The sequence below is a fragment of the Marmota monax genome, unplaced genomic scaffold (genome assembly GCF_021218885.2).
Source record: "Marmota monax isolate L192 unplaced genomic scaffold, Marmota_monax_Labrador192_F-V1.1 WCK01_AAM20220418_F8-fsc00272, whole genome shotgun sequence".
NCBI lineage: Eukaryota > Metazoa > Chordata > Mammalia > Rodentia > Sciuridae > Marmota > Marmota monax.
The window spans coordinates 1,492,097-1,636,275 of record NW_026694928.1 but is presented as its reverse complement, the minus strand read 5'-3'; the positions used below and the strand labels follow the sequence as shown (position 1 = coordinate 1,636,275).

At 38.6% G+C, this 144,179-nt stretch overlaps 1 protein-coding gene across 1 annotated transcript; it reads left to right on the top strand.

The window, feature by feature from the left end:
* Positions 1-66,597: 66,597 nt before the first annotated feature.
* On the top strand, positions 66,598-70,946 carry LOC124081161 (vigilin-like). Its single transcript, XM_046427333.2, is given in 2 exon segments — positions 66,598-67,706; positions 67,708-70,946. Coding segments are annotated over 2 exon segments (3,795 nt in total). The 5' UTR covers positions 66,598-66,759; the 3' UTR covers positions 70,556-70,946.
* The last annotated feature ends 73,233 nt before the right edge of the window (positions 70,947-144,179 follow it).

The window sequence follows — 144,179 nt, the reverse complement described above, 5'->3', positions numbered from 1 at the left end:
ACATAATATATGATCTATTTTTGAGAAGGATGCATGTGCTGCTGAGAAAAAAGTGTAACTGCTTGATGTTGAGTGGTATACTCTATATATGTCAATTAGGTCTAGGTTATTAATAGTGTTATTGAGTTCTATAGTTTCCTTATTCAACTTTTGTTTAGAAGATCTGTCCAGTGGCGAGAGAGGTGTGTTGAAGTCTCCCATGATTATGGTATGGTGGTCTATTAGACTCTTGAACTTGAGAAGAGTTTGTTTGACGAACATAGCTGCACCATTGTTTGGGGCATAAATATTTATGATTGTTATGTCTTGTTGGTGTATGGTTCCCTTAAGCAGTATGTAGTGTCCCTCTTTATCCCTTTTGATTAACTTTGGCTTGAAATCTATTTTATTTGATATGAGTATGGACACTCCTGCTTGTTTCCGAAGTCCATATGAGTGATATGATTTTTCCCAACCTTTCACCTTCAGCCTATGTATGTCTTTTCCTATCAAATGCGTCTCCTGTAGGCAGCATATTGTTGGGTCTTGTTTTGTGATCCATTCTACTAGTCTGTGTCTCTTAATTGGTGAGTTTAAGCCATTAACATTTAGGGTTATTATTGAGATATGGGTTGTTCTTCCAGCCATATTTGTTTATTTCTGTTACTAAACATGGTTTGTTTTCCTCTTTGATTATTTTCCCCCCCTTTACTGTCCTACCTCCCACTGTTGGTTTTCATTGTTATTTTCCATTTCCTCTTCCTGTAATGCTTTGGCGAGGATGTTTTGAAGAGATGGTTTTCTAGCTGCGAATTCTTTAAACTTTTGTTTATCGCGGAAGGTTTTAATTTCATCTTCCATCCTGAAGCTTAATTTCGCTGGATACACAATTCTTGGTTGGAACCCATTTTCTTTCAGTGTTTGAAATATGTTATTCCAGGATCTTCTAGCTTTCAGAGTCTGTGTTGAAAGATCAGCTGTTATCCTGATTGGCTTACCCCTAAATGTAATCTGCTTCCTTTCTCTTGTAGCTTTTAAAATTCTCTCCTTATTCTGTATGTTGGGCATCTTCATTATAATGTGTCTAGGTGTGGATCTCTTATGATTTTGCACATTTGGCGTCCTGTAGGCTTCTAGGATTTGGGATTCTGTCTCATTCTTCAAGTCTGGGAAGTTTTCTCGTATTATTTCATTGAATAGACTGCTCATTCCTTTGGTTTGGAGCTCTGTACCTTCCTGTATCCCAATGACTCTTAAGTTTGGTCTCTTAATGTTATCCCATATTTCTTGGATGTTCTGCTCATGGTTTCTTAACAGTCTTGCTGAGCTGTCTATGTTCTTTTCCAGTTGAAATACTTTGTCTTCATTGTCTGATGTTCTATCTTCTAAGTGTTCTACTCTGCTGGTAGTATTCTCCATTGAGTTTTTAAGTTGGTTTATTGCTTCCTGCATTTCTACGATTTCTGTTTGTTTGTTTTTTATAACCTCTATCTCCCTGTATAGTTGATCCTTTGCTTCCTGGATTTGTTTGCGTAGTTCATTGTCGAAGTGATCTTTCATTGTCTGATTTTGCTGTTTAATGTCTTCCTTGATACTCCAGATCATCTGAAGCATGTATATCCTGAATTCTTTATCTGACATTCCATCTGCTGCAGCTGTTACCTCTTCTAAAGTTGCGTTGACCTGCATTGCTTGTGGTCCTTTCTTTCCTTGTCTTTTCATACTGCTTGCGTATCTTTCCTGCAGGCGTGGGCGGCGGCTCTGCTCTCTCCTTATTCCAATTGGGGTGTCGTGGCTACCACGCCGGCAGGTCACTGGGCCTGTTCTGGGCACTGGCGGCGGCTCTGTTCTGCCCCTACTCCAATTGGGGTGACGAGTGTACCACGCCGGCAGGCCACTGGGCCTGATCCGCCGGTCAGTTGCAGGTTTGCCTACCCTGCAGGTGCGGGCGGCGGCTCTACTCTGCCCCTACTCCAAATGGGGTGACGTGTCTGTCATACCGGCAGGCCACTGGGCCTGTCCCACTGGTCGGTCGCAGATCTGCCCACCTTTCGGGCACAGGTGGAGGCTCTGCTCTGCCCCTACTCCAATTGGGGTGTCGTGACTACCCCGCCTGCAGGACGCTGGGCCTGTTCCTGGCACGGGCGGCGACTCTGCTCTGCCCCTACTCCAATTAGGGTGGTGTGTGTACCACGCCAGCAGGCTCCTGGGCCTGATCCGCCGGTCTGTTGCAGGTCTGCCTACCTTGGAGGCGCGGGCGGCGGATCTGCCCTGCCCCTCCTACCATGCCTGCAGACCCCTGGGCCTGATCTGCAGGTTGGTCACAGGTCTGCTCACCCTGCGGGCATGGGTGGCGGTTCCGCTCCGCCCCCACTCCAACTGGGGTCACGTGGCCACCACACCGGCAGGGCCTGATCCGGGCGTGGGAGAAGGATCTGCTCTGCCCCTACTCCAGTTGGGGTGACGTGTGTACCACACTGGCAGGCCACTGGGCCTGACCCGCCAGGCTGTCACAGGTCTGTTTACCTTGCAAGCGCGAACGGCGGCTCTGCCCTGCCCCTCCTACCACGCCCATGTACCACTGGGTCGCGGGTCTGCCCACCTTGTGGGTGCGGGTGGCGGCTCCGCTCAGCCCCCTCTCCAATTGGGGTCACGTGGTCACCACGCTGGCGAGCCGCTGGGCCTGCTCCGGGCGCTGGCGGCGGCCCGGTTCCTCCCCTCTGGCTCGACGACAAATTGAGGAGACTCGGGTGTCTGTGCCTCACCCCCCCTACCAGGAGACCAACTGTTTCTGTCGCCGCTGGTATTGATGAAGTTCTCTCCTCCGCCACTTTCTGATGACATCAGATCTCTGCCATGTTGGTATCCTATGCGAATGGCAGCATTTCGTTCCCCTTGCTGGGCAACCAAAGCAACGGGTGAGTCCTGACCGGCCCTCAGCAGGACCCGGACCGAGAGGCAGTTTCCTCGGGCTCCTAGCCCTGGGCCAGGGAAGTTCCGGGAGCCGGAACTCGGCCGCTCCGTGCTCGGTGTAAGCTCCTATAAGAGTAGGCTCCAAGAAGCAGTCCCCGCGGGCTCAGTTCCAGGAGCCAGAATTCGGCCGCTTAGTGCTTGGTGTATGCTCTGATAGGAGCAGGGTCCAAGAAGCAGCCTCCGCAGGCTCCGCAGCCCTGGGCCAGGGCGGTTCTGGGAGCCGGAACTCGGCCGCCCCGCGCTCGGTGTTCGCTCCGATAAGATCAGGTTCTAAGAAGCACCCAGGCACTGAACCCTAGCAATCTGTCTGCAAGCCGCAGGCGAATGGCAGCCTGAAATTACCTGTTCTATGGCTGAATGAGCTGCGGTCAGTCGAAAACAGGGATGGTGACGTCAGCTTTCCAACATGGTGGCTGCTGGCCTCCTCTGTGGTCTGACCGGTATGGAGAACCGAGATGGACCGCTTCCTTCCCCCGTCTCGAACCCAGAATTCAGCCCTGAGTACGGTGCTTGCACGGCTGGCAGAAACTGCAGCGCTGTATCCCTGCGTCGCTATCTCCTCGTTTCCCAGCGCGCGCTGCAGACTCTAGCCGCCGGGCGATTTGCTGGATAAGCAGTGTTACCCTCCATGCGACAAACCTCTCGTATTTGAGTCCCCGTAGCCGATCCTCGTGCGATGGAAATCCTTCCTCCAGGTTCTGGAGCACCCCACTATTGCTGGAAATTCCTAACAAGATAGCCTTTAGCCGTCCTGACTTGTCATACTCCCACACAGTGAAGCAGCACACGGGGGCAATGCACTCCCCTCGCCGCCATCTTCCCTCTGCCCAGTATTTTGTTTTTGATTGCTAAATAAAATTCCATCGTTTATATATTCCACACTTTCTTTTTCCAGTCATCCCTTGCTGGACGCTTGGTAATTGTTAACTGTGCTGTAATAAACATGGGAGTGCTGATTTCTTTTCAATATATTGATTTCCTTTATTTTTTTTGGATATATTTCCTGGATCATATGGTAGCTATATTTTTAATTTTTTGAGGAATCTCTACAGTTTTTCATAATAAATTTATTAATTTGAATTTATACAAACTGTGCAGTTTCCCCTTTGCCCAAATTTTTATCTTTTTAAAAAAATAATGGTCATTCTTACTGTAGAGGTTTCATTGAGGTTTCTATTTGTATTTATCTGTTAGAGATATCAAGTACTTTTTTCTATACCTATTGCCTTTTCATATGTTTTCATTTGAGAAATGTCTATTTGGGTCTCTTATCCATTTTTATTTTTTTTTCTGTATTGAGTTTCTTGGGTTCCCTATATATTCTGGATAGTGAACAGAATATATGCAGTACACATCTGACAAAGATGTATAGTTTGCAAATATTTTCTCCATTCTATTCATTGTCTCTTCACTCTTTTTAAAACTTATTCTAATTAGTTATGCATGACAGTAGAATGCATTTTGACACATTGTACACAAGTGGAGCACAACTTCTCATTCCTCTGGCTATACATGGTGCAGAGTCACACCAGTAGTGTAGTCATACACTACTGGTATATAGGGTACATACGGTAATAATGTCAATCTCATTTCTCTAATTGCTAGAGATGTATTGTTCCCTCTGCCCAATCTACGGTTCTTCCATTCTTCCTTACCCACCCCCAGCATTATGGATTGGTATCCATTTATCAGAGGAAACATTTGGCCTTTGGTTTTTTGACTTGGCTTATTTCACTTAGCATGATATTCTTCAACTCCATCCATTTACCTGCAAATGTCATAATTTCATTCTTATTTAAGACTGAGTAATAAGCCATTGTGTGTGTGTGTGTGTGTGTGTGTGTGTGTGTATATATATATATATATATATATATATATATATATATATATATATATATATTAACTTCTTTATCCATTCATCTGTTGAAGGGTATCTAGGTTGGTTTTATAGTCTAACTCTTGTGAACTGAGTTGCTGTAAACATTGACGTAGTGCATCACTATAGTATGTTGGTTTTAAGTCCTTTGGGTATAAACCAAAGAGTGGTATAGCTGAGTCAAATGGTGGTTCCATTCCAAGTTTTCTGAGGAATCTCCATACTGCTTTCCATAGTGGTTGCACCAATTTGTAGTCCCACCAGGAATGGACGAGTGAACCTTTCCCCCTACATCCTTGCCAACATTTATTGCTGCTTGTATTCTTGATAATTGCCATTCTGAATAGAGTAAGATGAAATCTTAGTTTTGATTTGTATTTCTGTAATCGCTAGAGATAATGAACATATTTTCATATGTTTGTTGATCGATTGTATTTCATTTTCTATAAAGTGTCTGTTCAGTTCCTTAGCCCACTGATTGATTGGGTTATTTGTTTTTTGATGTTAAATTGTTGAGTTCCTTATATATCTTGGAGATTAATGTTCTGAGGTCTGTGTGGTTTAAAATTTTCTCCCATTCTGTAGGCCCTCTCTTCACGTTATTGATTGCTTCCTTTGCTGAGAGGAAGTTTTTTAGTCTTTATCCATCCCATTTATTGATTCTTGATGTTACTTCTAGTGTTTTAGGAGTATTGTTAAAGAAGTCAGGTCCTAAGCTGACATGATGAAGATTTAGGCCTACTTTTTTTTTTCTATTAGGCATAGGATCTCTATTCTCATGCCTAAGATTTTGATTCCCTTTGAGTTGAATTTTGTGCATGGTGAGAGATACAGGTTTAATTTCATTTTGTTTCATTTGAATTTCCAGTTTTCCCAGCACCATTTGTTGAAGAGGCTATCTTTTCTCCAATGCATGTTTTTGGTGCCTTTGTCTAGTATGAGATAACTGTATTTATGTGGGTCTGTCTCTGTGTCTTCTATTCTGTATCATTGGTGTACACCTCTATTTTTGCTGCCAGTATCAAGCCATTTTTGTTGCTATTACTCTATAGTATAGTTTAATGTCTGGTATAGTGATGTCTCCTGCTTCACTCTTCTTGCTAAGGGTTACTTTGGCTTTTCTGAGTTTCTTATTTTTCTGGATGAATTTCATGATTGCTTTTTCTATTTCTATGAAAAATGTCACTAGGATTTTAATAGGAATTGCATTAAATATGAATAACACTTTTGGTAATATGGCCACTTTGACATAATAATTCTGTTTATCCAAGAGCATAGGAGATCTTTCCATCTTATAAGGTCTTCTTCATTTTCTTTCTTTAGTATTTTGTACTTTTCATTGTAGAGATTCTTCACCTATTTTGTTAGATTTATTCCCAAGTATTTTTTTTTTTTGAGGCTATTGTGAATGGGCTAGTTTTCCTAATTTCTCTTTATGGGTATAGATTTTATATGCTGCTACTTTGATGGATTCATTAATTAGTTCCAGAATTTTCTGGTGGCATTTTTTTGATCTTCTAAATATAGAATTTCCTCTTCACTCTTGATATGCTCTTTTGTTGTATAGAAGCTCCTTAATGTGATGAAATCCCATTTCTCTCTCTCTTTTTTCCCCTAAGCTTTTATGGTCTTGTCCAATAGTCCTTATCCATTCCAATCACCTGAGGTATTTCCTCTTAGTAGTTTTATTGTTTTACATCCTATATTTAAGTCTTTAATCCACTTTGAGTTGATTTTAGTTGCTTGTGAGAGGTCAGAGTTTACTTTCAATCTTCTGCCTGTGAATACCCAATTTTCCAAGCACTTTTTACTGAAAAGATTGTTGCTTTTCCAATGTGTATCCTTAACACCTTTGCTGAAAATCTTTTGGCAGTAGATACATGGTACAATTTCCAGGCAATCATTTCTTTTCTGTTGATCTATGTGTCTGTTTTTATGCCTATATCATGTTGTTTTGATTGCTATAGTTTAGGGTATTATTTTGAAGGCAGGCGATATGATAACTTTAGTTTTTTTTTTTTTAAACTTTTGCTTAAGATTTCTTTGGCTAATTGGGATCTTCTGTGGTTCCACATATATTTTAGAATTGTTTTCTAACTGTGTCATTGGTATCTTGATGGAGATTGCACTGAATCTCTAAATCACTTTAGGACATATGAACATTTAACAGTATGGATTCTTCCAATCCATGAACATGGAAGTTCCTTCCTCCTCACTTACCCTTGGCATGTGTCCTCTTGAATTTCTTTCATCAGGGTTTTATAATTTGCATTTAAAAGTCTTTCACTTCCTTGGTTAAGTTTATTTCCAGGTGTTACATTTTGTAGCTATTTGAATGGTATTACTTTCATAATTTCTTCCTCAGTAATTTTCTTATTGGTGTGTAAAAATATTACTGATTTTTTGTTCATTTTTGTGTTGTACAATATTAATAAATTCATTTGTCAGTCCTAATAATCTTTTAGTAATCTCTTTAGGTTTTTCTATATATAAAATTATGTCATCTGTAGATAGGGAGAATTTGACCTCTTACCTTCCTATTGGTATGCCTTTTTCTTTCTTCTTGCTTCATTTCTTTGGCTAAGACTTCTAATACTGTGTCAAAGAAGAGTGGTGAGAGTTGTCATCCTTGTCTTTTCCCCCATCTTAGAGAAAAAGCTTTTAGCTTTTCTCCATTCAGTATTAGGTTGGCTGTGAATTTGTGATTTTTAGCCTTTATTTTTCATTAGGTACAGTCGTTCTATTGCTGATTTGTTCAGTTCCACTTTTTCCAAAAAGGGATCTTGAATTTTATTTTATCCTTCTATTGAGATAATATGACTTTCCCCCATCATCTTGTTGTTGCTCTAGTGTCTTTCATTTACTGATTTCCATATGTTGAACCACCTTTACACCCCTAGGATAAATTTGAATTGATCATGATGAATTGTCTTTTTGATATGGATTGAATTTAACTTGCTAGTATTTTATTAAGAATTTTCTCATCTATGATCTTGAGAGATATTAACCTATGGTTTTCTTTTCTTATTTGTTTCTTCCTTTGTGTGTGTCCTTGCCTTGTTTCAGGATTGGCTTAAAGCTGGTCTCATAGAATAAATTTGGAAGATTTCCTATTTTTTTCAATTATTTGGGATAGTTTGAGAAGAATTGATATTAGTTCTTCCTTAAAAAGCTTGATAGAATTTAGCAGTAAAGTCATCCAGTACCATACTTCTCTCTTTGTTAGGAGACTTTTTTTTTTACTAATTTACTCTCATTGCTCATTATTGGCCTGTTTAGGTTTTCTGTGTCTTTATGGTTCAGTTTTGGTATGTGGCATGTGTCCAGAAACATATTCATTTTGAAGTCTTAAATAATTATTTTTGAATTGTTTATTTCTCCATCTTTGCTTCATGTATTGTGAAGATCTGTTGTTAAGTGCATGTATGTTTATAATTATTGTCTAGTTTGTGGGTTGATAATGTTATTAATTATAAATATTCTTTATCCTTAGTGAAAATTTTACATTAAGCTGTGTTTATTTTGTAGTAATGTAGTCTCATCAGATCTATTGATTACTGTTTGCATGGTATCTCTCTTTCCTATTCTTTTACTTTCGATTTACATGTGTCTTTTAATTTAATGTCTGTGTCTTTTATACAGCAAACAGAATGCATTTTTCTTTGCTTGTTTATTTTATTATGTTTTCTAATAGTATCTTTCTGTATTTGGGAATGTTCAATTTATTTACATTAATATCATTACTGATAGGATAGAATGAATATGTCATTTTACTATTTTGTTCTTTTATGACTTATTATTTTTTGTTTCTCTTTTCATCCATTATTGCCTCCTTGTGTTAGACATTTTCTTGTTCACATTTAATCAATTAATTTATTTTGTTAATGATTACTCTGGATATTACAATTAATATCAAAATTTTTAATAAACTACTTTAGAATAATATGAACTTAATTTCCACAAATTGAATACTACTTTGTACCAGTGCTATTTCTTCTCCCTTCCTTTGTTTACATCTTCATCAATATAGTTCAAGAATTATTATTTTATGTGCTTTTCCTGCATATCAGATAGTAGAAGGAAATGGTTCCAAGTAATAATACAATTACACTATCTTTTGTCTTTCTCTTTATATGTGCTGTTTATTTCTTTATTTAGATTTTTTCTTCAGGTAGATCTCATTTTACTTTTGTTTGAAGGACTCTCTTGTGTATTTCTTGTGAGAAATATCTGTTAGTAACAAATTCTTTCAGTTTTCTTCTTAATTTGGAAATACTGTATGTGCTTTTGAAAAGTAGTTTTGCTGAAGTTAGAACTTTTGGCTGACAGTTATTTTCTTCGTCACTTTGAATATGGTTTTCCACTCTCTTCTCACTTGCATGGTTTTTGATAAAAAGTCACCTGCTATTTTCCCTCTTTGACTTTGGCTCTTGAAAGGTTGACTATAAAACTTCTAGATATGAGCTTCTATGAATTTACCTTACTTTTAGTTCATTGAACTTGGATGTGAAGATTACTTTTTACATGAGCTTTGGGAAATTTTCGCCAAGATTTTTTTTCTAATATTTTTTCTGTGCCTTTCTCTCTCTTCTGATATTCCCATTTATATGCATATTGATGTGTCTGATGGTATCCCATAGGCCTTTGAGGCTCTGTTAATTTGTCTGGTTCTTTTTCCTTTTTGTCTCTCACACTGAATAATTATAGTTTACCTATTTCCAAGCTTACTAATATTTTATTCTCTCAGTTAAAATCTGCTGAACTCTAGTGAATTTGTACTTGTTTTATGCTTTTCTTTTTTTTAAAATTTTTTTTGGTTTTATTTTTTTTAAATACATGACGGCAGAATGCATTATAATTCTTTTTTTTTAAATTTATTGGTTGCCCAAAACATTACAATGATCTTGACATATCATATTTCATACATTTGATTCAAGTCGGTTATGAACTCCCGTTTTTACCATGTGTACAGATTGCAGGATCACATTGGTTACAAATCCATGTTTATACATACTGCCATACTAGTGTCTGTTGTATTCTGCTGCCTTTCCTATCCCCTTCCTTTCCCCCTCCCCTCCCCTCCCCACCCATCTTCTCTCTCTACCCCATCTACTGTAATTCATTTCTCTCTTTTTTCCCCCCATCCCCTCACATCCTCTTATATGTAATTTTGTATAACAATGAGGGTCTCTTTCCATCTTCCATGCAATTCCCCTTCTCTCTCTCTTGTTTTATGCTTTTCAATTTCAGAATGTCTGTTTTGTTTTAAAAAATATTTCTATTTATTAGCACCTCTATTTGATAAGAATAGTTTTGTCTAATTCTTTAGACATTATTTCACTTGTCTCTCTCAACATATTTTAATTAGATGACTTGTCATATGAATTCAACATTCGAACTTCCTCGATGTCAGTTTCTAGTTAGTAACTACGTGTGTTTTCTTTTTCTCTGTGTATCTTTGTAATTTTTCTTTTCTTTTGTGGAAAGCCATACATTTAAAATAATACAATGTGGGGACTGGAAATTAGTTTCTTCTCTTTATCTAGTGTTTTTGTTGCTATTTCTTTAGAGACTTTTTAATACTAATTCTGAAAAATCTTATTTTTTTTTCTCATTTGGCCAGTGATGTTTCTCCTCAGTGAGCTTAGTGATCAGTTAGTGATTGGAAAAGATTTCCTTAAATTCCTTGAACCAATCTGTCTCAAAGCTTTTGATAAGGAGGTTCTTTGTGTGTACTGGAGCATGATTTCAATGCTTAGATAGTTTAAAACTCTGCCTTATAACTCACTTTCAACTTGTGTTGAGTTTCAGAATCAATCAGAGGTGAAAGTTTAAGACTTTCTTGACCAGGTCCACACCTCTGCATAGGAGATTCCCATAGCTTTTCAAAACCTCAGTTTCTGTTTGGTTAGTCTCTTATTAATTTCAAGTGGGGTATTTTTGCTTCAGACAGGTGTAATATTAAACAATTGCTGCTGATTATTTCTGACAGATGCCCTGGAGGTAGAGCTGTTGGTGCAATACAAGCTCTGAATAGGTCAAGGATAAGTCCTGAGAATAGGAGCTTTGGAGGGAACTGTCAAATAGTGACAGTTCTCTGGGGTAAAGCTGTTTGGAAGCTTCAAATCTATCTTTCTCCTCCAGTAGAAGCTAAATTGCATTTTTAAAAAACAATAATTGTAGTTATAAGGTTATTGATTTTTCAAGGTTACTCTGAAATTATGGAGAAGGGAAGGAAATAGAGAAAGTTAAAGTGTACAAAGCTTGCTGTTCTTAAAAAGAGTCAGCTGTTTTTCTTGAATAAACACTCCTAGAATTATTGCAACCCTTTACTTAATTTCCAGAGTTCTGAAAATGTTGATATTGACAAAATTTCCCAGTGTTGTTCTTTTGGAGAAGCAAAATTTCAGAAGTCCTTATTCCATCATCCCAGAAATGTGCCTCCTGCCAGATTTAACTTGAATTGTGTGTTTGGGTATGGCAGTGTGATTTTGAGTCCAGAAGCTTTCTGATGTGTAGGATTAGGTCCTACTTGTCTGTACTTCTTAAGCCTATATACTAGTGTATGGCATGCAACAAGATGTTATCACATTTTAATGAATGGATGAATGACATCATCTAGGGAACAGTATGAGAAAGTTCTATGAGATGAAAACAAAAAAGAACAATATTCATATTTCCTCTGAAATTACAATACTAACAGAATCCCACAACTTGCCAATATTCAGCTGATTCCATCCTGTGTGTGTAAATTAATTTCTGACAATTCTGGATAGGACTTGGAGAGCAGCTGCATTTCTGCATTTCCTCTGTACTCTGTGCCAGAGAGTATGAGGTAACTAAGGTGGGGATGAGGGGAAGCTTGATTTCTGTATTTTTTTTTTGCTCTGTTTAGCTCATTAACTACTTATCCATAGACCTATCCATATCTTATAATAGGAAGGCCAGTGAAAACATAAGGAAAAAGGAACTGAAGGTTAAAAGATGAAAATAACTTCACCAGAATGTAGTAAGGAAGCTTCAAAGTAGAAAAATAGGACAAGACAAAGTGTATTTGGCCTAATGAATTTCTATCAGAGTTTCTGGAAGATGGAGTAGGAGGAGGGGTAGAATGAAGGGAAGGCTAATAGAAACTATCAAGACGTGGTGTGGAAGAACCTGGGAGGTCAGACCAAAGATGTCACAACTTATTCTGAAGGTTTGGGGCTTCAGAGAGGATTTTAAATAGAGTGTGATAGCTGATTTGCAATTTGGTAAATGCATCATTCTGGCAATTTGAAGAGCTCAAGCCTGGAGAAGAGCAGAAAGGTTAAAAGGTTGTTGTTGGAACAAACAGGGGAGAAATGATGAAAGACTGAACTAGGGCAGTTTAAGTAGGTCAAAGAAGTCAAGAATTTCCAGAGGTACACAGATGTGTAATTGACAAGATTTCAGTAATTGATATGATGTGGGAGATAGAGAAGGGGAAGAAAAACTAAGGACATCAAGTTTCCAACTTTAGTTAGTGTGTATACTTCAAAGAGGATGGAGCCTATATAGGCAAGATCAAGGCTTTTATAGAGGATATGAGAGACTGAAGATCTTGTAGTGCATTCAAGGATTACGTGGCCCTAAACTCTTGCATTTTCAGTTTGGGAGCTCAGGAGATGAATTTGGAGTGGATATATTTATTTAGGATGTATCTTCATATAAATTAGAGCTAAATGAAACCATGGAAAAATGAGATAAACTATTGAGAACATCTAAATTGAGAAGAGCATCTCAGGGAAAACTATGAGGAAAACCCAATATTTGAAACAGGGTGGAAAAAAGAAATTCAAGAAAGATCCTGAAGAAGTACAATCAGTAGAGGTTTCTCTATTTTTCCTTCTAGCTATGCAGCATGGAGTACACACAAACATAGAGCCATGCTGGTCAGCAAGTCCAAAGTCAATGAATCCCAGGGCCAGAGCTGCCTTGCTTGGTGTCTAATTCTTTTTTGGAGCATATATTCTGAGTTCTATCTTATAAACCTTTCATATATACATGTTAGCTGTAATTTTATAATATTAGGGAAGATAATATTGTTTTGGTACCGATACAGTGTCTCTCAGTTCTGCCAAAATTTGGACCATTGACTATACCAGCCTTACCCTGGGAATATGCATAATTAGAACCTTTTCCTCTTGTCCAGATCCTCTTTAGAGCCTTTTAAATACCCATCCCTTTCTCCCCCTATGAGTGTAGCCTATGGCCCATCTTTTCTTCAGGAAGTCTTTATCAATTCCTATTGGGTCTTTAATACAATAAGCACTAAAACTATAAATTAGTATTTGAATAATATTTAGAACAGTACCTACATAAAAGCTAGTGAATTACTATCAACCATTGATAGTAAGTAAACCATTGTTCACTTTTAGAGATTAAAACTCACCAAGCCTCAAAAAACAAGGAGATTGGGTGGTGAGGAAGCATGGCCAGCTGCATACTCTGCCTATTCTACTGACGTGCTCACAGCTCATGTTCTCAGAGAGCACTCATTATGCCAACAGACCCATCAGAGAGAACGGGTGCAGAGCTTGAGGGATCCTCTGGTTCTAGGGGCACATTACAGAGTTGCGGAGATAAGGTTTCTCAGAAAGTGGCAAGGGAAGTGATCATATCCAACCCCTCTCAAAAAGCCATGTCTCAGTGGGCCAGAGACATTGAAAATTTTGCTTGCTAGATATCTTTGTGATCCTGGTTCATTAAGTGGCTCTGACTTCTCCAGGTGCTATTGTTTGGATCTTGAATGTTCCCCAAGCCCATGTCTTAAAGTCTTGGCCCTCAAAGTGGCACCACTGGGAGGTGTATTAGCCAGCTTTATATCTGTGACCAAGGTATCCAGCAAGAACAGTTTAGAGGCAGAAAATTTTATTTTGTCTCATGGTTTCAGGATTTACTCAATTGCTTTGGGCCTGATCTAAGGTAGAACATCATGGTGGAAGGGTATGGTGTAGGAAAGCTACTCAGCTCCCAGTAACCAGGAAGGAGAGAGGGAGAGAGGGCAAGAGGGAGACAGGGTGAGAGGGAGAGAAAGAGAGAGAGAGGAGAGAGGAGAGAGAGAAGAGAGAGAAGAGCCATGGACAAAATATCTAGTTCCAAGGTATATCCCTAGTGACCCACTTCCTCCAGCAATATCCCAAATATGTACAGTTGCCACCCAGTGATACCGCTGGTTATTGGTGATGAGTCCTGCTTCCGCACATGCTGAAGTTTGCATTTTAGCGAAGCGTGCAGAGGCAAGCATATAAAGCAGGGTTTATTTAAAAAGAGGTAACATAGACTTCTCCTGGGAGGGAGAAGGGGGCCATAGCTGGTATCCTGTGGTATCCCCAGAAGCAAGGTGTTCTGCCCTTTTTATATGTCCTAGGCTTCCTTTGTTCTCCTGCCTTTTCCCCCTAATCTTTCTCCTTCCTACATATGTGACTAGGCCCAGGACTAGGCCCAGGAATGCTCCAAAAGGTGGGAAACAGGTGGACTGAAGGGGGAAGGGCAGGATGGAGTAGCCAAGGACACATTAGCCACTTTATAGCTCCCTGTAGGGAGGGGCAATTCCTGGGACAGGTTACCTTGGTAACAGTTTGGAGCAGGGGTAGGTTCTTGATAAGGGTGGAGGAAGGGCTCTGGAAGAATTAACATTTCAATCCCCAGGGTACAGTCTCCAACTTCCCCAACCCACTCAAAATTGGCCTCCTTGATCGACCTGACTTGATTTACCCTATCTATACTGACTGCCTGTCTAATTCTGGCTTCACCAGTAGTCCATTAAAATTATTATTCTGTCAAGTAGATTAATCTACTGATTAGGTTACAGCTCCTATCATCTAGTCATTTCTCCTCCTGCATCAACACAGGAGGTTTTTGGGGACACTTCATATCCAGACCGAAACAGGAGGCATTGAATATTCAGGAGGTGGGGCCTCATGGGAGGTCTTTAGGTCATTGGAGGCTCTTAAAGGGGAATGCATATCTCCCCACCCTCAGCTTCTTTTTACTCTATTTTGCTTCCAGGCCACTAGTTGAGTGGTTTCATTCTGCATGGTTCTACTTCTATGATGTGATACTGTAAGGGTCCTGCGAACGTCGGAGGAAGAGACCACCAAGAGACCACGGCTCATGCAACAGCAAAAGGGGTTTATTGAGGATCCAATCCAGCACGCTGGGGCTCCGTGCTCACTCAAGAAGGGAGAGCAGCCCAGAGCCCAGAGCAGGGGTTGAGCAATGCTTAAGTACACTTTTTGGGGAGGGCGGGGACTTTACATACATCACAGTCTCCTTTAACAAATCATCATACACCGTGGGAAAATCAAACAACAACTCCTAAACATGATTAGTTCATTCATTGGCGGGAACAGGTCGGGCGGGGGTGATAGGTCACTTCTAAAGCGGGGTACACATTCAAACTGATTGGTTTAGGCCCTGCGATGTCTACGTGCCTAGCCACACAGAGTCCTAGGTTATTAAACAACCAGATGGTCAGGGGGAATATTTACTGGGCAGTTCCGGGAATTGTCCTAACAGCTACAGGAATTTCAGGTTTTGCGTGTAGCATAGGAACTTAACAATACCTGGTCCTTTACTTTTTAACTCAGGCCTTACAGCTTAGAAACTTTACAATGCCCGGTCTTTTACACTTTAACTTCAATTTCTTTTACCCTTACAATACCTTGCCACAGGCCCCAAATAATGAGCCCAACCATTGACCAACACCTCCCAAATTGTGAGCCAAAATAAAACTTTCTCTTAATAAGTTGATTATCTCAGGTATTTTTATAACGATAGCTGGCTAACACACCAGGTCATAGTTCCACATCCTGGAGAGTGGTTCTTCCTTCCATGGAAGGCCTTCACTTCACATTCAGTCAAAGAGCATGATGTCCAGTACCCTCAGGTGATGTGTTCTGGTCATCTGGGCATGACAACTGGTACTCAGTGAACCCAGCTTCACTGGAGGGCAGCACTGTGTTCTAGGAAACAATTCACCAGTCAAGGGTGAGGAAGGATTTCTCAGAATTTGGCCTCTACTTACTATAAGCAATGTGAAAAAGAAGATAAAACTTGATGGATTTAATATACCCAAATCATCTATTTATTTGGGCGGAAGAACAATAGTGTGAGTAGATTTGTTGAAGGCTGGAATTGAAGCAGCTTCCTGGAAATCATCAAGTTGTAAATTTTGCATTGTTTTTGTACTTTGGGGCCTCAGGGAGCTATGGTTGACCCATGGGCACAGCTTTCCCAGTTTGACTGCTCTCTTGGGATCCCTTCTATCTGATGGGGGTTTTCTCTTTAAGCTATAGTCTGAGCACTAGCGGAGAATCCGATTCTCCCCAGAACCCCAGCCCTGGGCTTGTGCTCTGAGTGCTCTAACATACAGTTTCATTCTGGCCACCACCAACAATTAATTGATTGATGAAACCATTGTTGAGTTATCCAGCAAGTTCTTCTTAAGTGCTCATTAATGGAGAGATAAAACCTAACAAGATTGAAAGATGGTTAGCATGTAGTACAAGGAAATTCCCAGGAAATGAATGGATCTTAATGGAAATAGGTTTCTAGTGAAAGCCACCAGATGGTTACAAATCTGTGTGTTCATGAACCTGGAAATTTTGAAGTCTTGGGGCCTAATGTTTGTGACCATCAAAGAATTATAGACATGGCTGAGTTAATGTACACTCAACTGCTTAGATTTTGTTTTCAGTTTTGGGGTTTAGCAATTTTTAGTAACTACTTTTGTAAGAGGGATCACCTTTTGAATATAACCCTTGCTGCTTATTTTAAAAGGGACTTTTTTTTTCTTTTCCTCTTCTTCCTCTCCCCCTCCCTACCCTGGGGGCAGTGAACAAGATAACTTGACTTTTATCCTATGAAGGAGATGTCAACTGAAGATCTAGGAAGTGTAAGTGACTATCTTTCAAATTAACAAGTGAATTTCAACACACTATCAGGGAGTACCTAGAGCATCCTCCCCACCCAAGGGCACACACCTGGAATGCAGCCTGGAAAGAGCTTCTTTAAAAGCAAAGCCCTCTGTTCTCCCTGATGGGCAAAACCAAAGCCTCTGGGACATGAGTCCCCCATGCTTCTCCTTTGCTAGCAAAGCAAATAAACTTTCTTTTTCCTTTTTCTCAAAACCATGTCCTCATTGTTAAATCAGCACAATTGGCATCAGGAACAAGGACTGAGCTTTCAGTAACACTTTTTCATTGTCATAAATCATACAATGTTAAAGACTTCTTTCAAGCTGACTTAAAAGAGCTGTTGAAGGATAGCTGTATTTGCTGCCTGTGACCCTGAGAGTGGGCACAGCAGTTGTGCTGTCTTCACAGTTGTCTGTGTCTCTCTGGTACCATGTGTCACAGGGAGCAGACACAGAGGTGGTGTTGGCAGGCTCAGTGGAGGAGGAGACGGACTTTGTACAGAACCCAGCGTACTTATCTTGACCATTAATTTTTACAGGTGACCCACCCAACCAGGTTGCCCACCTGACCTATAGGACCCTGAGACTCCTGGGAACATTTACAAACCTTAATGTCTAGGATGTTGAATGAAGCCAGAATTCCTGGGGGCCTAATCCCACAGGACTGCAGCTTGTCTCCAGGCTGCTCCATGGGAGGACATTCTATGACTCTCCCCTCCCCTCAGCATAGTCACTGTGTCCCCTCTGTCTGCAGCATCTGCTTCTCCTGCAGGTGAACAAGCTCTGATTGCAATTCTCTACATCTTGGTCAAACTGCTGGGACCTCTGGGACAGGAGTGGGTTCAAAGTGAGAGAACGGTTCATTTTATATTTTTTTGTTTATGAGGATTTTTTTCCTAGGCTGGAATAAAGTGTGCTTCTGTGATCCTCTGAGGATATCGGACTCCTGCTTCTTTACTCTTCCAAAGCAGACTCTGCCAGTGATATCTCCAAAAACCTTCAGTCTTGGACTAGTGTAGCACTGTGGATCCCTCTTGTTCTGGGACTTCAAACTCTTGGACTGTGCAGCTACTGGTTCTTCCAGCTCTCTAGCCTGCAGACAGCCGTTGTGGACTATCCAGCTTCTGGTCAAGTAAGCCAACCTGATAAATTCCCTTTTTATAATTATATCTTCAGTTGATTCTGTTCCTCCAGAGAACCCTGACTACTATAAAATGATCAGCTGCTATTTGGGGTTGGTTTTGTTATTTGGTTGAGAGGTGTTGGGGATGGGTAAGGGACCTTCTCAGGCTTCACTCACAATAGAGTCATGAAAGGACAGTCCTTTCCAGATGCAGGGGAAAGGTCTGTTTCTTAACTGTGTGGCCCTTCCTTCAAGGCAAGTACTGTCATTGGACTCAACAAGTCTCTCCTTAGTCTGTGTGAATTATAAAGACAGGAAAGGTCCCCACTGTGAACCAGGAGGGGCAGTCAGGGCTCTGATGACTGGGATGCTCAGGAAACTGAACATGGTTCTCTCAGAAGAAAGCCAGGGTCTTTGACCTGTTGTCCCTGAGTGGCAAGTTCCTCCTGGTGCTGAGCCCCAGACCTTGGGCTAATCAGGAAAGTAGACCCTTTTCCAGCTTATAAGTCTTTATAAGCATCTTAGTTTTCAAAAGTGCTGAGAATTCCTGGGGATGAGAGGGGGGGTCTAGCTATCTCTCAACTTCACTATATTATTAGAATCCTCTTGAGAGGGGTTTAGGAGAAAGGATGGGGTCTGTTTCTAGGTAGAGATTTCTGCATCCATATAACAAGAATACCCTTGGTCCATTTCAGGTTCCAAGAACTGGGAAATAAAAAGTATTGGCAAAGATTGTCAAGCATTTTTCAACTAGAAACCTTTATGAGGACACCTGAGATTGCCTGTCTGACAATACTTGAGTATGGCCAGTTCACTCTTCAGAGTTTGGTCCGTTCAGATAGAATGTCACCTCCCTTACTACTGACGTGAGGAACCCAGGGTCACCTACCAGTTATCTACTCATAGAGAATGGGTCATAAACTGTGTGTGTATTAATTATGCCTTTTATTTTCTGTATTCTGGTGCTTTGACATTGAGGTCTTGATGGTGGTGGGCGGTAGTTGGCCTTCTCATGGTTAAACAGTTACTAGAAAAAATAAACAACTCACCCATGAGCATGCTTTTCAAATGAAAACCAGCTGCAATGAACAGTAGCTGCACAGTCCAACAGGTGTGTCCCCACCAGATTCCTGTGTTGAACCACTAAGCCCCAAGGGGATGGTGTTAAAAGGTGGAGAATTTGGGAGGTGATTAGGTCCTGGTGGTGGAGCCCCCATGGTGGGATTGTACTTATATAAAAGGGATGTGAGACAGTTTCTTTCTCTGCTCTCCTCCATGTGAGGATGCAAAGAGAAGATGGTTATGTGCAAACCAAAAAGAAGGACCTCCCCAGACACCATGTCTACAGCACCTTGATCTTGAACTTCCCACCTTCCAGAACTGGGAGAAATAAATGTTGGTTGTGTAAATTGCCCATCCATCCCATGATTGTGGGAGCACCCTGAACAGTCTAAGACACCAGCCAAACCTAGACCCCACTACCTCCCATCCTATCCACCTGTCTTAACCTCCCAGGTTCAGGTACCTAGTAACTAAGGACAGACCCTATGTTGCAGAGCCTGCTGAGATAACTAGCCCACCTAAGCAAGTTTGTCTTTGCTTCACCCGGTCCTTCCTGTGGATACCATAATATGGGCTCTTGCCTGTGTTTTCTCCTCACTCCCTCTGCCTCCTACCTGACCTGGTGCTTCCTTGTGTGGCCCTCTGTGGAAAGTTGGCCCCCTATTCTTGGGATCTCTGAGTGTAACAATCCCTCTCTTCAGTTGCAGTTGTTTCCTGATCTCTTGGACTTACTAGACCTAAATAATAATAATAATAAAATATATATTAAAACAGCACATGTACCTGAGAGCATCCTAAGGCAGTGTATCAGCAAGAGAGAGGGCTCTCAGGCATCTGAGATTTAGTGATGTCCAAGGATATCTCTCCTATTAATGCTCTCAGAGTCGATCCCAGTATGCAACTTCTGTGGCTCGACTCCTTCTGCTTGACAATGATGTACAGCCACTGTGCTAGGCCCTTAAGTACAATCCTCTAAATCTATATTTCTTACTGAGCTAGATTATTTGTCTTTCTGACAATATTAGGCCCTGGAAATGTAATTTTTTAAATTAAAGGACTTTATAACATGGTTCTCTCAGAAGAGCTCCATGCAGCCCAGATGAGGACATTTATCTCTAGTTCTGTCCCCTTGGTGATATTTTAATATTGTATAATTCACTTAACAATGTACCTATTAATTATAACAGAATCTCACAAGCATTTTCTTATGCTACTGCAAATTAGATCGTTTGAGGAAAGTTTTTCTCTGTTAAAATACTTGCTAGTTTTCAAAAATAACTTGCATGGAATTATTAAAAATTAAAAATTTTTTTTTCAAAAGATTTTCATGACTGAAATCAAGCACTGTGAAGAATTTCATAATCCACAGGTGTTAAGTTCCATTCAAATTCTATAGATATTTCAGACCTCAAGGTTGAAAACGATCTTGGAGTAGAGAGAACAACTGCTAGGCTGGCTGAATTCAGGGGCACAGAAGGTGTTCCCAACCCGTATTTCCTCTGTTTACATCTTATGTCTGTCTCCATTCTTTGTTCATTTCATTTTAATCATGCTTAGTCCTCACGGACACAGCATGATACAGTGGCAGCTCTGGCTTTAGTCCTCCTAGGTTAGATTGCAGGACTGAACTCATGCCTCAGACTGGTTCTGGTCATCAAGGGGTGGGGATCATTTTCAGCCAATCCTGTGCCCAGGTACATGGGATCTTCTTTTTGGCTTCCTGGGGAAGAGAAGCCACAAGTCTTAGGAGAAAACCAGAGAATTAGTACCAGAAGACAGGGAATAGAAGCCCATTACAAAAACTGTTTGTAGAGTCAGTTCCCATATGTAGTCAGCCCTTTATATCAGTGGGTTCCAAATCTGAGAATTTAACCAACTGTGAATTTGAAAATATTGAAGAAAGTTGTGTCCGTACTAAACAAGTACAGAAATTTTATTCTTGTCACAATTCCCTAATAATATAGTATAACAATTTGTTTATACAACATTTATGTTTTATTAGGTTATTACAAATAATTTAGAGCTGATTTAAAATTTGTGGAAGGAAGTGCATAGGCTATATGCAGATACTATGCCATTTTATATAAGGGATGTGAGCATCTGCAGACTGTGTGACGGAGGGGGACCTGGAACCAATCCCAGGTAGATGTCAGGGATGACTTTGTGACTGTTTATTCTGAGAGGCCTTCTCGCCCATTCATAGCATTGAAATGATTTATTCTATATATTTAAATAGATACACATATCAGTATTTTGTACATCCAATTTTGCAAAAGAAGGTGTCTGTAGGCATTTCAAGATATTTCCATGCTTAAACTAAGTGTACCATGTTATGCATCAAAAAGAATTCCTCAAATTGAGAAGTAGGAGGGGATCTTCCAAAGGAAGAAAACAATTCAGATAAAGTCTTAGTCATCATGAAAAAACAAAAATCAATTCATCCTTTCTCTTTTTTTTAATGAAATAACCTTTTGGAGAAAGAAGAATGACAAAGAAAACAACAATGAACCTCTGCAATGGGAAGGTAGTCAAAGAAGAAACAAAAGCCAAACTTTTCACCAGTTGAATAGAAAAGGACTGTAACTAAGAGACCAAAATAGAAACAAAAGTGAATATTAGGGAAGGAAGGGGATAAAATTATGGATTAGTTTGTCAGCCTTCCCCCTCTGAGATGATGCTTCAGCACAATTTACAAACCCACCTGGGGATGACTAAAAGTTACACATGTAGGTAAGTGAATGCTCATTGACTTACGATGTGATGGTGTCCCGATAACACACTGTAAATTAAAAATGTTGCACTCTGAGGATGCATTGAATATACCACTGGGGCTCTGGGAATGATACCCCAAAGTGAGACCTCACAACTCTGGAAGTAGAGTTTCTCTGAACTTCTCCTGCCCCCTGCTTCTCTTCTTTCTCCAAAGCAAGCCATAGAAACTAGAATCCTTCTCCCTAAATAAGAGGTCACAGAGACCAGATCTCCCTCCCATCCCAAGCAAGCCATAAAAGTTAGAAAGATTACTCAAATTTTCCCCCACCTGTCTGTGAAAGAGTTGGTCATAAAGAAATGAGAAACCCTCATTCTGGAAATGTCCTATCCCTTATCCAGATGAAAGAAATGCCACAACCAAGAGGCCAAGAAGAATCTGAGCAGACAGGCCTTGCTGGGTTTCACCATGGTTTATTACTACTGGCCATACCCTTTCCATCCAACCCTATTTCTACATGGCTGGCTCTATGTCATCTACCCTAAGCATAAAAGTAGATAGTTTGTCCTGGGTCTCTGTGGTCTTAGGAGGATCCTGAGTCAGGGAAAAACTATAATCACAAAGTCAACCCAAAGTGGGTGAAAGACCTAGGTATTTAGCCCAGAAGCCCTGCACCTCCTTTAGAAGAAAATGTAGGCCCAACACTCCAACATGTTGGCTCAGAAACTAATTTCCTGAATAAGACTCCTAAAAGGCAAGAAGTGAAATCAAGAATCCATAAATGGGGTAACATCAAACTAAAACCCTTTTCCTCAACAAAGGAAGCAAGCAAGAGTATGAAGAGAGAGCTTACAGGATGGGAGAAAATCTTTGCCACCTGCTCTTCTGATAGGGTATTACTATCCAGGATATACAAAGAACTCTGAAAAATGTAACACCAGCTGAGCAAGGTGAGAACGCCTGTAATCCCAGGATCTTGGGAGGCTGAGACAGGAGAATTGCGAGTTCAAAGCCAGCCTTAGCAACAGCAAAGTGCTAAGCAACTCAGTGAGACCCTGTCTCTAAATAAAATACAAAATAGGGCTGGGGATGTGGCTCAGTGGTCGAGTGCCCTTGAATTCAATCCCGATATCCACCCCCCCAAAAAAAAAACAACAAAAATTTAACACCAAAAAAAAAAAAATAATAACCCAACCAATAAATAGGTAAAGGAACTGAACAGACACATCACAAAAGAAGAAATGCAAATGGTCAACAAATATAAGTAAACATGTTAAGCATCTCTAGCAATTAGAGAAATGCAAATTAAAATTATACTGAGATTTTATCTCACTACAGTCAGCCAGAATGGCAACAATCAAGAATATAAGTAACAATAAATGTTGGAGAGGATGTGGGGAAAAGGTACTCTCATACATTGTTAGTGGGACTGCAAATTGGTGCAACCACTCTGGAAAACAGTATGGAGATTCCTGAAAAAACTAGGAATGGAACCACCATTTGACTCAGCTATCCCGCTCTTAGGTTAGTTAAAATCAGCATACTACAATGATGCAGCCATATCAATGTTTATAGCAGCATAATTTACAATGGCTAAGCTATGGAGTCAACTGAGGTGCCCTTCAACAAATGAATGGATAAAGAATATTGTGGTATATATACACAATGGAGTATTACTCAGCCATTAGGAAGAATGGCTTTATGGCAAATGGTAAATGGATGGAACTGGACACTATCATGCTAAGAGAAATAAGCCAGTCACCAAAAGCCAAAGGTCAAATGTTTTCTCTGATATGCAGAAGCCAATCCAAAATAATAATAATAAAAAAAAGATCAATGGAGTAGATCAAGGGGAATGAAGGGAAGGGAGGAGGAATGGGGAATGGAATAAGAAAAGATAGTGGAATGAATCGGACCAAAATTTCTTATGTACATATATGAATATACTACAGTGAATCTCAACATCATGTATATACACAGAAGTGTCTTAAAAAAAAAAACTATAAGTGAAGAGCAGAAAGAACAATGGAGTAGAGAAAAAGGAACAGGGGGTGGGAGAAAGGGAGGAGAAAGGGAAGTATTGGGGACTAAATTAGAACAAATTATATTCCATTCTTCTATAATCATATCAATATAAATTCTATTGGCCATGTGCAGTAGGGTATCCCTGAAATCCTAAAGGCTTGGAAGGCTGAGGCAGGAGGATAGCAAGTTCAAAGTCAGTCTCGGTAACTTGGCGATGCCCTAATCAACTTAGGAAGATCCTGTCTCAAAATAAAATATATTTTAGAAAAAGGGCTGGGCATATGGCTTCAGTGGTTAAGTGCCCCTGGGTTCAATCCCTAGTACTCCCCCTCCAAAAAAACAAACAAAAAAAATCTGTTGTCATATATAAATGAAAAAAGAACCAACAACCAACCGACTAACCAACCAAACAAAAACTCATGACCCAATGAATTTAATTATGCTTTTCTTTTTTTAGCCTATCTTTTGTGATAGGATGCTGGCCATGACTCCTGGTGATGGGTAGGAAGAAAGTGACCCTTTATTTGCCTTTGTAGCACTAACTGGTTTCATAGCTTAGCTTAGTAACATAGAGTGGCAGTGCAGAGTATTGGTTATCTCCTTGCATGATCACATGGGTAACTATTAGTTGTGGCTTGCTGTCACTGCCTATCATCCTGGAAAAGCATGACGGGGAAAAACATCAAAATTCAAAATTCAAAATATGTTTTTTTTTCCCAGAATATATGTCACTTTCACACCACCATGAAGTGGAAAAATTGTAAATGGAATCATCATTAACTCAGGGCCTGCCTGTACATAAAGTATGTGAGTAAGCTTGGTATTTTAGTTACTCTTGAAAAGAGTACACATTATTTACTGAACTTTCTTTAAAAAAAAAAAATATATATATATATATAATACTGGTTTAAGAGGTTTTTCAATTTTAGTACCCATTGGACATTTTTTGGTGAGAGCACTTGGCACTTCCCCAAACACAAAGAAATCACTCTATTGTAAGTTAATAATTTCTTCCTAAACTCCAAACTACCTGCAGTCAATCTCTGAGTACTAATGCACAAAAGATGATTGAATGTTTTTGTGTTTTCTAAGTCAAAGACAAAAAGCATTTTCATGGAGTTGGGGATAGCCAATCGAGGCTAGCACTATGCAGTAGAATTTTCTGTGATGATGGAAATGGTCTTGATCCACACCATCCTGCAGAGTACTCACTGGGGGTATGTGGCTGTTGGGCACTTGAAATGTGGCTGCTGCTATCGAAGAGCTGAATTTTAATTTCACCAAATGTAAATTTAATGGGTGAATGTGACTAGTGACTATCATTTTGGGGTAGGGCAAATCAAGAGTCTTGACAGCATGAAAGACAGAGACGCTTGCTGTTTGAAAGGGATAATAGCTCCTGGATCTTATCTGAAAAAGTCTGATGCCAACAGGAAACATTCTTCATCTCCCATGTGTTTTAACCATTGTGTAAAAGTACTTTGCATCATGTTGTTATGCAACATTTATCAAGCACCAAGTGGGAGCCAGATATTGAAAGCAGAGAACACAGCATCTGTCCCCAGCTTCTCACAGGCTCAGCAAGCGGGCCAAACTGCCCTAGGAATCCACAGGCATTCCCAATCCTCGGTGCTGCAGTTGTCCTGCACAGGGTTTTAAGCATGCCTATCATTTAACCTCTGTGGACCCTCTCTGTGGATCAGGCTCAGGCATTTGCCAGCTCAACCAATGCATTTGGGCACATGGTGTGTTGAATGCTGTTGCTGGAAGCAGATGGATCTGCCAAAGCAATTATGCTCTGTTAAAAAAAAAAAAAGCCTTCTTAATGCTTAGCAATTTGGAAAATTATTTTATCTGAAAAAAATTACATCTTTTTAAGTGTGTCATAAAAAACTGCAGAGTTGACCTTGCATAAGTATTACTAAAATGGGAGGATTTTAGTCTTGGAAGGGACTGTAGCATTTCATCTGCATGGTCCAATGTTTTCATTTCATAGATAAGGAAATGGAGCTCAGAGAAATTGACTTGCTTCCAACCACACAGTTAATTAGTGGCAGAGATGAAACTAGAATTCAGGTCTTCTGGTTACCCAGTTTCGTTTTACTTCAAAATGTTGTGGCTTTTCGGTGCTTTATCTGGAACACGCATCACATTTTGACAACATTTTGATAAGAGAGACATGCTACTTTATTAACAGTTTTCTCCTAAATCTTCATTCTTTTCAAATGCTTCCTGACTAGATAAAGCCCATTTCTGATAAGAGAATTTAACTTAAAGAACTCACTGCATTCAAATAAGCCCTTTAAACCTCCTGCACTTTAAGCTTTTATTCTAGATTCCATTGTGAGGTGATAATGAGGTGCTGAAAACTAATTAGATCATCAGACAAAACTGTCTGGTCTGCCATCTGCCGAGTCTAAAGAGTGATAGTCCCTGGTTGAACTGAAAACTGGGACTAAAAATAGCCACTTTTTCCTGTTCTTTGCCCTGTTCTTGCCTTAGTGTGTGATGGAAAAGAGATGGTGTAAGATATGGGGCTAGTTTGCCCAGCCAGCCAGACTTGTGGCCACGTGTCTCTTATGTAGATGTTTGATCTCACATGTTGGTGTTGACCACAATCACAGTAGCTCAACATTGTTTTCAGCCATTCTGATGAGGTCATTCCTATCTCCAGGAAAGAATTCTTGTGTTATTTCTGCAAAGTCAACTTGAATATCTAGCTTGCCATTTTATCATAGATTCAAATGGCTCCTCACTTGGGAAACTACCTGCCTTTGTTCATAAGTGCATCATTTTTTCATTATTGAAACAATGAGTTAAACGCAATAACTAAGTTTATTCTCCCAGATTATTAAAATGATAATATCAGTTGAACTTGCAGCATGCCTGTTACTCACCCAGTAGGCTAACCTGGTCCAAAACAGGTGGGACTTCACTTTAATTTTTTATTTTTTTAAAATTTATGTGCCCTTGGCTTCATTTTTGTAGAGTTCTCTGGAGGAATTGCCTAAGCTTTTAGAAGTCTAGTTTAGATGACAATGTGTGAAGTTTACGTAACGGACGATTTTGTCGAATTTTTCTGGCTGTCACTTTCATATTATGATTCAGAACTGAGAAGTGAGATTCCCCGTTAGAAAATCATTCAACTCATGTCCTATAGCATAAACTAAGCAGGAAAGGAGACAAATTTAAAACTGGAATTAACATTTTCACATTTTCAGTGGGACTTGTATCAGAAATTAGATTTACATTAATGTTACATAAAAATGGAAATTTGCGTATTGGTTTAAGATTGGACTGGTGATTTTTTTCTCACTACTTAAGGGTGCTCTTAACGCTTACGTTCTGAAAAAATACAAATGACTGACAAGTTGTATTTGTATACACTTTTAAATCCAATTTTTCACTCAAAATAGATTTCTCTTAGCTCCTCAATCAACATCAGCCACAAAGTCTCTGCTACCCAAAGGTTAGTAACATCTCCAAACTCCACTCTGTGATGAAAAACAAACTCAGACAAACCTCTACAGCAATAACCATGGAAACATACACCCAACAAACCAAAGAAATGCACAAAACCAACTGTCCAGAAGCAACATGGGAAATGTGTCTACTGGTTCTGAAGATTTTGGGTTTCCAGATGAGGTTGGAATCATTACATTTCCTGTATGATTTTCATTCCCATCTTTTGTGGGTTATTTTAAATGAGAGCATCGAGTGACCATTTATTCTGTCCTTACAAGTCAACAGAAAAGGAACCAAAGAGGACTTGGGGCCTTGTAGTTTGCCTGCTGGTGTGAACAGGGCACCCTCTCCACTCCCTCACTTTGACCCTTTCTTTGCCTGTTTGTGTGTCCTGCATCTGACCTTTAACTTTTTCTTCTGTTCTTAGCACCATACTCATCTTGTGAAACTCATAGACTCTTGCTGTTCAAAATGTGGTTCTCAACATATTTCCTATGCGTCTGTTTGTAATGCAGAAACTCAGTCCTTACCTCAGGTTTGGGAAAATCCTATAATGGATCCCCAGAGGATCATTCACACTAAGGTCCTGAATGCCCTGTCTGGGCCAGGTGGCTGTTTCTCTATCTTTCATCAGAAGCTCAGATCCTCCCTGACAATAGCCTTCACCACGTGAGGGTGAGCAGAAAGGACATGCCCAGCTGCTCCTCATCCTGAATAAGGATGAGCTGTAGTATTAGTTTAATTACTATGCATATGTTTTCCTCTCTGTAATAGTTTATAAATTCCATTAAGGACGAATCCATTTCTGATTCATCTCTTTTATCACAACAAGTGCTCTGGATGTGCCTCATTTAGCTATAAATTTAATTTGTAAATGAGTGTATGAACATGATAGGAAATGCCTGAAACTGGGTTTGCATTTGAAAAATTGCTCGAGTATGATTTTAGGATCTTGGACAACCATGTAAATGTCAGGAGATGAAGAGATGATAATTGGTATATGATGGGCCTCATCTTAAGCTGATTTTGTTCAGCCTTCCTTAGGCTACTTGCAGTTGGTTGAAATCATGGTACATGACTCTCATTTTTATTCTTCTTTTGTAAAATGGAAGGTTAGGATCAAAGTCATGGAATTATTGGGAGAAATAATTTAGATTATATCTGTAAAGCACACAATAAGTTGTTTGACAAATGATAAGTGCTCCGTAGATCTGTTTCTACTTCCTTATATCAAACTCAGCTGAACTGAGAAATACAAATCACAGTTGCTTTGTTGTGAAGATAATTGAGCAGTGACATCTCAAGGTAATTATTTTCTCTCCATCTTTTCCAGTAACTAGAAAATATAAGAGTTGTGGTCTGAAAGAGAAAGAGAAAGAGAAAGAGAGAAAGGAAATCTCTCATATTCATACCTGTGGACACAAAATTGACAAATGAACTTCTGTTCTAACATTTCTGTAAGGTTGTTGGAGTTTAAGGTGAGTAAGGGAAAGTTTTAAGTTCAATAAGTTACAGTATTAAGTAGGAAGGATAAAAAATGATAACTTTGTTCTGCCATGCAAAGAGGAAGCTTATGAAGAAGTTGTTTTTATGAGATTGCTTTAGCAGGGTCATTCAATGAACATGTAGTGAAACAGAGATACATATAATACAATGGAACTTGTTTATTTACAAACAGAATCTACATCCATGTCTCATAACACTGATATTGGATAAGTATTGGAGGCATAACAAAGGAATTCAATTTGTGAAAAGCCATTTTTCTAATGGCCTGTTTTACTTCCTTAAAAAATATCTCCTAATCTAAATGAACTTCACATCTCCTTGATCTAACATAGTATCTTGTGCACATGAGTCTGTCTCAGGATTTGCACTTATGCTGTAGTGATTTATTACCTACTTATTTGTTCATAGGTTACTGTAGCTTGTGAGGATGTGTATCATCTTGCCCACCTTTGTCTTCATTGCCTGCAGTGGTCCCTGATAACTCATAGACAGTCATAAATGAACCAACAGGGAGTGAATGACATCTGTGGTGGTTCTCAGCTCTGGCTACACTTTAGACTTCTCTAGGGAGCTTTTGTATAATATCGATTTCTGAAAACTTCCCCTAGAGGTCTGACTTTATTGTCTTGAGGTAAAGAACTGTCACAGGTATTTGATAATCTAGCCAAAATGATTCCAGTGTACAGTCAGAGCTGAAAACCAATATTGGCCAGATAATCTAAATACACTATTCAATCTAGTGAGATTATATCATAGTTTTAACCAATTACTACATGAAATTAGCATTACAGATATCAAAAGGAGAAAGACAGTTCTTGCCCTTTAAAGAACAACAATTTGATAGCAAAGCTGGAATGGGTGTTTAAATCACACTGCATGATGATGATGATGATGATGCTAGAAACACTTCTATCAAATCTAAACTGCTCATCAGCCATGGTGCCCTTCACTACATGCACTATTTGATTTAGTTTCTGTAACCACCCTGTGAGAAAGACATTACAGATCTTTTATTCCATTTTACAAGGTGGGACAATTGAAGCTGCATGACAATGGAAATTTGTATTTGACTTCAAATCATCTTCACATTTACTCCCACATTTTCATTTTGAGGGAATAAGCTTCTGAGTTGCCCATTTTAGATCTAAAGTGCCATACAAATGGAAAAAAAAAGTATAGAAGAGCATGCACCAGGGCTGCTAGTTAGAAGCTTGGTGCCCATGTTGGATATATTGTCCTGAAATGAGGGTGGCCTGGCAGGAAGCTTGTTGGCACTCATGGTGGAGCTGAGTGGAACGGGGTGTGGGAGAGTAGATCTTGACCAGGTGTGCTAAATGCAGCTCTCACTCTGCAAATATGGGAACTTCAGAGATTTAGTCTAAGAAACACAGGTGGCCCAAAGTGCTCAATCTCCCTGAAAGCTTTCTATGTGCCATGCACCATTTTAAAGTCTTTATGAGTATTGACTTAATCCTCATAAAACCCTGTGAGGAATGGACCATTGTCTCTATTTTACTGTTGACAAAACGGAAGCAACATAGTTAAGCAACTTGTCCAAGTCATAAATCTGTAAGCTCTGAACATGCATTCAGGAGGTCCCTCTCTTCATGCTTGCCCCGGGGGTTAGGGCAGGCAGCCTGTAGCCCTGGGAGATGTAGTCAGGATTCAGAGATCTGGCTGATGCTAAATATAACACTGTGTTATGTTTTATTATATGGCGAACTGTTGCTATTATTGTTAACATGATGCCTTTTCAATGAAGGCCTGTCTTTGGTGGTCTGGGAGGTATGATTTAAGGGGTGGGATGCGAGGTCATCAGCTAACTAAATATTTCCCTACTCTCTGCAGCCTCACTTCTCAGAAATTTGTTTGTAGAGTCACAGAAGTTTTTAAAGACAAAAAGATTTTTTTATAAACTGCCAAACTAGCAGAGTTACTTGTTTTACTTGATTTCCCTCCTACTCAGAACTCCCACAGTTTCGCTCTTTACTTCACACCCTCCCCCCATCCACAAGGCAATTTAAAAGAATAGCACCCTTCAAGGGCTGATTTCCAGCCTGTTCCATTTGGGAAGACTTTCTTTTACTTATCTTTCTTTCATACCACCACCACCACCACACACACATGCACACACACACATAAATGCACACACATACAAAGTTTTCTTCTCTTTCATCTACCTTTAGGTGTGAATCATAGTCCTGTTCACCCAATCACTTGCATGTGTAACAAACTGAGTCTGGAAATCCTGTTGTCCCAAGGTAGAGGATGGGAAGGTTGGAGAGAGTCAGTTAAAGGCCATTACTTGGGAAATAGTTGTACAAGGAGTAGGTGCCTTCCCGGCTCCCATTGGCCACAAAATGGCAGCATTTAGCCTAGTATTAGGGTGCCTCCTTCCCCTCTCTACTTGGCTTGATGAGGGGCCTATTATGTCCCAAGCACTGTACCAAGTGTAACAAAACTCCAGCCTTCTCCAGGCTGATTGGGAAAGTTTTCATGAAGCCAGATCTGCATATAAACTTCTGACAATTTTCTGCTTGAAGATCTTGGGAGCCAAACTTGGTGAAGAGCACTAAGACAACGCTTAGGCAAACGAAAGAGAAGGTGTGTGTTTCTTTGTTGTCCCTGGAGAAACCCCAGATGTGGAAACAGCGCACTGTTCCAATTCACTTTAGTGTACTCAAAGAGATTAGGAGCTCCTGCACTAGGAGGCTTGGCCAGGTGAATTGCTGGCACAGTGCTATGGTCTGGATGTTAAATGTCATCTCAAAGTTGAAGGCTTGGACCCCAGCCTGTGGTGATCGTGGGAGGTGGTGAAACCTTTGAGAAGTGGGGCCTAGTGGAAGGAAGTTAGGTCATTGGAGGAATGCCCTTGAAGGGGATGTTAGGACCCTAGCCACTTCCTGTCTTTCCCCCTGCTTCCTGAGGTGGGCAGCTCTGCTGAAGGATGCACTTTCTGGCATTATGTTCTGCTTCACCACAGGTCCAAAATGTCAGGACAAACCAACCATAGACTAAAACCTTTGTGAGCCAAAAATAAATCTTTTCTCCTCTTAAGTTGTTTTTCTGAGATAATTTGTCACAGTGACAGAAAGCTGGAATGATTTATTAATTTGTACTCTCTCTCCACTTTGTTCTAGAATGGGCTTAATAGTGTTCACAAAGAAGAGAAACTAAAGTAACATTGGTGAGTGGGGTCATGAAGATCAAGTGCCAATGAGTGGAAGGCATGAGGAGCTGGTCTGAAAATGAAGGTGCGAGGCCCTATGTGTTTCTTAAAAGAGGCCACAAGGTTTGTTTAAGCTTCTTGAAAGTCATGGCTTTCTGTCTTTGTCTGAATCGTCAATTATAGATATTTCCAAATGAGAAATCTTTAACTACAATTGAATCCTTTCTTAACTTAAGCAAATCATTAGTGCATTCAATTATGAAAGAACACAAATCAAAGAAAATGTGTGAAATTCCAAAAATACATATGAAAGAATGTGTCAAAATATCAGTTGTGATGGAGGTGATGCAAATGTATTTTAAAAGTATAGGTTGAGAACTGACTTAAAAGATTCCTGTGATTCAGATGCAGGGGGTAGTTCATAGACTGATAAAGGTTAAGAAGCAGTAATGCCCCTTTATCACGACCACATCCCTTTCAATTCCCAATCATTTAAAAAAAAACATTTATAACATTTTTCTAATGATTTTCTTTACTTTAAAGGATGGGAATATAGGATGCTTTATGTAGCAAATACCCTATAACAAAACCCAAGACTGGCTATGCAATTTGTGGGGTGCAGTGCAAAATGATTATGTGAACACTTATTGAATGACAATTCAATTTTTGTGAGCATAGTAGTGGTGTAGTTGTATTTCTTTGTAGTTTTAATTTGCATTTTACTTATTATTAACATGGTCATAAACATTTGCATGTACTTATTGATCATTTGAGTTCCCTCTTTTGTGAAGAACTTGTTCAAATATTTTTCTCTATTACTTTGTCTTTTTGTGAATGGTTTGTAACTCTTCGTATGTTTTAGATATAAGTCCTTTGTTTTAATGTGGAGGAAATATGGTCTCCTACTTTGTGATATGAATTTTATCCTCTCTATGATATCTTTATGACTAGAACTGGTTCATTCTTTGGATCAATTTTTATGTCTTGTATGAAGTAGAAACTCTGTTTCATTTTAAAAAAATGAACTTTCAGTTGTTCCTGTATCTTTTTTTTTTTTTTCAAAGAATCTTCTTTCTCCCTGCACTGCAGAGTTATGTCTGTTCTCAGTCTGGTGTTCACAGATCCTGGGTCTGGTTCTCAGCTCTCTCTTGCACTTTAAAAAGTATGTCTGCAGTAAAATTAACTGCTCAGTGGAGGCAATAGGGTAGGCCATGGTGTTCATGAGTTTCTTTTCTTTATAAGTTTGTGGATGAAATAATGAAGAAGTGATAGGGTAGAAGCCAGAAGACCCAAGTTCAAAATCATCTGGGCCATGTTTACAAGTGATCCCATGTAAATAGTTTCTATAGATGAAATACACCTCCATTTTTTTAAGAGAGAGAGAGAGAATTTTTTTTTCAATATTTATTTTTTAGTTCTCAGCAGACACATATTTATTTTATTTTATGTGGTGCTGAGGATCGAACCCAGCATCCCGCGCATGCCAGGCAAGCGCCTTACTGCTTGAGCCACATCCCCAGCGCCCCCCCCCCCATTTTTAAAGAAGGTAATAGCTGTCCCCCAGCTGACTTAGCAGAGTCCTTGACAGGATCAAATGATATAATATGGATTTTTCAAATGTTTGTTGACACACATAACATGTAGTGAAAACACAGAAGGAAAATGAGAGAGCAGGTACTTTTTGCAATAGAAAACCATTGAGAGTAGAGTAGATTTTACCTCATAATAACAGGTGGACACTGAACATTATGTGAATGATCACTGTGATATGAGATTACTTATTACTTCTTGGGACTCGCTACTTTCTATTTCTACTGTTATAACCAAAGATGGGAACAGATATTGCTCCTGTTGTGTTTTAATGTGGGATCAGTAGGGATGAGCTCCCAAATTTTTTTATTATTGATGCTTGAGAATTTTCCACTGTTGTTTAATTTCTCTGAATTAGCTTTTAGCCTTTCCCTAGGAATTGCTCTTGCTAATAGTGGTGACACAGTGAATCCCTACACATGAATGTGACCACGTTATTTAAACTTCTTATAAATTAGCCATATATGGAGAGAAACAAACATTATTCAATGCCATTAGTGGTGTGTATGTATGTGTGTGTGTGTGTGTGTGTGTGTGTGTAGATTGCTGAGAGGAGTGAAAGAAGAAAATTAATGATGGGTAAAGAAAAAAGTCATCCTTCACCTGCTTCATTCCTCATGCAAACACATATTCATCAATCAATTTACATATCAGTCAGCTCTGTGGTTTATTTGTCTAAATAAGATGAAATGCTGGCCCTGGAGGGCCATGTCCTTGCCCTTTCTCTTCTCTTTAGCTTTCTGTTCAAGTGGTTTTTAAAGTGTGGTCCCAGACTAGCAGCATCAACATCAACTGAAAACATTTTAGAAATAACAATCCAATGACCTCCCAAATCAGAACTCTGGGAATGGGGAGGGTGGGAGAAATCTGAACCTTGACAAATCCTGGAGATGATTCTGTGTATGCTCATGTTGGAAAGGTTGGTCCTACTCGATGTCCTGACTGGTGCTATTTGTCTTAGTAGCCTATGCACTGGTGTTTCTGGTTTTTCATGCCTTTGCTTCTGGTGTTACCCTTATTTGTCACTCAAGGTTTAGCTTAGGTAACAGCTGTACCTAACTATGGTGGGTGCCTTTTCTCCCTCATCACATTGTATTAGGGGCTGTGAGCTTCTAGGGACAGGTGTGAAACTGACTTCTTTATCTTTGAATTCTAGCACCTGTCTCCATGATTGGCCCATAAGAGGTACTCAATCATCACTTCCTGAAATACTGTTAATATAGGACACAACATTATGTAGTGGGGAATAATCTTAAACGTGAAGATGAAAAGCCCTGAGTTGAAGTTCAGGCTCTACAATTTTGTAGACAAATATCCCTAGACAATTCAGTTACAGAGGAAAATTTTGTCTACTTCTTTAAACTTTCCACAAAGCTATTTTCTGGTGAAGGTTGTTGCATTAACTTGATCTCTCAAATTCCCAAGATAACCACAGACCTTCATCTGTAAAACCTAATAAAGAGATAAAGGAAAAAGGAGGGAATGTCAAGGGCTTATTGGAAGACACTATTTTGTCTAAGAATAGTAGAAAAAGCCTTGTACTGATCAGCATGTGTTTTCTTCTTTGGTTCTACAGTTATTAAATTTGCTTTTCTAACTAAAATAAAATGGATGAATCAGAAAGAAAAAAGGAAATTGCTTCTAATCAGCTTAAGCTAGGTGGTGATAACGATCAGGAGTGAATATCGGCTTTGAATTTAGAGATGAACCACTGGGTGTAAGACATTATGGAAAAGCAATCCCAGGGTCAAGGTTAAAGGTGGGGCAGACAAGGTACTAATGACAATGTACTTTGATCCTTGACTACATTTCTCTGCCCTTCCTCTCAACTGGCAGCTGAGATAGGGGTCTATGGGTATTGAAATCTGTTAGCTTTCATGGGCAAATGGGGAGGTATTAAGATTGGTTAATTTTTGCACTTTCTATTTTTCTACTTAACTCAGAGACTGTCTACAGTGAGAGGCTGCAAAGATGATCCATGGTCTTCTCATCACCCTTCCTCCATTTGAAGGTTGGCTTGGAATGGTTCTTGGGTATCAAAGTAAATGTTTGCCTGTGCTGGTAAACTGAATGGTGCATAGCTGTGTGTCTCTGTCAGAGCCTGGCAGATACCCTTGCTTTCTGGTTCCAAGAAACCACTAACAGAGCAAAGCTTACGCCAAGGAAGACAGATCATTTGCAGTTTGTTTATAATCCTCCAGGACCAAGTGGGAAACAGTCTTGCCAACCAACCTTCCTTGAGCCAGTTGAAGTGAAACCAAGGTTTGTCCACTTACCTTGATAATTACGGCAAAAAAGGCCCGTGCGATTCAGGTCTGACTTTTCCCAATCAGGACCATGAGGAGGTCTTGGATAATTCAATCTGGACAGGATTTTTGATTCCTTGTGGGTTGTTCTATTGTTTCTGAGTCGTTGCTGGACAGCAGAAATGGATATTGGAAGTACAGCTCAGAAAAGCAATCTGCATTGAGCAGCATTATATCTTGTGTTTTGCTTACATTTTTATTCCTAAAACATGACTTCATTGGTGGTGGCCATGCCTGTGGATCCAAATACAAATTTATCATGTTTGCTGTAGTGAATTCAGATGATGAAATGTGGAAAAGCTATTTGTTATTGTCTTCAAAATAGCTTCTGATGAAGACTGCATTAAACTGATCACTGGAGATTTTCCCACAGAACACTTTTTTTGGCCCTTTGTGGACTAGCATAACAATGGCTTTGGGTCTGGTCTTCCTAGGGAGCTTCACACAGGACTGGGCATATTTGAGGCACACAAAAGAATGAATATTCCTTCTTTAGAAACATTAAACTTTGCATTTTACTGTCAAAATATGATTCATAAATAAAAAAGTAGAGACCAGTCAGTTATCCTTGGTATACTATTCATGATTCTAGGAAACAATTTTTAGCAACCATGAACTGTATCTGAAAAAAAAAAGTCATAGGTAGACAGATTTTCCCAAAAAACTTATGACCTGTTTAATAGGTACAGAAATTGATCATAAATGCCAGGCTTGAAAAGGCTTGTTTCTTGTCAAAAGCCTTCATTGTATCTGAAAATATAAGCAGTAGATAGGGGATTCATTTACTCAGCACTCTGAAAAGTTTTAAAAAGGCTATTGCCTTGTAAGGTAAGTGGAAAGCTTGGGGGAGAAATGTCAAAAGGTCTTACAAAAGCCTTGACTCAAATGCCAGTAATAAAGCAGGAAAAAAAAAATAAAAGAAGGAGGAGGAGGAGTTGTTGAAGCATATGCTATTTGACCATGGGGGAATCTCTAAGCAGAGGAGGGAAATGCTATGCTGTCTACACTTTGGCTAAAATAATCAAGAGCTTGTCGACAGGAAACAGGGCAAAATGGAAATGTATAAATAAGACAGAGAGGTAAGCTGAGGCCAAATGCTATGGCAGCAAGCTGGCCCTTTGGAAAGTCCTCGGTGGGAACAAGAGTGGATAAGCTTGGCCTTTCTTTGGAGCTAATCAGCTCTTACTAGGCAAATCCAAGAATAGCCTAGAGACCTTGAGTAGTGCAGAGGGGCATTTTGGTCTCCTTTGCAGCAGTCATTCATTTTCAATGTCATGCTTATTTTCTGAGGTATTGACATGCAGCCATCATGAAGTGTTTTTTTATTAATCCCAGGGATGAGAGAAACACACAGATAGTCCCAAAGCATTGGAAGGCATATTTTTCTTGTCCTAAATTTCTGCTTCCTCAACCACTCTTTCAGTGTTTCCTAAATCCAGAAGCTGCACCCATGATTCCACAGGAATTTGGAAGAGAAGAGACAACCAGGATAGAAAAACAGAGGTCAGAGAGACATTGACTTGGAATTTTGAAAGGTTTTTCCTCTGAAGAATTGGAATAAAATAAAAAATTTCATGGTAAAAGAAACTGGGTAACTATTTTCACTTACTTTTTTCCCATCTGCTTTGTGTGAATTTCTGGGTTATTTCTTTGATAAAATTTATCAGGCATTGTAGGTGGACAGAATGATGTAGGAGCACTTCAGGAGTTTTGCAGTGTCCTAGGGTAAGGACACTTAAGCCTTGGAAAGGACTTGGTGAAGAAGCCAATATCCACATAATCATGTGATGTCAGAAGGCAATTTTCCTTGGGAACCAGAGGGATATCTTGTCACCACCAGGGAGTCCTGGTTAAGGTGCCAGTGATTGCCTTGAATTCCCTGTCACACAGTTGGCAGTCTCTCAGGGGTGACCATCTTTTAGCTGGGCACCACCCACAGGAGTATTTCTTGTCCTTTTTCTTTTGTAATGGGATTTATCTGGTTATAAGCATCAGTTTATTTTCTGCAGGTAAATTTGGGAGTTAAAACTTCTTAGAGGAAGTGAGGAACAGTGTTGCATTCACGAGAAGAGTGATAAAGAAAGGTGGGGATTTGTTTTTACCATTATTTCTGTACCTGGCCATCTATCCATTGAATTTTGGTTGGTGACTGTTGAATGAAATTTCCTATTCCTACAATAAGACTCTGGGACTTATTGGGGTTTCTATGCCAGAACCTAGGACAAATATACATTACGTGTGGGTGGAAACTGAGGCTGCAGGAATTCAGTTCCCAAAGAGAATGGAGAGCTATTGTTTAAAAAAAAACTTTTTATAAAGTTATTTATTTATTACGTGGTGCTGAGGATCAAACCCAGTGCCTCACATGTGCTAGGCAAGTGCTCTATCACTGAACCACAACCCCAGCCCAATAGAGAACTATTCTGAGTAATAATACCATGAGATCCCTGGTAAATAGTAAGAATAGAGAAGGTTTGTTTTTTTTCTTTTTTTCAAAGAACCAAGTGCAGTTGACTGGGAAATTAGCTGTGAAAAATGAGGAGAAACCAAATTGCATAGGAACTGATGACCTCAGAGTACTGAACACATCAGAACAGACTTCCACAGTGCTAGTGACCAGATCTCAAGGAAGTAGCCTGGGGACAAGTGACTGAAAAAGTGCAGATGTCAAATTTTGGTCTTTCTGCAGATATGTCCTTTGGCTAACAGCAGGAAATCTGACAAGTTTTTAAATTGACTTAGTTCAGGTAGAATGGTAGAATAAAACAAAGAATAACACAAGCACTGTGATCATGGTCCTAATGCTGAGAAATAGCCTGATTTCTCTAATTTACCTTCCTATAATGCAAGTGAATTTGCAGTGGTCAGAGCCGACCTCCTTCTCTATTCAATCTCTTGTTCCATTTCCATCTTCAATAGTTCCATCTCCATCTTCAGAGATGTATTGCCTGTTTCTAAGCAAAGCCTCACTGATCCTGTAAATGTGTGAACTTTAATCCTTCTCCTAATCTTGCAGGCTGTCTCTGCTCAAGAAGAAAGGCTTCCTCTCATTGAACTCAAATTTTGGGTTCCTGGGGACAGCACGGTACCCACCTGCCAAGGGGCCGAGAGACTTACCTTAGTCCCCAGTAAGTCTCAGTGTCTCATCCTTCACTCTTTATGCTCTGAGAGCCTTATTTGGTGGCATGAAAGTGACAGGAATTTGAGGAGAAGACATATAAAGCTATGATTTATGATCTTAGCTGTGGGGAGATGAATCACTGAAATCATGGGACGACATGCTTCAAAAAGCCCCCAGAACAGGAAGACAAGGCTGCAAAGAATGACACTATGGATAAGAGAGCACAATGCTCATAGAAAGAGAAGATCCTAGAGAGGTATTTTTACTGTAGAGCTGCATGGGATGACAAGTTCAGCTATCTCCAAGTTCAGGGTACCTGGATAGGGTGCTTCCCCCTAGACCTGTTCCTCTATGATACTGCATATTGAAAATGACAGATATTCTTTCTTTTTAAGGGCTGAAATGAATATATACATATATTCATATTATTGTATATATTATATGTATTCATTATATATACACATATATATATATATATAGCCATATGTATATGTATTCTGCATTGATGAACACCTTTGGTGATTCTATATATAGGCTTTTATGAATACTGTAGCAACCAATATGGAATATATTGATTACATTTCCTTGAGTACATACCAGAAAAGTGAATATTGGACAATTTGGTAATCCTATTTTTAGTTTTTTGAGGCATATCCATACTGTTTCTTTTCTTTCTTTTTTTCTACATAATGGTTCTACAAATTTACAATCCCACCAACAATGGTCAAAGGTTGTCTTTTAGACATTTTCTTTTAAGACATTTTCATTAACATTTATCTTTTACCTTTTCAATAATCCCCTTTCTGTCAGGTGTGAGGTAAGTTCTCCTTGTGTTTTTTATTTGTGTTTCTCTGATTATTATTTTGTTCTATTTTGGGAAATAACTGTTTGGATTCTTTGTACACTTTAAAATAGGACTTTCCTTTCTATTGAGTTCTTGAATTCCATGTATATTTGAATATTAGTCCCTTATCAGATTGTGTGATTTGCAAATATCTCCCCCTGTTCTGTAGGTTGTCTTTTCACTACGTTAATTGTTTTCCTTGCTGTACAGAATCTTTTTGGTTTAATGAAATCCCATTTGTCTGTTTTGCTTTTGTTGTCTGTGCTTTTAGGGTCATATCCAAGAAATCATTGCCCAGATTAACGATGTGGAGCTTTCCCCTGTTTTCTTTGAGTAGTTTTCCAATTTCAGTTCTTACCTCTAAGTATTTAATCCATTTTGAGTTGATTCTAGTATAGGGTGAGATAAGGGTCCAGCTTTATCCTCTACATGTAGTGAAACAAAGCCAAGACACAGAAAGACAAATACTGCCTGGTGCCGCAGTCCGGCTGCAGCAAAATAACCCGGGGGGTGACGAGCAACTTGTGTACATTGATACAGCAGGAGTGTGAGCCATTTATTGTAGGACAGGAGGGGTATATATACATTCCACACAGCTTATCTTAATTAACATAAACTAGATACAGCAGTCAACCAATAAGGAATCTCCACACTTAATGGCTCACTGGCATTACTTCACAAACCACTCCCTCTGGCAAAATGTCAGGCGCCATCCTGACTTGATTTAAATAACGACCACAGTGGTTTTTACACAAACACCATAAATAATCTGCTACAAGCAGAAGGGGAGGATACAAAATGTCACAATACCAAGCCAATTGATGGCTCCATGCAAGAAGCCCTTGGAAAAATTATACCAGCAATGACACTGTTAGCAAAGATACCGAGTTACAATTTGTTGTAGATTACAGTTTGTTGTCTCAGTCCAGGTAAAGCAGTGTCTCAATAGATTAACTCACAGTCCAGGTGAATCACAGTCCAGATAAGTTCACAGTCCAGGTAAGTTCTGCAGGCAGCTAGGTTGATCCGAAGTCTTGTCCAATTCTCAGCAACACTGGAAATTCTTCCACCCTTGTCCTCACTGGCACTGGGACGAAGGCAGGAACTCTGGCAATGATGTTAAAGAAAATCCTGTAGTATTCCAGCAGGCACTAAGAAAACAACCTTCTGAACAATTTAGTACATTATCTCAAGGTTTTTTTACATTTGAAATAAGCCTTAATGGTGTTCATTATTCATCAGCCTCCAGGTGTGGGAGAACCATTGTAGCTTAGTCATTGGCATTGAAAATGACCAAACATCAGGGAAGCCCGTACTGTCTTCTGCCGGCTGTAGCATCCCGGGCAGCCCCAGATGGCCCTGGGGAGTGTCCTGGACTCAAACTGCTTCCGGGCATAGGGAGCAAGAGCCTGCAAGATTGTGCCTCCGGGTCAAGTTTGGATTTGGGCTCTTGAAGTGGCGTCCTGATCCCCTGGGTGGGGGGTGGGGAAGAGCCAGCTGCTGCTGCTTGGAAAATCCTTGCTGTGCCATGACCAGCTCGTGTACGTGGCAGCCGCCACGGCGATTCACGCACCCTCCGGTTACGAAAAATATTCAGTAATAGACTTTTGCTGCAACTTTTTTCCTGATAATCCTTCCTCCTCTGAACTTTCTTCTTTCTGACTAGAGTTCCTGGGCTTCCATCAACACATGCCCTAACTATTCTTGGTTCCACTGGGGTGCCTTCTTCCCTTAGTAATTCACTTAACACCCCTTCCATATTTTCGTCACAAAGACAATACAACACACTGAGACAAAACAAGACACAAACATACTGTATCAATCTTCTCCATTTTCTCAAAATGGCCATTTTTCCTCTCGCCCTATCTAGGGACGAGCAGATTTGCTCCCATCCTATCTAGGATGGGCAGCTTTTTTTTGTCACTTACCCCCGACTGTCCGGTGGCTCCCGGTATGGGCCACCATCTGACGCAGTCCGGCTGCAGCAAACTAACCGGGGGGGTGACGAACAACTTGTGTACATTGATACAGCAGGAGTGGGAGCCATTTATTGTAGAACAGAAGGGGTATATATACATTCCACACAGCTTATCTTAATTAACATAAACTAGATACAGTAGTCAACCAATAAGGAATCTTCACACTTAATGGCTCACTGGCGTTACTTCACAAACCACTCCCTCTGGCAAAATGCCAGGCGCCATCCTGACTTGTTTACAGACCCTAACAGCCTGGTCTCATTTATATGTGGAATCTAAAAAAGATCAACTCACAGATGTAGAGAGAAGAACGGTGGTAACTGGAGACTGTGCAGGGTGGTGTGAGGGGGTGACAGAGAAAGGGGACATCATGGTCAAAGAGCTCACATTTTAGTTAGATAGGAGAAACAAATTCTGCTAATTCATTGCACAGCATGGAGACTGCAGTTAATAGCAATGCATTTTATATTTCAAAATTGCTAAAAGAGTAGATTTCAAATACTCACGCCATGAAGAAATACTAAATATGTAAGATGATGGACCTCTTAGACTAATTAATCATTTCACAGTGTAAACATGTGCCATAACATCACATTGTACCTCACAAATATGTACTTTTTATTTGTCAAAAAGGAAAACCAAATAGGTTTCTTGACCCTCCAGGAGACCAGGAGGAGAGAGGAGAGCCAGGTAGAATGTATTTCCCTAGTGACTTCGAAATCACTGCAACGTCCGTATCAGGACTCTGGGCTCTTGGTTTCTGGTAACTTTTCTCTCCTGCCACCCTTCCCAGTCTGGGAACGGAATGTCTCTGCTGCTGCTGCTGACCTGGTAATTATTGTTGGGACCTTTTACCTCCTTTCGGACTGCGGCCATTATTGGGTGTTGGCTGAGGCGGCCTCATGGGTTAGCATTTCCGTGTATGTGACCTGGCTGGATTGGCGTTCGAGGGCTTTTAGTGTGTGGGTTTTTGACCTTAGCCCTACCTAATGGTTTAATCTGAAATCTGCCTAGGCCCCTTAGTGATAGTGACATAACTGCCCCTTATTGGTTCTTGCTACTGTCTCTTCTTACTCCTTCCTTCTATCACTATATAACCTTGTCCCTGACACAATAAAGTTGAGATTATTGCACCTTCACGCTTGACTCATCTCCCGACTCGGTGTGATTGTGGGCCAGGTTGGATGGTGGGCCAGGTTGGATGGCGGGCCAGATCGAGACACTTAACTCTCTTGCTTAGCCCCGGAGACACTAGCTGGTCTAGTGCGCTTCATTACCCCTGTCGGAGGGCGGTTCCGACAGCTGGTGCCTAGGAGAGGATAGGCTGGTCTCCCACGTACTCTTGTCGCGGGGGGCAACAATTATTCCATTCCATACCTACCCTTTCATAATCAGTCCTGATTGTCCATAAAGTGTCCCTGAGTTATTCTTTTTTTCTGGTAGAATCTAGCCAGGAGGAAGAACTCTCTAAGACTTTCTTATTTCAACAGGAACACAAAGAAAAGAGAGTACATCATCAAGATGACCTGAGAGGGATCAGGGGACCCATGATCAAAAGGAATCTTTCAATGATCTGGATTAGCAAATTCTAGATACCATGCAAGATGTTTGAAAACAAAACTTTAAAAAAAAATTATGACAAAAGTCAGAAGGGAACCACTGTTTGAGTAAAATGGTGAAACTTCCAGAACACCTATCTACCTTTCTTTCTCCTTTCCCCCCTCCCTCCTTCCTTCCTTTCTTTCCTCTGTTTGTTTTTCTTTCCATGTTGGGTATTGAACCGAAGACCCTGAGCATGCCAAACATGTGCTGTACTACTGAGATACATCCCTTCCTCTGTCCCCAGAACACTTTTAGATCAATATAAGGAAGCATGTTTTCTTAAAGCTACAGCAGATGGAAAGAACTATGCTCAGAAGAAATAATAGAACCAGAGTGTTGTGGAGTTTAAATTCTTGGTCAGGATGTTGAGGAGGCAATTCAAAGACAAGAATTAGGTACCTCTTATTTCTTTAGAATTCTTAGATTCTGCACTTTCACCTGGCTAAAGGCTCTGTTTCTTCAAAGAAAGGCCATTAATCTACCGTAAATATATGGAAGGAATATTGCATTATACTAATCTTGAGCACAAAACAGCGCTTTGGTTTTCTAGGTGCCTCTTGTTTTTTTGTGACCTATTTGGATTTCTTTTGAAGGGACATTGTCTGGCTGTATGTTGGTGACATTCCAGCCAGGGTCAGATGTCCAAAACAGAGAGGTAGGGACCCGTCTTCAGGCTCTGCCTGGAAAGGGTGGCACTGTCAGATTCCTCCAGCTACATAGGAGTGCTGGTGCCTGCTCAGAGAGACTCACTTCCCACCAACACCCCTGTTGGCTGCCAGTGCTAATCTGCTCCTTGAATTGTTAAATGAACCTCTTTAATTTGACTGAGCTGCCTCTGGCTGCCAAACTCAACCCCAGCCATCAGCTACATTCCACAGGCTAACTGCAACCCATATTAGCAGGAATGAGGGGAAGCAGAGAGAGAGGCAGAAAGAATTGCTTCTTTACCTGAACAACCTTTAACAAATCTTGTTTTGTTTCACAATCAGTTTACTGGATGCCCTGTTCCCTCCTGGGAAGCAACACAATGGATTTCTCCTGGGATTCGAGAGCCTGGCATAGAAGATGGTTTCCTTTTAAATTATATATATATATATATATATATATATATATATATATATATATATATATAATATTTTCAATTTTTTTCTTGTTATTTTATAACTTTTTTTTTCTTTAAGGACAGATAATTTTTAAGTTTGTTTTAGTCAGCTTTTTCACTGCTGTGACCAAAAGACTTGACAAGAACAATTAAAGGAGGAAAAGTTTATTTGGGGGCTCATGGTTTCAGAGGTCTCAGCCCATAGAGAGTAGACTCCATTCTTCAGGGCTCAAGGTGAGGCAGAACATCATGGCAGAAGGGCGTGGTGGAGGAAAGCTGCTCAAGACATCACAACAAAGCAGGGAGAGAGAGACGGAGAGACATTCCTCTTGCCTGGGACAAAATACATACCTACACCTCTAGCCACACCCTACCTGCTTTCAGTTACTACTCAGTCCCTGCCAGGGGATTAACCCACTGATTAGGTTAAACCTCTTATAACACAATCATCTCACCTTTAAACTTTCTTGCATTTTCTTACACCTGACCTTTTGCAGGGCACCTAATGTCTAAACTATAACAAAAATTGCATATGGGTAACTTGTTATGTAGGATATTATTGTTTCTCTTTTTTCCTTTGGAAAAAAAAAGTATGGTCTTGTTCAGATCCAGGGTCACTTATTAAGTAGTAGTGTTTGGAAACCAGGACCAAGGTTATAGCCTTCTGGTTGGAGGGGTGTGGATACAACACAGATGGAAGATGATTTACTACCTCAGGGGAGGCCTTGAGATCAATACTGACCCCCTTGGTTTTTCACATAGAGGAAGAAGCCAACTTTTGGTCAAAAGGATTAATATCACAGACTCTCTAGCCAAATTCACCCTTAATAAATAAGTCCAGAGAATTTTTTTCCTTTTCTTTTCTTTTTTTTTTTTTTTACACTTAGAGACCAGATAGGATTAGGGGTAAGGGAAAACAGGTGCAAGAACTATTTTTCTCTTTGGGACCTCATCTGATAACTAGCCCCCCTATTTTCAGTTTTAGTGTTCATTAGAATATTTATGGTGTTCAATACATGGAATCAAGCTGGTGAGCTGAGGAAAAATGGAACAGGCCACATGTAGGTATGTTTATCCCAGAGGATTGTTCTTAATAGCTGGCATAAATCTGTCATTTCTTAGAACAGAGTATGTTGAGACCACCTAAACATAGTTATAAAAGTAAAATGATAATAATTCATTAATTATCTCAACCAATGAAGTGCTAATAAGTTGAAATTGTGCCAATTTGTTCATATGACTCAGAGACTGAGATTTCCTGCTCTCATCTGCCTTTATCTAGTAAGAGCTGAAAGGAAATGAGATAAGAAATGTCTTATTTCTTCAAGAACACTCCTAAATGTTGCATAAACCTTTTCAAATTGGGACCCAAGGTGTGAGTTAAGTGGGAAAACTTAGATACATGACAAAATGAAGGCCTTTTATCCTATACTCCCATCAACAGAGCTCTACAGGAGAAGGTCCTAGAGTCCTAATTCCCTTAACAGCCCTTCTGTAACTCTTATTATTACTCTTTTTCTCCTTCCTTAAAATAAAATAACACTTACTGACTTTATGATACGTTATCCTATAGCTGTTGCTCTATTTATGTGGCATTTCCCTGGATGTGTGCATTACTCCAGGACTTTGATATTGGAGACAGTCATTAATATCTGCACAGACAGGACCACAGCACTAAGGGAAGGTTATTAACATTTCCCAAAGAACCACAGAGCGAACTAAGATCCAGAAGTTGAGGGTCCAGGTGAAACTGCCAGTTGGTGGAAGGGCCCAGATTATGACTGGACTCAGAAGAGCATGTGGCAAGAAAAGGAGCTAGAAGCAATCATGCTTGTTGCTAAGAGTTTGCCTAGGAGAGGAGAACTCTTAGAGAGTATTTCTGGATGTTGTTTTCTTAAAAAAAAATTCACTGGAAGGATACTGAGAAGTTCACAAAACCGAGTTGAGTGACCCAACTACACCCAGGACAAAGACTTGGCAGTCTGGGTAGTTATTTATGGTTTCGATATGAGGTGTCCTCCAAAGCTCAAGTGTGAAATAATGCAAGAATTTACATAGGTGAAATGATTAGTATAACATCATCAGTGGATTAATCCACTAATATGAATTAAGTGAGTGGTAACTCTAGGTTGGTAGGGTATTGCTGGAGGAAGTAGGTCACTGTGGGCATGCCTTTGGGGTTTATAATTTGCTCCAGGTAAGCAGAACTCTCTGCTCCCTAGTATCCATGTCCTGAGTGGTTTTCTTTCTCCACACTCTTCTGCTACGATGTTCTGCCTCAGCTCAGGCCCACAGCCATGGAGTCAGCTGACTGTGGACTGAACCTCTGAAACCAAGAGCCTCAAATAAACTTTTCCTCCTCTAAGTTGTTCTTCTCAGGTTTGGTGGTCCCAGGGATGCAAAAGCTGGCTATAACCATAGGTGATTGTAAATGATCCCCAGTTGCCTCTGTAGATTTTCTTTGTGATCTTTAACCAGCATCTAGTTTGCACTGGCCACATGCCAGGCATCTCTTTGGGCACATTGGGAGATATAGTGGACAATAACAGCCCTTCTTCATGAAGGATACATGCCAGGGGGTGATAAGAGAATGTGCCGCAGCCCGGCTGGCTGGGCAAAATAACTGGGGGGTGACAAACAACTTGTGTAGATTGATACAGCAGGAGTGGGAGCCATTTATTGTAGGACAGGAGGGGTATATATACATTCCACACAGCTTATCTTAATTAACATAAACTAGATATAGCAGTCAACCAATAAGGAATCTCCATACTTAATGGCTCACTGGCGTTACTTCACAAACCACTCCCTCTGGCAAAATGCCAGTCGCCATCTTGACTTGTTTATAGACCTTAACAAGAATGGAGATGGAGAATGAGGAGGGAGAATTGCAGAATGAGGAGTGGTTTTGGTCAAATGGCAGGCAAAGGCCTCTATGGTAGGAAGTAAAGAGACCTGAAGGGGTGAGGAGCTACATGAGCACCTGGGAAGGACATTCAATATCCAGACCTCCTGTGGGACTGATGTTGTTGATTTGTCCAACTTCCAGAGGAATTAGAGGACATAGTGGGGCAGGGATGCTGGAAGAGAAGGAAAGACATTCACTACGGAGCCATCAAAGCAGATGGAAGGACTTTAGCTTCTACCCTCAGTTGCACAAAAGCCAAAGGAGATTTGAGAAGATGAGAGACAGGGTGAGCATTCTATTTTAAAATGATATCCCTGGATCGCTGCTTCTTGGCCTTTTGGCTATAATCAATTATTAAATATATCCCTGGCCATTTGATGGAAACTGACTTACTGAGACACTCAAGTCCAGGAGAGAGATGGTGGATCATAGGGATGCAGATGGTGAGTATTAGTTGGATTAAGTAGGAGACACCTATTCATAGCTGCCCCCACCCATCTGTGATTTTGCATCCATAGATTCAACAAACTGTGGATAGAAAAAAATCGAAAAAATTGGCATCTGTACTGAACATGAACACCCAATTTTCTTGTCATTACTCTCTAAACAATAGAGTATAACAATATTTACATAGCATTTGCATTGTATTAGGTATTATAAGTCATCTAGAGATGATTTAAAGTGCAGAAGGATGTGTGTAGGTTATATGCAAATGTGCCATTTTATATAAGGAGTTTGGGCATTCTTGAATTTTAATATCCAAGGCAGGTTCTGGAACCAATCCTCTGCAGATACCTCTCTCTCTCTCTGTGTGTGTATGCATATTTTTTTTAGGTTAACCAGAAAATAGCTAACAGCAGAGTAGTATTTACTTGATATTTAAAACTAATTATATAGGGCAGTGAGTATGTGTGTGTTAAAATACACAGATCTTTACTGTGCATATTTGAATTGTACAACAGAATGTTTTGATAGGCATAGCTATAGTGAAATGTCTACAACAGTGAAGCAAATTAACATACCCATCACTTTCCATAATGCCATTTTTTGTATATGTGCAAGATCACCTAAAGTCTACTCTTGACCAATGCCCAGAATACAGTGTAATATTATTATTAACTTTCTTTCTCATTCTATGAAGTAGATCTCTAGTATTATTCATCTTTCCTTACTCCAAGTTTGTACTGTTTTATCTACTTCTTCCATTTCCTTGCCTCTAGTAGCCCTGGTAATCCCCGTTCTACTCTTGGATTTTATGTGTTTGACTTTATTTTGTATTCTACATACAAGAGAGATCACAAATATCTTTCTTTCTGTGTCTGGATAAAGAGGATCTGTTTTGAAAGAAATAGAAGGAGGTTTCAGGAAATCAAGAGACAGTCTAATCACAAGGCTCTTAACTGTCTCTGTATTTCCTGAAATGATGCCACGTGCAACCTGGGTACTTTAGGACAACTGCCAGCCTTGGCACAGCCACATGCTGTCTTGCTCTTAGGCTCAAGGGCTGGGTGCTGAGGCAATGCTTGGGTCTTAGCCCATTTACATTCCATGCACAGAACCAGAATACTATGTCAAAGTATAGGAGTTGCTGCTCTAACTCAGTCTATATCCCTCCTTCTGGAAGATGGTGGATTCATGGATTACCATTCTTTGCCCAGTCTTTCCTCACATGGCCTGGAGATACAAATTACTTTTTCTAATCCAGAACTGAAATAGAAAATGTAAGAAAAGGTTTGATGAGTGACGCTCTGCTGTGGTTTAAATATGGTGTGTCTCTTATGAAACTTATATTGAAATTTAATACCCATTATGAGATATTAACAGATGGGACCATCTGGGAACTTTAATTGGTGACTAGGGTTCTGCCTTCATGAATGGTCTTATCCACTCATGCAGTTAATGGATTAATGGGTTAATGGGTTATCCTGGAGGGGGTTATGTTATAAAGGCAAGCTTGACTAAGTCTCACTCTCTCTGTCTCTTGTCGTGTGGCATCTCATGCATCTTGGGATGCTGCTAACAAGAAAGCCAGATGTGGCTTATCTTGGGACCAGCATCATGGGCCAAATTAAACCCCTTTTCTTTAATTTATACCATTTGTGGCATTGTGTTATTAGTAACAATAAATGGTACTTTTTTTTCATAGTACTTTTTCTGTTTTCTTAGTATGGTTCTGTTTTATGAAATAGGGCCACATACTACTTGTTTTCACTTACTTCAAAAAGAATAAGAATTGTTGCAGGTGCTGAGGTTGTGGCTCAGTGGTAGAACGCTTGCCTGGCATGTGTGAGGCACTGGGTTTGATACTAAGCACCACATAAAAATAAATAAATAAATAAGTAAATAAATAAATAAATAAATAAATAAAATAAAGTATTATGTCCATCTACAACTAAAAAAGAATAGTTGCAGTGTGAAATAACTATCTATATCCAAAGAGAAATGAATAGACTTCCTCAAGGTTCTCAGAAATTTCCCATGAGTTTCCATGACTCAAAAATAAGAAAAAAGATTTTAGATCTGTAGCCAGATGTAGAAAAACCTGTAACAGATTACTGAGGACACAGTTTGTAAATGCACCAGTCAGAGCATAAGTTGGGTGGTAGTGCTATCTCCCTTCCTTAGTGCATGTTGCTTGACTCAGTCACACAGTGACAGCATTTATGGTGCATGTTCATTATGAGTGGGTTTGATGAGTTTGGAGTAAATTTAAGTTATAAAATATAAAGATTTCAATAGCTTTGTACCAAACTCAACCCAAATTGGGCAACTAGCCCTCTAATTTCTCTGTGTCCCTAGAATTCTTGTCAATGAGTGTCCAAAATTCCAATTGTATTTTGTTCTCAGGGTGCTCAGCATGTCCTTTGACTCATCTCCTTTAATCTTAGTCGACAGATCTTCAGCTTCTGCTAGCTCCTCCTCTCTTCGTCTCTATCAAGGTCAGCTATATCTACATAAATCCACTGTACTCTTTCTCTTGTTCTGAGTAATCTTCCTGTCCAGTTTCTAAGCAATGATTCAAGTGTTGGACACTCAAGGAGCTTCTGCCTTCTTCATACCTGACAGATTTTATGACTAGTCTGTGTGGGCTTGGGAAATGGACAGAAAGAGTGGAGGAGGTGGGCCAGCTCCCATGAGGATGAAGAAAATGAGGAAGTTGATAGACCTGTGCCCCATGAATCACCAAACAAACTCAACAGCAGATCTACCTGGCAAAAGCAATGCAAATTGGAGGCAGGCTATGATTTGGTGATTTGAGTGGTTTGATTCAGCAACTGAATGTATCATTGAGTAGATGGGGAAATGTTTTTAGGACAGCAGATCCTTCTTGTCTGTCCCCAACTAGCTGATAATTGTTGCAAACTGAGTCTACCAAATTAGAGGCATATTTCTTGAAACTTCTTTCAGGACTAATGTTAATCTTTATTCTTACATTCCTCAATTCTCATGAGGCTATCCTGCTTTAAAGAAAATTATATGAGAAGCACTTATGTAATAGATTTCAGAATAATGACACATGATACACGGAGGCTCCACTGCAGTTTGCTAAAGAATTTTGAAGCCTCATGTGGTGTTCATCTCAATCTATACATAAAATTCTAATAATTACTTGCTATGAAGTGAACTTAACAAAAGGTGTTCTGTCAGCTTTCCCAATTAAGGTGTCCATCTGCTCCTGTTTTTGAATTAAATTTTGCCTGCATACTGTACAATAAATGTCCCTTTTTGGCTTGTTCTATTTTATGTGACTGACAGTTTTTTTTTAAGTTCAGCATGTGCATAATGAGCATGAGCAAATAAAGAGATGTCTGATGATGATCCTTAAGTAGTGAGACTTTGAAATTTAGTTTGATTGCCCTGAACTCCAAGTTTTGCAACCCAAGTCAAAATCTGGAGAGAGAGAGAGAGAGAGAGAGAGAGAGAGAGAGAGAGAGAGAGAGAGAGAGAGAGAGAGAGAAAGGGAGGGAGATAGATTATATTATCTTAACAAATGTCCCTTCAACCTCAGTCTCTTGGGATCTTTATTGCCATCTTCATTTTCAGAGAAGGAAATCAAAATACCAAAATATTAAGTACTTTAATTTAAAATTATAAAAGTTTGAGTTGTGCACCAATAATATATGGACCAGATCAAAGAGCATCATGCACTCAAAAGGTATTATACTTGATTGTGGGTGTATGAGTTGTATATGCATGTTTGTGCCTGCATGTGTGTACATGTAGCTGTTAGATATTTAAAATAATGTGATCTCAGATAAACAGGACCTAAACAGAAGAAATAGTCAAAGCTAATGTCTCCTGGGAGAGCATTTCTTTGTTTGGGGGCACTCTGAAGATCATCAGAACAAATCTACTGCACGATGAGAAAAAGCGGAAGCAAAGCTCGTTGCGTGATGAAATTACAGTGAGATGTGAAGCTTAGTGATAGTGAAGGGACCTCTGGAGTGCTTAGTGACGACTGTGGCCGGAATGGAGACTTTGAGCTTAATAAGAACAAAACCTGGTTCACAATTAAAAATCATGAACAATGGTCATTAACTTTTGTTTGTCCATCAGTCCTTTGCTCAAAACATTAAAAGGAAAATTTCTGCAGTTAGAATTGCCAGACAAATGTGCCCGTAGGAGGTATAGCTATGTGCAGTGGCCTAAATCTAAGTTGTTGCCGGACATAAGAATTGGCAATTTTCTGTACCCATTCTGGAGTTTCTACTACTGTGTCTATGGTGAGAGTGGGTCTAACACTATAAATCTTCTGGTAGGGCAGCATTATATAAAGCTTTGCAAATCATGAACACAGAGCAGCAAATTTCAACTCTGCATGCTGAGTGTCCTTTGTTTTTAGTGATGATGATTGGCCCCTGGAAGCTGGAAGTCATGGTACTGGGCTCCCTGCTGCTGCTCTGCTGACTGTGCATGAAGCTTGTCCTCTGATATGCCTCAGTCTGGATGTGCAAGGACAGCTCAGAGGTGTGGATTCTGGTGGGATGAACTCACACCAGGAGCTTAGGGTTGTAGTATGCATTTTTGGGGTGGGAAATAAGGGAACATTGTATCCAATGCCAATGTGCCAGACATAGTCTCTATATTCAATTTTGTCTTCACACCTTTGTGTGGTGTGTGTTAACATATGTTCTCATACATATATATTATCTTAGAAATGAGACACTTGAGGAACAAAGAACAAGTGGTCCCCAACTATAATGGTTCTTTCCAACTTTATAATGGTTTTATTGGGATATAATCCCAATATAAATAGAAGAACATCTTTATTTAAAAACTGAATTTAGTAGGTTCCATATCTATTAAATAACAAGACAAGACTGGTTGGGTTTGATCCTGCCTCCAAAGTCCTCACTCTGTATATTAAACTACTCTGGGCTCATTCTCCCTTCTTTTAACCCTGATACTGACTGTATGGGCTATAGGGTTAGACTTATAGTGTGTTTCTCCACCTGTCAAGAAGGTCTGAAGACAGTCTCACTGACTGCACTTTGGAAGGAGAAAATTTGTGGGTAACTGTCCCTGAACTTAGGTGTATGGTAGGTATTTAGATATATGGTAAGTGTTCAATGAAAGAAATATTGCTCAGTCTGTCAATGCTATAATCTCATTGTACTTGCTAACAATACCACACCCTCCCTACTCTCCAAAGAAGAACATCTTAAGGCTAAGTTCCATTGGTATCATGGTTTGGGTAAGTGTACCCCAAAGGCCTTTGTGGTAAAGGCTTGATTGCTAGCCGGAGGCTCTATCAGGAGGTGGGGGAACCTTTAAGAGGTGGGGCCTAGTTGGAGGAAGTTGGGCATGGGGTTGTTGGGAACCCAACTCCTTTCTCTTAGTTTCTTCGTTTTCATTTTCCTAGTTGTTCCCTTATTGTAATATAAAGATGTCTAACACAATCAAGATTCAGAGTCATTTAGTCACTCTTTCAGAGTTATAGAACTTAATGTCTGAGGTGGGAGATGGGTATATGTGGCTGGGTTCACCTGTGTTACTAGAAGAATGATGCTATGGGTTTCCCTTAATGGTGATGCCACAAAGAGTCCTCTTCATGTCTAGTAAGATGGAGCTGATGAAGCTATGCAGATGGATTCCTTACCTACCTCTCTCCTTCAAGGTGTTTATATTTTAAAGAGGAGAAACCATTTCTACCCTGGGGGACAGTCTTCTTCTTCAGTGTGTAAGTCATGCGTCTGATTTACTGTGATCCACACATGACTAAGAACAGATCCACTGCTTGTGACCATCAGGAAGGGATTTTACTTGATGCCAGCCTACCTACATGTGTTAGCTTCCTGTTACTATAATAAAATATCTGAGATAATCAACCTATAAAGAGGAATGGTTTGATGTGGTTCAGCCTTTTCAGGTTTCAGTTCATGATTAATTGGCTCTGTTGTTTTGAACCTGTTGGGAGGTAGAACATCATGGTGGGAACACATGGTATAGCAAAACTGGTCATCTCATGGTCAGGACATGAAAGTAGAGATATGAGGGAGCTGAATTACCACTATCTTTTTCAAGGGTATGCCCCAGGGACTTAAAAACCACATTTGAGGTTTCACATATTAAAGGCTCTACCACCTTCTAATAGCACCAAGTTGTGGACCAAACCTGTAACAACTGGGCCTTTGGAGATAGTACAAGTCCTAATTATAATACTACATAACAGTGTGGTCCATTTTTATGCTACTTTGCCTGGCAGATTTGGAGAAGAAAATTATTGCTTAATAGCATGATCTTTCTCCATCTTCTGTCTACATTCATGGTTTCCTGTAAAATGATCCAAATGAAGAGAGCCATATAAGTAAATATATCTTAAGAAGACAACAGAGAAAATGAACACTTTGACACTTCCAACAAAGGTTTTTATCTCACTGTGCTAAAAGAGAGAAAAATATTAGTTAAACCCTTACTAGACTAATCTTTAAATAACTTTCAGCACTCAAAATGTCAGGAACCAGGTCGAAACCCTAAAAATTAGTTTTGTGGGTACAGGAGGTTAAATAGGAGGTGGAATGTTTTTCTTGAGTTAAGTAATATCTGAAAACAGATATTCCACTCTGTGATTTATGAAGTAAGAATGTGGAGGATAGGAAAGGTAGCAGAATACAACAGTTACTAATAGGGCATTATGTAAAAATGTGGATGTGTAACCGATGTGATTCTGCAATCTGTATTTGGGGTAAAATTGGGAGTTCATAACCAACTTGAATCTAATGCATGAAATATGATATGTCAAGAGCTTTATAATGTTTTGAACAACCAATAAAAAAAAAAGAATGTGAAGTGTTACAAATAGATCCACTCTGGCAGCCTCTGCTGTCATTTATGTCAACCTAAAATCAGTTCTTCCCTTCCTTGATTTCATGACTCTGAAAAAACTCACTTCCCAAAGCTATGGCTGATGACAATCACATTATTGAACATTTTATCTGGAGGCAGAACAAATTGTTATAACAAAGCACATACGAGAACATAATTAATCTCTCTTCTTCCTTGAGGTTCTGTTTCTCTACCAGCTATCTCATCTTTGCTGCCCAAATCAACAATCACAAAATCCTCTTCAGTTTAGCTCTCAACTGCCCACCTGAGGGTCACCAGCATCTGCCCCTGCTCTCTCAGAGCATCCTCCTGAAAGATGAGCATTCTGGTGCCCGGCTACTGTTGCTACTTATACAGCATCCTCACCATTCTTCTGGTAATTGCTCCATCACCATGTTTTTTCCTTTTGAGGAGTTATTCTATCCACCTCATTACCTTGGGTTACCAACCTAGTGACATGGACACATGTCCCAATAAGGCCAATCCTATTCCCTTCTAGAATGTGACTCTTGTGTGAACTGCTCAGTGACTGAAGATGCTGTGTTGGTGCCTTCCTCAACAGTTCCCTCGTGGTCCTTCCTTCAGTCATCTGCCTGGGGTCTTGAATCCAAAGCTCCCCATCTCTAGACCTGGTTCATGTCCTTTGCTCTGCATTTCTTTAGAGGTCTCTAGTATTTAAGCACTTTTTTAAAGCTAAAATTTGTATTCTTGGAAAACAATGAACATTAAAGTGGTTGATTGATCAGAATGTTACTTAAATGTGTGTTTTCCTATATCTGTGCTTATTTCTATTAAATAAACATTAATTTCCTCAACCATCTAATAAATGCTTCCAGTGAGAAATACAGTCAAGAAGGTTTATGATGAACTAATGTCCCTAGCCTGCTTCAGTGTCCACCCAAAATAGAGAAAGATTCAATACCAAAGAAGCAGCTGGCACAACATGAACACATGGAGACACCCTTGTGTACACCCTCCCTGCCCCCACACACATATTCACAATGGCTCCATCCCAAGCTGACCCACCATAACTTCAGATTGACCTGATGGCACTTCTGTCTCTGAATGTATTTCTGTTCTCTCCAGCTGTCCAAGCCTCAGGCTAGTCCATCCTGAATGTGGCCTCAGGCTGTTTTTTTTTGACCTGGTATAGACAACCAAGCCTCAATGTACACATGGGGGTAATGTAATGTTCCTCCCAGAAACTCCATAATCACATATATTTCATACTAGAAGGGATGTAAAAGATCAGAGAGAACAGTGATCTTCAAATATTATTTTGCTCTGCAACTTTCTTCCTGGAATATCTTTGCAAAAGCCTGAGGGGCTCCTAGGGACAGTTGGGGTTCTAACATACACAACTTGAACTGGGGTCCTTACCAGCCTCCTCCTGGGATGTGAAGAAACAGAAGCAAATGATGCTGAAGCTCAACATAAGCTAACAGGCTGAGGGTGGAGCACAGAGGAAATCTCAAGTTTTCTTCCCCCTATCATCATTACAATTTTTATTATAGGTTGAAAATCCCTAATCCCCAAATACAAAATCTGAAGTATGCCAATCTCTAAGACTTTTTTTAACATTAACATTATGCCACAAGTTGGAAAATTTCATACCATAAAACTTTGTTTCATAGCTCCAAGAATTAAAAATATAGTATAGGGCAGGCATGATGGTGTATGCTTGTAATCCCAGTGGCTTGGGAGGCTGAGGCAAGAGGATCAAAAGTTCAAAACTGGCTTCAGCAACTTAGTGAGACCCTGTCTCAAAATAAAAAGGGTTAGGGATGTGGATCAGTGGTTAAGTGCCTCTGGATTCAATTCATCATATCCAAACAAACACACAAAAAATGTAGTATAAAATTGCCTTCAAGTTATGTGTATAAAGTATATATAAGACATTTATATTTTGTGTTTAGACTTGGATCCTATCCCAAAGATATGTCATTATGTAAATGCAAATATTTCAAAATTTTAAAAAATCTGAAACCAAAACACTTCTTGTCCCAGGTATTTAAGATAAGTGTTGTACTTTAGAAATGATTATTTAGCAGTATGGAGATTCCTCAGAAAACCTGGAATGGAACCATCATTTGATCCAGCTATCCCACTCCTCCATTTATACCCAAAGGACTTAAAATCAGCATATTATAGTAATGCAGCCACGTCATTGTTTATAGCAGCTCACTTCACAATAACTAAACTATAGAACCAACCTAGGTGTCCTTCAATAGATGAATGGATAAAGAAATATGGTATAATATATTCAATGAAATGTTACTCAGCTTTCAAGAAGAGTGAAATTATGGCATTTGCCAGTAAATGGATGGACTTGGAGAATATTATGCCAAGTGAAATAAGCCAATCCCCTAAACCAAAAGCCAAATGTTTTCTCTAATATGAGGCTGCTAATTCACAATAAGGCCGGAGGGGGGCACTAGAGAAGTATAGTGTTACCTTAGATAAGGTAGAGGGAAGTAAAGGCAGGGAGATGTGGGGATGGGAAAGATAGTAAGATTGAAACAGACATTATTATTTTATTTATATATGTGACTGCATTACCAATATGATTCTACAACATGTACACTCAGAAAAATAAGAAATTATATTCCATCTATGTATAATATATCAAAGTGCATAAATGCATTCTACTGTCATATGTAACTAATTAAAATAAATAAAAAAGTTAGTAAATAATGAGTATTTAGGGCTGGGCATGGTGGCAAACTCCTGTAATACCAGCTACTTAGTAAACTGAAACAGCAAGATTGCAGGTTCAAGGCCAGTCTCAGCAACTAAGTGAGACCCTGTCTCAAAATAAATATGGCTCACTGGTAGAGTATACCACTGGGTTCAATCTTCAGTACCACAAAAAGTGAAAAACAACATTAGCAACAAAAAATATTTCTCACCCTGTAAAGATTTTCCACTTATACACTTTGATTCCTCATCTTGGCATTATAAAAAATGTAATCTAGCACAAGTAAGAAAATTTAATTAGATCTGTCAGAAAATGGAAACTAGGCATTTTTTACAGGTCCTCTTTGAGGCCAAATCTGAGGATAATATAGAAAGTAAAGAAGAGATGAAAGAGTGCAAATTAGAAATAGGGGGCATAACATTTCCCATGTGATGTGTGCATGCTTGGGGGGGAGGGGGAAATTTTCTAGTGAAATGGGGAGTTTAGAGCTAGCACATTTGGAGGACAACTAGGAAAGTTGAGAGTTGGGGCAGCATAGAATGAGTTGTAGGAAAGAGGGAAAAATGTCAGAGGCAGAATGTCAGGGAAGAATGTCATAGTCTTCTGTGGTACATAAACATCATGCTTGAGAGCGATTCTTCACTTTTTCCTTCCCAAACAGATTCTTGATATGGTAAGCTTTGGTGGGGCCAAGAATCTATATTTTTACAAGGTCTAAGATCAGCAGATACTGCCGGTTTCACTTTGAGAATTTACTGTTTTACCATATTCATGATGATTTGCACAATTGTGATTCTTACAGCATGCTGATGAAAAAATGTACTGTTCTCTGATTCACATATTCCCAAGCACTGGAAGAATTCTGACGATGTTCTATGAAATTCACTTAGTGCAGACATTTGTCACCAAGAGGCAATAATAAAAGATAATGTTATAATCGTGATTATATTTCTACATCCTATTATATTCCAGGCTCAAAGAAATGCAGGAAAAATGCACATACCCATGTCTACTGACAAATATAAATTTGCTCAAAAACCTAATAAAAATAATTGGACTTGAGATGTAAAAAGAAGAGATGCAAGAAGATATCGCTTCAAGAAGTTCGAAGTATAACTTGCCTCTGACTTACCCAGGCCTAATTTATAGTCATGCCCTATAGACTGTAATCATGTTTCTCTAACAAGGAATCAAGGAGCAGAGTGGGAAGAAATGGTGTATTATATTTCAACTTGCCCCTCTGAGGCAATCCACTCCACTGTTAAGCTTACCCTTTGCGTGTCAGCTTCTGGAACGTCTCAAATTTCTCCTTTCTCTTCACCTCGTGCTGCTGGGGTCTGACCATTGTATTTGAGGTATCCAAAGTCCTTCATCTGCCTACTTCCTTACTCCTGGTCCCTGCACCTTTCAGGGGAGTGGAAGGAGTCTGGGGGGAGTACCTCCCCACAGTCTGGAGAAGGGAATATGTGTCAAGGGGAAAGGAGAGGACAGGCTCCTTGTCTTGCCTGTCTGGCTGTGTGAAAGTGAGGAACTAGGAGCACATATCACCTGATCAAACTCCCCTGAGCTCTTAGTTCTCTCAAGGGGCTCTGTCCTACTGCACCAGGGATACCAATGAAATCAGTGGGCAGAAATGGGAGACTATCTTTGAATATTGGTGGATCTAGAGCTTAGTCGTTTGCTACTGTTATGGTTTAGATATTAGGTGTCCCCCGAAAGCTCATGTGTGAGACAATCCAAGAAGGTTAGAGGTGAAATGATTGGGTTATGAGAGTCTTAATCCCATCAGTGAATTAATCCCCTGATAGGATTAATTAAGTGGTGACTGAAGGTGGGTAGGATGTGACTGGAGGAGTCATTAGGAGTGTGTATTGGGGGAATATATTTTGTATATGGCAAGAGGAGTCCCTCTCCCTCACTCTCCTTTCTGATCATCATGTGAGCTGCTTTGCTCCACCACACTCTTCTATTTTCATGCTCAGCTTCATTTTGAGCCCTCAGGAATGGAGCTGGCTGGTCTGTGGCCTGAGACCTTTGAAACCATGGGCCTCAAAGTAAACATTTCTTCCACTAATTGTTCTTGTCAGGTCTTTTAGTCACCGCAGTGAAAGAGCTAAAACAGAAATTATTGTCAGGAGTGGGGTCATTACTCTGACTAACCTGACCATGTGATTCAGAAGCTTTGGAGCTCTTTGGAATTGTTGGAGGAATTTTGAGATGTTTAGCAGTGCAAGCTGGAAATGCTTTAGATTGTTGTCAGTAGAGTTTAATGGGCAATTCTGTTGGGAGCTCAGAAGACCTGAATGTAAATAAGACCGTGGACAGTGAAGACAGGACTCAGAAGGGTTCATAGGAGAAGGATGACTGTATTGGAAATTGGACTAGAGGACATTCATGTTATGTTCTGGCTGAGAAGGTGTCTTTTGCCCATGTTCTGAGACTTTCTGTGAGGCTGGTTTTAAAAGCAATGGACTTCTTAATCTGACCAAATAAATTTCTAGGCAGCATAGCATTCAGGAAGTGACATCAGATATTGCTGTTGGCTTTTAGCCAAGATTATTGTGAAATTCAGGACCAAAAAAGAGCAGAAAAGTTTGAAAAACTTTGACTTGAAACCGGAGTAAACCTGGGGCAAAGGATGTTGGAGTTGTTGAAGACATTATCATCACTAAAGAAATTCTAAGACTTTATCTAGAGACAATAATGGCTTGAGAGCATCTCAGGAATTGGCAAGACCACATCCAACTCAGGTTCAAGGGAGTAAAAGTAAACTATAGAACTTGTCTGCCTAGCTGGATTTCAGTCTTGCTTTGATCCAATCCCTTCTTTCTATGCCCCTATTTTTCTGAATGAAAAAAAATTTTTCTGTATCTTTATATATTGGATATTTGTAAATTGCTTTTGATTTTTACGGGTGCTCACAATATGATATTGTCTTGAGTCTCAGAAGAAAATTTGGACTTGAACTTTTGGGCAATCTTAGAACTGTTGAGACTGTGGGAACTCTTGAAAATGAACTAAATGTATTTTGCATTGTGAGATGGTGATACCAGTCTTGGAAATCAGAATCAGGTCCTCCTTCTCCGGGTGTTGAAGATTAAACATTTCAGAAACACTGATGCAAGCATAGAAAGCAGGCTTTCCATTTATTTGTTTGTTTGTTTAAGAGACAGTACAGAGATAGCAGACATCTCTGGAGAGAAGCTGAGACCTGGAGCTGATGCCCAATGGAAAGGGTGTGTCTTTTCTTTCTCTCTTTCCTTTTTTTAAAGACACCCGCCATCTCTTTCTTTCCTGCTTCTGTGTCAAAAGGCAGGAAAGAGCATCCTCCGGGGGTAATTGCTTATGTTGGAAAGTCCAATCCCCCTTCCTTCTGCAGTGGTAGCAACTGGTTGAGTGGGGAATTGTGAGATGGAGGTGTTAGCAACCCATTTCCTTTTCTTTGATAATTACTCCTCTTCTTTCTGACCCAGTAATGTATTATCTACACAGACTACCTGTTCCTTGTCCATGTCTCAATGAGCTTGTGGGGGCCAGGGGCAGAATGTTTTGGTTTAGATATTAGCTGTCCCTCATAAAGTCATGTGTGAGACAATGCAAGAAGATTAGAAGTTAAATGATTGGGTTACAAAGCCCATTCTCTGATGGATTGACTGAGGGATAACTGAAGGTGGGTAGGGTGTGGCTGGAGGACATGGGGTGCACCTTTGGGGAATATATTTTGTATCTGGCAAGTGGAATCTCCTTCACTCTGCTTTTTGATCATCATGTGCTCTGCTTCTCTCTACCACATTCTTCTGCCATGGGCCCCGAGGAATGAAGCCAGCTGTCTATGGACTGAGACCTCTGAAACCATGAGCCCTCCAGTAAATTTTTCCTCCTCTAAAATTATTCTTGTTGGTTTTCTAATCACGGCAGTGAAAAAGCTGACTAAAACAGCAACTGATGAGTTTTGGATAGTCTCAACACTGGTTGCCTATTAGAATCACTCAAAATGCTCTAAGAATAATCATGCACAAGCTAGTTCCCATCCTAGAGATTCTAATTAAATTGCTTTGGGTTGGGTGGAACACGAACATTTTGCTCCAAGCTTCCAGATGATTGCAATGTGCAATTGAAAACTCCTGCTAGCTCTTGACATGTGGTTCTGGGAATAGTGGCTCCCGGTACCTGGGAACTTGGTGGAAATGAAAATTTCTGTGCTCAACAGAATCAGAAAATTTGGGGCATGAAGCCAGTCATCTCTTTTTTCACAACTCCTCATGTAATTCTGGTGCGTGCAGTTGAACATCACTGATGTAGCTGCATAAAAAAGTCCATGGAAAGAGAAAAGCATGAAGCATAAGGAGATAGAAGAATTGACAGAGCCCTCTAAATAATAATAATAAAAAAATCCAACAACAAGAAGAACTTTTGACACTAACATTTCCCTATTCGCTCACAGAATCTCTGGATGGCACTTTTATTGTTAGAAGTGATGCTGTCTCAGCAACCCTTAGAAGAACCAGCTGCTGGATTTGGAGCTTACATTGGGAAGGGACCACACAGGAAAGACTAAAGGTTTTTTGATGCCCAGCGTTAGGATCCCTATGTACATCATGGTCAAAAAGAAGGCATAAGGGAATGGTTATTCTGTAGAACTTGATTCAATTTCTCCTTCCGGGATTCAGACAAAAAAAAAATACTTGAAGAGGAGAGGATTACAGTCACAGCCTCCAGAAGAGTCAGGTGGGAAAATAGCACATCACAAATCTCCTTGAGAAAGCTTCTCTAAATTGGGGATCCTTGCTACTCAGGAATGTATTAATTTCATGGATACCTTGGGGGATAGCTGCACCTTGCCTGAGGGCATGTTTTAAAAATCTGTTGCTCTGTACAAGTATAATCATCATGTAAATACCCACAACTTTTGGCATGGAAGACATTTACATCTTCCAATGCAGCAGAGCTCAACTCTCCTAAGATTTAATGTCACTTAGGGCTGGTTGATAGAGCTTGCAGGGCTCCATCCCAGACTTTATAATTTACTTGGTCTTGAGCTGGGGCCTGAGCATATGCATTTCTTACAAGTTCCCTGGAGTTTCTAGAGCTGCTAAAACAGAGACTGTAACATCACCCTTGTGTGTCTCCTTGTGTCTTTTGTCAATCCTATCAGTGCTATTGTGGTCTAATGCTGGTGTGGCCTATAAATTTTTATTTTAACCAATTTTGTCCCATTGTCCCAGATGCAGAACCCCTGTAAAACTTAAATTGAGCATCAGATTTACCACTTATGGCACTTGTGAAATAATAATTATTTTTAGAGATCTATTCTTTTGAGAAAAGTAATAGGTGAATAATTAGAACATTTGAAAGTATTTTTTAAATTCATTGTGAAAATGGCATAAACTTTGCTTAAAAGTTACTTCTACTAAATGTTCAAGTGAATGCAATATTACATACATAACTGATGTAATATAAAATTAATTTTCTTATACATCTTATATATGTAAAGATTTTCTAGAGCTAGGTTGCCATTTCATTTTGAGAAATGCACTGCATTTCAAATTATCTATCAATAGTGGAAAGTAGTTGCTCTGTAAATAGGACAATGGGATAATGCATACTGCAGAATAATGTGCAGTGTACTGCTTGGATGTTCTGGGCTGCAGAAATGATGTCAACCTGCCCTCATTACTCTCTGTTTATATATAGAAATGCATCTTTGTTTCTCTCCAGCCTGCTTTGAGTTCTGTGAGACTGACCTCTACGGGCCATATTAACAGGGCTATGTATTCCTTTTGTTTCCCCTTGGATTTGCCCAATGGAAGTCCCTGCCAGAAAAGAGATGTGAGGTCAGCACATATATTCTCCATGATTCTCAGGGCACTGGATGAACATTGCTGAGGCTGAATGTCTACCCAAAGTCACAGTTCTGCTGCTTCAGTGCTCACCAGTTTTGCTAGCAGTTGATGATAATAATAAGGTGGGTAATAACTACCATCTTCTGTAGAAATCCCTGGAACTAGCAGATCTGGTTAGCTCCCATAATTCTGTCTATACCTTTGGAAAGACTTCCATATTTACATACCCTGGATGTGGATAAAATGATAATAATATAATAGGGAAACAATCCACTGAAACCACTTAATGAGGAAAGCACCCAAGTTTTAGTTATAAATTCTGGGCATCGTGTGGAGTATTGTAATACTGTTATAACTTTGACTTGTATTGTGGGAAGAGTGCTTGAAAGCAACTGAACAATGATCTTTTCCTTGGGAGTAAGGCAGTTCTGCAAATGCTTCATTTAAGTTGTAGAGAATCCACAATCACACTCTGTTTTGATTGACAGTCATTCACTGGTTATGACTTGTTAGCACATCTCTGAACTATTGGATTCCACGCTTACAGGTTCCATGAGGGAAAACAGAATGAACAAGTGTCCTCTAAAATCAACAACATGGATGAAAAAACAAGCAAAAAGAGTTTATAATTATGAATTCAACACAAATAATGAAACTGCCATTGTAAAATTGCTGGATAATAAATGTGTCATTTTTAGTATGAACTACTACTTACTACACAGTGGAACCACTTGGCAAAGTCCAATGATGGAAAAAAATAAAGAGTAGAGCTGATGTGCCCCCAACCAAAGACAGTGGGTGTCTGTAACAATTTCAGGGGTCGAGTGGATAAACATAATTGTGTGGTTCCCAAATATTCCACTTCTATTAGAGGTACAGAATGGATTTTGTTCCCTAAAATAACACATTTGTGAACCAAGACAGGAGAAATCTCAAAACTTTGTTGGCCTTTAAAAGAGACATTTGCTTAGCATACCTAAAATGAGGCAATGAAAACCTATCTGGAGGAAGATAATATAATACTCTCAGACCTACAACTTTTCAAAATGATGTCAAGTTTTTCATTTTAAGGGCAAGAATGTCAAGGATGTCAAAACAAGATACGACATGAAAAACCACACATATTGTCAAAAATGTAACATAACCTTTGTTTGAAGTGCTTTGCTCCTTTCCACCAATGATAATTAATGAACAGGTCATGAAAACTATTTTCTTTGTATATTATGTAAAATGTGTCCACTGTTCTAATTATAGGATGGTATGTGTGTGTGCGTGCACGCATGCATGTATGATTCTAAGCTACAGGTACAAGGAGGAAAACCAGAAAAAACAAGAGTCTTCTGAAATCAACAACACTGATGAAAAACCAAACAAGAGGTTCATATAATTAGCAATTGAATACAAATAATGAAATTATGAAATGCTACATGGTCCCATTGCCCCCTTATAGGACTTCCTGCATTTTGTTTTCACTGACAATAAAACGATAGTTGAGGTATAGATTATGCTATGATTTCCAAACTATTTTAATGCACCTATGCTGCTGAACTTTCTCAGAATTGAAAGCTTGGGACTCAATAGGCTAAGAAATACTCAGGTAATTCTCCTGCAGGTTGGTTGGACACATTTTGAAAAAAAAACTGTGAAATGTGCGATGAGAAAAAGGCAGTCAGGGATGAGAAATCATGGATAGGGAGCAAAGTGCATTCAGAGCACATGGCTCTTAGGACTGAAGGGACAGATGCAACAGCAGAATCAGATGGGAGAGGAGGCAAGAGAAGAAAAGCTCCTGGTGGTCCTGTTCACTTCTTTCCCTCCAGCAAGCTCACCTGGTCTTTATTAATTGCCTCTTCTCACCCTGCAGTTCTAGCTGTCCCATTTTCAGCAGACTTCTGATACTGTACTCAACTCCAGATGTCCTAGGGCTTCTTTTCCTTCCCATGGAGGAGGGGGTGATGTGATATCAGCCCATTCCCTTAGGGTGCTATTGGAGTCCCTTTCAAAGCAGAACCTGCAGATTGCAGCCAAACTCCCAAAAATCAGGACCAGGAGAAGAAGGAATTAACAAAGAGTACAACTTAGTATCGTCCCTTAAAAAGTCCGGAGAGAACTTACATATAAGTATCCAGCTGTAAAATGATATTATACATACACTTGCATAACTGGGTGAAACTAAAAAAGTGAACTTCCATCTTCTCTGAGGGTCTTGATTCTCCGTGGGGCCTGTTAACCTGTTTAGTATCTCCCCACTATTTGGAGCTGGTACTAGTTCTCATCTCAAGAATATATGTAAGCCACCAGGAGTGGTGGCACATGCCTGTAATCACAGTGGCTTGGGAGGCTGAGGCAGGAGGATTGCAAGTTCAAAGCAATGGTGCGGAATTAAGCAACTCAGTGAGATCCTGTCTCTAAATCACATAATAAATAGGGCTAGGGATATGGCTCAATGGTTGAGCACCCCCTGAGTTCAATCCCTGGACTCCCCCCCCCAACAAAAAAAGAATATATGTAAGCCTCTTATAAATATAGGAAATGGAGGGGAGGGTCCATAGATATCAAAGATTGGTACAGAGGTGGAGTCATCTTTCAATAATAAGTACACCTACAAGGCTCAGCATATGAAAGTATCATCTTATTCTGTCCTCATAAGAATTTTATGAGATATATACTATTACTAGCATTCTATAATATGTGATCATGCAATACTTAAAGTAAAGTTAAATAACTGGTACAAGGTGTGTAGCTAATAAGTTTGGAACTGGGATTCAAACCAATCTTCTTCTGATGCGTGTTTGTGTTATTAACCTCTGTGGCCTTCTTGTTACATTTGTCACTTGAAAAGATTGCAGCTCCTGTGAAGTAGGACCTTATGCTACTCACGCTTACTCATGGTTTTTGGCTTCCAGATATAGTGGTTTCTTGGACTGCCTTTCCAATATGGTAGCCAGTAGCCAGTAGCTACTAGCCACTTAATGCTCCTAACCACTTGAAATATGGACATTTTGAATCGATATGAATGTATGCTCAAACAATGGATTTAGAATTAGCATTTAAAAACTTTATTACTATTTTTTAAAATTTCTTCTTTTTGTGGTGATGAGAATGCAACCCAGGGCCTTATGCAAGGTGGGCAAGTACTCTACCACTGATCTACTTCCCTGGTTCTTATTACTACTTTTAATAATTTTGCATTTTGGACATATTTGACTACAAATAATTTTTTTAAATTAACTGGCTTTGTTTCCTTTTGCTTTACCTTTGTGACTCCTGAAATATTATATATATGACTCACATTATATCTCTATCGAATGGCACTTTTCTAAGAGTAGCTGAACCAATTCATTTGCAGTAAGTCCTTCCTTAAGAATTTGGGGCGGTTGGCCATATAGAGGCTGGGGGCGGGGGGAGGTCAAGCGTAGCCTCTTCTCCTTTACCAAGATGGCGGCTTGTCCCTGTTTTGCCACATTTCCTACCTTATGAGCTTGGTTTCCTCACGCTAATAAGAGTGGTACAGTAAAAGCTGGCAGGCTGACAGGCGGCCTCGGGGCGGACTTTCTGGCTACCGACCGTTTTGCTGTGGCTTACCCGGATCACGTGTAGGTGTGAGATCCATGAGCTCCGTTGCAGTTTTGACACAAGAGAGTTTTGCCGAACACCGAAGTGGACTGGTTCCGCAGCAAATCAAAGTGGCTACTTTAAATTCAGAAGAGGAGAGCGACCCTCCCACCTACAAGGATGCCTTCCCCCCACTTCCTGAGAAGGCAGCATGCTTGGACAGTGCCCAGGAACCTGCCGGAGCCTGGAGCACCAAGATCCGGCCCATCAAGGCCTCCGTCATCACTCAGGTGTTCCACGTGCCCCTGGAGGAAAGGAAGTACAAGGACATGAACCAGTTTGGAGAAGGTGAACAAGCCAAGATCTGCCTTGAGATCATGCAGAGGACTGGCGCTCACCTGGAGCTGTCTCTGGCCAAAGATCAAGGCCTCTCCATCATGGTCTCAGGGAAGCTGGATGCTGTCATGAAAGCCCGGAAGGACATTGTCCCTCGATTGCAGACTCAGGCCTCAGCAACTGTTGCCATTCCTAAAGAGCACCATCGTTTTGTGATCGGCAAAAATGGAGAGAAATTGCAAGACTTGGAGCTAAAAACCGCAACCAAAATCCGGATCCCACGCCCAGATGACCCCAGCAACCAGATCAAGATCACTGGCACCAAAGAGGGCATTGAGAAGGCTCGCCATGAGGTCCTGCTCATCTCTGCCGAGCAGGACAAGAGTGCCGTGGAGAGGCTGGAGGTGGAGAAGGCCTTCCACCCCTTCATTGCTGGGCCCTACAATAGACTCGTGGGTGAGATCATGCAGGAAACAGGGACGCGCATCAACATCCCCCCTCCCAGTGTCAGCCGGACAGAAATCGTCTTCACTGGAGAGAAGGAGCAGCTGGCACAGGCTGTGGCTCGCATCAAGAAGATTTACGAGGAGAAGAAAAAGAAGACCACGACCATTGCAGTGGAGGTGAAGAAGTCTCAGCACTAGTATGTCATCGGGCCCAAAGGCAACTCTCCTACAGTTCCTGGAGAGAACTGGGGTTTCTGTGGAGATCCCACCCTCAGACAGCGCCTCTGAGACCGTGATCCTGCGAGGGGAGCCCGAGAAGCTGGGCCAGGAGCTGACTGAGGTCTACGCCAAGGCCAACAGCTTCACGGTCTCCTCAGTGTCCGCCCCCTCCTGGCTTCACCGGTTCATCATCGGCAAGAAAGGGCAGAACCTGGCCAAGATAACACAGCAGATGCCCAAGGTGCACATTGAGTTCACTGAAGGTGAGGACAGGATCACCCTGGAAGGCCCCACCGGGGACGTGAGTGTGGCCCAGGAGCAGATCGAAAGCATGGTCAAGGACCTGGTCAACCGGATGGACTATGTGGAGATTAGCATTGACCACAGGTTCCACAGGCACCTCATCGGGAAGAGCGGGGCCAACATCAACAGAATCAAAGACCAGTACAAGGTGTCTTTGCGCATCCCTCCTGACAGCGAGAAGAGCAACCTAATCCGCATCGAGGGGGACCCTCAGGGCGTGCAGCAGGCCAAGCGGGAGCTGTTGGAGCTGGCCTCTCGCATGGAAAACGAGCGTACCAAGGATCTAATCATTGAGCAGAGATTTCATCGCACAATCATTGGGCAGAAAGGTGAACGCATCCGTGAAATTCGTGACAAATTCCCAGAGGTTATCATCAACTTCCCAGACCCAGCACAGAAAAGCGACATTGTCCAACTCAGAGGGCCCAAGAACGAGGTGGAAAAATGCACCAAGTACATGCAGAAGATGGTGGCCGACCTGGTGGAGAATAGCTATTCGATTTCTGTTCCAATCTTCAAACAGTTTCACAAGAACATCATTGGGAAAGGTGGTGCAAACATCAAGAAGATCCGCGAGGAAAGCAACACCAAGATCGACCTTCCCTCGGAGAACAGCAATTCCGAGACCATCATCATCACAGGCAAGAGAGCCAACTGTGAGGCTGCCCGGAGCCGGATCCTGTCCATCCAGAAAGACCTGGCCAATATCACTGAGGTGGAGGTCTCCATCCCTGCCAAGCTGCACAACTCGCTCATCGGCACCAAGGGCCGCCTGATCCGCGCCATCATGGAGGAGTGCGGGGGCGTGCACATCCACTTCCCTGTGGAGGGCTCCGGGAGCGACACGGTCGTCATCAGGGGCCCCTCCTCTGACGTGGAGAAGGCCAGGAAGCAGCTCCTGCACCTGGCGGAGGAGAAGCAAACAAAGAGCTTCACCGTGGACATCCAAGCCAAGCCAGAGTACCACATGTTCCTCATTGGCAAGGGGGGCGGCAAAATCCGCAACGTGCGTGACAGCACGGGTGCCCGCATCATCTTCCCAGCCGCGGAGGACAAGGACCAAGACCTGATCACTATCATAGGAAAGGAGGACGCTGTCCGGGAGGCACAGCGGGAGCTGGAGGCGCTGATCCAGAACCTGGACAAAGTGGTCGAGGATTCCATGCTGGTGGACCCCAAGCACCACCGCCACTTCGTCATCCGAAGAGGCCAGGTCCTGCGGGAGATCGCAGAGGAGTATGGTGGGGTGATGGTCAGCTTCCCGCGCTCCGGCACACAGAGCAACAAGGTCACCCTCAAAGGTGCCAAGGACTGTGTGGAGGCAGCCAAGAAGCGCATTCAGGAGATCATCGAGGACTTGGAAGCCCAGGTGACGGTGGAGTGCGCCATCCCCCAAAGGTTCCATCGATCTGTCATGGGCCCCAAAGGCTCCAGGATCCAGCAGATCACTCGGGATTACAATGTCCAGATCAAGTTCCCAGACAGAGAGGAGAACCCAGTCCCCAGCACAGAGCCAGCTGTCCAGGAGAACGGTGAGGAGGCCGGGGAGGGCAGAGAGGCTGAGCCTGGCTCTCCACGGAGGTGCGACATTATCGTCATCTCTGGCCGAAAAGAGAGGTGTGAGGCAGCCAAGGAGGCACTGGAGGCTCTGGTTCCTGTCACCATCGAGGTGGAGGTGCCCTTTGACCTTCACCGTTACATCATCGGGCAGAAGGGAAGCGGGATCCGCAAGATGATGGACGAGTTTGAGGTGAACATTCACGTCCCAGCTCCTGAGCGGCAGTCTGACGTCATCGCCATCACCGGCCTCGCTGCTAATCTGGACCGAGCCAAGGCCCGGCTGCTAGAGCGCGTGAAGGAGCTGCAGGCTGAGCAGGAGGACCGGGCTCTACGGAGTTTCAAGCTGAGCGTCACTGTAGACCCCAAATACCATCCCAAAATCATCGGAAGAAAGGGGGCAGTGATCACCCAGATCCGGCTGGAGCACGACCTGAACATCCAGTTTCCGGACAAGGACGTTGGCAGCCAGCCCCAGGACCAAATCACCATCACAGGGTACGAGAAGAACACAGAAGCCGCCCGCAACGCCATCCTGAAGATCGTGGGTGAGCTTGAGCAGATGGTCTCTAAAGACGTCCCTCTGGACCACTGTGTCCACGCCCGCATCATTGGCGCCCGAGGCAAAGCCATCCGAAAAATCATGGGTGAATTCAAGGTGGACATCCGCTTCCCACAGACTGGAGCCCCAGACCCCAACTGTGTCACTGTGACAGGGCTCCCGGAGAACTTGGAGGAGGCCATCGATCACATCCTCAACCTGGAGGAGGAATACCTGGCCGACGTGGTGGACAGTGAGGCTCTGCAGGGCTACCTTAAGCCCCCCGTGCACGAGGAGTCCAAGGCCCCCTCCAAAGGCTTTGTGGTGCGGGATGCGCCCTGGACTGCCAGCAGCAGTGAGAAGGCTCCTGATATGAGCAGCTCTGAGGAGTTTCCCAGCTTTGGGGCTCAGGTGGCCCCCAAGACCCTCCCTTGGGGCCCCAAACGATAATGATCAAAAAGCAGCACCCTCTCCAGCTGCTGAGCAAACCCGCCACACAGTTTGTCTCGGTCTGACCCAGCGGCTGGGCCCCAATTGCTGACGCTCCCCCTCCCGAGGTCTCGCAGTGAAGCCTGACGGCCGGCCCTGTCACCACCTCCCCAGGCCTGGTCGTCACCCAGCGGGCTCAGGGGCTGCCCCTGGGTGGTGCCCCAGGACAGGTGCCACCATGTTGAACACTAAGCAGAGGTCATTGCGCATTTGTGGTAAGACTCCAGCTTCCTGGTCACCCAGCATGCGGTCAGCACTGACCTTCACCAGAGCTCCACAGCAGCGGCTCGGAGTCGACTTCCTGTGTCATGACCTCAGGAAATAAATTTCCTTGACTTTATAAAAAAAAAAAAAAAAAAGAATTTGAATTACAAGACTGCCGATAGTTGCAGCCGAGAAAAAAACATAATTTAGGTGAGAGAAAGAGAGAACAGAACTAGAAAAAGTGTATGATATCAACTTAGGGAGAGAAGGTGGCAGCTGGGAATCAATCCCCCTCTCTTGCCATGTGCTCAGCGACCTTGTGAGTCATAGGAAACCAGGTGGTGAGTAATGGAGCCATGGGGATATGGATCACACCTGCCGCTGGATCATGCCAGTCCCTGGCAGGTCATAGACACACAGGGTTGAGCCCTTTAACCCTCTTTTCCCCAGTTTTCTAGTCATTGCAGCCTATGAGTGTTAGATGATTTCAGTTTGTCCTCCTGAAAAGGCTGAGGACTAAGAAGTCTCCCTTGTCAGTGTCAGGAAACAGGGCAGAAATGAGATGCAAATCCAAATATAATTAACTCACCTATCAGAAGTCCTGCAATAGTAACCTTGAAATCCCCTTCTCTAACTGTTTTTGGGCAATCAGTGTGAGCCAATGTCTGGTATGAGCACCATTTGATTGGGAGCTCATTGAACCTACATGCACAGCACTGAATTCTTCTTAAAACCGAAAGGGATATTAGTGCTTTCTGTCAAACAATAACAAAAAATGTTTCTCCTTGACCAGATAGCTTAGAAAAATGTTTACTGGTCCCTCAAAATGTCAGCAGCCACCCCCCTACTGCCCACTGTCTAAGCAAGAATATATCAGGAGATTTTATTTTTGCCTTAGAGTTGGAAAGCAGAAGCACTCGGGCTGAAGTCCTGACTTTTGTGTCTTTCTTTACTTCATTTCCATTTCTTTATGCCAAGAACATAGGCTTGTTATCAAGTTGCCTCACTCCTGGTGCTGCTTGGTAGCAGGGAGGCTTTTTTGAGACCTGAGGAGATATACTAGAACACAAGCTATTCATTGTGAAGCATTTTGACAGTTTCGAAGGGGCAAAGATGAGAGAAGTTGATTGGGACGTTTGTTTCCTCTCCTCCATCATGCCAGACTAGGTACAAGGTCCTTTGCTTTGAGCATCTTATGTCTCATTGCAGCCTTGGCATGATTATTATAAGTGCAGTTATCTCTATCTCTTCATTCAGGAAATCAGCATTTCCTTTGTTTATGTAACATACCAATGCCACCAATTTGCCAAAGTCTCACAGCTTGGTTCATTCCAGAATACTTGTTGAGGACTCCAACTTCCTGCTGAACCCTAAGCAGCAGAGAGGAGGAGGAGACCAGCCCTATCCTAATTGTTGACACATTGGACAAACAAGTAGCTTATCTGTGGGAAATAATTATTCTCCATATGGGATCCTCATGGACTGGAGAGGACAGGGAAAACTAAGGGCTTAGCAGTATTCTTAAAAATTCTGCACTCAACAAACCAAAGGCTTGTGTGAGCTCAATATGGCTCACAGATCTCTAGTTTGCAGTTTGTAGGACATCTTTGAATTTGAATTAGAGTAAATAGGACTTTGAAATCTAAATCCAAGATCTGCTTCATGGAACTGGGCAAGAGAGGGAAGAGATCCTATTACTTCATTTTACCCTGAGCCAACTGTCATTTAGTATGGCAAAATGGGAATACTTTTGGCAATGCCTGTTTCAGAAAACCAGAATGCTGGGCTGTTTCAGCCTGGCTAACCTGTCTCATTTCTCTCCTCTTATCATCTCAAACTCAAGGCAAGTAGGGTACGTTATTGGTACCACAGAACACTTACTGTTCCTCTCCTCAAACTTCCTAGCTTCAACTCTCACCCCAAACCACATACACTATGTGAACTCCAGGACTTCTGCTCACAAAGCCATATCAGGAAAGCAAATATGTTCTGTCCTTCTCCCAGTCTTTCTAGAAGAGGAAATTGAGGTACAATCTCATGGCACCTGCACTTATGTGTGAGCTCAGACCTTTCCTCACAGAGAGGCATAGGACAGGGGATGATGAAGGAATCTGCCATTCACTGCACACACTGAGTTAACTCAGACAACAAGACCCTGGGGTCTGAACAATGATGTGCCTGACTGCAGATAGATAATACAAAAGCAGACAATTCCTCAGCCACTTAAAATGTATAAGTAAGTATACTTGAGAGTAAAAGATAATCCCTTTGAGGAACCAGGAATCTCCTATGGGTTGTCAGAATTCTGAGAATCAATGTGAACCCTCTACAATAGTGATTTTCTCCACACATTTCCTCCTGCTCTCTGGGCAGTTCTACTGGAGAAACATGGGTACTTCACTCAGCTTCAATATCTTTCCAGATTCTGCCTCTTGCCATTGTCTCCTTGACAACTGGGAAAGCAGCACCACTCAGACTGATGACATCCAAACAAGGACGAACTGTCCCTTGAGGCTGAAGGTCTAAGGAATGGAAACAACCAAATCACCCCCGATAGTGGTCTGGGAAAAGAAATATGGCAGTTTTTTAGGGTTGGATAAGAAATACTCCTCAAGATTTGTTGTCAAAATAATGATCATGCGGCAGCTGAGAGTGTAAAGCATGTTCTCATTTAAAGCAATAAGAGATTTATATCTCTTCATGCAGTCATGTGATGGTTGGGACTCAGATCAGTTAGTGAGATGCACATTCCATTATTTATTCTGTGTATTTTTTTTTTTCATTTTGTACTGTGTGGACACCTATAGAAAAGAAACTAGAAATATTCTGTCTTTGCTCTAGTTAATCTTGGTGCTCATTGGCTGATTTTTCTTAGAAAGTTGGGGAGTGGAGGGATTGGGGAAGAGGTAGAATTGGTGTTAGTTCATTAGTTTATGGCTTGGATGACAAAGAGGCAAACTAAAATCTAATCTCTTGCTGAACCAGAGGATATAATTTAGGGTATCATAAGCAGAATTGGTCCAATGAATTTGAATGCTGTTAAAATGCCACCATTAAAACAGCAAAGTTGGTATACCCAAGAGTTTATAGGAGCTCTTATTCTCACAATAATTTGGAATAAATTTTTCCAGATCAACCGAGTCGTTTTGACAGCCCACCACATTTATTCTCATTGAGTATTTGAGCTAGGAGGGAATTATTTAAATACGAGATAAAAGAGAAAAGGAAGTTGAAAGTGAGATTCAGCATGAATAAAGTACAATACTGAATGAACTCATGGACAATGGAAGCTGATTGTTCATGAGAAAAAGCTCCTGAAATAGAACTGGGAAGGATCTGTCTTTCTTTGCAAAATAAAGTTAATTTTCTTTTTCATTTCTTCTGTGTTTAACAGAACAAATTACTTTTTCTATAACCTCTGCACTGAACACTTCCAATATCCACTCACCACTTAAAATTTTCTTAATGTATTAATACATTAATGTGAATCTCTATGAAGTCCAGAGCATGACTGTGGCAAATGGCTTTTCCAAAAATGGCCATGAGCAATATTTCTGGGACAACATGTTCTTCCAGAAGATTGTGCTTTACCCTTAAGAACAAGAGGCAATTTTCCCTTGAATCTGAGTGGGTTTGTGTCTACTTTAACCAAGAAGGTGCATGGGAGGATGCAAAATGACATCTGAGTCTGGGTACAGGTTTCTCCTGTTTCTCCTTCTCTCTTCCACTATGACCCCTCCTCTATGTTGCTCTCCCTCTCTTTCTTTTTGCATGTCTTTCTTTCTGTCTCTGACTTTCTCGGTCTCTCCTTCTCTTTCTGTGTCTCTCTGTCCCTTTCTCTTTTTCTCTGTCCCTGTCTCTGTCTCTCTTCCTATGCATCTCTCTCAATCTCTGTCTGTCTCTTTCTCTATTTTTATCTCTTTTGAGACCTTCACCCTCAGAATCTGGCTGTCATGTTGTGATTAAGCTGAAGCCACACGAGAGGCCATGGACAGCTCTTCCCACCAATAGCCCTGGCTGAGTTGACCGTGCCAACAGCCTGAAGGAACTGCCAGATGTTTGAGTGAGGAATCTCTAGATGGTTTCAACTCAGTCTTCAAACATCCTAGACCACTGAATGGAGCAGAGATGCCCTGTCTTCCAGTCTTGCTGAAAAGGTAGACTCATAAACAATAGCAATGTTTTGTTTTGACTTCATGTTCTGGGGTATGGTGTTCCACAGGGTCATCACCTTTCTCCAGCTCTCCTGCTGCTGTGTCTTCATCAACTTTACCACCTCACCTAATCTTGCTCTAGTCACCAAACTGATGTTGGAAGTTGTATTAGTTTGCTAGGGCTGCCATAGCAAAGTACCACAGATTGGGTGGTTTAAGTAACAGAAAACAATTGTATTGCAGCTCAGGATGCTGCAGGTCAGAGATCAAGGTGCTGGCAGGGCTGCAGCCCTCTGAAAGTGCTAGGGAAGCATCTGTTTCATACCTCGTTCTTGGCTGTTGGTACTCCTTTGCTATTCCAGTCTACACAGTACACAGTTTTCTCTCTGTGTACATGTCGGTCTCCAAATTTCCGCTTTTTATAAGGACACCAGTCATATTGAATTAAGGGCCGCCTTAGTTCTGTATGACTTCATCTTAACTAACTGTATTTGCAATGACCTAATTTCCAAATAAGGTCACATTATGATACACTGGAGGTTAGGACTTCAACATAAGAATATCTGAGGGACAAAAGTCAAACAAAACACTTCCTTTGAGGACCCATAGGTCCCCATTGTTTCTGAGCCCTGAGAAACTCTAGTTCCCACATGTCTCTCACCTTATCCATGTCCCTGGTACAAATTAGGAGGCTCCTGGTCATTTTGGCTCCAGGATCTTATTTCTTGCCCTCAGCTTCGTCCTTCTTCTTGTTCTACTTCATAGTAACCTTTCCAGATTCCCCGCAAGGTGGGTGCACCTGTTCCAAAATGAAGCCTGCTTAAGATTTGATAGTAGCTGAGCACCACTGGGCATTGGTATGTCAGCCTCCTGCTGACTGAACCTCAAAATATAGGCTCTTGCTGGATGAGAGTCACTGCTGAACTGCTTACTCCCTAACTCAGAACCACCAACTCCAAAGGTGGATCATCACTTTTGGGTGTCAGTGTAGGGACCACTGTGACAGGGCTTATGCCTCCTCTGCATGGCAAGTCTACTGCTAGCCCTGCTTAGCTCAGGCTTCCCTCAGCTAGGACAAAGGCAGTGTCAGACTGAGATCTGTGCTGGAGGACAGATACTTCTGCTGATGTATGTCTGGCCTCTCGAGGTTTAAGGCAGCTAAGTGGCTTCATTCATCATGCTAAACCTTTTTGCATCTATCTTTTATAGAAGGCTCCACTTGTAGGACATTCAGAAATGTTGGAATAACATAAAGTCATAGATTATTTAAATTGTTTTTGTTAACTGAGTGCCCCGCCCCCCGAGTCAGGCTGTGTCGAGCATTATCCCTCCATTGATGTACTCAATCCTTTGTGAGATGATGTTTTCCACATTCCCCAGGAGGAAACTCTCCAGGGCCAGATAGAAGTGACTGCTCTGTGGTACCTGATGCATGAGGATTTATCCCCAATCTGCACACTCACCCTCTCCTGTACATATTGATTTACCTTCCACACAAAATCTTACTCCCTTCTCCCAATGTAGAGATCATGATAAAAGTTTCCCTATCTGAATTGGTGGATGCTCTCCTGTGTTCCTCACTCTTCAGGGCCGGTATTACTCCAAAGATCCAGTCCAGCTCCCAGGCAGAGGAGGCAGAGGAGAAAGCAGGCTGACAATCCACTCAGGAGCCTGCTCTTGGGAACTCCTGCCCCTAGGTTGCAGTGCAGCACTGTCCTGGTCCCCTCTAGGCTAGAACTTGGAGCTGGATCGAATTCTCTTCCCCCAAATCTCCAGGGCTTTCCCACTAGCCTGAAGTCAGCACTGATTCTGACCACTAAGTATTAAATTCCTGTCAGAGTATAACAGAAAATTTCTTTTGAATATTGGGAGGCAGGCATAGCCTGAAAAAAACTAGAGCAAGAACAGCTGTGCAATCAATATTCACCATGGTGGGCAAGGAGAGACAGGATGGGAGACAGGTACAGGGTGAAAGCTGTCATCACGGATGTGTGTCTAGCACTGAAGCTGTAGCAGAGGTCAAGAGTAGGGACCAGTGTGTCTGAGGTGACACCGAATGGCTTCATGTCCAGGTCCGGTTCTACAGGGCAATGGACAGATCCAGAAAGCTCAGTCAGCAAGAGGAGCCATAGGTTCTACTACTAATTCAATTATAATAATGAGGAAACTGAATATCAAGAAATTAAATTAAAGGAACAGGTGGAGACAATATAAGATACAAACAGGAAATTAAAACCGTCTTCTGCAACATGGCGATAATACTCAGGAGATCTCAGGGCTTGGGGACCACATGCCTCCCTTCCACGGGAGATTCTGTTTGCTTCAGGGATGCACCAGAAAGACAGTTTTCAAGCAGTTTAAATGAAAGTAGGAAGTCAAGGTTAAAACCACCTATTGGCAAAGCTCTTTCCTCCTGGCTGCCCACCTTTACCAGGAAAAAAATCTTCCCATGATGAGTTAGAACGTCAAATACAGTCATCATGACTGTAGGCCCTAAGTGAGAACTAGACTTACCTTGACTTGTAAGATGTGGTGCTTTTCTTTTGGGTATGCTAAGAACAAGGGAAAAAGCAAAACAAAAAGTCTACAAAACAAAAAAATAGCTAAAAAAACCTGAAAAAAAGCTAATAAAGTATGGTTTTCTAAAATATTCCTTTTTAATTAGTGTCAGCTTCAGGCTATGCAGATAACTCATGGAAACATTTAGGTACACAGAATCATTGTCCCACCCTGGAACCCAGACATGAGCTTCTTGTGTCTGAAACTGCCATGGATAGGGAAGGTGTTCTTCCATTTGGCCACTGAAGGGATGATTAAAAAACAGAACACAACTGTATGAAATAAAAACCAATTTAAATTCATGCTAAGGTGAGAGTGAGTATTCTGAGAGTCCAACCTACAAATGGGGTTTGGCTCAAAAGTGCTTGGTGGCAGAAGGGCCTGGATGAGAGTGAGACCAGAAAAGCTGGATGAATAGCAGGAGTGGTCTCGCTGGCCACATCTGATTATATCCACCAGCCCCTGATCAGACATCTCTGAATCACGCCAAGTCTCTGTGGGCGGCGATTACCAAGTTCTAATGCCTTTGTCCTGACATCATCTCCCACACATGGTCTGACAAATGGGCCACATCACCTTCTTGCCCCTCCTTCCTCCTCCTCATCCAAGGCTGCTAAAAACCATAATGCTTCTCAGTTTGTGTTTTTGTTATTTCCTTTGTCTGTCTTCGTCCCTAGCAGTTTATTTTCTTTTGTTAGAACCTTTGGATTTTTCAGAGCACACCCGCCAAATGTCTTGAGATGCTGTAAGCCAGTGATTTTGCATTGGCACCGCTCTGCTCCCAGCCCGTTAGCTACAGTTGCTAGGCTGGCTTCTGTCGCATGTCACAAAGAACTCTTCGAAAACCTTGGTAAACACTATTAAGCCCTAAACGGATGATGATAGTGAAATCGGCTCTAAGCTGTGGCTAATGGAATGATATATTCATTGTGCTGTATGAGAACAAGGACAAAGAACTGGACACATGCCATGTTTCATAAGCAAATGGAGTTACGCAAAAACTGTGTGAGGAAACAAATGGCTTTTGCTCACCTACAAGCTGTCTGTGTACAGGGCAGGGTCCAGGTAGTCATGCCACCTTAGCTGTGCAGGCTGACTGGAAGTGGTAGTACTCAGCTGCTTTGAGTTTGTCCTTCTGAAGCAAGAATTAGTTACGATAGAGGAGATAAAAATTGATTTGGGTCTGGAAATTTGGAGACTGCCTCTAGGGGGTTGAAATGCTAATCTCCCCAGAGTACTTCCTCCACCAAGATTTCCTACCTATCCTACCTATACTGTTCCTCCCAAAAGGATACTATTGAATCTCTTCCTAAGTGGCTCATTTGGGTAGACAGGAAACTCCTGGGCTGCTGCTCCCTTCCTGCCTAGGATCACTCCACCTTTGGTCTCTCTTGCCCATCTGCTTCTCACCTCCTGGCCATCCCACCAGCATCTCCTGGGCCTAGTCCCCTATGCAGGATGGAAAAAGGAAAGGGAGAGATAAGTGGGGAAGAGGGCAGGAGAACAAAGAAACTCTAAGATGGATAAAAAGGGAAGGATGTACCCCACTTCTTGGGATACTGGGATACCATCTATGCCCCCTTTCTTACTCTCAGGAGAAGTCTGTGATACTATTATTTAAACAAACCTTGCTTTCTATGCTTGCCTCTGCACTTTGGTGTTCAAACTTCAACATTCGGGGAAGCAGAACTCATGAAACCAGCGGTAAAACTTCTGACAGCTTCCTACATCTGCTCTGGAATTTGGAGTTGTCAAACGCTCATGGAGAGTAAAGAAGAGTCCTTTGGAAGTAGGCTAACTGGAACCTGAGTCCATGGTGGGAATTTCTGAGATCTCCCAGTGGAGACGAGATTCCAAGGAACACCCCAGTTTCAGGGGAATTACAGACTCTGCTTCTGTTTCCTCAGCATGAGAGGCATGGCTGAATTTAAAATCTCTTAAAATGTTAATGATTTAAAAAAAGAGACAAGAGTAGTATTTCAATTAGGTGTATAAGGAAAACATTTTCTTATTTTTCCCTGAGTGAGTTTGGTAGGCATTTTAGAACATGCTGAGGAATACCTCCAAATGTGCAGAAATTAGAGTCATATCTTGACACCTACTTGAGGCTCCTTCTTTTATGGTAGTGTTTAGAATTACATAACTTCTTACAGGAAAAGAAAACCTCAAGGTTCACTAAGTAGGAGAACGAAGTCATTACTACATTTCTACTAAGTGGTCACAGCCTCTGCTTGAATATAACCATGATGAACTCACTGCCTTCTCAGGTCACATGGTCTAACTTTTGGCTTTTCTACATGCTTTTTACATTCAACATAAATGTGTTCTCTTATGACTTCCACTCAGTGATCCTAGTCTTAGCTCAGTAGGTAGTATAGATCAAGTTAAGATAATTGCAATGGTTAATCTTTGTTGTCAATTTGACTAGATTGTGAGACACTTGTAAAAACTGGTAAAGCACCTTTTGGGTATATCTGTGAGATGGTTTCCAGAGACAATTGGGAAAGATCTACCTTGAACATGGGCAGCACTGTCCTATAGGCTGGGGGCCTGAATGGAACAAAAAGAGGAAGCTTGCACATGTTTGCATACTCGACACTTCTTGGCATTTCTTGATGCTTCTGTCACCTCTGGACATCACACTCCAGATTCCTTAGCAGACTTGAACCAGTGGCTGTCCAGGGCTTTGCTAGGACTTCAGCCTCAGATTGGGGCTGCATCACTGGTCTCTCTTGCTCTAAGGCTGCTTCCAGTTTCTTGGAATGAGAAGCCACTGGTTTCCCCAGCTCTCTAGCCTGCAGATGCCATTGAGAACTATTTAGTCTCTGATTGTGTAATACAATCTAAAAACTATAAATACATGCATATATTTCTAATTCATATATATATGTATTATTTATAATTTAAATGCATGCACACACACACACACATACATATATATCCTATTGGTTCTGTTCCAATAGAGAATTCTGACTATAATACTCTAATATGCCTTCTTTTACATTATTTGTGCATTATGTAATATTATGTATTTATATAAGTGTTATGCATAATCATATATAATATTTATGTATTTATCATATACAAATATGCATAAGCATATATAATATATGTTAAAAACTGTCTACAATGGCTACCTCTAAGAAAATAATTTATATGTGTGTTTTAGCTTGTTCTCTTGGCCATATTTCTACAATAAATGTGTATTACTTTAGCAATTTCTTGGCCCTTAATGTTCCTTTCAGTATGACTCTTAACTACAAAAAAAAATATAAACATCCTAAAAATTCATCAATGGGGAAATAGTTCAATTATGGTACATGTGATAGAAGAATTTTCTAGAGCAGAATATTCCATGGCCACTTTCTGTCAATGTGGGGAAAAGTAAACTCTGAAACTGCACATGTCAGAAACTAGAGAGGCCACTGGACAGGGGACCAAGCAGCATGAACTCCAGGGTCAGCCCACCCACATTCACATACTGCTGCTCAGAAGCTCTGACATCTCAGCTTCCCTGTGCCTCCATCCTTACCTATAAAACAGGGATGATGATAATACCTGTCCCTCAGGATTGTGGTAAATAAATGTAAAAGATGCAAAGATAAATAAATAAAAGCAAAAAAAAAAAAAAAAAAAAGGAAAAGAAAAGAAAAAAGAAAGCATAAAATCCACTAAAAAGTGGGGTTTTTTGTTTGCTTTGTTTTATGATGCTGCAAATCCAACTCAGGGCCTTGAGCATGTTAGGCAAGTGCTCTCACACTGAGCAACATTCCCAACCTGTGAGTGTATTTTAAAATACCTACATGCACACAAAATGGTAACATATTGAGCCAAGGCACAGTACACATCCCAACTACTCTGAAGCTGAGGCAAGAGGATCTCAAGTTCAAGGGTAGCTTGGACAACTTAGCAAGACCCTATCAAAAAATGAAATTTTTGAAAAAGGGCTTAGGATATATATAGCTCAGTGCTCAAGTACCCCTGGACTCAATTGCCATTACCAAGAAAAAGAAAAAAAGGGACATACTACACAATTCCTTTTATTTGAAATATCTAGAATAGGTATGTCCTGAGAACATTAAAGCAAATTCCAAGTTGCCGGGGCTGGGAGAGGAGAGAACAGAGAGTAACAGTTTAATGTTATATATATATTTATCTGCCTTAGACTTGTTTATTTGAAGGTCAAATTAAAATGAGAGAATATGGAATAAAATAAACTGCCATTTCTGTGACCTGACACAGGTACCTCTGCAGATAGGTCAGTTTCCTTTAGGTCACAGGCTACCATAATGTCAACACATGGATTCTTGGACATTGTCAATATTTTTCATTGGTCATGGTTCAAAATCTCTCCAGTTCTTAGAACCTCTGGGCTTTCGAGTCAGGGAGACAGCAGCTGTAGTTCTCTTGGGTGCACAGCTGAGGGAATGGCTTCCAAAGTCCTCCATCAAATCCATAATGCAGTGTTAAAGAACATGGTCACTACAGACCTGTGAGAAGTTACTGAATGTTAAATGCTATAAATAAAATAAACTCCTTGAAGACAATGATTAAATAATTTCCTGAATCTTTATTTTTCTTGCCTCCTTAGAAAAAAAAATCCTTCAACTCTTTCACATGTAGCACAACTGGAATTTCCTCTTCCTGTAGTGTTTCCTCTGAATTGGTTCCAGCATGTCTAGATATTACCAAGTGTAGAATTTGATAGTGAATGAAAGGACAGTCCAAGCAGGGTGGGGTGGGGAGCATGGTTAGGAAGTCCTGAAGTTTTGCTTAAGGCTTCTTTCACTGGTATAGTTTTGCAGTCAAACACATTAAACTAGGATATTTCCATATTGCAAGGCACAGAGTAGCTGATCCAAAGGAGACAACATACAAGTCTAGAAAGTTCACACCAGCAAATTACTATGTGAGAAATAACACTTACGAGAACACTGGTGGGAGCCAAATGGATGCTAGTGAAGTCCCGTGAAGGTGCTACCCATGGGAGTGATGGGAATTCATGTTTGTGAGTTACCAACCTCCTTTAAGCACTGGGCTCAGTCCCTTTGGCCCTTAGTTTACATATGTACTTGGCATGAGTGGCTATATATGGCTAGCTCCAATTTACAAAGCTGTGAAGTTCAGAAAAGAAAATGAACTTTTCCAAACTTACAGCCCAGATTCACACTCTCTTGCTTCGAAACAAAGCTTTCTTGAAGATTTCCTCACACACATACACCTTTTTCAGAAATAAACATCGCAAAGGCAAAATAATAACTATAACAATTATAGATCTGAGTAGTCCAAATGTGGATTTCTGCCATTCTTTTGGATTCTCCATGCTTTATAATCCTTTAATGAATATTTATTGCTTTTGTTTCAATGAAAAAGAGAGAAAAAAGGAAGTATTATTTTTAGTTTAAAAAGAAATCATGTAAAAGGGTTCCTGTTTCAAGGGACCTGAGCCAGAAATCATCTTTCTTACCTTGCTGTTCATTGCTGGCTCTTCTGACCTCAAAGCATTCCACATTTCAATCTTCTTCCTTTTAATGTGTGAGGAGAGTAATCTAGTAGGGGGTCTGATAAAAGAATTTGAAAAATGGGCTTTTTATATGTGAAACCTGACATACTCAGAACAGACTCGTGGCCGTGCAGCTAGTAATTGCTCTCAACTTCAGGGAAGAAGAGACTTCCCCACTCCGAAAGATGAAGGTCTCACCAATTGTAAAATCTGCTCCACTAACTGATTAGTGTTTAGAACTGCTACTTCTTTCCCCCTTCTCTTTAACCTAACTAACTCCTGTGTGAGTTCATAACCCCTAGCTTAATACTCAGAAGAAGATAGCAGTGGCTTGTCATTTGGGGCTTTTAAGATCAGATGCACCTGATTCAGGTTTCTGGCCACTCAGCTTGCGCTCCAAGGCTTGCCAAAACACCCCTGGACCTGGACCCCAAGGTTCAGAATGACCCTTAGAAGACCTCTCAGGCCCCTTTGAGGCAATCTTGCTAGGCCATTGTTAGATTTTTGCCATGTATTTTTATCTCCAGCATGTATCTGTTGCATGGTTCTCTCCTCTCTATGCCGTCTTTTGTATATGGAGTTTGTGTCGCGTCTCTTTACCTCTGAACTGGGAGGCAACATGAGCAAACCAGAAAGATATGCAGAGAAGTATGGTATGTAAGTCAGCTTTGCATTGCTGTGACCAAAATACCTGACATGAATAACTTAGAGAAGAAAAGTTTTATTTTGGCTCATGGTTTCAGAGGTCTTGGGCTATGGTTTGTTGGCTCCATTGCATTGGGCTTGAGGGGAGGCAGAACATCATGGTGGAGGAAAGCTGGTCAACTCATGGCAGCCAGATGAGGGGAGAGAGAGAGGTGGAGAGGAAGGGACCAGGGGCAAGGTGTAGTCCACAAGGGCATGTACCCAGTGACCTATTTCATTCAGCCATGCCCTACCTGCCTACCCCTTTCACCTTATGCCAGTAGTCTATTCAAATTATTAATCTATTCCACTGGATTAATCCACAGATGAGATTAGAGCTCTTATGAGTCAACTGTTTCTTAAAAGCCCCACCTCTGAACATTGTTGCATCCAGGACCGAGTCTTCAACAGGTAAGATTTTGGGGTACATTCCAGACTGAAATCATAACACAAAAGGACTAGAATTCAACCTTGGCTCAATTACCATATAACCAGTGAATGCTAACCATGCAGAGCTGTAATGTACTCATATTTAGTATAACCTTATGGCTATTATGAAAGGCGCACAGCATATTGATTACACATACAATAAAAGCAGGTAGTATTTGCTATCATTCAATCAGTTTTCCCCCAAGGAGTTTGATGTGAAATTGAACTGTCAGTTTTTCCTATTTTGGAATAACTTTGATAGATCACCTGCCTTGGGGTGTTATTGGAGATATACTATTGAATCCTATCTTCTTGGTCCTGCCTTTACAAACCTATGTAGGTTCCATAAGGAGGAGATTGATGTTGGGCCATTTATTATTTTTTTACAAGTTGACCATGGGGATCTGTGAACACCCAAGGAAATTTTGAGGCTGATTGCACCTAGGATTTAGTAAAAAAAAAAAAGTAGTTTCTTCCTCTTTTATTTTCAAGACTTAAATGTAATAAAAATGCCATTGATTCTTTGTGAAGAAATAAAAATAATTTTAATTGTTATGAAATGAAAAATATATCTGCCCACATATTTCAACCAGTAAATTTTATCTCCCCATAGGGAAGGCCATGTGAAATGTTATGTCCTGGTTGGAAAGTATTGCAGTGAGAATTATATTATTTCTTAATGCACTGGCCCAGGCATTAGTTAATTTTGTCAGAAAGTCATTACAAGAAAATATCTTCTTTACGAAACGAGGCTAGTTTTTATACAATGCTTTTTATTGCTTGCTTCTTCTTAATCATGCTAAGAAAGTCTTTAAACATTTTCATTTTCAAATATAAAGCATAATATATGGAATATATGCAGTATGGTAATATATAGCATTTATTTTTAAAATTTGATACTTTCCCTGGTAGCGGCAGAAGTTTTTAAACTTTGTTCAAAGCGGCTTCAAATTTCTCCTAGGAAATCATACTCAAAATTAAGGTAGAGCTGCCTAGAGGCATCTGCAGAGATCACAAGACTGCATGTATTTCCAAGGGAATTATTGTGAAAAATACTCTAAATCAAGCTATCTGTACTTGTACAACTGGGGAAATTCTTGTAGCATCCTTAATTACTGTTCTCGCCACATTTCGGGTCATCATTTTCCTTATCTGGTGCACAGAATAAAACATCAGAAAATAAAGTATACTAGTTTTCGAAGTTCACTCAAAGTGACTCAGTGTGCTTTCATTTAAAGAAAGAGTAGCACATGGTTGAATATTAGACTGGCAAAGAATCTTAGAGATCATCTAAAATTCATCTCTTATACACATCTTCAGCCTACACAGGTGTCTTGTATACAAGTGAGGGTGGGGGAACCTACTGCTGATGGTCCACTTTGTCTGTAGGTCTCCTTCTGGTATGTGTGCTTTCCCTGATTCCTCCACTGATTTTTTTTTTTTAAATTAAAATTGAGATTAATTTCCTGCAGATATTTGTAACAAAGGATCCTCTGTCAGATGAGTAGCTAGAAAATATTTTTCTCCCCTTCTGTAGGCTGTCTCTTTCTGCTCTTAAATGTTTCTTTTGCTGTGCAAAAGTTCTGAAATTTGATGCTATCTCATCGATTACTACTTGGTTTAATTTCCTGAGCTTTCGGAGTCCTATTGAGGGAGTTATTGCCTGCACCTGTGTGCTGGAGTGTTTTCCCCTGTTAGTTGCAGAATTTCTGATCTAATTCTGAGGTCTTTGATCCACATTGCGTTAACCTTTGTTTCTGGTAAGAGATAAAGATCTTCTTTCATTCTTTTACATGTGGATATCCAATATCCCCGGCACTATTTGTTAAATAGGCTTTCCTCCAACATATGTTTTTGGCACCTTTCTTAAGGATCAGATGACTGCATCTCGTGGATTTGTCTCTGCATTTTCTATTTTATTTGATTGGTTTGTGTGTCTGTTTTTATGACAGTACCATGTAGTTTTTGATAGTAGGGACTTGCACTATAGTTTGAAGTTGGGTGTTGTAATGCCTCCAGTATTACTCTTCTTTTTGCTCAGAATTGCTTTTGGCTATTCTGGGTCTTTTATTCCTCCTTATGAGTTTTAGGATTTTTTTTTTTTTCTAATTCTGTGAAGAAGAATGTTGTTGGTATTTTGAAGGGGCTTGCTTCACTTTTGGTAATATGGCCATTTTAATAATATTAATTCTACCCATCCATAAACATGGAAGGTCTACATCTTGTAGTGTCTTCTTCCATTTCTTTTTTTTTCAGTTTTCTGTAATTTTCAAGGTAGAGGTCTTTCATCTCTTTGATTAGACTCATTCTCAAGTATTTTATGTTATTTTGTTTTTTTGAAAGCTACTGTCAATGGAATTGTGTTTCTTATTTCTTTTTCAGCAGATTTGCTATTGGTGAATAAAAAAGCTATTAATTTTTGTATGTTGATTTTGTATCCTGCTATTTTGCTGAATTTGTTTATCAGCTCTAGAAATCTTATGGTGGGGCTTTTTGAACTGTTTAAGTGTAAAATCATCATCTGCAAAACAATTTGAATTTTTACTTTCCTGTTTGAATCCTTTTTTATTTCCTTCTCTTGCCTGATTTCTCTGACTAGAATTTCAAGAAACTATATTGAATAGGAGTGGTGAGAGTGTTTTTTCCCCATTCAGTATGATGTTGACTTTTGAACTGTTATATGTATAACCTTTATAAAATTGAAGTAAGTTCTTTGTATTCTTACTTTCTTTAATGTTTTTAGAATGGGTGCTAAATTTTATCAGAGTTTTTTTTTTCTGCATCTATTAAGATGGTCATATGATTTTTGTCCTTGATTCTATTTATGTGATGAATTACACTTATTGACCTGCATATTTTGAAACACTCTGCATCCCTGGAAGGAAACCAACTTCATCATGATGTATAATCCTCTTAATGCCTTGTTGAATATGGTTTGTGATTTTTTTGGTGGAGAATTTTTGTTGTTAGAACTGGGGATAGAACCCAGGGCTTCATGTATGCAAGGCCAGTGCTTTGCTACCAAGCTACATACCAGCACCAGCCCGGTTTGCTAATATTTTATTAAGGATTTTTGCATTTGTGTCCATTGAGGATATTGGTCTGTAGTTTGCTTTCTTGATGTGTCCTTGTCTGGTTTTGGTACCAGGGTGATAAGAGCTTTATAGAATAAATTTGAACATGCTCCTCTTCTCCTCCTTCCTATTTCTTGGAGTAATTTGAGGTGCATTATATTCTTCTGTAAAGGTCTGGTGAAATTCAGCTTACAATTCATCTGGATCTGGTTCTGGGCTTTTCTATGTTGGAAAGCATTTTATTTCTGCTTCAATTTCATTGCTTGTTATCCATCTGTTTAGGACTTCTATATTCTCTTGTTTTAGTTTTGGTAGGTCATTATGTGCCTAGTATTTTATCCATTTTTTCATACATTTTCCATTTTATTGTATGTTTTCAAAATATTCCCTAATGATCCTTTGGGCTTCAATGATGATAGTGGTGATAGCTCCTTCTTTATCACTAATTTTATTACTTTACATCTGTTTTTCTCTTTTTTTGGGGGGGGCGGGTAATTTGGCTAAGGGTTTAACAATCTTGCTTATCTTTTCACAGAAACTTTTCTTCATTATATTGATTATTTTTTTTTAAAAAAATATTTATTCTCTATTTCATTGATTTCAGCACTGACCTTTACTACTTGTTTTCTTTTACTGGTTTTGGAATTTGTTTGTTTTCTTTTTAGGAACTTGAGATGCATCATTATGTTGCTTATTCGATATTTTTAGATTTTTTTAAATGTAGGCATTTACAGCTATAAACTTTCAACTTAGAAACACTTTCATAGTGTCCCAGAGATTTTTGATATATTGTATCTCTATTCTCATTTGGTTCTAAGATTTTTTAAATTTTTCCTCTGTGATCTTCTGTGACCCACTCATTATTCGGAAGTATATTATTCAATCTCCATGTGTTTGTGTAATTTCAGTAGTTTTTCTTGCTGTTAATTTCAAATTTTATTTAATTATGATCTGATAAGATTCAATACATTATTTCAACTGATATTTGTATTTGCTAATACTTGCTTTGAGGCCAAAATAAAGTCTTGCTTTTTAATTCAATCTGAAAACTACTTCTTTTATTTGGAGAGTTGAGAGAATTCATATGCAGTATTATTATGTTTATTATTTCCTGCCTTTTTGAATTATTTCTAATGTTTAATTCAATCTTAATTCTCATTTACTTAGCTACTTTTCTAATGAGATTCATCCTTTTGGGATCTCTTAAGTTTGTTTATTAACTTCTGTATGAACTGTTTCTTTAAGTGTTTTCTGTAATTCTGACTTAGTAGTCATGAATCTTTGCTTATGCTTATCTTGAACGATTTTTATTACAAGTTCAGTTATGAAGGAAAACTTTGCTGGATATAGAAACCTCCCTTGGAAATTATTTTTGGAATGAGGTATTCCAGGTCCTCTGGGCTTTTAGAGGCTTTGCTGAAAAATGAAAATAATTTTGATTAGTTTACCTCTAAATATGATCTGATGATTTTCTCTAGAGGCTTCTAAAATTCTCTCTTGTTTTTGTATGTTAGGTATTTTAATGATAATATGTGGTGAAGAGGTTCTATCTGATCTCGTCTATTTGGTGTTCTCAATACATCCTCATTTACTCTATCTTGAAGCACCTCATTCCCAAGAATTAGAGAATTTTCAGAAATTATTTTGCAGAAAAGATTATTCATGCCTTTAGTTTTTTTTTGTTGTTTGTTTTTTAATCTAAGATCTCTTTTTTTGTTCCAGTGATTCTTAAATTTTGTCTTTTCATGTTGTCCCAGAATTCTCATATATTCTGATCACAGTCACTTATTTTCTCTTTTTTATTACTAAGAGTTCATGTACCACACTGTCAGTAGTGAGGAAAGGGAGCTTCACCTAGCAGCATTTCAAAGGCATTCATTATTATAGTATATTTTGATGTTTGTTGATGGGATAAAGCAATGTAGATTTAATTCTTACTAGAGAGGTAGACTTAGGTATGGTCTCTATGGGATGCTGCTGGACACAATTTTTGCCCAGTAATATTAGATGAGTTGGGCACTTTTCCCTCATTAAGTGGCTTTGCAGATTCTGCATTAGTTTAACCTATTCTGACTTTCTTTTCTACCACAGTTAGCAAAATAAGCTTGTCAGCTTTGCTTCTCCCTCTTGCTCTTTGTTACTTCTCCCCACTGACCCTCTCTGGTCAATGATTAGGGTTAACAAATTCTTTTCTGTATTCTATTCCAGTGTTTCTGAGTCCCTCCAAGTCTGTGATTGTCCAGTTTGGCCTATGTTATGCCTTAGTGCATTTCCTCTGACACATGTGTCTCTCTGATCAGCTGTCTTCTCTCTGTGGAGGAGTTGAGATTTGTGCCTAGTTCCACTCTGTTATCTTCCCAACCTCTCTTTGTTATTCTTTAACAATTTCCTTTGTTCTTCTGCATGTGACAAGGAAGACATGTCCATAATAAGGTATCAGAAGTACTATTGACAGAATATTCATGTTTTAGTCAGCTTTTTTTTTTCACTGCTGTGAGTAAAGGATCTGATCAGAACAACTATAGAGAAGGAAATTTTGAGGGCTCATGGTTTCAGAGGTCTTAGTCCATAAAAGGCTGGCTCCATTCTTCAGTGTTCAAGGTGAGGCAAAACCTCATGGCAGAGTATGTGGCAGAGGAAGCGGCTCACATCATGGTGATCAAGAAGCAGAGAGAGAAACTCCACTCTCCAGATACAAATATGTATCCAAAGCCATGCCTCAAAACTCACCTGCTCCAGCTACACCCTACTACTTCACTTAATCCCATCAGGGATCAACTCACTGATTAGGCTAAGGCTATACCCAATCATTTCTCCTCAAACTTTCTTCCATTGTCTCACATGTGATTTTTAGGGGGACACCTCACATCCAAACCATAACAATCCTGCAGGGCAGTATTTCTCATGGATCAAAATTATTAGAAGGACTTAGTATACTTGTTAAAAATACAAATTTCTGAGTCCTGTAACAACCCTACTGAATCTAAGAGGATGAGGTCCTGGAATCTACATGATAAACAAGCTCTCCAAATGCTTTTTAGATTCAGACAATTTTGAGGAGTATTGATAAGGGTTTTAGTGTTATGTGTGTTTATGGATATGTGGTATAAGTAATGGATAAAATATGGATATGTGGAATAAAGTAGGCTGTAATAGCACCAGTTTTTTTTGAGTTACCATAGAGCATTTATGAGTTGATCTAGTGAGGAAAACCGTAATGTCTACAACATTGTGACTCAACATGGCTTCTGGGAGCTGTTTATTAAAAGTTTGCCATGAGGAATGTGTATCAGAATATAAACCATTTGTCTAACACTACTTTAAAAATTATTGAATATATTTTCTAAAAAAACAAAACTTTTTCTATGAAGGAAGCAGTATGTAGATTTGTATTCTGGCACAAGTTCCTCATCACACATTGCAGGAGTCCTTTCTTAACATTGATCAAAGGCACAACATACATGCTGTCTTTCCAGAGACCTAAAACCTATAAAAATACTTTATAAAATGGCCAAAATATGAAAAAAATTCAAAACTAAAAATTAACAAACTTTTCATTATCTCTAAAATTTCACAATGGGTCAACTTAAACACAACTTCTATATAACTCTTCATAAATTGTAAGTAATGTGGCATGTGAGAATACATTAAAATGTTTGCTGTGTTGTTAATTGATGTCTCAAAGTTCAGAATTCAAAATGACTGAAGTCTCTGGGAGCTAAAGATGGCCCAGTTCAAGGCTTCATTCCTCACTGGATATTGGATGCCTCAGATCTGGCTGAAATTTTGCTATGATTGGCCATTTTGAGAAGCTTTGGTGTTTGCAATAATTTATATGTCAACAAAGAAACTTTCATTCTCAGGGTCTGTGCTGATGCTTCTCAGGAAAACAAATACTGTGGGAAATGGGAAAATTCTATCCACTCTAGAGCATCTGGTTGATCACAGTGAGAACCTGTGGAAAGGAGCTGAGAAGCTCTTCTCCCTGTGTGGGACTTTCGATAGAGGAGGAGGCAGGTGGGAAGAGGCCAAACATATGTCCTCACAGAGCGTAGTCTAGACTTGTTACATCCCTTCACAGAGCATTCAGGGGATGCAGATAATCTTGGGAATAACGACTATGTATTGAGACCTGGTAACTAGGTATTGATATTTTATATTATGTTCATTTACTTATGAGGAAAGAAAAACTCAAATATTTAAAATATGTGTACAAGTTCATACAGAGAGTAAGGAATTTTAATCTACATCTGCCTTGTTGGGAGCCCTTGCTTTTAACCAGGAGGTCATATGCCCATCAGGCACTAGAGCTAAAAAGGCATGTCACTGTTTTTTTTTTTTTTTTTCCAGCATTGAGTTTCAGGTCTAAGGAACAGTTGTGACATTTCCCTGAAGGTGCTTTATATATGGAAGGTTGCCTTGAGAGTGAGGGAGGCCTTTCACTCAGGACTGGTTGTGCTTTCCTCAAAGATTTGACATTGTAAGTTCTTGAACATCATATTTACAGATATTTTATGTCAATCTGTTGAAAATTTTGCCTGTATATGTACAGTTTTGTAGATTTGGTAAAATCATCTAATGTATTTATTATAAACATACAAGTTAAAGAAAAAATAATTAAAAATAATTGTTAAATATGAAATCTTTGAATGGACCTGTATCTCTTTCATTGGATACTTTTTTTTTTCTTAAAGAGGGGAGGCAGAGCTGATTTTAAATGTCACATGGCTTGAGGCAGCTATAGGTCCAGGTGAAGAAAGACACAGAGACAGAATCTGACATTTATTAGTTATTGTCCCCGAGTAAAGCATTTTATTTCAGAAAGCTGTTGTTAAAGCTTGACAGATGTCTCTATCCTCTGAGCTGTTAATTCAAAACATTAATCATTCGTCTCAATCTCTAGACTTGCAAAAAATTCTGTAGAAATGTTAAGCTTACATCTTAATTACGTGACTCAGCCTGGAATTTAGGTCAGAGAATGCACACTACATTTGTAAGGCATTTCCCTCACAGGAAGCTAGAACTTATAAAATTGCAAGCTTTAAGCTCACCTCTTTTGGATGCAGTTTGGTGACTACCAGTGATTTTTCAAAGGTAGTGGGGCATTTCACATCGATAGTATTTTAAAGTCAAATTTAGAAACCTGACTAAACATATCATTTATCTTGGATGATTTATAAATTTTTATTTGTTTGTAGTCATTCCCTCTAGTCATGGAAGGACAATATTCATAATGTCATGGGATGGTATACCCAATATACATATATAGCTCTACACTCATAAATATTACTTAGGTATATGAGCTTTATGCAAGTACATTATATTTAAAAGGGTTTTTGATACTTGTGTGATATATTAAAATGATGTATATATTATGTATAATCCATAACATGGATTCTGGAGGTCAGTCAACTGAGAGTAGGTTTGTCTAACAAAGGATTTCCTCTTGGTACATAATGACTTGGTTGAGCCCAAGTTATTCTGAGTTAAGAGAGCAACAACTCTCTAAGTGCTGGAGTCCTTGGGAGGCCCTTTTAGCTTTATTGTCTAATCTGGCAAGCTTAACCAATGACATTGTATCTTTCAGGTCATGTTTCCCGTTTAATTTTTGTAATTGTTGGAATTTTAGAATGAAAAAACTGTAAAAAATAGAATAAGAATAGAAAATATCAGAAAGCATATGATGGGCTAAAGATGAAGATGAGGAAAAGGGAAGAAAAAGTTCGAGAGCCAATCAGGGGTGGGAGAAGATTTTATACCTGCTTAAGGTCTAGGAAAGAGATAAATTAAGAGTTAAATTAAGAGATAAATTTTGTTAAATTTTGGGATTGGGGTTGTGTAAATGAATGCAGTCATGAAAAAAAAAAAGACTGTGTTTGTCTACAGAGAATCCTTTCTGAGCAAGTCTAAGAGATTTTGGGGAAGAAAAGATATCCAGAACATGGGGCCAAGCAGCTCCTTATGTGGGGGAGGATTCCAAACATGGTGTGAGGAACAGACTTCTACTGATTGTGGAAACAGGCTGCCTATCCCAGGTGATCATTCCAGAGGAACATCTGGCATCATGGGCCACTATTCTTCCCACAAGGACTTTGCAGATCACTTAGGGTTGAGTCAAAGGATATAAATTTTGGCATTGCTGAAATCATTGTCTACTTGGAAAACTCAAAGATGGCTAGTGTGACTGGTATCCTTCTGCTGACAAACTTAAATGTATTCAATGAAGAAAAAACATGTTCCAACCTGCCTCGATAAAAGACCACACACATTCAAGGCTATTTTGATTCAAGCTCCTTTTTTGTCATTTTACTCAGAAAGTATCTTTGTGCCTCAACAGTTGTCCCTGTGCTAGGTAAATGAGTTTCATAAAAAATGTAATAGAGTGCTTAACTAGGAAAATCCTATCCTGACATTGAATTTTCTTTATTTTTTCTCTTAAAATGGTATGTTTTAAAAAAACATGTATAAATATATTTGAACTAATAAATATGAGCTAAAGGGTGCCTGGATACCTAATGATTTAGGAATTCAGGAGAATACAACATTTTTGGTTGGATTTAAATCTAGTCTCAAGAACAATGCTGCAAATTATGTTGGTTTTCTCAAGAAATAAATGCCCATTTCTCCTCAACAATCAAGAATTAAGGGTCAAATCCTACCTGCAGGACACATACCCAAGGCTCCTGCAAAGCTGGCATGGACTTGCTCCCATCACCTATTTTAGCATATGAAATAGTAGAGAAAGACAGGAATGGTTTTCCTGATTGCTAACAAATACAACCAAGACTATGGGAAATTGAACTTATGGTAATTTATGAACTATGCATATCAATAAGTCATGCTTTTCTTTGTACATTTCAGTTATGGAACACACCTTAAGGCAACTGTTTGGTCATTTGACATTACAAGCAGCAAGCACAGCCATGTAAGTATAGCCTGTGGCACTAGCTGGACTTAATGAAGCCAGGCAGGAGAGGCAGCCAAACCCCATAATCCAGGATGTTTAGGAGGTTGGGTCCCTGAGATCTCTGGGAAAATGATCACCATTATATATAAATCAACCAAATGCTGAATTTCTAATGAGAATTTCTTAAAGTCTTTTCCATAAGGGAGTAGATAGAGTGGGACCTTTAGTCTATGCTATGTAAAGGCTTGCAAGAAAGGCTCTTGGAGGGTCATTTTTCATGGCCTGGGACCACCACACTATCATATTCTGACAGAGCTCCATAAAAATGGACTACTGATACCAAGCATCTCTGTCAGACCTCCAAGTGGGACAATGTAGGGCCTGACTGCCAATGCCAAGTATCTGCATCTCATTTGGTAGTCATGAGAACCCTGGGCTCTTGACATGTAGATACCATTGTAACTCCATTTTATACATGAGGAAATAGGTTCAGAGGAGGAATGAGGCTGACCCAGGCATGGACTGCAAATGACTATAGCTTTTATTCCCCCACCTTGCTCCACAGTGTCTTGGAAGGGTCTGGCTGAGAGGCCATAGCTCTAAAATGGAGGACTGGCTTCCAGATTCTACAACACTTCTCTACCATGTCCAGTCTAAGCTCTCACTGTTACTTTCTAAAATGACCCAAGTGCAACGCCCTGGAGACTGACTGCTGCGGGTGGTCCAGATGTCACATTTGCTTCCATCTTAGCCACCAGATTCCTTTCTATTCTCACATGAGAGTTTATCAGTGCTAGGGCTCAGAAGAGATGAAAAGATAGGAGATTTAATCTTTAAGCCTCATACTTTGATTTCTATTCACCACTATTCATTATTATTGGATTTCTTCTGTGGGCAAGAATGGTTCTAGGATGTGGATAAACATATGCAAAACAGTTGTTATGAATACAGAGTACAGAAAGAAAAATTGAACAAAAAGTTTTCAATACTTGCTCTGAGACTCTAGATAATTTATTTATCTTAAATTCTTCATGTTGTAAATGTGTATAAAAATGTGGGGTCTGAGGAGTTTTTTTTTTTTCATGTATTTAAAGTTTCCAGCACAATGTTGCTATGTCACAATTTTTTTTTTTAAGTAGCAAAAAACTTTCAAGCCATGTAAACAATCTTTCACTGTTAAAAGAGAGACCAGTAAGAACTACATACCTGGTGGAGTGGTAGCGGGTGGGTGGGGGAAACGTAAAGTTTCTTAAACATGCTGTACTTACTATTTTAATACAACCTGGTTTCTCCCAGTTTGTCTTGCACTTTAAAGTTACGTCAATTGTCATTTCTATTACACGTATCAGTGCATCCCTGGCTCCATTCTGCTTAGACAGCAATAAGTCTTTATGACAACTGGGCTAACTTAGAAAAAACAAATACAGATAGAACTTGTGTACAACTTCCAGGAAATCAAAGGAGTTGTTAGGGGACAGAGATAAGCACCTCTGTGGGATGTCGTCTGACCCTGCAAGGCCCCGAACAGTTCTCTCAGAACATGTAACAGAAAGAATACTTTTTTTTTCTTTTCTTTTGGTGAATAGATTTCCTTATTTTCTTTCTGACACTTATGGAGTGTAGCACCTCTGAGAAAACTTTACATGTGTCAACTATTTCTGACTTCTGGAATCCATATCTTCAGGTAACTGCATTAGTTTTCTATAACACAGTATTGAAAAATGGGTAGCGTAGGTAACAGAAATCTATGATCTTACAGTCCTTGAGACCGAAAGACCAAGATCCAAGTGTTGGCAGTGTTGGTTCTTTCCGAGACTGTGGAGAATCTGTTCCGGGCTTCTCTGCTAACTTCCTTGATTTGTTTCTTGATTTGTAGATGCAGTTCCATGGCCTCTGCCTTTATGTTCATGTGAAGTTCTTCCTTTGTACCCCCTCATGTCCATATTTCCCAGTCATATTGGATTAAGGGTCTACCTTTCCCCCAGTATAACCTCATGTAAATTAATTATATCTGCAAAAATGACACTATTTCCAAATAAGGTCACATTCTTAGATATTGAATATGAAGACTTTATCAAATAAATTTGTCTTATAGTAGGAGGGGTGGTGTTTAACCCATAACAAATATTTCCAATGGGAATTAAATTTTATTAAGACCCCCAAAAGCTCTCAAACAAAGATGGTAACACTTTATCACAAGGTGCTTGTCTTCTAGCCAAAACCATCCCTTCTCAAATATTAAAATAACCATGAATTGACCAGAAGGTTCTTCTTAAAATGCAGAATCTGATCCAATGGGTCTGGAATAACACCTGGGAGTCATATTACTAACAAGCTTCAGAGCAAGGCCCACCCTGAGCAGCAAGGGCCTACATGCTCTGAAGAATAGTCATAGGATGAGGAGAAAGATTTGTATAAACTATTCAGATTATAGTGTAAGGACAGGAGTACATATGTTCGGCAGTGTGAGTGCTTGCTCATGCTCATTGCTGATGGGATTCTGCGTGGCCCAGTGCTCAGGTAATGGAGAGAGAAGCATTAATAGGGGATGCCTTCAACTGAAGCAGGTAAACAGCTGCAGGCACATATGCTAATGATCACTAATAAGCCCACTCATGGCCTGATTTCTCTGTCCATCTCACAGAACATCATTAGCCAGACAGATTGTGTCGGCTGCTTACTCTAATTAGCACAATGATGAGCTGCAGACAGAGTTTCAGAGCTGGAAAGGACTTTGAGTAGATGGGGCCCAGCCCCCTCACTTTCAGGTGGGGCACCAGGTTCCAGGGAGGTAACAGCCAGTACTGACTCCATACTATGAAGATCAATATTGTCCCTTCAATAGGGGACAGAGGCAAGATATCTGACCTTATTCTAATAAGAAAATCCTGCCTTTACTCTTAACTCCATAGATCAAGATGATTCCAGTGGATTAATTCACTTGACAGATTAATAATTTGAAAGGACTACTGTACTGGGTGGTGAGTATAGTAGGCAGGAAGGGTGTGGCTGGAGAAGGTAGGTCACTCACTACAGGAGTGTCTTGGGGGTTTATATTTTGTCTCTGGTAATTTGTTCTTTTTTCTGTTTGCTGGCTCTCACGTACCAAGAAGCTTTCCTCTGTCATGCCATTCTGCCACAATGTTCTACCTCTTCTTGGGCCCAGAGATGGAGTTGGCTAACCATGGGCTGACCCTCTGAAATAATGAGCTCAAAATCAACTTTTCCTCCTCCAAGTTGTTCTTGTCAGCTATTTTGGTCACAGCAATGGAAAGCTGTAAAAACAGGGCTGTTATGTCTGAATCCACCAGAGGATAAGCAGAAGTTGAAGGAAGAGCAAGCTGAGTTAAGGAGAGATGGCACTGCCCTGGGCCTGCCACATACCTTGGTTTCCACCAGCAGATTCTTAGTCTCATGTCAAGGCATCTGTGATACGTTACTATAATTCCAGTTTAGCAAACTGCAGGGATACAGTCATCATATGCTGAAAATGAGAGAGCACATGTGAAATGGAAAGGCAGAAACTGAAATCCCTGGCTGTGCAAACCAGGACAAATCCTTACTATTACCAAGCTTTTTATCCCACGTTTATAAACACAGAACTGTATTATTTCTTTGTTAAGATTTCTGAGAAATAAAGTTACTTCTGTCAAGTGCATAACACAAGATAACATGTATGTGGAGAATTCTAGTGCCCTCAGTAAAAAAGTCTTAATTATGGACTATTGAAATTGTAACTTTGTTACTATTTGTTATAATTGTTTTGGAAGAAAATTTCTTGGGGGACTACCTGGAATCAGGTGACATCAGTGTATCAGTGCCATAGTTTGTTAAGACTTCTATTTTCACAATAGCACTAAAATGGTTCTTAAGCAGGGCTATTTTGGTGCTCCCACCTGGGGCACAGGTGGCAATCTTTGGAGATATTTTTAGTTGTCGCAGTGGGATGGTGCTACTGGCATCTAGTGGCTATTGGCCAGAGATGCTGCTAAATGTTGCACAGTGGATATGTCAGACGCTGTAACCAAAAATTATTTGGCCCCGAAGATCAAATGACAAGTTTAGAAATCCTGCCCTAAAGTCTGTCAGCCAGATAATATCAGAATTATCTAACTTTCCGTTAGTGACTAGGATATACATTAATAAGCCTTAGGGATTTTATTTCCAATGGATTTATCTATTTAATGGTGTGCAGCAGCAGACACCTACACTCTATTTTAGTCTACATGTGATACTATGACTACATGTGTGTAACATTTCATGTCCTTCAAAAATGAGCAAAATAATACAATTCAATCAGGAAACAGCTATAAACACTGAAAAATAGTTTTTGCCTCTAGTTACATGAGAGGAAACTGAACCAGAAGGTTGACTTTCTTGAACGAACCGACTTGCAGATTCATTCTACTTAGTTTGTACTCTCTGCATTTTTTTGTTTTTTTTGATGATTGGATGAGAACCTACATCAAATAAAAAAGGAAGACCTGTTGTGGTGTAGATGCTGAGTTGCTCTCTGCTTCTCAGATACTGAAATCAAATTGAGGCTTTAACAATATTTCACACTGCAAATACTGTGGACCATTAGGGTAACTTCCAAAGGGAATGCTATGGTTTGGAACTAAAAATGTCTCCCGAAAAGTTCATGTTTTAGAAGTATGGTCCCCAATGCAGAAAGTTTAGAGGTGGGACTTTTAGATTATGAGGGCTGTAATCTCATCAGTAGATAAATCTGTTTGATGAATTAAACAATTGAATGGATTTCTGCAGGGAACTGTAGACAGATTGGATGTGATTGGAGAAAGTAAGTCACTGGGGGTGTGCCCTTGGGGATTTTCTCTTGTCCCTAAGTCATTGCACTTTCTGCTTCCTGACTGCCAGTGACCTGATTGGCTTTCCTTTACCATGCTCTTCCATCATGATATTCTGCCTCTTTTTAGGCTCAGAGTAAGGAAGTTGGCTGACCATGGGGTGAACCTCTGAAACCATAAGCCCCCAAATGGACTCTAAGTTGTTCTCGTCAGGTATTTTGATCACAGGGATAAAAAGTAAACTAACCCAGATAGGGAATTGGTAATGCCAGAAACTAATGTATTGGAATAACCCCTATGGAAACGAAAATTGAAGAATCTCTTGGGGAGATCATTTCAATTAAATATCCAATCAATATCACTTTTTGGTACATAATATTATGAATTGATTTGGAAGACTCACACAAAATTATATAAGTTACTACACAGTTATCAGTCTTAAGGATATTGTAATCTAACCACAGAGGGGGAAAAAAAACACAAAACATTGTCATGATTTACTCCTCTAAAAATGAAACATATTGTTTGCTTTCCTGAAATGCTTTAGATTTTGGTGGGTGTGATATCATCATTCCTCGCCTACATAATCTCTTGCCGTGTTGTGTTTCTATTCCATGAGAGCAGATGACCATTGAATCTGGAACTGTGTGCAGGTGAGGAAGTACTTAGCTTTGCGTAATGCTAACCCATCATAAAGGCCGTAGAAGGACTATCATAAGCCATCACATGGTTCTTCCAGATGAAAGACATGAGAGATTCCAGTAAATTGAGATGAACAGAGAGGTTCTTTTGGGCTGAGGAAGAGTTGAGTGTAATCAATACAATATGTGGCTTCAGTGGGCTTGTTTGTGGAGTGGGAGTAAAAACGGACAATTAGGAATGAATGATGATTTTGATCTGAATTCAATAGCATGTTTTCTGTAAGAGAAGATAACTTGGTTGAAGGGCAAAAATTCCTGAGAAGCAAACCTGAACTATGCTTTTGTGAATTTAATCGATGTCCCTCTTCCTCACAGCATTGTGTTGAACTGTTGAGCACTGGAGAAATCTGATCTTAGTCACAACATGGTTTCCTGTACTAGCCACACAGTATCATCTTAATTCTGGAATGTTGGGCTGCCTCCAGGACTCTACCTTATCCCTGGGGATATTAGCCATTGCACATCCAGACTTATTTAGGTACTAAACTAAACTTTTTAAAATAAATTTTGGGGTATGTCTTATTTTCCCCAAGATGCCATCAGAATTTCAAAATAGCTTCATTGTTCAAGGACCAGATGAAAGCAGCAGTTTGCCAGAATTTGAATGTTCCTTCACAGCAGCCAGCAGAAAGCATGTGCCGTAGCCTTTTGTGAATGCAAAGACATTTTAAAAATAGAACAAGAGTGTTTTCTAGGCAGCTTTAGGGGAAAAAAAAAAAAGGTTGGGAGCTAAAAGTGTCCTAAACATCTTGTGACTAATTCTTTCTTCCTTTCATGTTCCAAGGTGGGCATTTGCCACCTTTTACATTTTCAAGAAATCTTGATCCACCTGAAAAATTAAAAGCAGACCTCATCTCAAGCACCATCTCTGAGGGTTTCTAACAATGCTTTAATTTTTTTCTTTTCTTTCTTTTTTTTTCAGAGATTTAGAGATAAGAAGACAGAGAGAAGATGGAATCTAGGTTTTCCTCCTTGCAGGCTGTGTGTGTGTGTGTGGGTGGGGGGGGTGGGGGGGGGAGGACAAATGAGCTTGAATTCTGAAGCAATTGATTCGTTCTTCATTCAGATTCTTATCGAAAACTCAATTAATCGCCTGCTAAATCTGAACTTGCTCAATTACATTTCCCGGACTATCACTAAAAACTTAAGTAGCTTTAATTAGTTTTTATTGAAAAGCATAAATAATGTAAGTATTGACTCGCTTGGATTTAAATTTTGGTTATTGGAAATAGTAAGGCATGCAGGCACTTTCATTATCGCCTGTGTCTGGTGAATCACCGTGGGATGGCTTTTTAAAGATATCCTATAAAGATTCCCTGGTCTGTTATATGAGGTACCACTAAAAGCCATGCTAGCCTCGTAATTGTGAACTTAACAGTTTAAATCTGTTTCAGTGTTGGTCTCATGAGGGAAAAAGCAAATCTAGGTTTCTATTCTCTTGTATTCTTTAACCTTTAACGACACCTTACTTCTTGTCTGAAAAACTGAATCATGGGGCTAGAACTCTACATAGTTTGCAGAACTAGCTGAAGGCAGCAAGCTGTCAATGTGTCAGCCAAACTATGTTAGGTGTGATGACTGAGGTTCCCTTATGGTCCACACTGGGCACTCAGGGCTTCAGCAGCCACTGGGCAGGCTATGGTGTATTCTTTGCTTGGTTAGGATACTAGAATGATACAATTTAATTCTGAACAGAAGTGGAATCCAGAATGTTCAGCTTCAGCTTACCAAGATGATTAATAACGATTCAAAGGCTATGGTTAGCCCTTTAAGCTCACTGTGTAATCACTGTAGCCTGGGTGCTATTGTTTGTCCTCTTCTCAAACATTCCAGTAAAATCTGGCAGTATGCACATTGTCTAACAGTATCTTCCACTATAAGAGTTCTTTCCAAACAGCTTATACATTTATCTTGGAAGCAAATATATTATCAACTTGCAAGAATAATTTCAGCATTGAAAACCATGGTTAGGAAATCAAGTCTGTCTCTCTGTGTCGAGGCAATCCAGGAAATCTGGTCTACGTTGCAAAGGAAGGCTGTGTGCAGAATTGCTTTGATAAACTGGTCTCTGCTTTTATAGATCAGCCTCTTTTTCAAGGCTGCACACACATTACTTCTCTGAAGATGGAGCCAGAGATATTTCACAAAGACAGCAGAGCTTATGAGAAAAGAAGAGGAGATAAACTCCTATCTTTTCTGGGAAAGAACTGATAAACCATATTTTTCTTGCTTGCAGTTTTGGAGTTGGACATCTGCAGCTCATTAGTTATCTACGACTATCATTCAAATCAATTAATTGAAAGAATTAAAGCACATCTTAAGGATAAAAATACATTTTCTCCCCCATTTTCTTTTAAACTAGCATCATACTGAGCCACATTCAATTGCAAAGATGTATCACAGTTTATAATCTTTTGTCCTAAATGTATCAACATATTTTTTTATTTTCTTAAAAGTTACTACCCAGTATTTTATTGAGACTGAAATATGCAGTTTCTTCTTGCTGAAATCTTCCTTCTGTCTTTTCTTTTCCCCCATCTCTTTGTTATTTCCTGTATTTTTCCCCCACATGATTTTCTCAAGCTCTCTCACTCCCTACATCCTAATGTGGATAATATTGCTGTTTTTGGTCACAATCAAATATGATAGTAGAGAACAAGAAACATATCTTTATTTTGATTTACAAATTGAACTCTTAAAAAAATAGACACCTTCCCTGGCCTGGTCTATCCCTCAAAGGGAAAGAATCATATCCCCCACTCTGATTTTACAACAGTTATCTTTTATTCTTAGCTTTTTGTTTTAAACTGATCAAACTTTTGCTATATATGTCTTCAGTGCTTTCACTATCAGCTGAGTATTAGAATTGTTCAGTTCACTGCATACACTAAAAATCAATAGACTCTTTGTGAGAGATTAAATCATAGTGTGATAAAATCAGATTTTCCTGTTTCTAGCTTCTTTAAAATAGCAGTTATTAGGACCCCTGCTAGTGTCAAAAGGACCAGCTAATTCTGAAAACAGGAATAAACATGGAATTACAAGAATTTAATAGCTGATCCTGTTTTTTGAAGAATATATTCTAGATACGTATTCACATATATAATAATGTGTGTTTATTTTACAAACATACCATAAATATGTAATATAATATGCTTTGTGACATATCTACTATACAAATATGTTTAATCTTTAAGTGGAAAAATAGTTTCACACCTAAACCTTTCAAATATGAGCACATCTTACCTTCTGATTGACTCCTGAGTTGGCTGTTGAGCCTGAAGGCAAATCTGGAAACAGCAACTTTAGCATTTTGCACAGTAGATATTCAATGTATCATGCCTGACCACAGAGCTGAGGTCAGAAAACAGAGGCCTTGAAATTGACTTGGAGATGTTTTGCAACTTCTAGATGATCTAGCGAGAGATAATGACACTTTTTGAGAGGGTGTTGTATGATTAACCTCTGTGTTTGGGCGAAATGGACTTCCTCTAAATGCACCACTAACAACTGCTATCTGTTTGTCCCTTACTACACTTTAGATACTGTTATGGTTTGGATGTGAGGTGTTCCCCAAAAGCTCACGGGTGAGACAATGCAAGAAGGTTTGGAGGAGAAATGACTGGGTTATAGCCTTAACTTTATCAGTAAATTAATCTCTCATGGGATTAACGGAGTGGTAAATGGAGGCAGGTGGGGTATGGCTGGAGAAAGTGGTTCATTGGGGGCGTGGCTTTGGGATATATATTTGAATCTGGCAAGTGGAGTCTCTCTATCTGCTTCCTGATTACCATGTGAACTGCTTCTCTCTGCCACACTCTTTTGCCATGATGTTTGAGCCTGAGGAATGGTGCTGGGTGTCTATGGATGGAGACCTCTGAGAACGTGAGCCCTTAAATAAACTCTTCCTCCTCTACAATTGTTCTTGTTAGGTCCTTTAGTCACAGCAGCAAAAAAGCCGACTAAAACAGATACTTCAGCGTCCTTAGGTCTTGGCACAGATAACTTGCTGGTTTGAGTCATATGGAACCAGAATCACCTGCTCTGATTTGTCAAATTTGCAAGTGTGCATTGCCAAAATTATATCTAAGTAATATTTGTGCATGAAACATTTTATTGATGAATATCTTATAAGAAACAAAAGAGAATTATCTTAAGTATATTATGTCGATTCATGATATTATCTATTGAATTATTGATTAATTCCAAAACTGTTTCTTGAACAATTATGTATCAGACACTCAAGACACTGAGAACACAAGGAAACCCATTTGGTAAGCTGAATAAAAGCACATCAAATGCTGAGAAGAGGGCTGGCTATTAGGGACCTTATAGAGATACCATTTAGTCAGAAGCATTTACTTATATAAATAAATTCAGAAATGAAATAGAATAGACTAAAACAGATGCCTCAGAAATATAAAGGATTATGAAAGACTATTATCAACAATTATATACCAAAAATTAGATAATATAGAATGAATGAATGAATTCCTAGAAACATACAACTTACTATCTGAACCAAGAAGAAATAGAATACCTGAATAGTTTAATAACAAATGAGAAGATTGAAGTAGTAATTAAGAACCTCTTATCAGCACCAGATGGCTTCATATTTGAATTTGGTTAAATAGGCAAAGAAAAATTAATACAAATTCTTTAATTGTTCAAAAGACAGAAGGAATATGAAGCCAGCATCACTCTAACAACGCCAGTCCAAAAACACAGTGTTTTTTGTTAGTTTTCTTTCTAACAAGAAAGGAAAACTGAAGGCTAATATTTCTAATAAACAAGTATGCAAAAATTCACAATAAAACACTAGCATATTGAATTTGACACCACATTAGAAAGTTCATCCACTAGAACTTAGTGGGATTTACCCCAGGGGTGATTTTTATACATGAAAAACAAGCAATGAGATGTATCACATTACTAGAATGAAAGATGAAAGCCATTATCACCTAATGAATTCAGGAAAAAATGAACAAGTTCAAAATCCATTGTGGTTAAAAAAGAAAAGAAAAACTCTCAGCAAAATGGATGTAGAAGAAAGTTCCTCAATGTTAGAAAGACCATTTATGAAAAGCCTACAGATAACATGATCAATGTGAAAGAACTGAAAGTTTTTCCTCTAGGATCTGGTACAGGGAAAAACTGCCCACTCTAATAACTTAGTGCTGGAAATACTAGAAAGTGCAATCAATAAGCAAAAGAAATATAAGGCATCCAAATCAGAAATTAAGAAATAGAAGTATCTATTTGTGGATGAAAAGACCCTATGTGCAGAAACCCTAAATAAAAATAAAACTCTAAAAAACTAATAAATGATTTCATCAGAGTTAAAGGCTAAAAAATTAATTTACAAAAATTAGTTGCTTTTTCTTACATTAATAACAAATTAGCTGAAAAACAAATTAAGAAGATAATTCCACTTACTACAGCATCAAAATAAAATACTTCAGAATAAATTTAATCAAAGAGATAAAAAATATTACCTTGAGAACTATAAAACACTGATGAAAAAAATTAAAAAAGACAAAATAATTTATTCATGGATTGGAATAAGTTATTTTGTTAAAATGTCCATTATGCACAAATATAATGCACCATTTAAAATATGAAAAATAAATAAGTAAAACTCATAGAAGTAGAGAATAAAATGGTGGTTACCAGATGTGGGGAATGGGGAGTAGATGGAAAATAAGAGATATTGATTAAAGGGCAAAAAGTTTCAGGTAGAGAGTAGGAAAAAGTTTCAATTGTCCTTCGCACACAATAATTACTAAAAAGTAGATTTAATGTTTTTACCACATGAAAAAGATAAGTATACGAAGTGATAGAATGTTCAATTACCTTGGTTTAATCTTTCCACAATGTATGTATGATCAAAACATCACATTGTACCCCATAAATATATACAATTATTGTTTGACAATTAAAAATAAAAATTTAAAGGGGAAAAAATGTCCATACTACTTACAAAGATCTACAGATTCTGTGTAATCTCTATCTAAAACTCAATGACATTTTTTATAGAAAAAGCAAAAAGGATTCTGAAATTTATGCAACTGTAAAACATCTCAAATATCCAAAGCAAAAAAGAATATAGCTGGAGGCATCATACTTCCTGATTTCAAATTTATTACAAAGCAATCACAATCAAAACAATCTGCCATTGTTATAGAAAAGGTACATAGACCAAGGGAACAGAATAGAACCCAGACATAACCCCATTCCCAGGACAATAAGAACACACAGTGAGAAAAGGAAACCTGTTCATTATTTGATGTTGGTAAAACTGGATATCCACTTTAAAAAGAAGGAAACCAGACCCTTATAACATACACAAAAATCAACTCAGGACTTAAAGATATGAAACCATATAATTTGTAGAAGAAAGCACAGGAGGAAAGCTCTATGATATTGGTCTTGGCCATGATCTTTTGAATGTGACACCAAAAGTGCAAGATAAGAAAAGCAAAAGAGAATAAGAGGGATGACATCAAACTGAAAATTTTTGCACAGTAAAAGAAAAATAAACAAAATGTAATGTTAGCTTATGGATTGGAAGGAAGAAAATGTTTCCAGGATACATATCTGATAAGGTCTGATAAGGGGTTACTGTCTAATGTGTTCTAGGAGTTACTGTTCAAAGTGTGTAAGGAATTTATACAACTAAATAGCAAAAATTGATTAATTAATTCATTAAAAATAGGAAAAGAGTTCAAATAATAATTTTTCTTTTCCAAAAAAGACATGCAATTGACCAACAGGATCATGAAAAGGTGATCAACACTGCAGATCTTCAGGGCACAAATCAAAATCAGAATGAGATATCACCTGTTAGTAAGGCGATTATCAAAAAGATAAGAGATAACAGTTTTTGGTGAGGGAGTGGAGAAGAGGGAACCTGAGAATATAAATTGGTACAACCGTTATAGAAAGCAGTATAAAGATTCCTCAAAGAACTAAAAAAAGATACGTCAAGGAATAATTGGAAAATTGCTCACAAAAACAGCAGTTCCTCCTTATCTATGGTTTTGCTTTCCAAAGTTTTGCTATTCATGCTTAACCACAGTCAGAATTTTCTGGAAAATTCCACAAATGATTCATAAGTTTTAGATTGTGCAAAACTGTGGATAGTGTGATGAAATTTGGCACCATCCCATTTGATCATACCCTAGATTTGAATTGTTCCTGGGTCCATTGAATCCCCACAGTAGACAACGCCTGCCTGATAGTCACTTTGTGGCCTTCGGGGTTATCAAATGAACTGTCATGGTATTGGTGTACTTGTATTCAAGTAATGTTTATTTTATTTTGTCACTCCCAAATGCAAGCACAATGATGCTGGCAATTCAGATATATGAAAGAGAATCCATGAAAATATTTCCTTTAAATGAAAAGGTGAAAATTCTCAGTAAGGAAAGAAAAATAATCATATGCTGAGACTGCTAGGCACTTCATATCTCTGAGAGAATGTAAAGAAAGAATACAAAATGTATGTTAGTTTCATTGTCACATTTCAAATTGCAAAAGTTAGAGTCACAGTGTGTGATAAGGCCTTAGTTAAGAAGGAAAAGGTATGAAAGTTTAGGATTTTCTATTATTCACTTGGGGTCTTAGAACATATCCCCTCACTGGAGAGAGGGTCTTACTGCAGTTTCATTGACTACCTGGGGGATGGCATTGCTATACATGGAGAGGCAATATGTTTTCTCCTACTGAACTGGAGGGAGCTAAAAGTGAGGGCCGTGGTCAGTGTATTTGTCATGCAGGGAGGATGCAACGCTGTGTGTGTGTAGTGCTCTGGCTTGGGGTCAGGTTTACCTTGAGAATGAATGAGTTGGTCACATTTAAGGAGTACCAAATAGGTGGAGAGAGGTCCCAAGGGGCATCATCCCTCACAGAGACAATCCCAGGGCCCATGTTTTTAATTCCAGGGGTGCTTTCCTACAGAAGTTTCACTTTCCTGACCCTGCAGGTGAGCATCTGTGAGTCCCACTGAGACAATTGGCATGTTGCCTGGTCGATCGTGGAGTCAGTATGGGGAAGAGACTGTGCGGCTTTCTCTTTAAACTACATGTGATTTTTTTTCTTCCTCTTAGAGGAGCTCTAAAGAACAGTATAAAAAATAGATTACAGAAAAAAAAAAGCAGTGAAAATATCCAATTATGGTTAAATTTTAAAAACCCAGCTTGAAGTCCAGTGGGAAACTGAAATTGGGAAGTGAGAAAAAGATATACTTTAGACCTGACGCAGTTTGGTTTATAAGCTCAATTTGAATGTTTACTTCTACAGTTTTAAACATTTGATTGCCACTTTCTTTCCTAGACTGGCTTAAGGTGGGTTTCCTTCTCCCAAGTGCTGGCTTTGGCTCCCTTTGCTTTTATTGTTGATCATGTGGAAATCCCCTCTCACACCTCCTCTGCAGTCTCTTCTTTACTCTTGGCTGGATTTACCTTTTGAATTAGATCCTTAACTGTACATTCCACTTTACCTCAGTATGATCTTTGTTGCTTCTGAAACCTCACATGCAAAAAAAAAAAATTTTTTTTTTTTGGTTTGAATTTTGATTTTCACTTTGCATCTGTGTCAACTTCATGTAATCTAAAAGCAATACCGAAAATAGAATTGAGAGAGAAATTTAAATACAACCCAGAAGTCTCAGAAGTAATCAATGTGATAAAAACAAATGTTCTGCACCAGAAGAAAGGACAGGGGACTGGAGAAAGAGAGTTACAGAACTGTTGTTTTTCCTTTAAAAGGTTGGCTCCAATTTGCTTATTCTCCTCAGTTTTTCTGACTTATTTGGAACTGTGTGGATTCACCAGTGCATTGTGCCTCTGTGATGGCTTCACTACCTCCTCTCTGTCAGAGAGATGGAAGCAACAGAGCAGAATTGCAACGTCAGCTTTTTTTCGAGACAATGACCTGATTGCCCCACCAACAATGTGTAGCCTTAATTTTTCTCTGTTGATAGTTGCACATGCAGCGAACCTTGGGGAACAGGACAGGGGTCTTTGGAACCAGAGAACACCAGGTGGAACTGCTGCTGTAGTCACTGACTGGTTGTGCAATCCTGGGCAGCTTCTGAAGTGCTCTCAATAGGATGTCCTCAGCCATAAAAAGGAGAGACTCATACCAAGAACAAGGGTGTACTTTAAACACAGAAAGAAAATGTCTTTAAAGCACAATGCCCAGGGCTTGGCATACAAGGTGCCCTCTAAACTTTGCTTTATCCTTCCTTAACTCTGGTTTACCTATTCTGAGTGACATTCCAGGCTTCCCTAGATGGGGTTAGGGATTGGTGCGTACCTCATACCCAGCTGTGCATAATGTGTGTGTGTGTGTGTGTGTGTGTGTGTATACCTAATTTCTTCAGTGAATCACTCTATTATCTGGAACTCATGAATATGTTATTATAACTAAATGAAAAAACGTATGTATAATTGTGTGAATACATGTATTTAAATACACAGAAATAATCATCTGTGTTTCATAGTTAGTATAACCTTCAGAGGGAGAGATGAAAATAGGAGTAATTCTTGGACTCCTGGTTCCGGTGTTTCCTGGTACTTTGAACTTAAAATGCAAAAAAATGGCTGGAACTCATCCATCCCTTAGCTAGTACCATCAAGGGGAATTGAGTCATTATGGTTAATTGTATCTCTGTAGTGAGATTTCCTGCCACATTCCACTTGAATTGTGGAGCGTTTCTTATTGTATCTTATTTTTCTTATAATAACTACCTCCTAGGTATTGTGAGCATGAAATAACAGTACCTAGCAGTGTTTACCATGGCGGCTGGGAAGCAGTGTTCCCTTAGCACATTAAAGCCAAGATTCTCTTAATGGAGAAATCTATTGTTATTAATATATTGGTTGTTACTAGTATTAACATTATTATTAAATGAGTAGTCTCAAGACCCCTGAAGCTACCCTGATTTCTGTTCCTGTGATCCTGTTTTCTATCCATGATGATTCTGTTTGTATCCTTTAAAAATTTCCTTTTTGATTTACATTAGCCAGAATCTTTTTTTTTCCTGATTACTCTAAGCATGATTCAGGAGTTTGATCATCAAAACCTATTCTAAAATTCTTTCCTACTAATGTAAAATGTTATTTACCATGCTTGAATAATGGTTTTCTTTACCAGTTAGTGGGGAAGCTTTAGTTTTCCTTTATTTAAAAATTCAATGTTAGCCTTCTTGAAGTCATTTATTGTAATTTCTTTGATTTGTCATTAATTTAGCCTTCCATTCCTGGACAATTAAGTGGAAAGAAGAGGAGTTCTGGGAATAGGAAACTGAGTCATAAAACATTCTAGGGGAATTTACAGTGGTAATCATTTTAAAATATGAAAAAAAGTGATTCTGGAAAACTTGCTTCTAGGATGTGCACTTATTATCTACTTCTTCCTGTTTCTTATTCAAACTCTTATTTCATCAAATAACTTCACTAAGGCGGAGTGTAAACTGTGGGTGTCACAAGAACAATCAGTTATTTCTGTACTGATAGATTTCAAGCCATACACGAACTCTCCTGTATTTTCAATGAAATGCGTCTCACACTTTTTAGTGTTGCTATTTTCAGTTATAGGAGGGGAAGTTCTTTCAATAAAGATCTATTGGGAGGTTGTAAGCTTTGAGAACACTCCGTGTGAAACTGGTTCACTTTTTTCTGTTTTTATTTCTGTTTCAATCTTTTCTCTCATTCTTGGCCTTATTACATTTTGAGTTATTTGTGTAAATCAAGATTACCATGCTTAATTTAGATAAAACTATGTTAACATTTTATGTCCATTTGATTTTACATTGGAAATACAAGTCATAGCCATTTCATTCAAGCTTTCAGTTGGGTTGGAGGCAACAGAGCAATTTGTCATCATGGAGACTGAGCACCTCCAGGGACATGAGTCCTCAGGTGTGATGCAGGTACCAGCTGTTATATACTTTGAGACTTTAGTGCTTTGAGTGTATTGTTAATTTTTTTTTTTTTTGTAGAATTTCAGAACCATTGTACATCCTTCATACTGACTTATGAGCAAAGTACATTCATATTATACTCAATGACTGAAATACACAGCTTTTCCCAAGATATAAGCTAGGTTCCCATTGTTATACTACATCATCACTGAAAACATGTCATATGCCTACATTTATATTTTTGAACTAATAATGAATTTAATTTTGAAAATCCTGTGATTGTGTATCAGTTATAGAAATACAGCTGGGTATGTTACTAAAGGAGAGTGAAGCATGAGAGGATGTCTATATTTGCATCACTCTTGTAGACTTTCCTGACATTTGACCTAAGCATCATTCAATATCTTTCCAAGAAACTTCTCTTTTTTTTTAATGTAGTGCTCATACCAATTTATGTAGTCATCATGCCAATTTTATCTATATTTTCAGGGTTTTAATATTTTCTATTAAATAAGTTTTCCTTATATGGTATAATCTTTACAAATATACATCTTAATTAGAGTGAGTATATATCTTTCATTCATTTAAGCATTCCTTTATGTTTGGTCACTTAGTCTTGTTTGCCTAAAATATATAAAAAATAGAGGAGGATATTGTCCATTTCATTATTCTCCATAATATGAATCACTTCTGAGAAGCATAATGAATTGTGCAAATGCATGACTTATTTTGTTTTTCTAGATAAGTACTGGTAGGGCTGTGGCTGTGGCTCAGTGGTAGAGCACTCGCCTAGTATGTGTGAGGCCCTGGGTTTGATCCTCAGCACCACATAAAGGTAAATAAATAGAGATATATACTGCCAATGAATCATAATAATTTTTTTAAAAATTTTGAACTGTACTTACCTTTCCTCTCATTACATATAACTCTTTGTATATTTATTATTGCTCTTTCTTTAAATACTCATATATATATATATATGTATTATGCATGTATACAAACATGTATGTATGCATATATATGTACTACATAATCTCTGTATGGACATGTAAGTGAAATAAAACAAGTAAAAGAAAAAGGGAAGCTCATTATATACTTTACATGTCTTAGAGTTTTCATAATGCCTCAAATTAGATAACATCATACTTTAAAAATGCATTATTATATTTTTTACCTTTACATGTGTTTTTCTTCCTACCTCAGTGGTCTCTTCTATCAGGATCAAATTAGCTGTTTCTACTTATAGACTTCTAAATGCTGGAGTATCCTAGGGCTTATTTCTTAGATTCTTTCTCTAATTGATTATCTTTACCTTCTCAATAATCTCATACAGCTTCATGCCTTTATAATTTTCCTGTATACATATATGAAAATAGCTAAGTAAAGCCCACTGTCATGTACATCCACAAGAATGGGAGCCTAATTAGAATAAGATATGGTCCATGCTTGTATAATTTAGTAAAAATGTTATATATAAAATACTGTTATATATAACTAAAAAGAACCAAAAGAAGAACCAACTATACATGCTATTTATAAGTGACTTTTCAAATTTACATTAGAATTCTGTAACCAACAGCTACTTAGACCTCCACTTGCATGTGCAATAGACATCTCAAAATATTCACATCCAGAGCATTTTCACTAAATTACTCCATTCTCTTCTTCATCATTTAAAAACAACTCCAATGTACATGCTATAAACATTGGGGTCATCAAGAACTCCTTACCTACCAAACAAGTGATCCACCACTGAATCTAGTCAGCCACACTGTGTAAATATATTCAGAACCTAAGAGACTTTGCTACCTGCTCTGCTCTCACCCACCTCCAAACCACTACAGTTACCTGCTTGGACCACTGGCCTCTCTGCTTCCATGCTTTTCCCCCTGCAGTCTTCCCAAAACACAGACACCCACATGACCCTGTTGCAAAACAAACCAGGTCATCCTATTTGTGTGCTCAAAACTCTCCAGTAGATGATAATTACATTTATATACAAGTGAAAGACCAAATGACCTACAAAGCTAAACATCACAAGACATTGACTCTGAATATTCTCTTGTTATTCCCTTTCATAATCATGCTTGCTCCTGCCTGGCTCCTCTCCCCGGGCTTTCACACATGTGTCTGTTACCTGGATCCTCATTCCACATGATTCTCCCTCACCAATTCCTTGAAAATAAAGGTTTTCATCTGTTTTGTTCTCCAATATATGCCCAGTACTTAGAAATGTGGTTGGCACATAGTAGGTGCCAAATAAATATTTGGTGCCAAATAAATATTTGTTGTATAGATGATGAAGGATTTGTACAGTCTAGGATAATTACTCCAGAATTGCAATTTGGCAGATTTAGAAATTGAACCTAGGTCTGGTTGGCACTGTATCCATATAACCTGAAATAATTTGGAATATTCTCACTTTTCTAGTAAAATCTGAATTTATCTGTTCTTTGAAGCTTTGGTAAAATCACTTGTAAAAATATTTGCGTTAATGTTTTATTTTTTGGGATATTTAAAGAGTTATTTTTTTTAACAATTGTATAACTATTCTGGTTCTTTCTCTCTCTCTCTCTGTTAGTTTTTCTAAGCTGCAATGTTTACAAATTTACTTCTTCAGATTTTCATATTTATTGTCATAAAACTGTCTATGTATGTATGTGTATATATATGTGCATATATGTATATGTGTGTGTGTGTGTATATATATATATATATATATATATATATATATATATATATATATATATATATATATATATAAAATTTTTTTCAAGGGTCCCATGACCATCTTCTAGTTCAGTGATTTACTGGAAGGGCTCATGAACTTCCACATAAAGTTATGCTCACAAATAGGATTATTAAAACAAAAGATACATTGTAGGAATAGGAGGGAAAATGTACATAAAATAAGGAATCGAAGGTCAGATTCAGGCTTCCAGGTCCTCCCTTCTGTGAGAGTTACATGGTCTCTTTGGCTAAAAATCCCAGAGATGGGCAAAAGATATTCTCCTTCAGGGAATCCCATTTATGTTTTGTAGTCTAGAGTTCTCAAAATGTCTTATGTAGCTGTGTGACCAATTATGATGTTAACCGCAAACCAGGTACACTGCCTAGATTTTCTTTTTTAAACGAAGCTGGCAGTTGAATACAATCTGGTCACTGACTTGGGCATACAGAGTAACATGCTAATCGCTAACTTTCTGAACATATCAAGAGTTATCTTCACCAAGTGACAATGCCAGGATACCATAGAGAAAAGCAAGAACTGAGAAGAACAGATGTGCTATTTCACTCTTTCCTCTTAATCTTAATCATTGTAGCATCTATAGTTTTTCTTTCCTTCATAATACTGTTTATTTCTGCTGAAGAATTTTGCTTACTCATTATAGCCAGAATTTAATACTCCTATTTCAAAGAACATATTATATCTTTTGATCCTTTGTAATATTCTCTATAAAGTTAGATATTCTATTACATTACATAAAGTTTTTATTATAAATTTTACAATTATATAATGTTTGCTATATATTTGATATTACTATGTAATATATTCTGTATGTTTTCTACATAAAATATTATAAAATCTATCTATTCTAGTTTAAGATATTCTATATTATTTATTTTTTTCTTTCATTTTACTCATTTTCCCCTTTATGTTCTTTGGGATTATTTTGAGTAATTTGATTTATATCAATTTGATTTATATAAAATATTATGTTTGGTCATGTTTGCAGAAATATTGCAGATGTGACTGAAAATAATGTGTATTCTTTAAGTGATGGATACTCCTAAATACTTGTGTTACATAAAAGGTGCTAAGGTTTTTCTAATCAAAAAACCCCTCTTTTTTTGTTGTTGTTCTTGTTTGTTTATTTGATTTATAAAATACCAAGAAAGTTGTGTTAAAATTATCTTCCCTTCTAGTTTAACTCCTTCTCATAGTTTGTCATTGTTGGTTTTATGTTTTGATGACATATTCTTCCATGCAACAAGTTTGCCGTCACGTATCTAAGTATTTTATGAAGCTTTTCTCCTTATGTACTAACACCTTATGTTTAGAAATGCACTTTGTCTTGAGTTCTCTTCAATTTGATATTACCATTGCTGTAGGAGGATCCTTAAGGTTATATTTACCTAAATATTTCCCTATCATTTTACCTTCAGTTTGCATGTTTGGGTACCAAATTTATTAAGTCCCCTTGGCCAGTTGTGAAATCACTTCTGTAGCTTTATTTAACTATTTTCTTATTTGTTTGTTTGACAATATCTTTAGGAACTATACCCAACAGTAAAAACTTTGAAGATTTTTATCACAAATATTTTAAATTTGATTCAATACTACCAAATTGCAGTTGGGTGTCAATATTCTCACCAGTCATGCAAATGGATTTGCTGACACTTGACATTTTCCAGATTTCTAAATTTTGTAAATATAATTTATATATCCTGGTGTACAATTTGCTGTAATTTCTATTTCTCTAATTACAGTCTTCCTTTGACATTCTCAGATGATTTGTTCCTGGACATCCCCTCTTCTGCCACTCTTCCCAACAGCAGATATCAAAGTCCAAAATTGTTCCCTTCTACAAAATGGCATGATATTTGCACATAACCTCTGTGTACATCCTCCTGTATTCTTATACCATCTCTAGGTAACTTATAATATCTATTATAATTTAAGTGATGTGTAAATAGTTGTTTTGCTGTGTTGCATGGGAATAATAAAAATAAAATAAAATAATATCTTTACCTGGTTAGCAGATAAGTGATTATTTAAATAGCATTTTTGATCTATGTTTAGTTAAATCCCTGGATGTGGAATCCCTGAATTTTAATGACTGAGTGTACTATTTAATTTGATCATTTTTTCCTATTTTGTTTGACTTTAAGGTTTTCTTATCTGGATTATCTTCCTTCCTTTAACTGTTTTTTAGATTAGTACAATTTTTAGCAATTTTTTTCCCAAAATTCTAGGGCTTATTCTATTAATTCTTTATTTGGAATATTATATATATCCTCTTGCAATCTGAATTTTTTTCTATAAACTTTGTTGAATGGGTATCCTTATATGAGTAAAAGCTAGAGGTTTATTATACAGCAAAGAGCCTCTATTTGAAAATATGGTATAGTGCACTTCAAAATTTGTAAGTGGGTAGTTCTCATGTAAAGTGTTCTGATTGCAAAAACAAAAACATTTGAGGAACTCAAGGTAAATTAGGGAGTTATAGGGTATGTTTATCATCTTCATTGTGGTGATACTGTTACAGGATATGTGCAATTGTCCAAATGTACTAAACCACATACATTGAATATGTGCAGTTCTTTGTATATCAATTATATGCCAATAAAGCTGTTAAAGAATAGACAAAACATGTTAAATTTTAAACTCTATCAAATTAACCATTGTTTTGGTTGCAGTCTATACTTTTGACATTTTGTTTTAGTCCTTTTCCTATTTATGTCAGAAAAATTTCATCAACAGTATTTCCTACTAACTTTGAAAATACAATTTTACATATACTTATTCAATTTACCCAGCGTTCACTTTTATACATGATATTTAGTAAGCAATGCCCTTTAGTTTTCTCTATTCAATGAATCCATTTTCACTGCACTATATTAATAAACTACCCATCCTTTCTTCACTTAACTCTAGTGGCATCTTTAATTAACATGGAATTTTTGTGTACATATAAGTCTATTTCTGGTATATCCACCCTGTTTCTTTGTTCTATTAGATTGTTCTTGAGGCCAATAGATGTATTATTTTACCACCACTTTGTAATATGTCCTAACATCTGTCAAGGAAAGTTTGTTCCTTTTGATCTCATTTTGCAATATTGACTTAGTCTACATTAATATAATTTTACTTTGAACTTTACCCCTTTTCTTTGCATATATTTTCTTTGCCTATATATATGTATATAAATTATCATCCTATTTTTACATATTCTAACCAAATTTAGGTCACATTGTATATTAATTTGAGTCTATTTTCCCCTCTGATCATTTTCCCTTTTTCATTTGGTATTCTTGCATGTCTGCTAATCACTCTCTTGAATTTCATCACAGTTTATATGTTCCATATTTTAAAAACTAATTTCTTATTGGCAGCTCTTTAGATTGTTTCCAATTTTTTACTATTATAAATCATGCTGTAAAGAACAGCATTGCACATGCATCTTTTTAAACATCTGTGATTGATTCCTTAGGACACATTGCTAGAAATAAAACCCCTTTATCAAAGTATACACTATTTTTTGAAGCTTTCTCCTTGTGCTGCCTAATTACCCTTTAGATAGTTTGAACTCAGTTACTTTTTCACTACAAGAATTTGAGAGTGCCTATTTATATTTCTGTGTACTCTATGAAATGGAGAATAATTATTATTTCAATTGTTATAAAAGTTTTTACTTATGTAGGAAAAATAGCATAGGAAAATAGCATAATTCTTACTCATAGATGTTGAGCACTTTAAGAATATTTATTAGCCATTTGAATTTATGTGTGCATTTATTTCTTCTATTTAGCCTTCCTCTGAGATGCTCAACTTCTTACAAATTTTTTTTATGGAGGTTTATTTCTAATGTTTAAGGTATTTCAAGTCATGCATATGTGTATGCATGTGCACACACGTGCATGTGCACAGACACACACACACACACACACACACTCACACACAATGCTGGAGATCTGGTTGCTTGGTTGCTGGAGGTTCCATCAGGGTATCTCAACACTAGTAATATGGACATTTGGAATGGCTAATTCATTGTTGAGGGAAACTGTCATGGCTATTGTAGGATGTTAGCTGTATTTATGGCCCCCATCTCCTATATTGTCAATACCACCTTTTCTTTTCCAAAATTATATCAACTAAAAAATGTTCCAGACATCGCCTAATGCCTCTTTGAAAGAAAAATTATGCTAGTAGAGAAGCACTCCATTAGAGAGTAAAACACAATGTCCCTGACCTTGGGGAGCAACTGAGAAGAAACATAAAATAAGCAAATATTTTAATACAATGATGTGTTCTCTGAAAAGTCATGCTGTGGAGACAGGAAGAAAAGAACAGGAGAACAAGAGGGTCATGGAGGAGCAGGAACATGTGTACCAATGAGGGCTCAGACCAAGAGGGAGTGAGCATGTGGGTGAGGGGATTTGCTAAGGAGCAGGCTGGGTACTGAAATGGAAGTGAGAGTGTGAGATATTAAGACAAGTCAAAGAGGAAGCAGCAGCTGCATTTTGGATGCTCTTGTGGGCTGGCTCAGGAGTTTTGATTTTACTCAAATGAGAAGAAAAACCAGTGGATGGCCTTGGATTAAGAGAGTTGAACTATCTTTCCTTTGATTATCAATCGATTATTGTCTCTGAGAAATTATTGAGAGATTATTGTCTCTTTTCCTTTTTAACTTCTTGAATATGTAATTTAAATAGAATAGCTCTTTTAGCCTTCTCTTTCATTTATTTATTGGTTATTTTTAGTTTTATATATGACAGTTGTTATGGTTTGGATGTGACATATCCCCCAAAAGGTCATATGTGAGACAATGCAAGAGGTTCAGAGGAGAAATGATTGAGTTATAGCCTTAACCTAATCAGTGAATTAATCCCTGATTGGATTAAATAAGTGGTAATTGGTGGGTGGGTGTGGCTGGAGGAAGTGGTTCATTGGGAATGTGGTTTGGGGGTATATATTTTGTATCTGGAGCATGGAGTCTTCCTCCCTTCCTCCCTCCTTCCCTCCCTCCCTGCCTCCTTCCTTATCACGATGTGAGCTGCTTCCCTCTACACTCTTTGGTCATGATGTCCTGCCTTACCTTGAACCCTGAGGAGTGGAGCCTGCCTTCTATGGACTAGACCTCTGAAACCATGAGTCTGTAAATAAACCTTTTCTCCTTTACAATTGTTCTGGTCAGGTCCTTTACTTGCAGCAACTAAAAAGCTGACCAAAACAATAGTAGAATCCACTTTGACTAATTATACAAGCATGGAATATATTCAATTTATTTCATGTGTTTTTTTGTTTTTACTTTTGCATATTAGGCTTATTTTATTCTTCTATGCTATAAGAAAATTTCTGATTTCTTTCATTTGTGTTCTACTTTCCTATTTCAGCGACTGGCAATGCAGTTACATATTCTTTGTGTCTATTACAACTTTAAATTAGGCAGCTAAACTTTTTGTTTCCATTTGATCTTTCTTGACCTCAGACTGTTTTATCTTTATGGTTTTCTTTGATGGCCTCAACATGTATCACATATACTTGAATTCTGCAGAAGATGTTACTCAAGCATTTGTCATGAAACACCTCTTGTTAAAAAGAAAATCTATATCGCTCTCTGTATTGATTTTTCCAAGTTGCTTCTATTTCATAGGTAGCCCTTTTTAATGTACATTACAGAGAAGAAAGCCAATGCTTTGAAAAAGCTGATTCACAATGATTCTGCCCAGATTGGTTATTGGTAGGGACAGGGTCACATTTAATGTAAATTTCATTTTCTTTTTTTTTTTATCCCCTACTATCCCCCCTCCTCTCCCCTCCCATCTTCCCTCTCTCCCTCATCTGTTGTTGTTCAGTTCTCTCCCTTGTTTCCCCCCCTCCTGCCTTTCCTCTCACAACCTCTTATATGTGATTTCGTATAACATTGAGGGTTTCCTTGACTTTTCATTTCAGTGAGCTGCTTTTGCATCTTTGCTATAGTCACACAAAGGTGGGTAGAGGCATGTTCTCTAGTTCTCAGAATAATGTGTGACCTGGAAGTACCACTGCCCCTCCAGGGTCATATCCATGAGGTCCAGACTGAATGCTTTGAGTCACCTGTGAGTCCAGATGTGCTGTGTAGACCCTTTACTTCCAATTCAAGTCTCCTCCAAGTGGGAATATTGATGGGCTTTATTTCCTTCTTAGAAAAGATATTTTCTCCTCTCTTCAGTTTAGCCATCTTTCATTTGCAGTAAACATTTCTTATGTTTCCTTTTACTGACCATCTCACTTCCCCAGTTTCCAGGCTTGTTGGAGGGCAGAGAATAACTTCGTTTTCTGTTTTCTCAATGGGTATCTGGGAAGATAGAAATTAGACTTGTGCCTACTCGGCCACCTTACCTTGGAGATTCTTTATCCTAATCCATCTATTTATTTGAGTGTATATAATTTCTATATGGATAGAACATTTCTCAGGTGTTTAAATGAGTCATTAGACACAGGTGAAATGTGAAGGAGCAGATCACTGCCTACAGTGGTTGCCAAACTGCAAACCTGAAAGAAAGATTCAATGCTTGGACAGCTCTGGAGGGAGCTGACTGCTCCAAACAGAGTATCAAGCAACTGATTGTGGTTAGTCCGGCTTGAGCAGGAATGAAAGACCTTTGTGCATGTCATACTGCTAGACTGCAGGATCTGAGCGTGGATAACATTTTGAATCTTCCATAGACCTGTTATTTTTTATTATTTTACTGTTTTGAGCTGTGCATGCTTCTTACATGTGGACTTTCCTCTCTAGAATGAGATTTAATGTTTTACTTAAAATGATAAATTAAAATTTAAAATATTAGCTGTCAGTAGTAAAGCAATCTCCTTTCAGTGATTGCCATTTTGACAATGTTTCTTTCAGATGTATTTTTCTATTTTTCTCCCTCAACATATACAGCAAACACAATATTGTAAATAGTGATTTTTAAATTATCTTATTCTTTACAAGCAAAATTTCCAGATGTCTCCTTATGTGGATAAATAAGTTTGCATCATCATCTTTGCTAGATGAAACATATTCTTTTGGATGGATTGCCATGACTCATTAATTTCCATAATTTATTTTATTGATGAAAACTAGGTTTCCATTGCTTGGGATTATACAATAGCTTAAATACACTTCTTCTTATGTCAGTGTGGGTATATTTGTCCAATAGTTGTACCAATAATATTTACTTTCCATCCCTACAAGAAACACTTGAGATAATCAACTTATAGAGATTATAGACACTTCTCAAAAGAAGAAACACAAATTTCTTCCAGTACATGATTAGTTGCTTCTAACAACCAGTTGTGAGCAGGACCACGATGGCAGGGAGCATGTGGTGATGCAAAACGACTTACTTCATGGCCAGGAAGCAAAGAAAAAGAAAAGAAGTTTTCACATATGAGAGAAAAACCTTTGACCCTTGACATTCTAAGGCGGCTTATTTCACTCAGTGTGATGTTCTCCAGTTCCATCTATTTACCAAAAAAAAAAAAAAAAAAAAAAAAAAAAAAAGCCATAATTTCATTCTTCTGTTTGGCTGAGTAAAACTGCATTGTGTATATATATCACATTTTCTTAAACTGTTCATCTCTTGATGGTTATCTGGACTGTTCCATAATTTGGCTACTGTGAATTGTGCTGCTATAAACATTGATATGGCTGTATCACTATAATATGCTGATTTTAGTTCTTTTGGATAAATACCAAAGAGTGAGATAGCTGAGCCATATGGTGATTCCAATCCTAGTTTTTAAAGAAATCTCCATAGTGCTTTCCACAGTGGTTGTATTAATTTGCAGTTCTATCAACAAGGTATGGGCATACTTTTTCCCCACATTCTCACCAGAATTTATAGTTATTTGTATTCTTATGATTAATATTCTGACTGGAGTGAGATGAAAGCTTAGTGAAGTTTTGATTTACATTATCCTGATTGCTAGAAATGTTAAACATTTTTTTCATATATTTGTTGACAATTTGTATCTCTTCTTTTGAGAAGGGTCTGTTTAGCTTTTTTGTCCATTTATTGATTGGGTTATTTGGGATTATTTTTAGAGGGACAGAAAAGGGGAGGAAATGTGGAATGAATTCAACAAAATTATGCTATACACATGTATAAATATACCACAGTGAATTTCACCTTTATGCATATATATAAAGCACCAATCAAAAAAGACAAATAAGTGAAAAAAAAGATTGGTAGAGTAGAAGAAGGAGAATGGGGTGGGAAGAAGGGAGTGAAAGGGGGAGAGCACCAGGGACTGAAATGGAGTAAATCAAATTCCATGCATGTATGATTTTGTCAAAATGAACCCTATTTATAACTATAATACACTAAAAAGGGGGGGAAATGAAGAAGGGACCAATGTCTCACTATTATCTTTGTGAGCAAGAACATTAAACATTTCATTTTATTATTATTTTTTTTTTCAATTTTTTAAAATATTTATTTTTAGTTTTCAGTGGAAACAACATCTTTATTTTTATGTGGTGCTGAGGATCAAACCCAGCACCCCTCATATGCCAGGCGAGCGCACTATCAAAACATTTCATTTTAAAGAGTCCACCATCTTCTAAGAGAAACACAGGGTGGGGATCAAAGTTTAACACATGAACCTTTCAGGGGACACATATCCAGTAGGATCTATAATACTATAATAGCACTATTATAGGAAATGTTTGTCAAAGCAGTTACACCAGATCAAAAAGTATACAGACATACATTTTTCATGTGTTTATGATGCTTATTATAGTGTGTATAATATCTATATAAGTATCAATTAGCACTAATTGACAGAATCTTTCTGTTTTTATAACATGTAAACACCTGCATTTTGCTTTCAATTGCCTTATAGAAAAATGTACCAATTTATTCTTAGAACATATTTAGGCAAGTGCTATCTACAAATTTTTTAAATAATTGGGCATTATTAAAAAAAGAAAATCCCCCAAATTAACATATGATGCACCTGTACACAAACTCAATGCAAAATAACTAAGATGAAGACTACACACCCTATGGATTTATAGTCATTTTTGACACCTGAGACACTTATCACCCACATGATAGAATAGTGAGATAGAAATTACATCTGAGTGGATTTTTTTTGACAAGTTGTTAGCTCCCTAATGAGCTTTTAAGTTCTTTTAATGTTGTAGGTACAGAAACTTGTTTCCATATTAATTTTCTCTAGAATGTCTATTCAAATGCTATTCACTTATTATGTTCCCTTCAAGTACTTCTAGTCATGCTACAGGGATGCCTTTGCCAAATACATGAAATTCATCCTGCTAATGTGATGTCTTGCTGGGGGCAAAAGTACTGCTAATGAATGTGAGAATTAGAACAAGAATAATAGAATTCAGCACTTGTGCCTTCAGTCACATATGAAGGAGAAACTAGGATTATAATTAACAGGAGTTTTATAACATCCATTAAACTATTGATTTAAAAATACTGTGTTCTAAGTCAGAGAAATATAATGCATAATAGCATATGGTATGTATAGCATGTGCCTCTTACTTTCCCAGAAAACAACATTGTCTACTAAGTGAAGATCATAGGTGGTAGAAGCTTCTTACAAACTCTGTGGTTACCCTTCCCTGGCTTTTCGCTTAGCAACTTCGAAGGATCTTGCATGGAGAAACTGTCCCAATAAATGAGTGGCTGTGAAATTCAAGGAGTCAGAGCATCACACAAAAGCCTAGGGGTCATTGTTTTTTCCTTTTAAAATTATGTATTTTTTCCTAATGACTTCAGGCCTTTTTGCTGTTTACAAAATATACAAAATGTTCCCAACTTCCCAAGAGGAAGGGTATCCTGTAGATGGTTAAGTGGAAAGTCATACCAGGTAGAATCAATTAGCACTAATTAACAGAATCTTTCTGTTTGTATGACCCACCGGATCAGTGGAGGTGTTTAAAGGTCTGAGAACTGTGGTGAGCAGCCCTGTCACAGTTCTGGGAGGTAAATGGTCCAATTAGTGAGCAGCACTCCACTGCCACGGTCAGGGAAGTTGCTGACCTTTCCTTCATGATGATTTTCCACCTCTCTCTGACTTTGTAAAACACGCTCTCTCCTGGTGCCTTGAATTGTAGGCTTAAAGTCTGTAATAGTTGATTCTTTTTGCAGTCTTACCCTTTTCTAAAAGAAGGGGATCAAGAGATTTTGGTTCCCCCCTGCTCGGATTTCTTTCTTTTTTTTCTTTTTTTTTTTTGCTCCAGAGTGTAAGTAAAGGTGAAGAAAGAGAGAGTGGTGGGAAAAATTGTCTGAAAGCTAGAAAGCAGGGAGAAATCAACTTCCATGAAATGTTATTTAAAATGCCAGTGTTAGGATCTGCATAAGTTCCTAAGTTGACTGTGATTTAAAAATGAAAATACTATAGAATGTGAATATTTTTTATTATTTCTTGGATGCAGGTGCTTAAAGACAATGATTACACATTAGTTGATAATTTAATACATTAAGTAGATACTTTATGTCAAAACAAAAATGTAAGGATCAATTATCTTTGTGTTATATAAATAGGACCTGGTGATACAGTTTAAAGAAATTTAAAGCTAAAACTTTTACGTGATAATGATTGGGTCTATCCTACTTCCTCCCCAGGAGTCAGGTCAGTGCTCTTTCTCTCTGTTTGTCTTTCTTTCTTACTCATTGTATATATTTTTTATTTGCTAACTGAAAACTTTTGCAAATAGGGCCAAGATATTAGGTCATTTACTTGCTTCTTATACTCTTCCACATTATATAATTATGGTAGCAGCTAATGAAAGCCATGGCTCTTCTTGCATAAATATATGTGCACAAAGTATCTGGGGGCTCAAGGATCCCCTGAAGCTTATCCATGATCCCAGAATAAGTGAGCGAGGTCTCTGAGAGTGGAGAATACATACTGTGTTCATCTGCTTCAGCTCACGATGACTGATAGGCATATGTTAGCTGGGGGATTCATAGATTTCATTCTTTCCTAACTCCTCAGATTGATAAATCTATCAATACCCTTTCTACTCTACTAAAAACCTGATCATGGACGCTGGGACATCCTATGACTATGACTAATTACAATTAATTGCTTCGATTTATCCCCTTCTATTTTTTTTTTCCTTCCAAATGAAGTGGCTGTAGGAACATAGGTGACAACATTCTGCTATGACTTCTTGAATTCTGTGCCTCTGCCATCAGGCTAATATTCATGTGATTCTGATTGGATTAAATAGAGTACCCTACTTATCTGATTCACAGTTATGAACACCTGATTCATGCCATTCCATATACTAAGTACAGAGCATACAACAATGACTAAGAGAGATATGACCTTCACTTTTGAGAAAAATTACATATAGAATGATGAGTGATTTAGGATTTGTCATCAGGAAATAACTATTTTATGACATATGAACCAATGATCCATCCATCCTAATTTTGTGGATATAACCCTTTAGGAGGATTCTTTATCATACCAGTCTCCCCCATCTGTTTTGGCCTGTCTGAAAGGGCTGAAGACATAATTTTAATTTTACTTATTAATCTTTCTACCAGATCACACATAACTCCATGTCTTGTATAAAACAGCATCCTGAAGTCATGTGCTGATTGATCAAAGATAAATCAGTTATTCTACTGACATTTTCATTTGATCCAGCATCTCAGCATAATGATCAGGGTGTAAGATTTAGATACTAGATGTAGGAATAGAAAAGAGATCAATACCATGACAAAAATAAGAACTCAAGAGAAAAATTTAGCCTCCGAAAACACAGCTACAGACAATAGGAAACACAGCTCAAGTCCTAGGCAGACCTATCCAAAAACCTTATGTACCTCAGTTCCCATTAACTGATAAATCACATACAGCTTTGTATAAAAAAAATGCAGGACATGCTCAATGCAGGGGAAAGTGCATAGAAAATTCATATAATAAGCACCAGAATAAAATTCAGATATAGTAGAGATTTTGGAATTATAAGACCAGGACTATGAAATAATTATGATTATTATCTTTAGGGTTCTACTGTGAAAGTGGACAATGTAGAAGAGCAGTCAGGAAGAGAATCAGCATGAAGATATGTCAAAGAGAAATTTTCAAAACTGAAATGCAAAGTGATGAAAAAAAAGAAAAAACAACAACCAAGAAACCAGTGGGATAAAAGAAGAATATCCAAAAGTGGTTTGGCACTTACAATAAATGTAACATATATCTGTGACGTATTTACTAAGAAAATAATAGAAAAAATACTCGAAGCAACAATTGCTGAGTTTTTTCCAGAATAAATGCCAGACACCAAACTACATGTCTAGGAAACTCAGAGAACACCATATGGGATAAATAGCAAAACTCTGCACCTCTGTATGCCATATTCAATTTTAGTAATATAAATGGAGAAAAAAATCGTGAAAGAAGCTGGGGTTGGAGAGATTCTTTACCTATAAAGGAACAAGGAAACAGATTAAATTGAACATCTTCTTGGAAACAATGCAAATAAGAAGTGTGTGGAGTAAATAATATGAAATGTGCTGTGTATGGTGGACCACCTCTGTAATTTCAGCAGCTCAGGAGGCTGAAGCAGAAGGATCACAAGTTCAAAGCCAGCCTCAGAAACTTACTGAGGTTCTGCTTAAGCAACTTAGCAAGACACTATGTCAAAATTAAAAAATAAAAATAAAAATAAAAACTGGGCTGGGGATATGACTTAGTGGTTAAATATCCCTGGGTTCAATTTGAGAGAGAGAGAGAGAGAGAGAGAGAGAGAGAGAGAGAGGGAGAGAGAGAGAGAAATAGTTGATAACAAAACACTGAATCCATTGACCTAGAATTCTGTATTCATAAGATTTGCCTGTAAAAATGAAATGGATGTAAAGATTTCTCAGACAGGCAAAACATGGGGGAATTCTCAACAGCAGATTGTCCCTGCAGAAAATATTAAAAGAAATTCTTAAGGAAGAGAGAAGGGAAATTGCATGGAAATGGAAGGAGACCCTCATTGTTATACAAAATTACATATAAGAGGAAGTGAGGGGAAAGGGGAAAAAAAACAAGAGAATGAATTACAGTAGATGGGGTAGAGAGAGAAGATGGGAGCGGGGAGGGGAGGGGGGATAGTAGAATACAGCAGAATACAACAGACACTAGTATGGCAGTATGTAAAAACGTGGATGTGTAACCGATGTGATTCTGCAATCTGTATACGGGGTAAAAATGGGAGTTCATAACCCACTTGAATCAAATGTATGAAATATGATATGTCAAGAGCTTTGTAATGTTTTGAACAACTAATAATAAAATAATAAAATTAAAAAAAATTTAAAAAAAGAAATGATGAAGTTTTGAAATTCAGACATACAGAAAGAAAGAAAGAGTGTTGGGCAAGGAATAAATAAAGGGAAAAGGGGGCCTTTTATTATCCTTGTTCTCAACTGAGCTAATAGACAACAGTTCATTTAAAATACCAATACCAACAATAAATTTGTTGACTATTCTGTGGATGAGTGAATTTAATTATAGCAATTTTTTAAGTGAAAAAAGGATGGAATTGGGAATATTCCTGTATAATGAACGTGCATTGTCTGTCAAGTGGTATAGAATTATTTGAAAGTGGATTTGAGTTAGTCATAAGTGTATATACCAAACTCTATGGCTACCACTAAGAAAATTTCAAAAAGAAGTATAATTTAGAGGGTGAGAGAGAAAATGAAATCATATAAAATACTCAATAAGAACCAGAAAGGACAGAAAAATGTGGAAGATAATAGGCAAAACAAAACAACCAGGCATTATGTAAAAAATTTCACATATGTAGGTTTTAATCTAATTATCAATAATCACTTTAAATATCAATAGTGTAAATCATACCAATAAAAAGACAGATTGTCAGTGTGGATATAGGTACACACCTATATGTTGTCTACAAGAAATCTATTTAAATATAATGACACAAGTAATCTAAATATAAGGGATGGAGAAAGATATATCATGCTATCACTAACAAAAAGAAAGATGAAGTAGGTTGTCAGGTGGCAGCTTAGTCCCTAGGAAGCAAATTCAGGATCCCGGCAGGTGGAAGAAAATGGAAGATGCAGTTGGAATAGTAGCATTTTTTTTAAAGTAGAAATTCTTTATTCAAAAGCAACAGCAATTCCCAGACTCTACCTGTAGTCCCATTTTTCCCCGCCAGCTCCATTTAGCCACTGCCAGTTCCATTTAGCCCCTTGAACCATTTCCATACAGCTTTTCTATGCAGGTCAGACAATGCACATTGCCAACAGGTTACATAAGTTGGTGCATGCTCACAAGCAAATGTTTATGAACGTGAGTACACATGTTGAATCAGGGTGTTCATGACCTTGGCTATATACTAATGGCATAGCCCAAAGGAAACCTCAGTGAGGCAGCCTAATTATAGCCATTTGGGCCTGCTCTACATAGGTGTATTAATTTTAGTCAAAACAAGTATCAGAGAGGAGAAAATGATCACAGATAAAGAAAGGCATTTATTATGTATTGATAAAGGGGTCAATTCTCCAAGAAGATATGACAACTACCCTAATGAGTCTCAAAATACATGAAGCAAAAATGATATAAGATTGCATGAAGAAACAGATAAAGTCACTATTACAGTCAGAGACTTTAACATCCTTCTATCTGTAACTAATAGATCAAACATAGAAAATGAGAATGGACATAGCTGAACTGAACAGCAGCACCAATTCACTTTTTATTGATCAATATTTACTGGCCAACCCATCAAATTACAGTAGAATACACGTTCTTTTGAAGCTCATGTGGAATATTCATCATGATAGACTACATTATGGACCATAAACCACACCTAAATGAATTTAAAATATTAGAAATCATACAAAGTGCACTCTCAGAATTTAATGTTACAAACCTGGAAACCAATATCAAAAAGACGGCTGAAAAAATCTCACAATCTTGAAAGATTAAAAAATAATGCCTCTATATACAATTGTTCCAAAAATTTCTCAAGAGAAATTTAAAAATATTTTAAAATCAAAGTAGAAATACAAATTACTAAAGTTTGTGAGATACAGTGAAAGCGATGCTGAGAGGGAAATTTTTGTTATGGCTGGCTAGACATATTAGAAAAGAAAAACAAAGAGATAAATTCAATAATCTTAGCTTCCACCTTAGTAAACTAGAAAAAGGAAGAGCAAATTTAATCTAAAGTAAGAGGAAAATAAATAATGAAAATCAGGGAGGGAATCAATGGAATTGGAAACAGAAACACAGTAGAGAAAAACAAAAGCTGGTTCTTTGAAAAGATCAAGATCATCCTAACCAGGGTGACCAAGAAAAGAGAGAGAAAAGGAGAAGGAGAAGGGGAAGGAGAAAAGGAAGAGGAAAGAAGGGGAGGAGATAGAAAACACCAATTACTACTATCTAAATAGGCTTATGGCTATTGAACAAATTGAATAAAAGTGATTAGACTTCTAAAATAGAATCAGGCCCAGATGTTTTCATTGTTGAAGCTTGTCTAATATGTAAAGAAGGAATGATTTGAATTCTCTGTTATCCACAAAGAAAATAAAAGCAGAAGAAGCATTTCCTAACTCATTAAATGAGGCTAGCATTATCATAATATCCAAAATAAATGAAGAAATTACAAGAAAGGAAAACTACCATCCAGTATCTCTCTTGGACATAGACGTAAAAATATTCAACAAAATATTCCTAAACTGAATCCAGTGATATGTATAAAGAACTATACCCTATGACCAATTGGAATTTTGTTTTCCAGGATTGCAACACAGGCTCAAGGTTTGAAAACCAGTGATTGTTATTTATCACCATCAGCAGACTAAAGAAGAAAAGACATCTACTGGTCTGACTCTGTACCATGTACAGCCAGAGGAATGAGATGTGCCCTATTTATGTACAGTGTGTCAAAATGCATTCTACTGTCATGTATGACTAATTGGAACAAATTTTAAGAAATGAAAAAAAAAGAAAAAAAGAAATGCAGAAAAGAACATTTGATAAGATCCAACACCCATTCATGGAGAAAATATTAAAACCAAAACTCTTAACAAATAAAAATAAAGTCAAGCTTCCTTAATTTGAATTTCCTCAGCTAACATTTTACTCAGTGATGAGAAAGAAGATGATTCTCCACTAAGACTGGGAACAAGATCAAAGTTTCTTACAACTCCTACTCAGTGTCACACTGGAAATCTTATTTAAGGTAATATGAGAAGAAAAGAAAATGAAAAGCCTACAGATTGGGAAGGAAGAAATAAAACTGACTTTTTGATGGATGACTAAAAGCAGATAAAATAATAAAATAAAGTTTGCAGAAGTGTACATAGCATAATAAAATTACCAATCCTGTATAAAACATTAATAAAACACACATACACACACATTCAGACACACATACAGTAACTAAATATTTTCAGTCTACTAAACTTTATTCTATTTTTCTATAGATCAACAATGTTTTTCTGAAAAAAAAAGACCAAGGAGATACCTTTTAATATTTCCTTAAAAATAATAGGAGTGGCTGGATGTGGTGGCTCATACCTATAATCCCAGCATCTTGGGAGGCCAAGGCAGGAGGATCACAAGTTCGAAGCTAGCCTCAACAATTTAGCAAAGCTCAAAGCAACTTAGAGAGACACTCTATCAAAATAAATAAAACATTAAAAAGGACTGAAAATGTGCTTAAATGGTTAAATGTCTCTGGGTTCAATCCCTTGTTACCCCCCACCCCCGCACCCAAATAACAGGAATGCTGCTATGGTGTCAATGTGAGTGTGTGTTTACACATGTGGGTTTCTTTAAATAAATGGAGACTGTTGTCCTATTAGGAGAGGTAAATATTTGGGGATAGACTCTTTCTTCAAATCCCAATGCTTATAAAAAGCTTAAAAACAGCATACTACAGGGACACAGCCACATCAATGTTTATAGCAGCACAATTCACAATAGCTAAACTGTGGAACCAACCTAGATGCCCTTTAATAGATGAATGGATAAAAAAAATGTGGCAGATATACACAATGGAATATTACTCAGCAATAAAAGAGAATAAAATCATGGCATTTGCAGATAATTGGATGGCGTTGGGAAGATAATGCTTTGTGAATTAGCCAATCCCCAAAACCCAAATGAGGAATGTTTTCTCTGATATAAGGAGGCTGATTCATAGTGGGGTAGGGAGCAGGAGCGTGGGAGGGATAGATGAATTCTAGATAGGGCAGAGGGATGGGAGGACAAGGGAGGGAGCACAGGGTTAGCAATGATGGTGGAATGTGATGGACATCATTATCCAAAGTACATGTATGAAGACAGGAATCGGTGTGAGTATACTTTGTATACAACCAGAAAAAAAAATGATAGTCAATAAATTTTGGCATAACTTATGTGCCAAATTTTAACTTCTAAAATAGAATAATAGTAGAAACAAATTTGAGTCTGTTTAAGCAAGAAAAGGAAGTGCACTGAGGCCAGAAAACACATTGAGGCAAACAATTGAAACTCAAGAGTAGAATCTAATGCATCACTGAGAAAATCGGCATCTTGATAACACTATTTTCCTACCTTATTTCTGCTTTACTCTTTGTGCTCTGTGGACCTCCTTTGAATATGTTCAGTTTATGTGTGAACATACAGATTCTTCTACTCTTGCTTCCTGAATTTTCATATTACTGGTTTAGTCACATACAGAAACCAATTAACTATATTATGAATTTCAAATATCAGAGAAAATAGAGATGCCCACTATACACAAGAGTAGTTTTCAACATCATTATTTATGGAGAAAAGGCAATTAGATACCACTTCATACCCACTAAAATGACTAAAATTGCACTATGAAAGTTGATAATAATTGATGTTGATGAAGATGTGCATCAATTGCAACTAGAATATAGTGCTAGTGAGACTAGAGAACAAATCTGGAAAACTGATGAGCTCCTTTGGTCAGCAGGCAGTTGCTTATAAACTTAACAATTTTAAACCTACATTGCCTATGCCTCCATAAAGATTTATTTAAGAATGTTCAGACATAGCACCTTTTTTCTTTTTCTGCCTAAGAATCTGAAACTGAAAAATCTAGATGGCCATGGATGGGGAAGAAAGAAAGTATGGTTAATTTGCTGCATGGAACGTTGCTCAGCAGTGTAGAAGAATAACTACTAACACATACAGCAGCATTAACAAGTCTTAGAAATATGTACAATGGAAGAAATTAGACACAAAAGAATCTCAATTCAATTTTTCAAAAGTCCTAGAATAAGCAAAGTTAATCTATCATGATAAAAATATTGGTGGGATAGGCATGATGGTACTTGCCTGTTCTGCCAGCAACTTTCAAGGCTGAGGCAGGAAGATTGCAAGTTCAAAGCCAGCCTCAACAACTTAGCAAGGCCCTAAGCAAACTTAGCGAGATCCTGCCTCAAAATAAAAAGTAGTGGGGATGTTGCTCCATGCTTAAGCACTCCTGGTGCTCATATATATGTTAATGTTTGTGAATGGTGGGGGGTTGACTGAAAAAAGGATGAAGAAATTATCTAAATTATGGTAATGTTTTATGTATTGACTGTATTTTAATTGCCAGATGATACATTTGTTCAACTCATCAAACTATATGCTCTTGAGCTATGCATGTTACTGTCTGCAAACTGTATTTCAATAAATGAAAATAAGCAACCTTATAGTTTAAACCTTATTAAGTTGCTTATTTTCAACCACTTTTAGTTCTGAAAATAGCACTTTATATGGTCTGATCTACTAATAATGTTCACCCCAAAGAAAGATGTGAAATGAACTTGGAGACTTTTATACAACTGCTACCAAAGAGATGGGAAGAGGAAGAGGTGACTTGAGGAAACAATCGAATTACTATGGGCATCAGGTTCTGGAAAATCATTGTTAGCGCAGGGGTGATGCTTCTGTGCCTTTTTAGATGTGTATACATGAGTGTGCATGCATGCATGTTTGATGAATATGTCTTTATGTGTGCACAAAGTATGTGTGCATGTCCACAAATGAGTCAAGTTATGAATGAACTTCTAACATGTCCAGGGCACCATACACTCATTGCATACAGAGGACAATGATTCAGTCTTTCCAAAGACAAAGGGTATATTTTAATCAGATTTTGCATCACTGTGATAAAAATACCTGACAAAAACAACTTACAGGAGAAAAAATTTATTTTGACCCATGGTATCAGAAGTTCAGTTCATGATGGGCTGAGTTCATTGCTTGGGCCCAAGGTGAGTCAGCACATAATGGTGGAAGCATTCAGCTGAGGAGCACTGCTCAGCTCATGGTGGGATCAGGAAGCAGGTTGGGGAGGGGCCACAAGGAAGATCCACTCTTCCAGGGTATGTCCCCAGTGACCTACCTCCTCTAGCCATGCTACACCTGTCTACAGTTCGTACCTTGTCCATTCAAAGTAGGATGGACTGATTAGGTTACAGGTTCCCAATCCAATCATTCTACCCTCAAACATTCCTGCATTAACACAGGAGCTTTTGGGAGACACCTTATATCAAACCATAGCAGGGTGGTTGAGCTTCATGATTTAAGCTGGGCAACCTATCTGAACTAATTGCATTTATTTGCATTGTGATTTGCTCAGTGATTTTATGGCACTCTTCTGAACACATGGATCTGTTTGCTCCATGTGAAAACAGTTTTCATTCTGAAAATCACAAAACTCACTTTTGCTCAGAATATTGTTTTCTGGTGGTTGAGATTTATTTTAATGCAGAAAAGCTGGAATCAATTTATTAAGAGTTTTCAGTAAATCCTTTTCAGATTGCCAGGGATCTGCTATATGAATGCACATGTGGAAAAATATTGAGAGTAGGTTGTGAAGATGTGTTGGATTATTGGGAAACTGAAAATAATAAATAGTTAATTGAGTAGAAAATAGGTTTGGCAAGATTTTATGAACTGGGTAGAAAAGTTTAAAAACTAAATTCTGGAACCATTCTCCATTCATAGGATAGAATTTGTATTGTTCAAACACAATTCAATGGTCTGTGACTGCTATGGGTCACTTGTGACTCTGACCAAGGCCTGGGAATATATTCTGAGTACATGTGCTGAGATGACCACTATGGACATAGCATAGACAGACCCTTCTACTCTTTAGACCACCACTCGGGTTTTGGCTGAGTGAAAAACAAATCCCCAACAGCATATCTTGATAGTGCTATGTCAGTTGTATAACTCTATTTGGGGTGTCTGTCAACTGTGAAGAGGTCTTTTTCTGGGCAATACAGAGATTCCCATTTTGGGAGATAGTTGAGTCTTTTATTGCTTTAGATAAATTTGATTTAAAAATCCTGCTGGAGGTCCTAATCTAAAGTGGAAAACTAAATACAAACAATGAAATAATAAAAAACTAAGAAGAAATACAACTGAAAACCAGTTTTAAATGCAACATATCAGTAGTAACAATGACATTAACAATAGCAACTTTATAACGGTCAAGGGGATATTCTAAGCACATTAAATATATAAAATAATTTTACTATGAAATGAAATGCATTCTGCTGTCATATGTAACAAATTAGAATAAATAAACAAAATTTAAAAATATATAAAAATTCATATATTTATTATCAATAAGTTCATGATCATTCTTAAATTTCATTTAAATATATTTATAATTTATACAAGTATACATGCTTTATTATAAATATGCATATATTCATAATTAATATAAATCAATAATTTATTATTAAATACAATTAATATAAATTAATTATAAATATAAAGGTGAGATTAATACTAATATTATCCTCAGTTTGCAAGTATAAAAGTAAGTCACAGAGAATTTAAATGACTTCTCCAAGACAGTACAGTAAATAAGTAGCTTTAATTTATAAATACTATAAATAGTATAAAACATAGTTTGGCTAAAGCTTGTTTCTTGCTCTCTTTCTGATTATTCAATTGCTATTTAAGCCTATCTCTAGCATTGTTTTGATTTTTCACATACTAGTACTAATTGAAATAAATATGAATGCATAGTTAAATTAATACAAATGGACATGAACATACCTACATATACACGTATTCACACTTGCATATAATTTCTTAGGTTTCAGAGTTTCACAGGAGAAAAAAACAATCATGTGGAGTCACTTTTGAGGTGTAATCCTTGTTCTACTTTCCCTGCCTCAGAGACTGGGCATGTCACTCAAATTCTTTACACCTCAGTGTTTCCTATATGGACCATGAGTTTGATAACATTTTCCTTGAAGGATTAAGGAATAGTAGCTGGAACTAAACAGGCATTAAAAAACTTGGCACTTTTTACCATTTTGTTATTAATGACTTTTTTTTTTTTGATACGGGAAATGGAACACAGGGTCCTTTAACCACTGAGCCACATTCCCAGTCCTTTTTAATATTTTATTTATTTTGAGACAGTGTCTCTCTAAGTTGCTTAGGGCCTTGTTAAGTTGCTGGCTTTGGATTCATGATCCTCCTGCCTCAGCTTCCAGTGCTGCTGGGATCACAGTTGTGCTTTGTTTTGTAATGAAGGAATGATTCTTTTCTAGTCATAGCTTATTGGACTTACTCTGCTTCTCTGCCCCAATTATTCTTTGTATGACTTTGCCCTTACTCTCTGAGGCTACCAGACATATTTACAGCTGCGTTCATATCTCAGAATTTGTTATCCTCTTAAGTTTTCAGTTGCTACCTCTGAAAGTCACTTTTGAGGAGTGAGGTAAAAGATAAAATTGATTCATTACCACATTTTTAAATGCAATACAATTGATTCTCCTTAACTCTTTCCAACATGACCCGCATTGTCTCCAGAATCTGAATGCTCAGTGGTGGTGGCGGGTGTTAATCAGCTTTTTAATACTGTGATAAACACCTCAGAAAAACAACTTAAAGTAAGAGGAACACTTTGGCTCACAACATCAGTCCATGGTCAGCTGGGTTCATTGCTGCTTGGCTTGTAGTGAAGCAGAAAATCATGTCAGAAGGGTGAAGCAGAGGAAATTTGTTCACCTTTCGAATCCAGGAAGCAGAAAAAAGAGAGGAAGGGGCTGGGGACAAGACACAGTCCCCAAGGGCACATCACCAAGGACCACTCTCTCCCACTAGGTTTCACCTCCAACTGTTTTCACTGCCACCTGCAAATGTCATCAAAATATTAATCCACGAATAAGGTCAGATACCTCATGATCTAATTACATCCCAAAGCCTCACCTCAAAACATTGCTGAATTTGGAGCAAGCCTTTAACAAAGAAACCTTGGGTGAACATTGCAGATCCAAATTTTAATAGGCAACTAGGGGGAATGATACAGTGAGAACCAAGTCAACCTTAAAACCAAAAAAGGTCCCTGAAACCTAAGTTTGAACATCTGACATTTTTAGTTTCAGTACTGAATTTCACAGTTCGTTGGGCCCTCTTACGGGAATTAGACATAATTTCTTTTTACATATTTGAAGTTAAGTTACGATCATTAAATAACAAGGCAAGACAAAACTAGACAAAAAGTCTTCATTTTCACTCATTGCTCTGAATAAATGTATTGGTATTTACAAATTAGTAATGATATCTTATTTTTGTTACTGTTTTTATGCAATTTTTGAATTTTATGCAATGTTTTGTAATTCTCCAATTGGAATATGACTGTGACCTAGAACAAGATTTACCTGAAATATCAAATGCCTCTGGGCATTTTAGAAACACATCTCCTATTCACATTTTTCATCTTTATGCTCATAAGTATCTCTATAGTATAAATCTTGAAAATTTAATGCAAGTAGGCAAAAAATATCTTAAAGGTCTTTCATAATTGACTCCTCATTGAGTTAATATGTTTCTCCCTTGATTTCTAGGGCTTGTTTGTAATCTTGTATTGAATTCTTATCTTTCCTCCTGTTCATCCATCTACCATCCATGTATCCATCCATCCATCCAGCTATCATCATCTATCTGCCATCTCCCTATTTTATCTACTATTGTGTAGCTGTAAGTGGAGGATAGACCCCAAGCTTCCTCTTCTTCTTTTAGGCATAAGATACCAGCACCAAATGCTCACCATCTCTAGCAGTTAGAGAAATGCAAATCAAAACCACCCTAAGATACCATCTCACTCCAGTAAGATTAGCAGCCATTATGAAGTCAAACAACAACAAGTGCTGGCGAGGATGTGGGGAAAAGGGTACACTTGTACATTGCTGGTGGGACTGAAAATTGGTATGGCCAATTTGGAAAGCAGTATGGAGATTCCTTGGAAAGCTGGGAATGGAACCACCATTTGACCCAGCTATTCCCCTTCTTGGACTATTCCCTAAAGACCTTAAAAGAGCATGCTACAGGGATACTGCTACAATGATGTTCATAGCAGCACAATTCACAATAGCTAGACTGTGGAACCCACCTAGATGCCCTTCAATAGATGAATGGTTAAAAAAAAATGTGGCATTTATACACAATGGAGTACTACTCAGCACTAAAAAATGACAAAATCATGGCATTTGCAGGGAAATGGATAGCACTAGAGCAGATTATGCTAAGTGAAGCTAGCCAATCCCTAAAAAACAAATGCCAATGTCATCTTTGATATAAGGAGAGCAACTAAGAACAGGGCAGGGAGGAAAGAGCATGAGAAGAAGATCACCATTAAACAGGGACGAGAGGTGGGGGGAAGGGAGAGAGAAGGGAAATTGCATGGTAGAGGAAAGAGACCCTCATTGTTATACAAAATTACATATAAGAGGAAGTGAGGGGAAAAGGGAAAAAAACAAGAGAGAGAAATGAATTACAGTAGATGGGGTAGAGAGAGAAGATGGGAGGGTAGGGAAGAGGAGGGGGGATAGTAGAGGATAGGAAAGGCCACAGAATACAACATACACTAGTATGGCAGTATGTAAAAAAGTGGTTGTGTAACCGATGTGAATCTTCAATATGTATAGGGGTAAAAATGGGAGTTCTTAATCCGCGTGAATCAAATGTATGAAATATGATATGTCAAGAGCTTTGTAATGTTTTGAACAACTAATAATAAAAAAAATTAAAATAAAAAGAATATCCCAGATCCACAGATGTCACTGGTGTATTCTGACTACTTAAAAACAAAAAAAGATACCAGCACCATGTTTTTTAAAGAATGGAACTTTAACACTTTTTTTTTCATGTGTGTTGCTTTGAACAGAAATAAGCAAACATGGGAAATAACTATTTAGCTTTTCATTGAATATTTTTCTGCTTGTTCTTTCTATTTCTTATCTTCTATTACAAGAGACCATCTTACAAACAACCTGTAGGACTAAAGTACAAAGAAAGCATTCAAATAAATTAGTGGGAAATGAGTTGGAAAAATGCAAAGTAGTTAACCTGAGAGGAAACATAGCAATAAAATTTCACATATCCTGGCAAAAAACATGAACAAAGTTATAGCTATGTCCATGACACTGCAGGAAGGAAGGGCTGTTACTGGAAAACAAGGTCAAAATTTATTAGATTTCTGAATTTTCAATGTCAATTATGTTTATCAAGAAGAACTGATTTTATTTTTTTTGAGTTCTTGCAGCAAGCATCATTTGTCCAAAAGTCTGCATTCCTGCAAAAGTAGAGGTCTTTCTTTGGGGAAACAAACATTCAACTAGGGAAGCTTTGTGTGCTGCTTGTGACTGTGCATAGACTTCAGATCTTTATTCACTGCTGTACTTGAACTATCTGCATAATGTGTCTCACATGAAATTGAGAAATTTCCAATATGAGAACTGAGTTTTTGAAGAACTAGGACATTGCTTGACTTGACTTTCTTTTTAATAGTTACAGTTATGAGGATTCCAAGTGGGATTCTCTGAGCCAGGCTTGAGTACATCTCAACATTTCTTGTTGTTGACAGTTGCCAATGGTATTGTTGTGCACCTGGATTTTTTACTTTAAAAAATCCTGGGAATTTCTCTCTCTTTTTTTTTTTTTTTTTTGGTACTGGGGATTGAGGGGATTGAACTCAGGGGCACTCAACCACTGAACCACATCCTCAGCCCTAATTTTGTATTTTATTTATAGACAGGGTATCACTGAGCTGCTTAGTGCTTAACTTTTTGCTGAGGCTGGCTTTGAACTTGTGATCCTCTGTCTCAGCCTCCCAAGCCACTGGGATTACAGGCGTGCACCACCGCACCGGGCACTCTGTCATTGTTTTAGAGATTTGTTTAATTTTTCTTACAAAGGAATAATATACTGTTGTGTGAATATAACATAAATGTAAGCAGTCCTTTAATCCAAAAACTTTGAGTTATTTCTTGTCTTCTGCTTTGTAAACCTTGACAAAGCATAGCTAACCTTATTCATACAGTGCTTCATATTTATACAATTTACTATCGGCTAGATTCCAGAATCATGACTACTGGTTCAAGGGGTGTCTGTGTGTCTGTGTGCAAGGGTATGGTGCAGTTGTTGCCAAGATATCCTCTAGGAGGTCTAACACATTATGCAACATATGACCATGTCTGTTTCACCATAGGATTTTTTTTTTCAGATTTAGGCAGTTTTGATGATTTAATGGATAAATGTATTTTTCTCTATTTGAGTACAGTTGACATCTTAGGAATTGGTTTTCTGGACATAGATTTGTTAATTACTAATCTATATAGATGGAGAAACTAAGAAACTGAGCAGAGAGCTGCTAACAGTTTTACTAGAGCTTTTGAAAATCTCATAATTCTAAGAAGATAAAATTAGATTTTAGTGCTAACCTAGGGAAGAAGTGCCCTAGCACATAGCTGAAACACTTAGGATCCCTGGAGGGCTTTGCCTTCTGAGTGAGGATAAAGCAGAATTAGCCTTCAGAAATCTGAAAACAAACTTCAGACCAAGGCTGTCTCGGTAGGATTAAGGCTCTCTGCCTTGACATTGGTTGCCACCCAGGAATATAAAGAATGCTCTTTGGAGGACGATAATATTCTTCAGACTCAGTACAATAATTTAGTTGCAAAACAGAGAATATCACATCCTTCATTGTCATCCAGTAACCAGTGAGCTCTATGTATTTTCCATACACAATGTCTGGTATTTTAGAAAAAGTCTACAGATAGGACCATAATAAAGATTCTGCAACAGAATGAAACCCAATGGTGATTCAAATATGACATGAGATAGAGATTTCAAAATAACTGAATAATATGTAAGAAGTATAGTATAAAATATGGGTAGTATATTTAGATATCTGAAATCTGTAAAAGAAAATGTGAATTCTACCCAGGTATAGTGGCACATGCCTATAATCACAGCAACTTGGGAGACTGTGACAGGAGGATCACAAGTTCAAGCCAGCCTCAGTAAGTTAGGCAGGTCCTAAGCAACTTAGAGAGATCCTGGATCCAAAATAAAAAAATAAATAAATAAATAAAAAGGGCTGGAGATGTGGCTCAGTGGTTAAGTGCCCCTGGGTTCAATTCTGGTATTAAAAAAAAAGAATTATAGAATATAATCATATAAAAACTGAAATTAGAAACAAAGCATTTTTATAAGGTATTAAATGAAGATGAAGAGAGGATTAAAAAAAAAAACTGGTAGATAGGGCATTAGAAAATACCTAAACAGAAGCTTGGAAAATGCAAAAAAAGAGTGTATGAAATAAGTTAACATCATTATGATGTTCACAAAAAGTGTAATTGGAGTCTCAGATGGCAAAGGCAATATTTAAAGAGATGAAGACTGAGTAATTTCCAAAACTACACAAATATATCAGCTCATATATCCAATAAATTTTGTAGAATCCATGACAGATTGAAAACAAAACAATAAGACAAAACAAAACATGAGGTACATCAGGTACATCAAAGAAAAACTGCCAAGAACAAAAGCAAAAAAGAAGGTTTTTACAAAGAGAAAGAAAAAAATTCAAAAGTGCAACAGAGCAATGGTATCTTAAAGTCTACATTAGAATAGTAATGATATGCAGCCAAATATGATGAGGGTACATATATTTCAGGTACAGAAAGGAAACTCAAACTAGAATTTCACAGGCAGTGCAAATATCTTTCCAAAATCATGGGAGAAGGAAAATAAGGAAAACAAAGACTTACGTAATTTGTTACTGTTTGACACATTAAAGAATTTTTATTTTTTATTTTTTATTTTTTTTTAGGGTAAAGGCGAATAAATCAAATGGAAGATCAGAGCGGCAGAAACTAAATAATAGGATCATAAAGGATTTGAATGAATTAGAACTTTGTAGCTACAGCCAAAAAAGGTCCTACTTTTTAGAAATCTGCTTCAATGATGAAGTCACATGTAGAATCAAAAACCTTGAATGTCTGAGTTTTTTTTTTCTTTTTGTGTGTATGTGTGTGTGTGTATGTGTTACAACGGGGACCCTGCTAGAACGCATACAGAAAGAGACTAGGGTTTGGAAGATGGGGAGGAGTGAGAATGGAAGGATTCTCAGACAAGAATTGAATGAAGTTGAAAATTCAGAGTGATATATATTTTAACTTAAATACTAGGGATATGAGTAAAGTCAACTGAGGATGACTTTTTGTATGTGTGGTATTAGAGACTGAACTCAGGAGCAGTTACCACTTATGTGTCTCCTAATTCTTTTTATTTATTTTTTATTTTGAGGCAGGGTCTCTCCAAATTTCCCAGGCTAGTCTTGAACTTGTTGTCGTCCTGCCTCTGTCAATTGAGTAACTGGTATTTAGGTGTGTGCCCCTACATCTGGCTTAAGGATAACTCTTGGGAGTCCTAGAATCACAAAAATTGTGAAAATATTTCTGAGTTTATTATTTTATATTATTCTAACAGTTGTTATTATTTTTCAAAATACCACCTGATTAAAAAAAAAAGTCTATCCTTTCATTTTTTGATAGGCATGTAGGCTGATTTCATAACTTGGTTATTGTGGGTTGTGCTGCTATAAACATTGATATGACTGTATCACCATAATATGCTGGTTTTAGTTATTTTGAGTAAATACTACCGAATAGGAGAGCTGAGTCATATGGTGCTTTCATTTCTAGTTTTTTTTTTGAGGAATCACTATACTGCTTTCGCGAGTTGTTGTATAATTTGCAGTCATACCAACGATGTATGAGTGTGCTTTTTCCCCCAAAGCCTTACCAGCATTTGTTATTATTATTTGTATTCTTGATAATTGCCGATCTGACTGGAGATGAAATCTCAATGTAGTTTTGATTTGCATTTCCCTGATTGCTGGGGATACTGAATTTTTTTTAAAAAATAAATTTCTCGGCCATTCCATTTCTTCCTTTGAGAAGTATCTTTTCAGTTATTTTTTCTCACTTATTTATTGGGTTATTTGTTTGTTTTGTGACTGTTTAATATTAATATTCTGGGTATTAATCTCCTATTAGAGGAGCATCTGCAAAGATGCCCCATTCTGCAGCCTAGACTCTCTTTTCATATTCTTATTTTCTTTGCTGGGTAGAAGCTTTCAAATCTGATGCCATCCCATTTATTGATTCTTAGTTTTATTTTTTTTGTGCTTTAGGAGTCTTTTTAAGGAAGTTGGTACCTGTGCCAATATATTGGAGTTTTGAGTCTATATTTTCTTCTAGCAGTTGCCAATTGATATTTACACATGACAGAGTTTTACACAGACACAAAGAAGAATGAATTTATGGCATTTGCTGGTAAATGGATGAAATTGGAGAATATCATGCTAAGTGAAATAAACCAGGCTCAGAATGTCAAGGATAGAATGTTTTCTCTCATATGAAGAAATCAAAATAAGGAAGAAAAGTGTGGGGGAGTATCCTATGAAAATAGAAGGAAGATCAGCTGAGAAGAGAAAGAGCATTGAGAGTATTGAGAAAACAAGAGCATTGAGGGGAGAAATGAGAGGAACATTGGAATTAAATTGCCCAAGTTATGATATATACATATATGAATATACCACAGTAAATTTCACCTTTATGTGTATCTCTAAGGGGCTAATTTAAAAAGCTATAAATAAATACAAGGAAGACCAGTAGAGTAGAGAAAGGTGAAAAGGGGGAGAAGAGAAGAGAGAGAAAGGGGAAGTTCGGGAGACTGCAGAGGAGCCAATTATATCCCATGCTTTTGTGATTATTTAAAAAATGAACCCCAATATTAAGTATAATTCTAATGAACTAAGAAAAACATAAAAATCTAGCATATGAAATAGGTACATTTTTCTGTTTTATTCCATACATTTATTGGAATTGATTTTTAAAAGCATTTTTTTGTCTGAGAACTTAATCATGTTCTGACATTGTGCTAGTTACAGGGGGTTTCTCAAAGTTTAAAATTTTGTTTTATCTCATGAAGCTTGCAATCTTGTAAAATAATCATTGAAGTAGGAAAAGGAAACCTACAAGACAGTGTGTAAAGAGCTTATGGTAGAAGACCCTAAAGAGCACTACAGAGAAACTGGTCAAGGTCCATCCTAGGGAATAGGGTGTTCTTCACTGACTATTATGGTATTTGAGAGAAAGATTAAGGCCCAAAAGAGAGGTATCAGGTGAATGAGGGTTTTGTGTGTATGGTGGGTGCAAAGCAGTCAGAGGGTGGTATGTATCAAGTTAGACAGGTGTCAAGTTGTGGTTTTAGGGTGATGGCAAGAAATACAGTGTCTTGACTCATGCTCTGAGCATGGACAAATGTATGGGAATGATGCTGGATAGAAACACAGTAGTCTTTTTTTTTATCTTGAGTGATCTTAAAGAAGAGAGTAATACAGTTTTTGCATTATAGAAATGTGACACTGGGCCTTGTATGTGACCTATAAGTCTAGAACCAAGAACCAACAAAGAGGTAGATTCAACTGTAAAATGAAACTATGGTGGGAGCCAAAATGGTGGACATCTGCTCAAGAACTAGAGATGTCTTAATATTATCTCACTTTATCTTCACAATAACCCTAGGAGTATTATCATTATTATTATACAGGTACCAAGCTTATGCCCTGAGCTTAGTTATGCTTAAGTATGTAATACATTCAACTTTATTTGTTCTTTGCATTTATTTTCGAAATATTTAGAATCTCCTTTCACTAGTCCTGGAGATGAAATTTCAGTAAATTGAGTAATTTCAGGTAAATGAACTCCTTTCCATTCTCCACCACAGCCATTAGCAGAGGATATGCTTAAGGTTTACATAGTGGTGTTGGTGGTGGTACAGGGACATTATAATCTTTATTTTGGAGCTGAAATCCTCTTAGTCATTCTGGCTCCTTTTCAGTTCCTGGAAGGTGATGCCCAGATGTCACATCTAGACCATTATCTCTTCTGCAAGGGTCTCAGCTTTAAAACCTTTGAAGCCAATATTTTCGTGTTTTATTTTATACTTTACCATTCATTTTGTAAAGGCATTTCTGTGAAGTGAGCCTTACTTCCTGATCTAGTTGTTCAATAGCTGTGGCTAGAGGGTACATGGAAGCCTCAAAAAAACATGTCAGTTAATCTTTTAAAATTTTATACTGATACATTCATCCCCATATTTTCATGTGAAGAGGCACCCCTTATCAAAATATGTCAGGCAAGAAGAGCTGTAGGGAAGTGAGAGGACACATTTGAGAAGGAGTTGATATTTAGATTTCACTTTGGAACATATGTGGTTGGGGAAAAAGGATCTGCCTCGAACAAGAAGCTAATGTCAATAGAAAGCCAGGCTGTAAAAAAAATACATAAACAAGCAATTCAAACAAATTGCCTTTTCAGAAGCAAAATGGAAGGGTGAGGAACTGTGTAAGTTGATAATTATGTTGCCATGGTTACTTTTCCCGATTGGAACAATACGGTTGAAGAGTTGGTTATTTTAAGTCGACTTCAGGTAACAATTTATTGGGGAAAGGAAACTGATTTGCATCCAGGTGCATCTTTTAAATCATTATCTCTATTGCATTTTGGCATAGGTAATGCAAATCATAACTAGAAATTAGTTA